Here is a 144,179-nt window from a genome sequence, read left to right on the forward strand (position 1 = left end):
ATTGGATGACCTACTCACCAAGGCATTGCCAACAATGAAGTTTCAAGGATTTAGATAAAGACTATGTCTCGTAGACATGAGAAATACTAAAGGAAAATTGTTGAAATAGTTTGTTTACTATCTCATGTTATGTTACATAGGTTAGTAATAAGTTGGTTTACTACACTCGAGTATGAGGGCCTAACCCCAAGACCCTCTCGTCATTTTCAATATATGTACTTCGTAGGTCTCTTGTGTGTGCACTCTCTCTCATGCGATGTGATCTACATTTGTCATTCTCTCCCTCTCCCTATTCAAATAGTATGTATAGTTATGAATTTTCATATACGTTAATGGCTACGACGTTACTTTTGGATGTGTTGTGGTTTGTGCATTGTGCCTCTCTCTGCATGTGAAAATTGGCTGGTAGTGGAAACTTTCTTCAACTCTCGACTTAACAATTCAAGGGTTTCTTAAAACAAGAAATTTATGGTTTGAAAATGTTTTGACGGTACCTTGGGAGAACATCTCAACCACATACGAGCGATTTTTCATCAGCTCGCTGATCTGGAAGTTCGTGTGAAGGATGATGACACGAAGGCAGTTCTTCTATCCAACTTGACTCCAACTTTTGCTAATATCATGAAAATCTTATGAGTCAATAGTGATATGACTTTGAACGAGATGATCGTATGCTACTTGATGCATACAATGGTATGGAGCATGCTTATATTTTAAAAGGTACCGGCCAAGAACAAGCTTCTTCGAGCTTCATATACTTGCGGGTATTGTGGCAAACCAGGCCACACGGAGGAATTCTGTCACAAGAAACATGAGGACATGTAGAAGAAGAATATAGAAACTGCAAATGTTGCAGAAGAAACTGCCAAATTATGCAAAGCAAAACTTGAGGACGAGATTGATGATTATGCATTTTCAACTGTTGCAAGACTCGCAATAGGTTAGGATTTTGGAGTCCATGAATCATCCTTTGTTTGGCTCCTGTTTTGGCAGGCTGTTATTTCGTAAGAGCAATGGTCTTGGTTTTGTCCTCTCTTTGTTTTGTGAGGATAAGCTCGTTTTTGACCTACTCTTGTCAGATACGATTCCAACTTTCAAAATGTGTGACTCTTAGTTTTGCGTCATCACTATTTTCGTTGGAAATTATTGCTTTTGACAATATGCCCTAGCTTCAGCTTGAGGGGTGTGTTGTGGAGCAACATTTGGTAGACGCATTGCAATTTACACTAGCTAGTTTACAAGCGGGATTGGGGAGCTTTTGCATGTGGAGTCAGGTGAGGCGATTATCACAACCTTCATCACCAGGGAGATGCTCTCCTGAATTGTGAGATCCACCAGCCTGTGCTTGGTTGTGTGCCTTCCACTATTTGTAGAGGTCGAGGTCAAGGCTCATTTCAGCTCGTGTGAGTCTGGTTCTTCTCCATTGTCGCTATCATGTAACCTCCGACAAGCCTCATAGGGATGAGAAGGGACTATGCTTCTAACCACGGTCTTTAGAATGCTTTTCAGTTAGTTCATGCTATGTTTCTTCTCTATTCTGAGCAATGGTTCCTTGTATGATCTAAATGACGATAGTTGTGATACACGGGTGCTCAGTGAGTTTTCATGAGTGCGGCTTTGAAACACTAAAAAATCTTAGCCTGGTCTGGTGCAATTCGAAGCTCTTTGCTTTTTTTACACCAGTGTCACCTTCAGTATGAACTCTCTCAATTCCTATAGCGCATAACCCAGTTAAATTTTACAAGAACTGAGGTGCATTACTCTGAAAGCAGAGAATCAACTAAGCCCATTGCTTTAATGACGACTTTAAGGGGCTTGCTGATTTAACACCTGCTGGTATGGAAAAAAGTAAATGGATCCTTTTTGTTGCTACCAATCCCACCTGTACCAAGACTATTCAATTATTTCTTGATCTGTCACATGGTGAAAATAAAAAGAGTGTATCTCTTACCTATTAGTATCCTCGAAGGAATAGTTATCCAATGAGGACCGAAATTCCCTAGTGTAGAAAACCACATAGATTTTAAAATATGAGGGCCTTCACAAACTTCCAGAGACTCTGAAGTCATTATCATCTTGCGATTGCAATGCCAATGCTCTTCTTTCAGTGGAAATGCAGTCAACTTATACCCCTACTAAACCTGATAAAGGCTTACATCCTCTGTTTTGAAAGTACCTTATATCTCTGTCATACACAAAACCTGTGGTTTCAACAGACGGGCTGCCGCATTTGCTGTAGTTGCCTTGAAAGAGCTAATGGAACATGTGCTTTCAAGGATATGCCCATCTCCTTGTACTCCTGCTTGGGTCACAAACAAGTCGGTCAGACACTCTTAATCCTCTTACAAAACAGAAAAGGGAAACCCACCAGTCTATTTTTCGAAGCACCACACATGTAACATGTGCACACCACCCAAATGAACACATCAGTACACCCACAGCACACATACGTGCACACACAAAGAAGGAATATGATTGTAAAATCTACAAAAGCCTGCGATGGTCTGTGATAAATGAAAACTACACCAAGGAAGAAACCTTTGGAACAATAAGCACAATAGCAAAACTTCCATCAACCCTATAGAAACCCACATCAGTTGATAGAGAGTCACGAGTCAAACCCTCCTGAGATCTTAGCGATCCAAGAGATGTTACAGACGAGAGATGCTGACATCACGGGATCAAATCTTTGACATATGCGAAGAAAAGAGATATCAGTTCAAGATCACATACAGCTTAGAATGCCCCTGTTCTGTATACTGCAGCAAGGGATTTAAATTCTTATTGCACATATGTATCCAACCTAGAAAAACCATGAGCTTCTTTGATTTTGGCTATGTCACTTCCATTTAGTCCTTATCCTTCAAAATGCTCTTCTTGGAGTTATGGCCTATTTAGCATACGGCATTTTTTGAAAGATTAGGAGTTCCAAACTCCTTAGAACAGAACAATAAAGAAAATAAAAATATTACTGATGTGCGAACATTCCAATTGAGGTCTATGCAATTGCATATTCAACTGTTCACAAAAGAGCACTACACATATTGACAGCAACTGTATGCAGCTTTCAGTCTGTACCCATTCACCTACATGACTTGTGATCCAATCTTTTGGCTCATCAATAAGACAAAAAATGCTAGCAATGACAGACAAAAAAGACGAGCTTTCAAATCACCTTGGAGGTCTTTTTGGAGGAGACTTTTGTTACTCATCTGCTGCTGAGTCTATTCAGCATTGCATTTGGGGGTGCAGACACGACAAGATCATTTGGATTGCGATTGCAGAACCACTGCACAAGTTTGGGATCGCATAACCAATGCTTCTGAGTCTATTCAGCATTGCATTTGGGAGTGCAGACGCGACAAGATCATTTGGATTGGGAGTGCAGAACCAATGCACAGGTTTCCCCTCCCCTTTCTTCATTACTTGGAGTTCCATGGTCTGGCTCTCTCCTACTGGGCCCCAGTTATATTATGAGAGTCAAGACTCCTCTTGGGCTGTTGGTGTGGCACCAGGGGTACAATTTTGTAGACATCAGGCCATCCCTTCTTCTCGGTAGACTTGCACATGCATTAATGGACACTTTCTGAGAGAGTATCCAAGTCCACCCAGACCATACCTTGGCCAGCATTTCAGTAGATACTACACTCTTATGGCACAGGATGCAGGGTTCTTCTAGCTCTACCTCAACCGACACGACGGTTTTTCTGAGAGAGTGAAGAGGTTGTCCTTCTCTGAGAGCATCGCAGGCATGACATTGCATTTCCAGCCAGTCCTGGTTCTTATCAAGCTTTTCATATGTTCAGACTCTGCAAGTGGTATTTTGCCACTGGATTTTCTGCATGCTGTAATCCTGCCTTGAATTTCCTCTCTTGGCTGTGTCCTTCATGCTTCATAGACGTCTATTCACCCCACCAAAAAAGAAATAAGTCATTGCTGGTTGCTTAGCTGGCTCCTTCAAGAGATTGTATAAAAGAGCATGTAATCAGTTGCACAAACTGGAATGTTAGACTGACTTAATTTGTGAATGGGTGCTAGTGTTAAGCATGACATGGACTATCCCCTCAACTTACAATCTATCAGGGATATCTGCATTCCCTGACTATGCACTTTATCGACAGGGTCTGCCCAATTCCTGGTCAAACCTTTATCCTTGCAGGAACCTTTTTTATGTCCTTCAATCAACCTCTTGCTAGCCTGTTATTCCCTTTTTTGTATCTTGTCTTTCTTTAGTTTAGCTCATTGCTCTATATGATCACCACTATTGACCTAATACATTGAGAAAAAGACCCCACAGTAGAGTCTTTACATCGATATACACGTGAGCTGCACTCAACTTATTCTCCCAATGCTCCAAACTATGTCTAGATTGTTTCTACCATCACATTGCCTCTCTGAGAACACCTGTGTACACATAGCAACTGTACGGGACAATAGAGAGCTCGAATATCCAAATTGATGGCGATGAGCAGGCGCAGGTTTGTACATACAAACAGTTACAACAGGTCGGCCTGCTATACAGATCACGTGCGTTGCAGGTGGCTGTAGCAGTGACCGTGCGTACGGACGATGCTATCAACACATGCAGGTATGGACAAGCGTACGGCGCTTGCAGATGTGGGGCTGTACGGAATGGAGCAAGGAATGGAGCAACAGCACAGCCCGTGTAGGAATACTGTACCAATTGTACGGACGAGCAGCTGGTCGACCGTACGGATGTACGGACAAGCTTCGCAGGAGATCTGTGTACGGCGCAAGTACCTAAACGACTCTACGGAATCAGTCTGTACTGAGTGTACGACTGATAGTGCAACTGAACGGGCTTGGAGGTGATGGTGGCAAGCAGGTAACAGAAGATTGCAAGCACGAGGACTAGGTCCGGGAGTTGGTCCTGCTCTGATACCAAATGAAAGAAAAGAGCAGACAATAGAATGGGAGCAAGTGAGCTGAAAGCTGAGTGTGCAATAGAAGAGTTGAAAAAGTACAAGAGAGTAGGTTTTGTCTAAGTGACAAAACCTTATCCTATTCACTAACCGTAGTTAGTGAACTAAATGTGGTTAGGGGAAAAAACCTCTAAATGAGGGAAAAGTGTCCCTAACCCACTTATTGGCATTACATTGGTCACTGCTAGAGTATATCAATAATTCTAACAGAGGCGTGGGCGAGGTCTAAATCAGCCTCAAATAAGGCCGGAAGCTCTCTAGCTAAGTGACACACATACACTAGATCAAGGGCACGCTCAAAGTGGATCTGGGTAAAGGTAGCCGCAGGAACTCTCCCTATGCCTGGTGTAGTAGCAAGAACATCGAAGGCCAGATATAAGTGGTCGGCTCCAAGTGGGGAGGGGGGGTATGGTGAGGTCATGTATTCGTGAGACAAAAGCCAATGGGCCCAATACTGGGGATATATGTCTATGCGCTGATCCCTTTGCATAAACTGCAACATCATTTTCCCCCTGGGAGCAAGTATGTGCATTTGAATATTGAGTATGTTCAAACCCCTGTGCATCTTTGGAGAACAAAGACGATGCATGGAGAGTAATCTGAGACTTTTCTTGCCATTTTTTGAGAACACCTGAAAATCTCCATGATAGCAGACATAAAGGAAACCAGATCTGCCTTACTAAACATGGTGAGGGGCAGATAGAATTGTATGTATGCTATCAAAATGGATTGCGTTATTCGCAAACGAACATGTAATGGCCAAGTTGCAAGCTTCCAATATTCAAGTTTTGCCCTTAACTTTGTGAGCACCCAATCAGTTTGTTGAGAACGAGTGAGCCCCCAACCTAGAGGATAGCCAAGATGTCGAATCAATTGAGAAGTTGAAACAATTTCCCCAGGCCACAAAAGACTATGCCAGTCTTTAGCATGCAACGGTAATAGCTTGGATTTCTGAAAATTCACATGAAGACCAGCAGCTAAACCATATGTAGAAAGAGCCTGCATAATCAAGGAGAGATCGCTCTGAGTATTTTTCGGGGTAAATAAAGAATCATCAGCATATGCTTGAGCGATCATACTACGGCTGCTAGGAATTTCCAATCCGTGCAACATGCCAGTGTCCAAAAGGTGGTCCATATATTGAAGCATTGGATGAGTGGCTATGGCAAATAGTAAAGCACTAAGGGGACAACCTTGCCGAACAGAACAATCGAGAGTCCAAGTTGTAGAAATATCCCCTGAAAGTATGCAGACAGCTTTACTATCTTGATATAACTAATTAATAACTTGCTGCATTTTTGTGCCAAATCCCAAGGCCTGCATTGTTTGTGAAATAAAGTCCCACTTAACAGTATCAAAAGCTTTGGCAATATCAACTTGCAATAGCAAAACATCCTGCTGCATATATTTGGCATATTCTATTCCAACATAGGCATTAGCAATGTTGTCTGTGATATGCATGCGAGGAACAAAACCATATATTGCGCAGGATAACCTGCTGTGAGGGAGGATCTGCATAACCAAACTGCTGAGAGAAATGATGTACACAGACAGAAGCAAGTTGTGAGATGTAGTCCATGAACCATCAGGCATAAGCACGCTGCACCCTGCAAATGTTTGTTTTTAATCTCTTCTGATGCAAACTTTTAAAAAATTGTTTGGAAGAGCAATCTTTATTTGTGAAAGCTCTTTGTCTCCCATTTAGCAAGTTTCCTGAGATCATTTATTTGGAGACAATGTTTAGCTTGGCAAAGTGTTGATTGCTCATGCAAGGACAAAGGACGAAAGTGACTGAGTTTAGTGAGGTCTTGACAAGTCAATTTGGCCTGAGCCACAGTTTTCCTCAGAGTCTTCATGTAAGACTTGCCATAACCTCTAATTACAACTTGCATTTTGGAAACAAAAGAATCCCATGCATTATCAATATCAAAGTGGCTCTGAGAAGACAGAGATTGATCTTCAGTAACCATTGCCTTGAAAGCAACATGCTGCAAATAGCTATTGTTCACAATCAGATGTCGCCTTTGAGGCAATCTATCATCTGGCATATCATGAAAAGATAACCTCAACCATAATGGTGCATGATCTGAATGCACAAAGGCATAGTCAACCCACATTTTGCATGTAAAATCATCATTTTGTTGCGGAGATACACTATACCAACGATCCAGACGTGCCTGATAAGAAAAAAGGGCATTATGTTGGAAAGTGTATCCAGGTGACAAAGGCTGCAATTCCTTCCAAAGATCAACCAAATCAAGATGAATCAGTAATTGAAACCATGCATGCCTTTCAGAGGTTAAAATATGAGTATTTCCTGATGTATTGTCACCCTATTGCGGAGCATTATTGAAATCCCCACACATGAAGGCATGAGATCTCCATGGATATCGGTGCATGGCATCCCAAATTACACTTCTATCCCGAGAAGATTGAGGTGCATATACAGAAGCAAATTCAAACACCTAGCCTTGAATGATGCATTGAAGAATAATCCATCTGCCTTGATTGTCATTTAAAGCAATAACTAGCTGAAGCTCATGCTTAATTAGAATGACTACACCTGAGAAAGAGCGTTCCCTAGCATAGAAAATATCATAGCCACACTATCTTTCCTGCATAGACATGTTGGTGGTGTTCTTGTAGTGCCACTATATCAGGCTGAAATCGATTGATATACCGCCACACAGATTTCCATTTCCTACTGTCACACATTCCCTAAACATTTAGTGTAAAGCATTTGATATGTGCAATCATATTTACAGATATTTATAAGAGAAAAACAGCTATGTACAACAGCAAACTTCAGGATGTCAACCCTGCATGTCTACCTCACGGTCAGGGCCTCTTCCTTGAGAAGAAACATCTGCCTGAGGAGTAGACAGCAATGCAGCAACCTCTTCTTCAGGGAAGAGAGTTCTGCTAGTTGTCACAGCAACCCATGTGATATATACCTAGATGAATCCATGAACATTCCTAAACTCATCCTTTAAAAACACAACATAGTGCAGTTTCAATCTCACGATAGTCACTCATAAGATTGAAAACCATAAACTCCATCACGCATAGCAGGGACTAGCCCATGTGATTCCAATTCCGGAGTTGACCTCTGGAGAGTTTCCACTAGAAGATGCACTATTCCAAGTGCGAGGGGGTGGAGGTCGTCGAACAGGTATAACTTTTCTTGGACTTTGCCATCCATCAATTTGAGTTTTTGGTCCTTTTGCTGAAGGTTGAATAACAGGAAGCGAAGGGGAAGAAGCACTCCCATTTGCAACATGGGGGCTTTGCCTTTATCCTAATTCACTAAAAACTGTCTATTACCTTTATTTTTATTCCCAATAGAGGCAGAAGCATCCTTATTAGGCATCTGAGCAGGCAAAGTAGCAAGAGGCATTTTATGCTGGCTCATTGGACACTGTGAAGCCATGTGCCCAAATTTTTTACATTCAAAGCAAGCCCCTGCAAACAATCCCCATTTCAATAGCTGCGGCTTTCTTGTATACTCTTTCATGGTATATTTCATGCTCGCTCCTGTGTTTTGGGGCAACAAGTTGTGATTTGTTGTTTCAAGAGAGGGGTATGTCACGAGGGCGTAAAATTCTAAGTACTTTAATGTACTACAAGACTATGATAACTTTGGTTTTAAAAGACCAAGCGTGGGCTTAATAATGTATAATTAAACGCGGCATGGTGCCTAGCACATAAGCGTAATTAATCCCTAGGCCCAATGGCATTATAAAGAATTAAAAGAGTGGTTGTTGAAAAACGATGACATGGCATTTTTAATGGGCCCCCTAGAGGGCCATGTACCTTCAATGGCCCCCCTAGAGTTCCAGGTGGCTCTAGTGCCTTCTACATGCTCCTTTGCTAATTCCTGGACCTTCTAAACTTCACATGTGTGGTTTTGTCTCTCATCTTCTTCCTTTGTTGAGATTTTGGATTGGTCTTTCAGCCTCCTTCAGCTGAATTACGTTTTTCTTCATAACTCCTCACCCGTTTGGATTCCTCGACTTCCGTTTGGCCCGATGGCTTCCCCTCTGCCTCCCCTTTGCAATGATATGCTTTTCCCTCCGTGCGTTTGGTAGAACGGGCAGAGTTGAGCACTTCTTTTGCTGGCCGAATTTGCAAAAGTGGCTTTTTTGCTTCTACAGCCTCCTAGGCCTCTCCTCTTGCAAAGCTACAGCTTTCTGTTGAACTTCGAGTAGTCCCACGTGCTAATTGACTGGTTTTTTCAGTTTTGGAGGACTTTCTGGCGATGAAACTTCTCCAAAACCTTCTCAATGCATTCCTCTTTGAAGCACGCTTCTTTTGAGCCCAAGAACTCCCACTTCTTCGCGACAGAAGTGCTTCTTTTCGCATTTTTCAATGGAATTCTTGCTGGTCGGCTCTTGTAAATGCTCTTTCTTCATGCCTTTGCACTCCTCTTTGGCTGAGAATGCAATTGGGCATTGGCTACTATGTCCTCTTGGCGATTGAGAACTTGGTTCGAGTTTTCAGGGCTTGGTGAGTTGTGATTTTGCTGCTACAATTTCTTTTTGCCATAAGCTATTGGTTGGCCTCGTGTGCCGCCTCTTTCTTGGTTCACAGGTGCCCAGGCAGTGCTACATGAGTCATTCTTTGGTTAGGTACTTTGCTGATTTTATTTTGGAGCTTTGAAAAGCTTTGTGAATGCCATCTGGAAACCACTCAAAGAGAGTGCAACTGGGGTGCAGTGTGATTGCATCTGGACAGCCAATGGAATTGCACTCGGAAAAGAGAATGCCTTTGGGTTGAGCCTATGGGTTAAGTGCACTTATGTGATGGTGTTCTATGCTTGAAAGCCTTGCGAAGGCTCAGTGAATTGGGGCTGCGTGCTTAGTTGCAGGGAAGGTCTCCCAGATGCAACTTGTAATCATTTCACTGTGAAATATAAAGAAATACTGAAAGGGGCGCCACGGTGTTTGGGGCCAATCGGGTGCACTTGTCTATGTTTATTGAGCAGGGGCATTCTAGCCTCCATCCCTTTTTCAGTGGTTTGTTTGTGAACAAATGGGTAAATGCCAAATGGTGCACACACTTTTTTTTGGTAAAACATTCATTTACATCCAGGCCGTGCTCAAAAGAGAGCTACAGCCCTATCCATCAGAAACAGTAAAAGAAAAGTTGGATACAAGAAACATCCAAATCTTCCTCATGTAAGGCATCATATAAAGACTGCCTTAATGAGGCTCGGAAAAACTCATAAGGATGCTGAAGAGGAGAATTCAGATATGCTTGGATGCGCTGCAGCCAGAGGGTCCATAAGGCCCAGTATCTGATCCAGTGGAAAAAGAGAGAATACTGTGACAAAGAAGCTGATAGTGTGCCATACATCCAGAAAAACCTGTAGAATCTGTGTGCTGGAAATCTGAGAGATAAAAAATAGGAGATTCTATCTAGAAGGTCTCTGGAATATGAACAAAACCACAATAAATGCGGAATACTCTCCGATGCAAGGTGACATCTTGGACAGAGAGGTGAAGCTATTCGTCGTTTAGCCAATTTCACTCCCACTGGGAGAATACCAACAATACATCTCCATAGGAATAGTCTTTGCTTCAATGGCATTTTCAACTTCCATATCATTTGCAATCTTCCTTTCCACCAGGCTAATGATTTGCTCAGATGCCATAAAGAATTAGCATGATGGGCAATCCAAGGAGGAGGTAATATTAATCTATAAGCCTGTATAGATGTCAATGACTACAAAGGCTTAGAAGAAATGCTTGAACTCGAAGACCAAAGGTGCCAATCTTGAAGCCTGTCACTGCCATTCAATGTCGGAATCGGAACCAGAGGAAGTAGAAGATCAGCAATAGCTTTCCAAATAGGTCTATGATGCATAGCCAGGTTGTATTGTCTACATGCTGCTGGAAAATGGTAGAGGACCAGGGATATTGCTTTATGGAGTTCCACATTTGAGCTCTGGAAGCTGAATTTTGAGAGGCATACAAAGATCCAATTTCAAAAATCTCTCCATTGATCATGCATTGGATAATCATCCATCGTCCACCTAGATCATTATATGCTATCAAGGGTTGCAGATCATGTCTGGCTAAGATGCACAGCCCAGAAAATTGTTCCGATCCTGAATAGAATATATCATATCCTGAAAAAAACCCATGCTGTCCAACAAAAAAATGCTGATTATGCTCTTGGAGACATACAACATCCGGATGAGTTGTATTTATATAATGCCAGAGAAGCCTCCATTTATTCTGGTTGCAGAGGCCCTGTATATTATAGGAAAAACATTTAAGAGAAGCACGCATGAAAATATATACAAGAGAATGATCGGTCCTCCAAAAGAGCGGGAGGCCTCAAGCCTCTGCCATTGCCACAGGGTCTTGCTGACCCTCAGCTTCCAATTCCCTGATAATATCATCTTCTTCACAAAGGGGAAGACCCTTCTTGACTGCATTGACCCAAGCCTTTGAGATGGGGCTGCTTAAAGAGGTAGAAGATTGTCCTGGAGAAGGAGCAGAGGCATCCCAATTACGAGATTGGAGAGGTCTTTGTTTAAGAGGGACCGTCTTCTTTGCAGTCTGCCATCCCTCATGAGAAGATGGAATGTTTTCTCCTAACTTGCTTTTGCCTTTATCCTTATTTTGAGCTGAATTGGCCTGGCTCCCTGTATGAACTGAAGGCTTTGCTCCTTTAGCTTCAATCTTTTCCACATATGTCTTCTGACCTCCTTTATTAGATGGCAGAGGAATAGTAGCTGGAGGAGGTGGATGAAGGATAGAAGGACACTCCGAAGCAAGATGCCCAAATTTGTGACAAGAAAAACAAGCTCCAGCAAAAATGCCCCATTTTAAGGTGAAATATTTCTTGCCCAAATTAACACCCTCAATCTCAACTGCAATAGATGAAGGGGTCGGTCTATCAGTATCCCATAATATGCAAAAACGATTTTTATTACCTGTTGGACGAGGGGGACAGATCACTTGTCCCAATGTCATAGCTAAACCTGGAAGCTCTGTTCTCATATAATTTGGAAAATCAACCACTTCAACCCATACAGGGCAATGATGCTTGATGAGGTTCTGATAGTCCTTATTGGGGGACCAGGGCATGATATGCACCATCTGGCGACCAAAAAATAAAGGGGACATTTCCAGCATCTTTTGTTTTGTCAAAGCATCCAAAAGATGAACTTCATAAAATCCTCGGGAGGCAAAATAGACTCCTTCTACAAAGCATCCAAAAATGGTGCACACACACACACACACACTTTTTTTTTGAGTGAAATCCATTTGTCATTATATCACAAAAAGAAGTCCCAAAAAAGGGACAGCCATTACAAGCATCATAAGATATCTTTATATAACAAGAAGACTGGATAATCTAAATCCCATGCACGACAATCATAAAATGATTGCCATAAAGATGCTCGAAAGAACTGATATTTAGTCACATATGGATCACCAAAGACTTGATGGTCCTTCCATAAAGTGTGTAGTACACAATAACGAACCCAAATAAAAAATATCATATCTCTGCCTTGTGGATGGAATCCAAACAGCCAGAATCGCTTGTCAAAACAAGCACTAGGAAAACGAGCTTGAATCCTTTGCTATAGAAGTAACAAGAAATCATACGATTGAGGGCAATGCCAAAACACATGAGGCATAGACTCCCCCACGGACGGACATGTCAACAAGTGGCAGGAGAATATGACAACAAGCCAAAAGCTGTCCAAAAGGGAGAACTCCAAGTAAAACTCTCCATTAGAAGAGGTTTTGCTTAAGAGGGAGTTTAGAAGCCCAAATGTGTTGCAATCTTTGACGCCACCACCGAGAGGAGCGGCTGATACACCAGATGCCATTGGCATGAGAAGAAATCCAAGGGGGAGGTAGTAAAAACTTATACACTGATGCAACCATGATATTAGCCAAGGATAGCGTACTGCCAACATGATCAGCAGATTAGAGAACCCAATCTTTTACACACATAGAAGGGAACCCTTTGTCTGAAGAACTTGGTAGTAGAAAGACGTGGTCATCTTGTAACCGTTGTGGTTGAGTCCCTACCAAGCGCGGACTAATGGTCTGAAGAATTGCTTGGCCATCATATCCCCCTATTGAACCCATAGCACCCTAGACTGATGAGAGAATTTTGTGTTGCGGATCTCCATGTCCTGGAAGTCAAGCCGCACGCTCTCATATCTGTTTGCAAGCCACATAAAGGAAGGGTCGTGCTCCTTGAGTCTCTCTATGGAGAACAAATCTTGTCTCAATGCTTTCTCGAGCTCCTGAAGAGATTGGCGTCGCTAAAGTGCCTAGGTCTATAGCTCAACATACTCCTCTAGATAGCATCTACTACCATCTAGCTGAAACTGTCCGGCGAGGGATCATCCTCTTGCTACCAAATCCCTGCTATGGTTTGCCAAATCTCCTCTTGTAGAGGATCCGCACCCCCTTTTGAGGATGTCCTCGATGGGCTGCACCAAATCAAGCCCAATGAGGGAGTGGTATGACATCATCTGCCAATATGCTCGTGGCTCCACCTCTGTGCATAGCCCAGTCCCCTACATAAAACCTATCTAGTCTCTTGAGTGGTCTGTCATGAAGCCGCTGGCCAAAATAAAGGCTGCCAGGGAGTCTAGAGAACTCTGCCTCTCACCAAAGATCCCACCCGTTAAACGCAAAGATAAAATGCTCACATGTGCTGCACTTGGTCAGAGGCATTGCCAAGAAAGAGGCTCTCCCTTCCTTGTCTACACTACCACCAGGAGTTCCTTTTCCACCTCATTTGAGCTTCAATAAATTTCTTACTCTTAAATGCCACAGGTGATCCAGCCTGAGGTATGTATGACACCTCATTTGAGGCATGTATGATACCTCACTTGAGCTTCAATAATTTCCTTACTCTTAAATGCCACATGTCATCCAGCCTGATACAGTGCTGCCTCAATAGCATAATCACTTGCATGTATTTCCACTATAAATGGTTTACTAGGATCTACAAGTAATGACAAGGGTGCAGTAACAACCAGGTATTTCAGAGTCAGAAGCTCCAGTCCTTTCCAATAAAACAGGTAAATAACATGATGCTGCAACAAAAGACTGTTACCGACTATTTCCAAGTAGAATAAACATATAGGGGAACTTTTGAACTTCCTATGCAGCAGGTATGCAGAACTTTTACCACTGAATCCACCACTCCAAGACGATGAACAACATTGACATATTCCCCCTTCTCATAGGGGACAAGTACATCCACCCACACCAAGGATTCCTGCAATTAAACATTGTATCAGTTGCAGATCTACTACACGAACATCACAGTACATAGCAGCTATGAAAGATTTCCCTTGACAAAATAATTATGAATCATAGATCATGTTTCTACCTTTAGCTTGCTTTGAATAGCCTCGCATAAGGAGGCTACCCCTTCTCCTGTCAATGCTGACATGCAGACAACATCACCCTTGCTTGTTGCTTCTGCTCTTCTCAACATCTGCTGATCTGCTCTGTCCACCTGATAAGACCGACGTAAAATCATTCAGGAACTTCACTGCCTCTACTCTAGTTATTCTTCTGATCAAACTGAGGAGGTATAGTTAATTGACCTTGTTCCAAACTGTGATCTGTGGAATGTGCTCCACACTGAGATCTGCAAGAACGCTTTCCACAGCTTCCATTTGCTCTTTTGCAAGTGGATGGCTGCCAAAAAAATGTTCATCAAGAAACACAACGGAAAGCATGAAAACTTGAGCAAAGATAATTCTATAGACATAGACATCCAATAAGCTATATATGATTTTCCATGACACGTTTCAACTTAGCTAGAGCACAAACACAACACCACTCTGATGATGCTTGAATGTGAAGCACATACCTTAAATCTACTACATATACAGCTAGAGCACAGACACAACAACACTCCAATGATGCCTGAATGTGAAGCACCTACCTTATATCTACTACATGTACCAGCAATGAGGAATCATTGATCTCCTCTAAAGTCGCACGGAATGATGCAACCTGCAATTCAAGTATAACCACTGCCAAATGAGAGAGAGAGAGAGAGAGAGAGAGAAAGAAAGAAAGAAAGAAAGTGTATTATTGTCCACTAAAGGCCAAAATGGGCCCATGGGACATCAGAGAGAGAGAGAGAGAGAGATGTATTACCATAAGGCCTCAGGCGCCTATGAGACAGAGTACAGTCCACGGGTAGCTCAGAGCTCCCTACCCTAATGTGAGCTGTGCCTTGGCTGCATGATTCATCCTGAAAACTAGCCCTGTGCAGACTCGATCTCAACCGCCTCTCCTTGGTAAGTGAAGCTCTGTCGATGAAGTACTGCCCATGTATTGAAGATCATATTCTTGGTCTTAACAAGGTCGACTATCAGGTCTCTCCCCTGCAGAATACCTCTAGGTCTTGCCAAGGTCGACTGTCAAGGCCTCTAGGGTAGGCCTACCGCTAAAGAAGATATGAGGACTATGTCATTTGCATACAGCAGTATTTGTATCATCAAGTCAGCAAGCAAGGATCCCTCCCCTCCTAGGCGGTCAATGAAAGTCCTACTCTCATCAATAAAGAGCCCAAAGAGTGTCGATGAGAGGAGGCATTCTTACTTCACTCCGATCGTGCTGTCAATCCAATCTGACAAGTCCTCCAAGGGCGCGTACTCTCCCTCTGACTAACTCATATAGGCTCATCCCGCCCTAAATCATATCTTTTGGGATCTGCATCTCCTAGAGTCTCCTTATCATGCAGACTTGTGGGATTGTGTCAAAGCACTTCCAAAGGTCAACAAAGCATGCATAGACTTTCTAGGATTTCGATCGTACCTCCTGGAGGACGGCCCGTAGGGTGAAGATGTGGTCAAGAGTGGAATGTTGCCTCCTAAAACCAACCTCTCCCAAAGCCCGCTGCCCCCAAGTGCTTCTGCGTAGGAGCTGATCTCTCTCTCTCTCTCTCTCTCTCTCTCTCTCTCTCTCTCTCTCGTACCCATAAATAAATCTTGGCCAACGTTTGGCCAATCATGAGGGTGCGGTAGTTCCTTGTGTCCATGAGATCCCCTGCTTTATGTATTGGCACAAGGGTGGTGGTACTCCACGCAGGGGGGGAAGCCATGGCATACCGCATGTTTGAACATCTATGCTAAGTTCAGAGCCAAGACCTCTTGCCCATGTGCAAAATACTCAATTTGCAGCCCCTCATGGTCCTAGGATTTCTGGTTGTGGAGCCACACAGTGGAACTCTCGCATTCTTAGGAGTGAAAAAGATGGATGTGGACCGTGGTAGGCCCATGTAGAGAAGGCATATCAAGTGGTGCCTAGATCGCGAATCTCGTATAGCGAGGTTGCGTACATGTGCTAGACGCGAGAGAGAGAGAGAGAGAGAGAGAGAGAGAGAGAGAGAGAGAGAGAGAGAAAGAAAGAAAGAAAGAAAGAAATTTTATTAAAGGTCCACGGAAGGCCATACATGGCCTATGGGACACAAAATCATCCGAAAGGAAAATACATCATCAACGATGCGCCAACTAGGTGGCCTCATCGTAATACCGCTAAGATGCCAAAAATGGCTACAAAAATCCTAGATACAAAATGAAATGAAATAGAGTACCAAAAATGCCTAGATACAAAATGTAAAATATGAAATATGAGGAACATCGTCTTCCCTAAGGGGTCTGAGAGAGAGAGAGAGAGAGAGAGAGAGAGAGAGGTACTAACGTCTTCAGGAGGCCTTACGGGCATATGAGACAAGGTTCAGTCAAGAAAACTAACTCATACGAGCCACTACGGGCTGAAGCAAAGGGCTCGCTAAGGCTCTTGCTGAGTGCTATACTAAGAAGCTCAAAACTCAAGACTAGTACTCAAAACACAAACACACAAAAATCCTAAGACGATAAGAGATGTGACCAAGTGTCATCTATGATCTTGATGCCACGACAACTCTCTAGTGGGATGTGAAGATATCGCGTATCTCCCTCTATTGGGATGTCTCTCACCTGCAATGGGGGTGTGGTCTCTCTGATCTATGTATCCAGTGAGCCACATCAAGAGTGACACCTCGGCTCTGGCACTACTTCCCGATTAGCGATGGGATAGGCTGGACCTCCATCGTGCATGCTCTAATCAGTCTCTACATTGTGCATGGTCTTTGTGTCTTTGGCTCCGTTGCTCCGCGTCGCCTCTTTGCATGATTCTCTACCCTCAAATCAGCTAGCTCCTCCTCCTCCATTCCACTATGTCTTGGGGCTGACTGAGGACTCAAATGTGTAGAATTCTGTGACATGTCTCTATGCTCGCCCTGTCTCTGTCTCCTGTATCCCTGTCACCTCCTACTGTCTGATCTCTCCCAATAGGGTCTCTTTGTGTCGCCGCTTCTCAATTAGATAGAGACAAACACAAATCTTGTCAATGAAAGTGGATCAGCCGTCGAGAGAGTGATCCAAACCCGTGCCCCTCCTGAAAGAGACAATGGTATTGTTCACATATCTCATAATAGACTGGGCAAGTAATGTTGGAGATATCATGTCAAAGAGTGTGGTGATGTGATGTATTGGTGTGTAGTACTAGGAGTTCTAGTACTAGTTTAAGTGTGTGAGTCATGTGTGAGTGCCACTGTCACCATGGGACTTAAACCATATGCACTTGGTGCAAGTGTCTTCATTTATGAATAAGATAGCCTTCCACTATGTCTTCATTTATGTATCATTTCCTCACACCCTAATCTTCTCTCTCCCTCTCTCCACTATGTTTCTAACATGGCATCAGAGCAGGTTCACCCTACCACAACTGCCCTACTAGGTCATCCCAGACCTAACCCTAACCGAAAACCCTAATTCTGCTTACGCACTTCTTCCTGAAGCTGCCTCAGCTCTGCTCATTTCCGCCTCATTTCCGTCTCCTTTCACTTGCCTTCTACCCATTTAGGGTTTGTGCACAGCACCATCTTTGCTGCCCATTTCGCCTCTGTTTTGTGACCACTTCTGCCCATTTTCAAGAGACGTGTGCACACGTTCTGCTGGTCGGCATCTCCTTCAAGTGGCGCTTGCATGCGAAGTTGTTTCCTTCCCGTTTTTAGGGTTTTCAGGGCGCTGCAGCAGAGCTCTCCATCTACACACATTAGTTGCATACTTTCGAGCTATTTGGAGGCATTTCCAACCAGTTTAGGAGTTGTTGCTTGCATTTTCGCACTATGTGCTGAATAGATCACCTACACGGGCATTGAAGACTGTTACACCTTATGAAGCATGGAAAGGCAAGAAACCTTCACTTTCACACATGAGAGTTTTTGGGCCTCTTGTACCATCTCAGCTGAGACATAAGCTTGATGACAAGGCAATCAAATGCATATTTATTGGTTACAGCCAGGAGAGCAGAGGGTATCGGTTATATCAACCAAATACTGGGAAGATTATTGTCAGTAGAGATGTAATCTTTGCTGAACATTCAGCTTCTCCTCTTGTGGAATGCAAAGCTAAGCCAGATGTTGACATGTTTGATGCCTTTGAATCTTGGTTACCTCTGCCATCCTCAGAAGAGGACTTTGACCAACAACATGAGCCTCCTACAGGCCCTCAACCAAGCAATAATCAGCCACTACCCCATGCTGATTTGCAGGTTTCTCTTCCAGCACAAAATGATCCCACTATTCATGATGCAGTCATTGAAGAAAGAGCTGTCAATAGACAGCAAAGGAAAGTTCCCAGATGGCTTCTTGATACATTGAGGGACAGCAAAAAAGATCAGCCTTTTGCTGCCCGGACAAGATCAGGGAATAGACAGATGCATGGTCACTTTCTTGAATTTGCACTCCTTGCTACAGCTTGCAATGAAGAGCCCTTGTGCCATAAAGATGCTTTTGACAGCAAAGAGTGGATGGATGCAATGAGAGCTGAGTTACAATCCATTGCCAAAAATGACACATGGGAATTAGTAGATCTCCCTCCCGGCAAGCATGCCATTGGTACCCGGTGGGTCTACAAATTAAAAAGGAAATCTGATGGCAGCATAGATCGATACAAAGCCCGTCTTGTTGCAAAAGGGTATGCCCAACAACAAGGCATTGACTTTAAAGAGACATTTGCTCCCACATCCAGGATTACTACCATTAGATGTGTCATTGCCATTGCAGCCCATCATCATTGGCAAGTGCACCGGCTTGACATCAAAACTGCTTTTCTTCATGGGGATCTGCAGGAAGAAGTCTATGTCACACAACCTCCTGGCTTTGAGGTTGTTAATTCTGAAAATAAGGTATGCCGGCTTAGAAAAGCCCTTTATGGTTTGAAGCAAGCACCCAGGGCATGGTATGCCAAAATTCATGCACACTTACTATCCCTTGGTTTTCAAAATAGTCCCACAGAACCCACTCTTTATGTCCGTGGGAGTGGATCTAATTTTTTAGTGCTGATTTTATATGTGGATGATATGCTCATCACGGGCCCACATACTCAGCAAATTGCAGCTTTCAAGGCTAATTTGCAGCAGGTTTTTGAAATGTCAGACATGGGACAGCTTCACTATTACTTGGGCATTCAGTTTGCTCATGTTGAGGGGGGTATCATGATGTCTCAGTCCAAGTATATTGGACAACTCCTTGATCGTTTTCAGTTTGAGGATTGCAAGCCAATCTCTACTCCAGTGGACCCTAGCTTCAAATTCTCAGCTCATGATGGGAGCCTACCATGTGATATCACTCTTTATCAGCAGGCTGTTGGATGCCTTATTTATTTATGTCACACTAGACCTAACTTGCAGTATGCAGTATCTTAGCTTAGCAGATTCATGCACATGCCTAGTTCACGGCATTGGCAGGTAGTGAAGAGAGTCTTCAAATATCTCAGAGGCACTCAGGATTTAGCCCTCTTCTATGGTGATCAAGGTTCACTTACTATGCATGCTTACACGGATAGTGACTGGGTAGGATGTTCCGACACCAGAGTGTCACATACTGGCAATTGTTTTTTGCTTGGCAATTCATGTATCTCTTGGCTCAGCAAGAAGCAACCAACAGTGGCCACATCTAGCTGTGAGGCTGAGTACAGGGCAGCTTTCACCGCTACAGTAGAGTGTGTTTGGCTTCGACAGTTACTTACAGATCTTGGTATTCGCCAAACATCCTCCACTATTGTCTACATTGACAGCCAGAGTGCTTTGGCCATTGCGCGTAACCCCAGTGTTTCATGCGCGTACCAAGCATATTGAAGTTCATTATCATTATGTTCGAGAGCGGTTGTCAGCAGGAGACATAGAGTTGTCCCATCTTCCCACATAGGACAACATAGCAGATATGTTTACAAAGGCACTTCCTCGTCCCAAGTTCGAAGTCTTTCGACAGGCTTTACACTTGGTTCCCTTTGTTACATGATCTGACATCTCTTGTACATTCATAGGTGGCTATTTCCTTTTGGATCAACATGTGCCACCATGACCAGAAAATACCAGGTATTCTGAGACGTTTCCAGAGTACTTCAGCCCATCCCATGGAAGGGGGTTTGTAGGCCATCTTCTGGTGGTTCTAGTGATGTCCTATAGGCCATGGTATGTGCCTTGTAGGCATAAATAAAGGCACTTCTAGTGTTACTGTCTTTTAGGCCACATAGGACACTTAGTCCTATGTGACACCTAGGACACTTAGTCCTAGGTCTAGGTACTTGTACCTTGTACTTATATTTTTCCTATTATCCAAGTTTGACGTGACGGCTAAGACTTGTGTGACGCTTTCCTATCTGCACTCTCTCTCTCTCTCATTCGATCCTACATACACACAGGTTTCTTTCAGTCTCATAGACCCTTTGGTCTTCCGAAGACTTTTAATGAACTTTCCTTCTTTCCTAAACTCATAGATGTCAATCTCTATGTTGCTAGACTTGAAGGAGAAACGTTGTGTGAAGATTTTTGAAAACCCCAAGTGTAGCATGGTATCCAGAGTAGCGGTGTTGATCGTGGATGACATATGTCCATCATAGTAGTCCTTTAACAAGTGTTCATAGTGTCATGAGTGGAGTTTCGTATTGTGGTGAAGTCATGGGAGCTCTCATGTACTCAGTGTGGGCGTCATGGATGTGTGGTTATATGTGGCAATCAAGCTTTAAAGGCTTTGATGAAAGTGTATCCCTCTATCCTTCATCCCCCTCCTCCAGCAGCTATTCCTCTGCCATCTAATAAAGGAGGTCAGAAGACATATGTGGAAAAGATTGAAGCTAAAGGAGTAAAGCCTTCAGTTCATACAGGGAGCCAGGCCAATTCAGCTCAAAATAAGGATAAAGGAAAAAGCAAGTTAGGCGAAAATAACTCATCTTCTCAGGAGGGATGGCAGAGTGCAAAGAAGACGGTGCCTCTCAAACAAAGACCTCTCCAACCTCGTAATTGGGATGCCTCTGCTCCTTCTCCAGGACAATCTTCCACCTCTTCAAGCAACCCCATCTCAAAGGCATGGGTTAATGCAGTCAAGAAGGGTATTCCTCTTTGTGAAGAAGATGATATAATCAGGGAATTGGATGCTGAGGGTCAGCAAGACCTTGTGGCAATGGCAGAGGCTTGATGCCTCCCGTTCTTTTGGAGGACCGTTCATCTCTTGTACATATTTTCATGCGTGCTTCTCTTAAATGTATTTCCTATAATATACAGGGCCTCTGCAACAAGAATAAATGGAGGCTTCTATGGCATTATATAAATACAACTCATCCGGATGTTGTGTGTCTGCAAGAGCATAATCAGCATTTTTTTGCTGGCCAGCATGGGTTTTTTTCTGGATATGATATATTATATTCAGGATTTGAACAATTCTCTGGGCTGTGCATTTTAGCCAGACATGATCTGCAACCCTGGATAGCATATAACGATCTTGGTGGACAATGGATGATTATCCAATGTATGATCAATGGAGAGATTTTTGAAATAGGATCCTTGTATGCCCCTCAAAATTCAGCTTCCAGAGCTCAAATGTGGAACTCCATAAAGCAATATCCTTGGTCTTCAAATGCTCTACTTTGTGGTGACTTCAACAATTCTCCTCACTGGAAGGACAATACCACGCATAAATCCCATATGCTGCCCTCTGAAATCCAGCAATGGGAACATATGACATCATCACTTCAATTTGCAGATTTATGGACAGCAACTCACCCTTCAGTTATGGGATTTACATATCATCATAATGCTTTTACAGAATATTGGGCCAGGCTTGATAGATATTATCTCATTCATGCTCAGCAATATGATGAATATACATGTCAAATGTGGACTGATTATTCACAACAATTATCTGATCACACTCCACTTTGGCTCACCTTTTCTTTTGGAATGCCTCTGGATGACTTGCAGCTCTCTTCAGTCAGAAATTTAGAGGTCAATCAATTATATCTTTCTCATGAAAAATTCTAGCATATGATCAGACTGGCTTGCAGGCCATTGTTATCCCATGCTCAGGAGCATCTGGACTTTGCTTGGACCTCCTTTATACATCGTATTCAAAATGTCATTAAGGAATATGGAAGATGGTACATGGCAGAAACCAGACAGCATATCCAGTGGGCAAAATCATACAAGCAATATTTGGTACAGATTAGCCATCAAAGGTCTCTATCTGCTTCTCTTCTGAGCAGCATTTATTGTCTTTTGCTTCCTCCATAATTGATGCCAATGATAAACGCAAGCTGCCCAAATGGCAGATCAGGGCCAGAGTTAAACCTATGCTAGATAAGGGCTATTCCTCGAAATCTTTCTTTCGGAACTTACATGCACATAGACAAAGCCAATCTATCATGAGGGTCAGGAAACCAGACGGTCTTTGGACCCAGACTCTATCTCAGCTAGAAAAACAATGTCTGGATCATTTTCAGCTTCTCTTTTCTCAGCCATCTTCTTCTACACCTCAGGTTGCATTGGCTAGGAACAGATTTAATGAGCTTGTTTCTCCTATTGTCTCTTTGCAAAAAGCCTCAATGCTGGATATGTTTTTCTCAGATGTTGAATTGGATGAAGCCCTTAAGCATTTGGGTAAACATAAATCCCCTGGCTGGGATGGTCTGACGGTTGAATTTTTTGAAGCCTTTTGGGCTGAATTGAAGGGTCCAATTTTGAAGTTCATTAATGTAGCCTGGCAGCATCAACATCTTCCCTCAGCTTGGAAGCATGGTCTGGTTAAGCTTGTGCCCAAAAAACCTCTATGTGAGACTATGGATGACTGGAGGCCCATCACTTTGATGCCGGTTATATACAAACTTATTGCCAAAATGTTGGTACATCGGATAAAGAATATCCTTCATGATGGACTTCATCCCAGGCAATATGGTTTTGTTCCAAGACGGCATATACATGACAATATCTCTAAAACTCTCATCGCAATGGAATATGCAAAATATTCAGATCAAGATGTGTTGGTCATGCAGGTGGATGTGGCGAAGGCATTTGACACGGTACAGTGGGATTATGTCTCTCAAATCATGTTAAAACCCAAAGCTAGTTAATGTCATATATTGGCTTTACTCAGATTCCACTGCACAATGCTTTATAGGGAATCATTTGTCTGAGTCTTGGACTCTCGAACGTTCAGTTCGACAGGGATGCCCTCTCAGTGCTTTGCTTTATGCCATCGCTTCACATCCTTTGCTTCTTTATATGGATCACATGGTTGATACTGGACAGTTAGAGGGGCTTCAGATTTCTGGTTCACGGCCCTTCATTGCACAGGCCTATGCAGATGATTCATTCTTCATGCCAAAGAACAGTCCTTTGGAGATTCACCTCTTGATGGATACCCTTTTAGATTTTGGGTTGGCAGCTGGTCTTAAAATTAATTTTCAGAAATCAAAACTCTTGCCTCTCAAGCATTGTGACTGGCATGCTATCCTGTGGCCAAGCCAGATTATTTATCCGGAAAACATAGTCAGACATCTGGGCTATCCCATTGGCTGAAAAATCAGCAATAAGCAAGAAATTTCATGGGTGTCAAACAAAATTCAGGACAAATTAGAATATTGGAAGATCTCCACTTGGCCTCTGCATGTACAGCTTCGAATTGTCCAGTCTATTGTTCTAGCTTATGTCCAGTTCTACCTTCCTCTATTACATTGGTCATCTCGAGATCTCACTTCCTTTATGTCTCAAGCCATGGAGATTTTTTGGAAAACTAAGCTTCATAAAAAAGCTTTACCGTTGCTCAAAATGGACTTGCTTTGCTCACCAAGAATGCATGGTGGTTTGAATATAATAAACATCAAATTTCATGTGCTGGCAAGAAAGATCACTATGCTCAAGACATTTTTTCAACAAGAGCAGCCTTGGTCTATCATGTTGGCAATTTTGTGTGGTCAAATGCGCACATATGCTTATGGACATTGGCTAGTTGATCCATCGGAAGTAGTACTTGGCAAATTTCAAGGTAAAATCCTTGGTTGTCCATTTTCTAACTCCTTGATTCAGGATTGGAAGCAAGTACTATCTCACATCAAATGGTCTCCCCATCCTGCTGCTATAGCTTCCTCACTTAGAATGGAAAGTATTCATTGGAGTGCTATGTTTTCCTCTCCCCTTGCTGTTCAACAACCCATCAAAGCTTACAATCTTATGAAATTGGGTATCCGGTTCATTGATGACGTGGTAAATATGCAAGGAAATATTCTCACTTTTCCACTAGCATGTCGACAATACAATCTGGGGATGCATCATAGACCTATTTGGAAAGCTATTGCTGATCTCTTACTCCCTTTGGTTCCGATTCCGACATTGAATGTAAGAGACAGGCTTCAAGATTGGCACCTTCAGTCTTCAAGTCCAAGCATATCCTCTAGGCCTTGGCATTTTTTGACTTCTATACAGGCTTATCGATTGATATTACCTCCCCCCTGGATTGCCCATCATGCTAATTCTCTATGGCATTTGAACAAGTCATTAGCCTGGTGGAAAGGAAAATTGCAATTGATATGGAAGTTGAAAATGCCATTGAAGCAAAGACTCTTTCTATGGAGATGTATTGTTGGTATTCTTCCAGTGGGAGTGAAATTGGCTCAAAGATGGATAGCTTCACCTCTTTGTCTAAGATGTCACCTTACTTTTGAGACTATCCCGCATTTATTGTGGTTTTGTTCATATTCCAGAGACCTTCTAGACAAAATCTGCTATTTCTTATCTCTTAGATTTCCAGCGCACAGGTTCTACAGGTTTTTCTGAATGTGTGGCAAACTATCGGCTTCTTTGTCACAGTATTCTCTTTTCTTCCACTGGATCAGATACTGGGCCTTATGGACCCTCTGGCTGCAGCGCAATCAAGCATATCTGAATTCCCCCCTTCAGCATCCTTATGAGTTCTTCCGAGCCTCATTGCGGCAGTCTTTATATGACGCCTTACATGAGGAAGATTTGGATGTTTCTTGTATTCAGCTTTTCTTTTACTGCTTCTGATGGATAGGGCTTTGGCTCTCTTTTTGAGCACTGCCCTGATGTAAATGAATGTTTCATAATATAATTTTCTTGGTTTCAAAAAAAAAAAAGTATGTGCAAGGGAAAAGGTGAGCCTAAGGTTGGGAATGTGTGCATTAATGGCCTTGGTATAGTTTGAAGGAAGGGTGGAAGAGTGGTAAAATAATGTGATGATGTGGCTCATATAAAAAAAGGCATGCATGCAAGGTGGCTAGGTGAATCTAATCTCCAAGCTTCTGGTCGACGAGCTGGCATGGTACGTGGGATGGTGGCTGCTGGAGAGTTCTTGGAGGAGCTTCGCAATCACGCGAAGACACAGTTGCGAGGGAGAAAAGAACCATGTGCGACGGGAGGTCCATGGCTGCTCTGCTTGCTGGGAGTTGCTTGACTTGTTTGGGGGTGTCTCTACTCTACGGGTCGGGAGCTTTTGAGATGAAGGAAGCGTGTGCTCCATGAGCAAGGGAGAAGCCGGGAGGAAGTATCTTCATGAGAAGGATAGACGCGCGACGGGTGTCCTGCTCTAAGGGTCGGTGATAGTAGCTACGAGGAGCTTCTGGATATGGGCTGGGCATGGAAACTGTGTAGCTAGGAGGATATCAGACGACGGGAGATGGGAGCTCAGAGATCAACAGAAGCTATGAGGCAGCTATCATCATGAAGGTCACAGGTGCTGGATGCTAGTTGCACGGACCTCAGTTGTGAGGAAACTTCAAGGATGGCAGCTGTGAGCATGAGGTTGGGATCCTGCTCGAAGAGTCAATTGTGGCTCTCTGCTAGGAGCTTCTTGAATTGGGTGGCATCGCTACTACGCAGGTTCATGAGCTCTGTGAGCAAGAGAGAGATTGTGAGGCAGATATGATCGCATGAAGGAGAAGGGCGATGGAGCTGTTGCATCGAGAGCATGAACTGGTTAGTCATCAGATGGGCACATGTTTGCTACGAGGTTGAGAATAAAGAGGCCTTTGGCCAGGCGGGTGCTAGCTGTTGAGACCTCAATTGTTGGAATCTCCAGGGATGGCTCAAGCTGTGATACGGGAGCTTAGCTCACCACAGAATTACATGATTCCATTGGGGTGCTCTGTGGGAAGCGATGATCGTGTGAAGGGAGCCGAGAGATAGGAGGCCATGGGCTCTGGGAGTTCTTGCAGGAGAGGAATCGGAAGGCTTCTTTGATCATGTGAAGAAGAGGCATCGTCATTTTGTAGATTGGATGGGCTTGGAGGATCTTGGACGACAAAGGAGGGAGCTCTGTGAGCAGAAGAGAGGACCATGGAAGCTTATTAAATTGGTTGTGTGAGTGCCTAGGTGGGATCCAGATGGAGAGGTCGACTATTATGTATGTGAGGAGCTTCTTGGTATGGTTGATGGCTTGGAGGCTAGGAGTTCCTTGGACTAGAAGGTATGTGTCGATGAGTTTGGTATTGCAAAAGGGAGGAAGGCAAAGGTGGTGCTTCTTGTAGGGCGGGTGTCGGGAAGTTGTTGAGGAGACCCTGGCTTTGAGAATCTCTAGAGATGGTGGGATGCATCATTTCTAGTGCTGGATTAATAATCTTGGGAAAGATAAAGTAAGAATTCTGACCGTGGTCACTTTGTGGGTGGTTGTCTTGTGAGTTGTGGAATTTTCAATATGAGGTGCACTTCTCAGTTGTGTCAAGAGATACATGGCATCTGATATTGCATGTAAATGATGAAGAGGGGATTGATATGAGTTTGCTAGATTAGGAGAATATTCCTAAGGAAGTTTTAGCTGGGATTATGTAAGATGAGGATTTGGAATAAAAATACATTTTGTATGTTGTCTGGTGGCTTCAATAAATGTGACCTGTGGATGTGATAGACGATAAAGGTATATATAGCTCTACTGTGCTTTTGGCATCCAACGTAGCCACGTGTTGCTGATTACAGTGGGCCAAGAAATCTTTTAGTAGTCCAAATACGCTCCTGAAAAGATAGTGATGCCATTCACAAATCTCATAGTACAAAGGGCATCTCAATGCAAAGTGCTCCCCACCTCTTTGCATGTCACATGAAGTCTAGATCCATCTTCCACATGGGATGCCCTCTGTTCGTCCTGTCTCAATACGTAGTCAATGAGAGGATACTCAAAACTGTCAAATCAAGATCCTTACTACATGTGGAAGATCGATCTGAGCATATCCAAGGGGATCAATAAACCACTCCTGCGAGATCTACCAACCACGGTAGCTTGTGCCATCCAAATATAGTGGTACCAATGTTCTTGACAATGTGAGGATATGTGATCACCTAGAAGATGCATCAACACTAGAGGGGTAGCCCCAACTCAGCTAACAAGAAATGATGTGGGACTGATGGCTTGCTATGAATCATCCGAGCAAGAAGTAGAATTGTACGACCTATCTACCTCAAATAGATATGCCCCCTAAAAGGAACTCCATACATCCTAGTTGGACTAAGAGTAGAAGATACAACACGCCATAGTATTCTACAATCAAAAGTTGCTCCCTACTGAGTCAAAATATACTCAACCAAAGCGATTATGTTTATTGAAAATCTAGTCTTAGCAATTTCAAAGCAAGCCAGAGAATTCTTGAGGCATGGCACACACATTTGCTACAAATACAGTAGACATCCACATTCATAGGACCAAAGCTCTTGGTTAAGAGAAGCCATGTTGACAATTTACGCGAAAGAAGTCACATAAAGAGACTTGCCCACATAAAGAGTGCACTAGATGTCATATCAAGAGTGCACTCTAAGTCACTACCTTTTTTGAGAAAACATTAGTCTAACATATGGAAAAAAAAAAGGCATATACAAGTTAGCCTTGAAAGCAAGTGTGTTTGGATCCACGCCACTTTTAAAAACAACCCTGTCGAGCTATAAGCTGAAAATTGATTGTATTAATCATCCATAGTTTTCAGCTGAGTTTTAAACAGCTCAAAAATCCATTTGTATCAAGATGTGTGCCACGCTATAAAATTATCGAGAAATGTGTAGAATAGTCCAAAAAGCTGTATGCAGCCATATTTTCAAATGTACTATCATTAAGTGACTTGAATGCACCTAGACTTACGCCTTTTCTTTGCGAGCATAGCCTCAGATGGGAGGCCAATTTGGAGAAAAGGCTCTATGTTACGCTCAAGTTGAGGTAACATGACCTCGGAAGGGTCAGTGGACACTTTCCTATAAAGGATCAATGTTTGTATGGTATTTATTTGGGCTTCATGTTATTGGTCAAAAGGATTAATGTTAAGGTCCTTGATGAGGGTGACAAGGCACAGACTAGATGGGTCTAAGGCTATGGGTCTTAAATGCATTAAATGTGTAATGTGCCTAGGGACAAGTGAATAATGGTATCCCAAGATAGGGGTAGAAAAGATGCATTTAAGAGGTACCCTAAATGAAGACATGCGGCATACTAGATCCATCTAGGGAATTGGGGCTTGGTGGATTATGCAAGCAGGAGCTTTCACGTATGATTGTATTCTGAGAGCTTGCTACCACTTCTCAGCTTGCTACCACTAAGAATCGGCTGCGAGGATAATATGTGTGCTTGCACCGTGATTGATCGTAGACTCGGTATATGGGAATAGGTTATACGTTAGAGCAAAGAGATCGAGGGAGTTCTGTTGGGCTTGCCTTGGGTCGGTGAAGGGATCTTTGGTGATCTCGTTGGTGGTGAGACGGTCGTCATGGTGAAAAGAAGCAATCGTCGCTCGACTACCTAGTCTTTGTTTGTTCATCGTTCCATCACAAGGCTCGTGCATTCAATAATGTAACCGCCATAATCTATTGGGAGTCTCGATGAATAAACAAATCGAGATAATTAGAGCGTTGGTCTAGGTACATTGATCGCACACACCAGCTGGTGCGTTGAAAGGTTCGTCAAAAAAACTGTGAGCTGTGGTGTGATGCACATGCATATCTAGACTACGGTTAATGTGTGGTGGAAGTTACATAGATCTCTTAGATTCTGATGAACGGTTGTTAAAGGCGATGGTAGTGTAGTAATTGGGGGACTTTGTGAATTCCATCAGCGAGCTATTGCAGATGGTGGTTGGGTGCAAGCGTTGGATTCAAAAGGCTTTGCTATCAATATTATTAGTGCACGCAGACTGGCGAAAGTCCTACATTAATGAACCCATTCACTTCGTTGGTGTTACGATTGGCGGCTGAAATAGAGGATTGTTTAAGGCTTACGTAGCTCTTGCACACGGTTGAATGGATTAAGACCAGACCTGGTTCTTGGGAATCCATTGAGTCATTGAAGGCTGCGCATTTCTATTCTACACAGAGCGAGAAAAGTGACCAAGGAGCTTTCTATTCTCTCTTTTATTTAGATGGTTTGCGTATAAGCTTTCCATGTGTTTGCTATATTTAAATTCCCGTGCAATTATTTGAGATTGCAAATATTTCCCTAGTATAGGGAAAAGGTAAGAGCCGATTGATGGTCCTTCGACTAAAATGGGGGGATGGCCAAGTTGGCTGATCAAATAGCAAAGGAGTTCTCTGATTGTTTTAGGGATGAGTTACCTTATGGGTTACCTCCAGAGCGGAATGTTCAGCATAAGATTCAACTAATCCCGGGCGCAAAACTTGTAAATAGACCTCCTTATAGGTTAAGTTTTACCGAAGAAACGGAGGTACGAAGATAACTGGAAGAATACCTCAAGTTGGGGCAAATTCAACCCAGTTTCTCACCTTTTGCTTCGCCAATGATATTAAAGAAAAAGAAAGATGATACTTTTCGCCTCTGTATAGACATAAGTATCCGATGGCTCGAATCGATGATTTGCTAGATGTGTTACATGGGGCCATAATTTTCAAAGATAGATCTTAAATGTGGCTACCATCAGATCTGCATTAGAGCCGAGGATGTGCATAAAACCGCTTTCAGAAGCAAGTTTGGACATTATGAGTTTTTGGTAATGCCGTTTGGACTTACCAATGCTCTTGCTACATTAGTCATGCTTATGAACGATTTACTACGCTCGTATATTGGGAAGTTTATAGTACATTTTATTGACGAGATTCTTGTTTTCAGCAAAAGTATTGCTGAGCATCACAAACACTTAAGAATAGTGTTCAATACTATGAGAAAAGCCAGTCTTTATGTAAATAAAAAGAAAACTGTAATGTGCATGGTAAGACTTGAATATTTAGGATTCATTATTACTCCTAATGGGGTGGAAATGGATCCAAAGAAGTGGCTGCGATGGCCTATCCCTCAGAGTTTGACCGCTTTTCGATCATTCTTGGGATTTGTCCAATTTTATCGAAGACATATCAAAGGATATTCACTGATCACCTCAGCTAAAGTATCTTTTATATAGGGACGAATCAATAGAAAAGTTTTAACACCATAAAATAAGCTATGGTCTAAGAACCGGTGTTAAAAATAGTTGATCCCCAAAAACCGTTTTTCCTTGAAACCGATGCAAGTGGCATTGCGGTAGGAGCAGTTCTCCTCCAAGAGGGAAGGCCAGTAGCCTTTGAAAGCAAGAGCTTTCTCCCTCTCAACGAAATTGGCCAACTCATGAATTAGAGTTGTATGCTGTTGTCCATGCTCTGAAAACATGGAGACATTATTTGTATGGATCAGAGTTTTATGTTGATGTTGATCATGATACTCTGAAACATTTTTTGTAAACAACCTAACTTGAGAGGCCGCCAAGCTAGGTGGGCAAAACTCATGCAGGAGTTAAACTTGACGATTCGGTATCGAAGAGGGAAGGATAATAAAGTTGCTAATGCGTTGTCACGCATTATGCATAATATGAGTTTCACGGTATAAGAGAGTGCTCTAATGATCGAGATTAAAGAAACTCAAAAGGTGGACGAGTTTGTCCAGAGCCTGCGAGAGCTAACATCCGCCAAGCTATGGATCGAGCTAAGGCGTATGCGGATGAAAAGAGATCCGTTAGAGAATTTAAGGAAGGAGAAAAAGTTTTTCTTAGAGTTCCTTCGTAGTCTAAGTCTTTGACTGCAGGAGAGTGTGCTAAGTTATCACCCCGATATTGTGGGCCGTGGTTAATTCTAAAAAGAATAGGCAAGGTGGCCTATAAATTAGAATTACCACAAGGTTGTGAGGTGAACCCAGTAATTCATGTTTCTCATTTAAAGAATTTTTTGCATACAGGAGACTCACTAATCGAGGGTGTTGTTTTGTTTCTGGAGATAGAGGATAATGCAAGATGCAAACCAACAAGAATCTTGGACCAAGGAACAATGCAAGTACGCAATCGCAAGATACCCACTGTGTTGGTTGCGTAGCATGGTTTACCTCTATTAGAAGCTACCTGGGAATCCGTATACTAGTTACGCAGAGTGTTCCCAGACTTTATCATCGAGGATGTTGATGCCTGAAGAGGGAAGGAATGTTACGCTTAAGTTGAGGTAACATGACCTCCAAAGAGTCAGTGGACATTTTCCTATAAAGGATCAATGTTTGTATGGTATTTATTTGGGCTTCATGTTATTCGTCAAAAGGATTAATGTTAAGGTCCTTGATGAGGGTAACAAGGCACTAACTAGATGGGTCTAAGGCTATGGGTCTTAAATGCATTAAATGTGTAATGTGCCTAGGAGCAAGTGAATAATGGTATCCCAAGAGGGTAGAAAAGATGCATTTAAGAGATACCCTAGAATGAAGACATGTGGCATACTAGATTCATCTAGGGAATTAGGGCTCGGTGGATTTTGCAAGCAAGAGTTTTCACGTACGATTGTATTATGAGAGCTTGCTACCACCGAGAATCGGCTGGGAGGATAATCTGTGTGCTTGCACCGTGATTGATCATAGACATGGTATATTGGAACATGTTATACGTTAGTGGAACGTATCACTCTATGTCTTTAGGAAGTATCTAGCATGGAAATGCTTGGAAGGTAGTTGATGGCATAGAGTCAAATCCCCTCACAAATGCCAAGAAAATGGAAAGAGTTACAAGGAATAGACAATACAAGTTTTTCCTCGTTATCATATTAAGAGCAAAATCATGAGCTCAAGCTAAATAGCCTTGGGCAATAGCTTCGAAACTAGCAACATAAGCAGGATGTTGCAAATCAATATCCACTTCCACTCATTACGGATGAAAAATGGAGAAAATCAGCTTCTAGCCATCTCATCAAGATTCAAAAGATTGTGGAGCAGCTTGCAATGATTAATGAAAGACATGAGGATAAAATATCATTCCATCATTCTCAACTCCTTAGGCCCTTCCTACAAAAATTCATCTCCACCTTCAATATCAAGACTACATTCCCCATGCCTACTTTGTAGGGGATGATTTGGATACTCTATCCAAATGACCAAATGGTGAGACATGGAAGGTGGTAAGGCAGTGACAAGGAAAGGTGTGGTTGTTAATCTCCCCCAAAATTAATGCACTCCCCTCTTCAGCCTATGACCACTGCTTTATCTAGGGGTTATCTAGGGGCAAGCGAATGTGCAACTCTCATTAATGCCTTCCTCAAGAAAGTATGGGAGTATTTCTTCAGCAAAAAATTGGAAACTCTCATTACGTTTAAAGAGTTGAAGGCCACAGTTGAGAGACACATTGAATTAGGAGGAGAATATAGAGGTAAAAGAACCCACTTCTTTTGGGGGGTAAAAGAACCCACTTTCTTTTTTACTTGGGGGGGGGGGGGTGAAATCCATATGTTTTTAATACAAGAAGCAGTTTTCAAAGAAAGAAAGAAAGAAAGAAAGTTTATCAATGTCCACGGGAGACCATAGGTCTATGGGACAACAAAAAACCCCAAACAAAAACAAGGCAGCTCCCAAGGAATGCAGAGCAACTCCAAATTATTTGGATTACCTGCATTATAGACTGAAATACAAAGATATAATCGGCCATACATCAGTTTAAGACTGGGAGACTTTTGGTTTTGATTTAAACTACTTCATGAGCCTATACCCTCACGATATACTGCCCATTTTCCTTCCTTCCTAGCAGCCCTACCCTTGGCTAGTTTGGTTGCTTTTTGTGTTAGTTGAGGTCGTGTGAGTTCTTCCGCTATCCAAATCTTAGTACCTTTCAGAGAGTATGAGTGGCGGAGGAGCTTGAGTTGTAAGTGTGAGTACTGCATGTCCATTGGAATCATGAACATTAGTCACGGAATCCTCATCATCATCTCCCGCCCATTCAATGCTAGGGGTGGCTGCTTTGATGTTTGCTAAAGTCTCACCATATGAGTCTTCGGCCTTGAACCAACCTTCTTGAAGCCCCCCAATCCTGATCTTCAATGCATTATCTCGTTTGGCTTTGTTCTCCTTGATTTCTACCTGAATAACAGTCTTGCTTGCCTTTGTGTCTAGTCTACCTCTACAATCAGTTCTTTTTTTATGTTTTGTACCTCAGCTTGTATAAGATCCTTGACTTTAGAGACATGTCATTACAAAGCATCAGAAGATTTTAATATAAGACAAGTAGATAGAGGAGTCTACCTAATGAGCACTGAGACAATCATAAAAATTTGTGACATCCGGAAATAAGAATGTATAAGAACTCCCCCACGTGCACGAAATCCATGTATATTTATATGACAAGAAGCTGTCACCAAAGTGGAGATCAGCAAATACAAGCTCAGAAAATTTCATTGTAAGACAAGTAGAGAGTGTAATCTATCTGACGAGTAGACATGCAATCATATAAAGATTGCCTGAGTGATATCCAGAAATAGTAGAGCATGGAAGAAGTAGACTCTCGAAACACTCGGTGGTTCTTGTCTCTCCAAAAAGTCCAAATTGCCCAGTATCGAGCCCATACACAGACACAGACACAGACACACACACACCCCTCTTTTTTTTTGGGGTGAAATCTTAATATTCTATATCATGAAAAGGAGTCCTCAAAGTGGGAAGCTCAATATTACATCATCAAAAGATTTCATTATATGACAAGAAGACAGCATGATCTCTATGATGGGTTTGTAGACAATCAAAGAAAGATTGCCACAGAGAGATTGAGAAAAAAAACTAAACTTAGGGAAGGTGGGTCACCAAAGACTCTGTGATTTCTATCTTTCCACACAGTCCAGGGTGCCCAAGAACAAACCCAAGTGAAAAAGAGATGAAAATCCTGTTTGGGCGGTAAAATCCCAAAAGGCCAGAAATGCTTTCCAAAACGCGCCGAGGGATATCGAGCCTCCAGCAGTTGTCGTTAAAGAAAACCCAAGAAATCAGGAGTGTCGAGACAGCCAATTCCCTTGGAGCCAAGCATCTCTGACAACTAGCAAGAGCAATGTGTTGCCTTGCTAAGAGCTGTCCAGATGGAAAAACCCCCAACATTACCCGCCAGAGGAAAAAACGTTGGCGAAGAGGGAGTTTTGAATCCCAAAGCTTCCACAATCTTTCCTCTACCCCTTTGTAGGACGAAGACAATGACCCTCATCGTGCATGTTCACATGGCAGTGATAGCAAAGACGCTCTTGGTCGTGCGGCCATGCCTTTTCTCATCCTCTACATTGAAAAAACTCCCATACTTACCATCGGCTACTGGCTGGTTGTCTGCGGTACTACTGGTGTTGGAACTTGCCTGCCCTAAGGTCTCCCGATAGTTTGTCCTGAGAGCCTTTGGGTTCATGACATGTGCTCTTGAGCTCAAAATTTTGAACGAGCTCATAAGCGGCGGACTGAGTAGACACTTTTCTTTGGTGGTGCGGGGGGGGGGGGGGAACTAAATAGCCACTTGTGTGAAGTGATTCACGTAATGGTTTATCGACTAAAGTGCCAAACAACCATAGGATTACAATGATGATGATAACCACTAAAGTGCCAAACAACCATAGGATTACAATGATGATACTAGCCTCTACATTAAGGTTCCCATTGTCAAAGGGCTATTCCATATGCTCTGCAATTTTCTTGAGGCACATCCGATAAGCTTCATAGGTGTCAAGAGGAGGAAGAGGGAGTCCATGCCAATTAGAGACTTTAAAGGTGTAGGTAACAGGGATTAAATCCATATATAGATTATATTTCTGCCATTAGGATAAAAAGTGAAAGGTGAGGTTAGAGAGAGAGAGAGCATTACCAATTGAGTCGGAAGCTTTTGGATAAAACCCACAGTATCAGTAATGAGGCAATCGTTGCCATTTGGTAACTACAAAAGGAGAAATGTTGAAGTAAATGAGGTTATGCATGCGCCACAATCTTCTTGGCTCCTCTCATAAACCAAGAAACATAAAAGCCATGGTATAAATGCGAGAAAAAAAAAAGAGAAATCGTGCAATTCAGTACCTCGATTCGCCTTGTAGTTGGATCAAGTGTGGCAAAAAGGCGATCCTCAGCCAATACACTTGCTCCACTAAGCCTGTTCAAAAGAGTACTTTTTCCTGCATTAGTATAGCCTACCTGCATCAACAAGACTTACATAAGCCCAATATTATGTAGTTACAAATTTAAGCAGAATGCCATAAGGTGTCAAACAAAACAAGATAGTACAAGCCAACAAGTAAACCGCCAATGTTTACTTGGGTCAGAAGATAGAGTAGATTGTCAAAAGAACAACAAAGACAGATCCCCCACCCCTTGATGGCACAAAGCATCCTTCAAAAAAGGTGAAGTTTCAATGACAATGGATATAGAAAATCATAAATGTTCATAGAGGTTCTTTAGCACTATGCTTAGACATCAACTCACTGTACAGAGCACGGCATTGAAGTTTAGGGTTTCATTTCCCTAAACACAGAATCTAAGAAGAAAATGAAACATCACTCTGACTTTCCACAACACTTAAGAATGAGTCTTAAGAAATTTAATCAGCTTTGAACTAGACTCAAGTTGGCCAAAGTGTACATTTAGTATAACTGCCAAGGTAACAAGAGACAACAATTTTGTATGCTTCGGCAACTTAATTTAGAAGCCCTGATAAATCGCATCTATCCATCTCCATAAAAGTTCTATTCTTCCGCTCAACTTTGGCATTTTGCTCAGGGGTAAGTCTCACTGTAAGCTGATGTGTGATGCCTTTCTCTTTCAAATAAGCCTCAAATTTATGAGACATATACTCCCCCCATCTATTTGTGTGTAGAATCAACAGCTTGAGTCCTTCTATAGTCTTCACAAGTAGATGTAGCTTGAATCAAGAGAATGTGGACTACTTTTTGGTTAGCTTTCTTATTTAATCATCTGCAAAAAAAAAGATTTGAAGCAAAAGTACCCAAATGTCACACACAAAAGTACCTGAAATTCACAAAATCCCGAAAATTACACAGTCAATCTGAGTTTTAACTACAAAAATGCTCAAATCTATATATCTGACCAAAATATACAAAAGCTCCAAATTTTGAAATTCAAATGAGGCAAGAAACTACAAATGGCCCAATATATTGATTGAATCTGCCTGCAAATATAGAAGTAGACAACCACCACATACGGGGAACACTAGAGTATACAGCTGAGGCAGCAGATTTGTATGGTGACAGATCCTATGGCAACTCTACAGATAGTGAGAGTGTAGGGCCTCTTGAAGTAGACCTGTATGGAGCAGATCTTATGTGGCGCACCTGCACATGTGGCATTCAAATCTGAGGTAATACATAGCTTCAATGGCAAACACCGTAACAAAGGACTTCGATGGAAGGGCCTCAGCAATGAACAGAGCACCTAACCGACAAGCAGAGTGACAATAGCAACGCCTAAGTGATTGCTCACAGAATTGAGGCAGTGCACAGAGTGTCGCAGTGATGACGATGCACAAAACTAAGACAGCGGCTCTTTGTTGTTTATGTATTCTGCCCTCCCCCCCCTCCCCAAACAAATGGTATTCTGTCCCAACCCCGGCGAGCTGAATGAGGCACACAGGACTGAGGCGGCAGCTCCCTGTCATCGATGTACTCTGTTCTAACCTCAAATGAATGGTTGCATCAACAACCGAAAGCCAGTCCTCTTACTCCATCGCGCATCGGCCCAACTCCTATCTTTACCCGTCAAGCTTTTCTCTTTAAACAAAGATGTTTCCTAAAGGACCTTCTCTGAGGTAGGACTACCTTGAGCTACTAGAGGAGCAGGGCTCTGATACCAAATGTTGTGTTTGGTGATGAGAGGAGAACACCAAAACGTGGTGTTGTATTGAGAATGCAAGAGTTGTATCTTTGAGATTGACCAAAATGAGAACTATATCCTCTAAATGGGAGGCTAATCCTAATACTAACTCTGTGGGGGAAAACTCCTAGCTAGAGCAGTAAATTGTGTTGGGATAAGTATGATCAAGGGCTTGCTCTATGGTGCATGTGTGCATCTAGGGGAGTCACATGTGTGTTTGTGTGTGTTGTAAAGGCACATCAAGTGCTATGATGTGTCTAGTGTGTGACCTAAGTGATGATGTAAGACAAAGGCAATCCCACTGCTGTAGGGACTGATTCCCACTGATGTAGGGGTTGATTGCCACTTATGTAGGGAAGGTATTACCTTCTCCCCCTTTCTATAAGAGAGAGTCCTCTCTCTCACAATCCATAATATAGAGAACTACCATCTTTCTTTCATTGTGCTCTCACACCTCTTGCAAGATGCATCTATTCTATCCTACGGGATTCCACAGTTGGTATCAGAGCCTTAGGTTCTACATCTAGCCTAGCCTAGCATTAGATGCTATCTCTGGCATAAACTACTAGTTTCTCAAAGCTTCTTCATCTTCTCCGTTTTCCTCCTTCTTTCCCAAATCTTTGAGAGCTCTCTACCTACAAGCGACCATTGCTGAAACCCTTTGAGCTGCAAACTCCTCACGTACGGGCGAACTTCTAACTGCAAGCAATTAGAGAAATTTTCTCTGTACACGCAACGCCAACGCGAAGACTACTCGCCGAACTTTCGCGCAATGCCGCCTTTGTACTTACCTATCTGCAAATCCCTCTGAGCCCGAGCTGCATGACACTGAAGGCAAGCTGCTGTTGAAATCTGAGCCCGTTTGGTCAAGATTTGGAGGAGAAAACGCCGAAAAACCAATCGATTTTCTCAAGCATCTACATGGCGACCTGGCGCAACATTGCGCCCTTCCTTGGTGGTGGATCTTCTTTGGTATAAGGCCTTTCTTCCTGCATAAAAATCCCCTTGAATAGAGCTATGAGCTGTGAGAATTGCACCCTCCAAGTTCAGGTCTCTGTTTTGGACAGTTTTGACAATGTTGCGAGTTTGATGCTACATTAGATGCTACTTTAGCATTTCTGATGTTTTAAAGTGTTGAATAGCATTAGTACAACTGTGGCTACAACTTTCCTTTAAGTTGTTATACCTGGATTTGCTTGGAATACTTTCATTTAGCCACCTCTATGAAGCATGCAAGTTGAAGCATCATTTCCATTATGTTTTGTAGTATGGAATTTGGTTGCAAGCGTTTGCTACTCCAAATGCTTGTACTTTGAAGCTCTTCAACTCTTTCTAGCCTTGTAAGAGAGTAGACACTGCCCATTTTGGGTTAGATCCAATGGTCCTCTAGGAATAAGAAGCCCTGGAGTATCTAAGCCAAGCAACACCCCAAGATGGAAGTCAAACAATAAAAACGGCCTTATTCAACCTAGCTCTTGTTTCCCTCTTAAACTAAAATTCAAAAGCATTTCAACATGTCTACCTTGCACCATTTATGCCTCATTTAAATATGAAAACCCCATAATGTACTCAACCCCCAAGGGATAAAACTATCTGCAAGCATATGCAGGGATACTACAAAAGATGATAGTTTTAAGTTTCTACGTTCTCCAAGTGAAATTATGGTGTACAAACAAGAATGGACAATCCCTGTTCCAACCAATCTAACCCTTCATACCCTCATATATCTTTCCCAAGCAAGGATTATCAGCACAACTATGCCTCAACATGGACAAAACGCTAAGTAAAAGTCATACCTAAGTAATACGATATAAGTAGAATATCAAAATGTTTCTTATTCTACAATTTTTACCTCGTTACTTTCACTTTTTGCTAGCAACAATGTTCCACAAAAAGTAATACTTCTATTTAGTTTCTCTAGCAGATATGTCATAATATAGGACCATCTCTTGTATCTCAAAACATATGTTTGAGGACTTTTGAATAGCTAGGCAGCACATTTTTCTATTTTCATGATGCATGCCTTCGTAATAGATTCTTAGTGCATTGACTATCTAGTAAAATGTCTTTCAAGATATTCTAACATTCTTCAACGGTCTTAAGTTTCTACAAGCATGGAATCGCATTGTCTTTACTAAAACATTCAGCATTGTTCGTGCCTTTCTACATCCCTTGCTCTAGAATTTATTATCCTCATCTTTCAGCTTTTCACTAGCAATTTCTTGTCTATAATCACAAGATGCTTAAACTCTTTTTTTGTTTAAATATCCCTCCTCTTGAGCCTCTAGACTTCATAAATAATTTACAGCTCTGTCAAAATATGTTAAATCATGAAGTACACTCTCATTCAAGGCCTTCGTCATTCCTTGAGTTCACACAATAGGCCACCTAGTCACAATACAAGCTGCAAAAAAGGGGGTTAAGAACAAAAAGAAGCTGTTTTGTAGACTTCAAGAAATCTTCTGACACTGTACCCCACAAACAACCGCTGCAAATACCTGAAGAATTCACAGAGCCATGCTCAGATTGTATGAGAAGGTCCTCGCAGAATTGGCAAAGTCCCTAGTCAATGGATCAAACTCTAAGGAGCACGTAATCATAAGCAGTGACACAGGGCTCAAACAAGTCTGTGCCCTCTCACCAATGCTCTTTGGGCTGTTCATGGATGAATTTAGGAGATTGGATGAGAGCATAGACAGTGGAGAGGGAGTAAAGCTTGCCGGATACTCATTTATGAAGATGATGTGATCCTGTTTGCAAAGGACAAAAAGCACATGCAAACAGACCAAGATGCATTAGGGAAATTTCACCAACAATCAGGAAAGAGAGTCAATATTGCAAAGGTCATGATAATCGGAACACACAACCAGAAACAGTCCTTTACATTTGAAGGGGAAACTCTTGAAGCATTCACAACGTATAAATAGTTCCAAATCAAATGCCAAAAAGCACATCTATGGAGCTGGGATATGAGGAAGTAGCTATACACAATGCTTGTGCAAACACTGATTCTCTATGGATGCCCAGCGTGGGCGCTGGACTCACCAAAGAATATTGGTAAAGTATCAAAACAATTCACAAAAAATTTCTCATAGGAGAGCTGGGGATCAAAGTGTGAACCCCCTATTCCATCATGTAGCAAAGGCATAGATGATACTGCTTGAAGGGGAAGCTCTCTGCCACTACATAACACACCTTCACAAGGTAACAAAAATGGACACAAGCAGACTTGAGTACAGAGCCATCGAGGCAGAAAAAAATTCAGGTTGGCATAGAGAGATGCACAGGGAAATGTACAAGAAAAGGTGCAATAGCAATGACCTCAGCCTAACAGTCCTTATGAACCAACCAGATGCATAAATTAAGGAAACTCTGGGATACTGCAGTAAAATTTTGGCCATGGCCAATAAGCTGGCCAAGCACATACTAACCACATAGGATTTACCAGAAAATGTATCAGTCAAATATAAAAGAGCCACTATCATTATGATAGTGGCTTCTAGTCCCATAGATCCTATAGGGTCTCAAGCAAATTTTAAAAGAATTATATTGTACCATATCATGCCTTCAATCAATTAAACAATTGATGTGTGCAGAAATGATCCAAAATTAGCCAAAAAGCTTATACCACCTCTTTGCCATTGTGTTTATCACAAACCTCGAGTGAGAGACAAAGTGATAATGATGATGATGATCATAACCTTGAGGGGCCAAAAATGTCTATGGAACCAAAGGTATTAAAGTAGATCCATAGAATGAGCGTGCATGTATGTACGTGTGGAGAGAGAGAGAGAGAGAGAGAGAGAGAGAGAGATGTATTGAGGCCTCGCGGCCCTATGGCACAAAGTGCACAAAAAGAAGACTCATACAAGCCTCAATGGGCTGGAGCAAAGGGCACGCTAGGGCCCTTGCTGAGTACTAATCTATGCTGAGAGAGGAAGAGAGTTTATTAAAAGTCTTCGGAATACCAAAGGGTCTATGAGACTAAAAAAGACCTGATACAATGAGCTGCGGGGTGGAGCCTCTAGACACCCATGATGAACACGAGAAAAAACATGATCATAGCAATACTGACACATAAGGAGAGAGAGTTACAAAAACAAAAAATTCCTGAAGGGATGCATATGAAACCAGCGTATGCATTTGCATGTGCACACATATACAGCTACATGTGCACAAGAAAAGAGGAGGAAAAGAAAGGGGTATGCAGAAGGCAAGAACAAACCACTGAAATATACGCTTTCTACAAATTTATTTAGGGGCAATAGAGAAAATGAGTCTTTAAGCTCTTGCTTAGTTCCACAACCAAAACCACATGTTTATCTTTGTTTAGTACAGTTTAGTAAGGCAAATACCGTCAAAGCAATACCGACAATATCATTGTTTCTTGCAAGAATTTAGTTGGATATAGTTACATCATAAAAAAGACCTTCTCACTAGAACAACCAATACCCACAACCTGACAATACATACCAATGAAACAACAGGTATAGGTACAGATCCTCTTCGGTCACGATATTGTTGCCTATGCTCTCGAACCGAATCAAGCTCTTTCCTAAGGGCTGCTATCTGCAAAAATTTATTGTCAAAGTAACATGTTTTGTTTAAATAGATGCATCCACATCTTAGAAGCTATCACCTTGTTATGCCACAACCATGGAAGTTTATTCATGTACAATAAATAAGCATTGAACTTGCAAAGTCCCTCAAAGCAGATCATGAAATTTTGATGAAGTTTAAAACATTACGATTACAATAAATCCTCTCACCCATGAGAAGCAGCTTACCTATCATTCATCACCTCTTTCTTTTTGCTTTTTCTCCTTTTCAAAAGGGGATTACTAGACAGCATTAAACAAAGAAAACTAATGTTTCACCCATTTTGCTAAAACTAGCAGCAAATTTTACTTTGGGAAAAAGCAAAAGGCAAAGCAATATATTTTGAGAAATTCTAATGCATGGTCTGAACTTTTTGAAGAAACAAAGAATATATGTTGTTTCAAAACAATGGTAATTCCAACAAAGACATTAAGGTCCACCTCTCCTCTCCTGTAGCCACAACATTAAGGCCTGAAAAGGGATACATTGAGCTTCCAACAGCCCCAATGGCATCAACTTTCATTGGCTACAAGGTCATGACTTTGACCTATGTGGGCAAGGGGGTACGTCTCCAGCACCTCTATGTAAATCAAGGCCCCCAAGCACTAGAACTCCCTAGGAAGGGGCTGTCCTAGGTGGGGCTTGGACCCTTGTAGCTGAAATAACGCATCTAATTCTATGGAAGGGTACTTGGCGAATCCAAGTTCAGAGAGGGAGAGGGAGAAGGGGAGGGGAGGGGAGGAAGAGGGTCCGGAAGGGAAATTGGATGAGGATGGTGACGTGGATGGATGGGAAATTGGCTATGCTAGGGGTAGGAGGGTGTTGAGTGGCAAGGGGGCTATAGGGGACCGCAAAGATGGGCGGTCAGTGGGACTGAAGTTAGAGTGTGATGGACAATGGGTAGGAAGAAACTCAATCAACGAACGCTATGGAAGATCCTTCAACTATGGGCTTCAACATTAGAGGTACCATCACAAGCACTCCAGGAGCAAGTTGTATAGGAACATCCGTCTACAAAGTGTCAAAGACCTCTACATCTAGTGAGAATGGTCGGGTTGTGGGCACCTCGGTCTCTCTCAAAGAACTCCTCTATATCTAGTAATATTGGTTGAACCGAAAGAACGTTATAGAAAGACTTAGAAGAGGGGGGACCAAGGGAGCAAGAAGCATCTTGGCAAGCTTGAGCACATGGCTAGCAGCAGCTAGTTGCATGTGTGGAAGTTAACAGACTATGTGTTTACCGCATGCCTTCCACTTCCAATGCTATGGAAAGTACCATAAAAATTTGCGATATGAATAGTGGAGTCTCCAAGCAATGGGCCCACCCAGCATCTCAACTCGCATGCATATGGAGTGGTGGAGCTGGCCAACTAACCAAGTGGTTGGTGATCTCGCCTATCTTATCAAAAGTGCATGCATAGGCTTCATGAAGAATAGCAGGCATAATTTCACCTAGTACAGTCCAAGTGGCCTCCAATTGAACCATGCATCCCATAGACAATTGTTCTCTAATTCAAAGGCTATTATCCAAAAAACCTTCCCATAAGAAATAAGGCATATGATGTATATTGGACGTCTCTGGCCAATAATGTCATCTTGAGATCTCAAGAAGATGCTCATTGCTTCAGCCACAAAAAAAATACAAGAAAGGGGCAAGAGGGCATCCTTGTCGGACTCATCTTGAAATCTGAAATCTTTCTCCCTTGTCCCCTTTGATAAGCACCAAGCTGTGGGCTGATCTGTACAAAGAAGAAACCCCTCTGATCCAAGCATCTGAAAATCCAAAACATACGTCATCCACTAAAAACCCAAATCTACTCTATCATAAGCTTTCTCAAAATCTGAGAGTATCGAATGGCTAGCATCTGACCACCCAGTTTGAATAGCCCAATTTCAAGCCTCACAAAATAAAATATTATCCGAAATGCTTCCGCCATGCACAAAGCCCGTCTCTATATCATGAGTGAGATTTGGAAGAATGGGCTGCAAATGCCAACTGGTAGCTTTGGTCAAAACCTTATAAAAGGTGCCCAAAAGAGTGATTGGCCTCCATTGGGAAACCACATTTCTGCAACCCCCACTTGGGTTAAGATGAATGAGACCCTTTGTAAGTGCATCAGGCATAGTACCATAGTCCCAAATGCCCTACAAGGCTGAGGTAACATGGTCCCCAATCATGTCACAAATGCAATTGAGTAGAAGGGTGTCAAGTCCATCTGAGCCCGGGCACTTGCCCTTGTGGGAGGGCAAGAAGTGCAGTCCTAAATTCCAGATTGGTAAAAGGTGCATCAAGTGACTCTCATGTCTAGTTTAATCAATGCTAGAATACCCTACCAAACTCTACATCTGGCATCATCTCTGGAAAGCGTATCAAGATCTGTTGAAAGAAGGGGAGGCATAAAAATCAGTAGCTATGCATAAGATGGCATCATCTTTGGAAAGTGTGTCACGATTTGTTGAAAGAAGAGAAGGCATAAAAATCAGTAGCTATGCATAAGATGGCATCAAGATCTGAAAATAAACCCCGTCAGTGTCGATAAGACACTTTCTCTACCATGTCTCAGACCAAGTAGAGAAGAAATGTTTAATGACTCTCTCCCATTTGAATCCAAGAGGACTCTCGTGCATGAAAGCCATGCTTTGCTCTCTGATCTAGCTCTCTGATCTAACAAAACTTGATGATGACCCCTTGCTGCAGCAAAGCGCTCCAGAATCCAAGCATCTCTAGGCCGTTTCTACTCTTCCCTTTGCAGGGCTGCTAACTACAAGTGAGGGGCACTCTTCCGTCTGAGAATCCCATGTCTCCTGGTACCTGAGATGGTATGATAAAATTAACTAATATGAAAGAGGGCTGCTGCCACATGTGAAGGAGATTGCATTCCGCCTTAAAAATGAGAGACCCAAATCTGTAAACGCCCTCTGTGAGGCCCTCCTCTGTGTACAACGCATCTGGAATCCTAATATTGCCATAGCGGCGTCTCAAATGAGGCTCAAAAATCATCATAACCATCGAAAAAGTGATCCAAGGTGGAAACCCCCAATGCAATGCATTTCAAGCCACCTCTATCTAATGCCCAATCATCAATATAAAATCTATCTACACATGCATGGATGGGCATCCGCAATCTATTGTTCTCCCATGACAACAGGAATGAATGAGGCAAAGTGTGAAAAGCAGCTCTACCCAAGCATATCTGTCACCACTGACCTGGAAAAGGAAGGCATCCCGAATTGCGCTCTACAGTGAGTGAATGCCACCTTCTCTCCCCCCTTTTTGTCCAAGAGTCCACCATGTTGAAGTCACTTGCAATGATCCAGAGTCTTGCAGCTTGAGGAACAAGAGTTGAATAAAATCATTTCTAGGGTTAGAAAACACTTTGGGTTGTCACAGTGCGATAGTGGCCTAGCCAAAGCCATTGGGACTTGCAATAAATTAGCTCTATAGTCAAAACGTACCTTAGTTATCTCAGGCGTCTGCAAGGGACCTAACAATGGATAGCGACATTAGAGGCATCCATTTCGAAGGTCTACAAAAGGGCACTCTAGTAGGGCCCTCCAACTAGAGCCTCTTTCTCCTCAAGGGAACTTTAGGATGGTCATACACTTGGTTTGGCATAGTGGCAAAGGATCATAATTGCACGGAGGTTACACATGTATTGGGCCATTTACACTCGACATCCAAAATAGAGCATGCACAATTTCAGCTCTATCTGTAAGAGCACCACCCCCTCAAAGAGGTGCAATGGAACACAAAAGACTTGCTTTGATCTGCCAACACAAGACATTCTAGAAGGATACTATAAGTTCCCTTCTTGTACACCACTTGTATTTGCAAACACCTGGATTAGCAACCTCCCACTCGACCGCATCAAACAAGAGGCTTTGACTCAAGCAACCAAGTACATCGAGCACGGTTGAACTCTACTACTGGCTGCATCTTGCAGCTTGATTGATCTTTGCCTCGGTCACTTCCACTACGGTGGTGTTCAATGTCTCTTCCACTGGTGCAATTTTGGAAGAACTAGCTGCAATGGGGAGTGATTTTTAATAGTTGGCCTATGGAAATCTTAACATTCAATTTATGATATTTCTCCTAAGCTGCACATAGATGGGGAGGAACGGATTTGGAAATTGCTAAGGGCTTGGCCGCCTTCAAAACTCCCACTTCCAAGTAGCCAATCTCAATCACTAGCAAGCAGCCAAAATCAATAGCAAGTCCCAATCGATAGCTAGCTGTCCACTATCTATCCGATGAATAACCAGTCTAGGGGCAATCACTCTACACAAGTGAGATTTACGAGCAACTCCTGATAATGTGAGAAATGGTGTAAAAGGAAGTGAGGATGCTAAGCAATCGGCAAACGAGGATGCCAAGCAATCATGAAAGTGAGAGTTCAGAAAGATAAAGAAAAGGCGAGTGTGTTACAAGCGAGACCCTTTAGACGAGAGCCTATTTTGTCATACAGCAATAGTCACCTCAGGCTATAGCCTGGTCATTATTTAGCAAGAGCCTCCATTTCTTGACATTTGTGTCCTTGTCAAGCAGCTACATCGATCAAGGTTTCGCTAACTTTACAAGGGACTTGCGGTAATATGGGAAATCGTGTAAAAGGCCATTGAGAATGCTAAGCAATCGGCAAGTAAGGATGCCAAGCAATCATCAAAATGAGAGTTTGGCAAGCCAAAGAAAGGGCGAGCTACGAGTGAGACCCTCGAGACAAGAGGCTATTTCATCATGCAATGATAGTCACCTTAGGCTAAAGCCTGGCCGTTATTTAGAGAGAGCCTTCGTTTCTTAAAACTGGTGTCTTTGTCAAGCAACTAATCGATCAAGGTTTTGCTAGTGGACTTTGCCTCCATCCTTAGCATGTGGGCACCTGTAGCGATAAACACTAGAAAAGCAAGCAATGAAGCAAAAGTATACATGTGAGAAAATGTAAATGGCAGCATTGCAACAGCCAAAATTTCATGAAAAAAACTTATTTCACTCTAAAAAAGACTCTAAATTCAAAACTCATGCCTAAATCTCTCTTACTGTTCATAGTCCTATTAAATTCAATGTCTAACCACCACGAAAGAAAGGCACACTCTGATCTAAGAGATCAAATCCAAGCCAACAAGAGCATTTCATTCATAACAAAAAAACGATTGCAGGGTGCCCTTTCTTGTCCTAACCTACAAAAATGAAATAAGAAAAGCGCTTTCTTTGCAAAATCTTTGAGTTGCGAGCGTTTTTTACATGTGGTTCTTTTCTCTATTGTTAGGGGATGATGGCATTGGGGAATCCAACTTTGGGTAGAGTGGGATATAGTTTGAATAAATTGTTTTGAGATGTGACTGAAAGCCACACTCAATGGTTCACACAAGGGAGAGTCGAGAGGATCACACAATGCAAAAGTGCTAACTGAGGAAGTTTAGCTCGTAGATACTAGGTCATAGGTAGAAAGCTTTCTCTGGTTTGGCTTTTGGAATCTCATAAGATATGCTTTCATGTATGCATGCATATCCACACACCAGCACACACATGGGATCCATCCATCCAAAAGGAATTTGTAAAAGTTTATGTCAAGAACTCTAAAGGTAATGGGAGGCCTGACTCGTGATGAAGATTAGCACTTAAGGTGAGTGGTAGTTGGAAAACTAGATCACTTTCTTAGAAATCAAGGATTCCTATCAACCAACTTGACGAGGAGTAAAAGACGGTTGCTATTCACCAGTTTCATACAGGAAAATGCTCATAATGACCGAACAAAATCATTGGTAAGAAATCAATTTGCATCATACATGAAAGGCACAAAGCAACCTTGAAAGAATCTGAGCAAGGCTGCATACGATTCAGAAACAAACTGGAATTTCTTTTGCATATTTCGATTGTCAATCAAGGGAAGTCAAACTAACAACAGCAAGCTAAATAGTATAAAAAAAAAATAGTACACCATCAGTCTGATGGCAGCAGAAAAACAACTTAAATAGTTATCAGCACAGACCTTCTTAAAGTTTTACCAGTTGACAATGAATTAAGCTCTTACCTGGCTGCGTAAGATACGTCTATCAACCTCAATCTGTTTTTCACCCATTCCCTTGACCATTCCTCCAGCTTGTCTTTCAAGATGTGTCCACATTTTTGTCAGTCGTGGAAGCTGATACTCCATCTGCGCTAAGTCTACCTGTGTCGACCTCTAAGTCAGAAGAAGAAAATAAAGTCCTTTCCAAAAGCAGGAGAGAGATGCTTACTTGGGTAAATCGTTATTTTCTTTGTGCTCAAGAGATGCATTCCCTAATACAATTTCTGTTGTCTCCTTAACATTCAGAAAGACTATTATCCACTCCATTCTCCACCATGAATCAAAGCAACAAGACATTCCAACAAAAATGCCTTCGTTTTAGGCTGGACTCCACTTTCAACAAAGGTTTTGCTTCTCTATTTACAGAATAAATGCATGCTTTCTTATCCAAAGTGACAAATCTACAATTTCTAGTCACTAAACAAACCAACATCAAGGGTCTTAATTGATAAACAATGTTTGCATATATCTTAAGAGGAGAATATAACCGGCCTTCGGAACCCCAAAGGGCGGTAAACCACAACTAACTCTGATCACACCGTCAATTACAGCCACTTAGCACCCAATTAAACACACCACATCAGATAGCATAAAAGAAAGTACAGGTGAGCCCCTGCTGAATGATCACACAGCGACACCGATTGGCCCCAAACTCTTGGAGCCGCTTGTGGTATTTCTTTATTCTTCTTTAGTGAAAAGTAATAGCAAAATTACAACCAGGGCGCACCCTGAACTGATCTCACTGAGGATTGGATTATGTATAAACTAGTTCCTATCATAAGTGGTTAACCTTCAAGGGATGATTTTTCTTTTTTTTCTTGTTTAAGAACTTATACAAGGAGATGCTTTTAACATGATACTGCAGAGATGACTTAGTAGGGAGAAGATTTGGGAAAAATTTTGGGAAAAATGCTAGGGGAGGGTCACATACTTCTTTTGATCCATATGAAGCAATTGACTGTAAAGAACTAGGGGATGATCACCTTCGGATAGTGACTTCTCAAGTGGTATGCCAAATGGGACCAGTAATTAGGTGAAGTTGCTAATATGGACGATCGAGCCACTTACATTTGATAACGGGAAGGCAAAAGAGAAGAATGAAAGTGAAACAAGGTTAGCCATAAAGTGCACACCTAGGGCTATCCAAAGGATTGCAAGTATTGATTATTGTAAAGGTTGATGTTATCAAGTTACTATCAAGAAATACCGTCGCAAAGGTTGAAGTAGTGGGAGACTGGGCAAGAGTTAGACCACTGACCATCTTCCACGGAGGAATAGACAAAGTGGAGGCTCCAGCAGTGGGAGGGCCATCCCTCAAGAGGGGTGCAATGATCCAAGAGTCGTTGCCCAGACAAGACAATCTACGAGGATCGTGCAGGTGCCCTTCTTTGCATACACCACCCATATTGGCTGACAACTATGACTAGTGACTTCCCCATGGACCCCCTCATTCGAGACACATGCTTGAGCAACAGGTATCGTACAAGGTCTTCACCAATCCTTCTTACAAATTTGTATCAGCCTTGGGCCAAAGAAGATTCCCCATCTCTTTTGATGAATGGTACAGGGTGCACTTTTATAGATCTTTGGCTAGAATAGATCAGGTAGGATGGCAATTGTCATAACTGCACAACATGACACCAAGAAATGATTTCCCATTGCCTATGAAGTTGTCCTCTAGTGTTCGGGAGATGAAAATCCTCACCTAAGATCATCTTGTGGGTCATCGTTGTTTTTCAAATGGAGGATGGTCGCATGGCTAAGAGAGGACACATGTCTTCCCCATAGACAGGATCTCCCTTGCTAGCATCGTGAATAGAAAAGACAGCCACACGTCAAGAGATCCATGAGATCACCCCTACTATGCAGCAACTTAAGTTTCCAAAGGACACTATTGGGAAACCATCACCATCATTAAAATCTAGAACATCTAGGTAGCTCAGTGCAGCCTAGTGATGAGGGCAGCAAATCAACTTGTAGCCGAACATTTGGCTAGAAATCGCATACACCTTGTGATCTACTTGGGATAAGTAAACAGACTTCCAAAAGACTACCAAGTGATGTCAGTATATACTCTAGCATTTTGTACACTCATGGATCAAGAAATCAATTGGTTGTATAGTCCTCCTTACTAGTTACTGGCACCTCCTCCTAGGTCACCATAGGTAGTAAGCTCAAACGCAATTAATCAAGCTCCATTGCAGCCAATCCGTACCCACTCCCTGCCGCAGGTCCTTTCTTACTCAATGCCTCACCAATAGCTTACTTGTATCATTTTCAATCATAAAACATACTTTTTACGGGGAAGTGGGGCAGAAAGGGACTAAGCTCACCTTCGTCAATAGACTTTCTATTAACTAATGATTTTCGATATATACAAAATTCTACAAGACAAGGGAAAGCGAAAACTCTATGTGCTCTTACTTACCAAGATCAACAATGGGAAAGGGACCGTGGGAGAGTAACAGATTCATTCTTAAGCAATGACGGAGTGAGGAAGCTACTTAGAAGATGTGGAGCAATCGCACCTCCTCCTAGGTCACCATAGGTAGTGAGCTCAAACGCAATTAATCAAGCTCCATTGCAGCCAATCCGTACCCACTCCTTGCCGCAGGTCCTTTCTTACTCAATGCCTCACCAATAGCTTACTTGTATCATTTTCAATCATAAAACATACTTTTTATGGGAAAGTGGGGCAGAAAGGGACTAAGCTCACCTTCGTCAATAGACTTTCTATTAACTAATGATTTTCGATATATACAAAATTCTACAAGACAAGGGAAAGCGAAAACTCTATGTGCTCTTACTCACCAAGATCAACATTGGGAAAGGGACCGTGGGAGAGTAAGAGATTCATTCTTAAGCAATGACAGAGTGAGGAAGCTACTTAGAAGATGTGGAGCAATCAGGCAATTTCCTTGTTCAAAGACTTCCTACCAATCAGGGAGACATCTCCCCATCCTCAGTTTTCCGAATCCATTTCGAGAGTTTAGTTTTGCACAACCAAATACGGCCTTCATGATCATCCACATCAGCAGCCACCAGCATTAGCAGTGCTATGGCGTGATGATCAGTAGATATCCTCTTGTTTCAAGAGCACATGTTCTCAACCGCGGACATTAGATGACGGCGCTGCCTCGTACCGAGGAGAGGGAGGTTTGGCCCCCAGTAGTGGGTTTTGCTATCATCGAAAATTATACTACTCAAAATTTAAAAAAACTCCTATATACAAGGGGGATAAGACTTGTCAGTTAAGGCAACTTGGTGAATAACATGTTAGGGCCATTACACCTTCTTCTCACAAGCCATAGATACATAGCTCAAAATGGAGCTCTCTAAAAACTACATGTTGGACCTCTTCTCACATGAAGGAATGATAAGCCAATAAAGGCCTTCCCTTTAATGAAATTTATGGTTGCCAAAATATTTGCACGATTACTATGCTTGTAAAGCAGCAATCTAACACCACCTCCACACTGCCACACTGCATAGAGATAACAGATATAGCTGCAACGTTGTGGGAATATAGATTGTCAAAAAGGAAATTTAAAGTGTTTGCTTTAGGCATTCAAGCAGTGGTTTCTGAATGTATTCCTTGCTCCAAGTCAAGCAATCTGCCTTTGAACTCATGTTTTCAAAGGAATTTATTTAAGCACACTTCAATGCAACCCACGTGCTATACATATTATCAAAGAAAAGATTGAAATCATGTTCCATATTAGAAACTGAAAGACAAAAGGATATCTATATACAAATGAATGTATTCATGGGAACAAACAAGGACACATTGCTTTATTTTAGAGTAAATATTTAAGGATGCCTATGAAGCCACATCTCAGGGAAATTTCAAGTGATTCATTGGAAGGGATGATCGGGTTCATTCCCAAAAAAGTATCCTAGCTTTCCTATCCTGCAAGTGAGGATTTTAGAGTAAGACGAAGATGTCCAAAAAGAAACCTGTAAAGTTGCCTCCCGAGTTGCAGCTCGTTGGCTGAATATGTCTAGTATTAATGCTGTCCGATCACACACCCGAACTTCATTCCCAAGTGCCTTCTCCAAATTTCTGAGCTGCCTGAGATAAGTATTGGAGAGCAACATCAGAACAACAATTACAAGCCTGAATCAAAGCAATATCAACAACAAACCAGAAAAAAACATGTATGCAGAGCCAAAAATCGGATTCAATTACTACTGCATATTTCTTCTCACGAGAGGTGACATCTAACTCTGAAGAAACGAGTTTGATCATTCTATATTCAATTACTACTGCATATTTCTTCTCACGAGAGGTGACATCTAACCCTGAAGAAAATTAGGTGTCTGTCTTGCAATCCATTTTCCAGGCCAAAATGATAGTTTGATTCTCAATTAGCTATGTAAATAATAACTAAGCTCAGTAGAATCTCCTGTTCAGAACACTGACTGCTCTTGTAAAGTTAGGTGTAAGCCATGCGGTCCATTAATGTTATTTTGGTGTTTTAAAATCACATCCTTTAAAGGTAGAACAACTAGCATACATCTTAGCAGCAAAATTAACTTTTTCTACAGGAGACTGCATACAAACTTTTTTGCAGGTTTTGCAGGTGAAAAAAAGATTACGAACTTGTGCTGCAAAGAAGACCAGGTAGTCTTCTCCAAAGATCTGCTTTGACAAACTGAAGGTGGTGGCTTTGAGAAAAGAAGGTATACCTAGATGAATCCAGGAACTTCCCAAACTCATCCTCTAAAAACACAACATAGTGCAGTTTCAATCTCATGATAGTCACTCACAAGGATGAAAACCATAAACTCCACACGCATAGCAAGGACTAGCTACTATGACATCCCCACTGACGTCATCAGCGCCCAACAGTGGGTGTAGAACATAGTATAAAAATATGCTCTCACACATACACATCCACACACCCACACATACTTGAGCATCTATTTATACAAAGTCTTCGTATTGAGTTTCTGTTGGCACTCCGGAGGTGAAGGGCAGATTCAACCATGACGAAGGCTAGCACTAAAGGAGAAGGCTAATCAAAAAGTAGTCCAAAATCTCTTCATTCAAGCTACAACTGCTTGTGAAGTCTAAACAATTTCATTTTAGTCTCTCCCAAATGAGCATCTAAATCTAGCTGATAGGGCAACGCACCATTTAAGATAGAAAGAATTATCGCAACAACCAGCAGGCCGCAACATGGATGAAAACTTCACAAGGTGAGATTTGCATGTCCGCTAATACAGCAGAAGAATATACCTAGATGAATCCAGGAACATTTAGGTAGCTTCAATTCAAGCAACTATGCTATAATAAAGTGAAGGTTTGCAAAGAGTGCAAATGACTTTTTTGATGAAATTTACAAGGAATCTACATAGGCGTTCATGGCATCTCATATGTCTAGATCTATCCCTAACTTTGGTAAGAAGACGATGTTGGATGGGACTTAGTATCCTACCTGGAAGATAAACTAACAGAATCACATGATGGCAAGAGCCTTGTAGGAGACTATTAATGTTGAGCCAAGCCCCAGGATAGGTCATCAATTGTGTAGGTCCAACGCAAGTCAAAGATTGGATGCCATGGACAATACCACTGTAAATTCAATTATGCAAGCTAGTGTTCATTGAGAGAGAGTCTGTATCAACCTTTTGGCCAACCGCTGCCAGTTGATCTTTTGACACCAATCAATTGCAGCTTCAATGAGCTGGTGAGTCCCTGACAGCTAGAGAAAGATTAAAGTCTCTCACCTTTGAGGAGGTTTTCCCTCTATTACACCAACAGGAAGCGAGGTTGAAGTTGTAGGACAAAGGAGAGGACAAGAAAACATTATTACTTCCAGCAACGGAAAGGGTAAAGTCAAGCCTGGTCAGGGTAAGCCAATAGATTCCCTTCAAACAATGAGAGCAAGAAAAAGAAAAAATGTGATTACTTTGATACGCCTAGACATCTTGTGCAAGTCTCCAAGAAGAAGAAGACGGATCAAAAAAAGGAGGCGGCCAGGCAAGAAGAGGCAGGACCAAAGAAATCAAACAACAAGATGTTCTTGGTGGTTACACCTAGGAGCTCCGAGACAGGATTCCTTGATCTAGCTCTAATTGTGAACATGTTTGATATAGAGCAGTGGACACAATATCCAAATACTTCTTTTGTGAAGGTGAAGGACAACACCAATTGCTCAGATCACGCTGAGAACTACTATCACGAAGGAGGATGACGATGAGAAAGGCCAACTCCAAACGGATTGAGAGAGTTTGACACACAAATGGATATGAGGATCCACAGACTCAACATCTTGCTAGTCTAGTGGGTACTTCAAGGATGTAGGCAATTTGTTGTGATGGCAAACAAAACGGTGGACCATGGTAAGTTTTCTCTCTTTTCATTGATGTTGGTTTCAATTGCATGCTTTGGTCACAGTGTCTGTCCACGTGGAGGATAGAAACCTTTCAAACATATGAGAGGGGGAATTGCCTTTCTGTCTACCGAAGAAGCATTTGGAGTTGCCTACTTGTCTACCGAAGGTGCATAAACTTGGTGGGGATGGCGATGCTAACAAATGCATGTGACAGGGAGGGGGAGGATTTTCCAAGGGAGATCAAGCCTATGGTGCTAGATAGAGAACACGAGGGATTACAAGTGATCTAGGCAAGTGAAGATTCAGACCTAAGTAGAGCTTGGGATTGGAGGCGGCTAGGTGGTGAGGATCTATGAGCAATAGCCACACACATCTCACTATACAAATTTGGAGGATCAAAATTGCAAATGCGGCTTAAGGTGGAACATGTTGAAACAAAACCATTATATCTCTGTGAAACAAACCGTATCAGCCTACAAGAGGCCATGGAAGATCACTATTGAGAGGGAGACAGGGAAAGAGAGACAGAGAGAGAGAGTTTATTAACGCCTACGAAAGACCAAAGGGTCTGTGAGACTAAAAAGAAACCTAGATACAATGACACCTAAGGGTCGAGGCCCAGGGCCACTAAAATTGACACCCCTATCCAAGGCTGATCTGTCATCACGAGAAATAAAGGTAGTACATCGTGCTATCACTGCAAGAGAAATGGGGAAAGTGAAACCACGGACAATCCCCTAGTTGTCCATCAATCGATCACTTGGCCAGAGTTGCTAGACCTGTGTGTGTTGTCTATGGGACCAAAACGATTGGACAACTAAGAAGAGCACTCTAGTTCTCTCTCTCTCTCCACATTGAAGAGAGAGGATATGTCTGTGGTCCTCATGTGAGTGTCAACTTGGGGTCAGATTTGGCGAGCGGTATCCTCTGACTCTCTCCTGCATCTAATCCCATGTTGTCCCTGGCTCGGGTCACCGAAGAAAAAATCCATGATCGTGCTCTAGCTAGGCTAGGTCAGTTTTTCATGTGCTCGTATGAGCTGATCTTTGTGTCTTGTGTCTCTAGGCCTCAAGAAGAAAAACAGCCACCCGCCGTTGATCTAGATGTGCCACGAACTCTCTGAATGGGTAGAATGCAAAAGGCCGAGGCCTCCTATAATATAAGTATTGGTTTTGTTGACTTGTTATTTGGTTTCTTTACAACATTGAATTTATTCATGCACGATAGCTCAGTAGCACCACGTCAGCATCCAAGAGATATCCCAGACAGCGAGCAAGGGGGAACGAGCAAAGGGAAACATAATTGACCTCACGCATTCTAACCTCTCAAATGCAAAACAAGACCACCACAAATGGATTTTAACCTCAACATGTATCAATTCGCTCGGCATGGAAGTGTGACTAGCTGGGCCCCTAGTCATTGGCACGCATACACCCATTGTTGAGGTGCTAGTAATAATGAGTGTATAAGATAACCCACCAATATCCCTAAAATGTGTAGCAGGTTGAGGGGCATTTTGGTCTTGCTGGATCAGGCGAAATCTTTTTGCAAGCTTTTTGTCACGAGCTATTTTGAGAGCTAAACAAATTCTATGAGCTTTTTGTAGAGCCCCCCTCACACAATCTTTAATCGTCCCCCCCCGCAAACACACTATGACTCTTTTTAGGCGTGGAAAGAATATCTCAACTCTAAAGAGACCAAGAATCCTATATTAAATGAAGGAAAAGTTTTCATGAACTTTTTGGCATTGTAAAAAGTGTGCAAACAGTTTTCATGCACATTTATACCGAGGTCTCTAGCCATATCTATGGATCACGTGAAGACATTAAATTTATCTACATACCTTTATGTGTATATATAAGTTTTGCCATATGCCACGTTTGAGATATTTCAATCCCTTTCAGCAAAAAATAAACTTTTAATACATACACAATTTGTACTTTTTGTCACTGGAAATGAGCTCAGAAGGCCCTAAAATCCTAGAAACAACTATAAGCGCGCGTACCTTTTGATGCGTTAAAAAAAAACCCATTTGGAAAAAAAGTACATCCAGCAGGGCCCCAAAGAAGTCCATGCCGATCTTGCTAGATCAGGGGAAATCTTTTTGCAAGCTTTTGGCCACAAGCTTTTGCGAGAGTTAAACACAACCTATGAGCTTTTTTTAGAGCCCACCCCACACAATCTTTAAACCAGCCCCCAACACACACACACATGCACTATGACTCTTTTTAGGTGTGGGCAAAAATATCTCAACTCTAAAGAGACCAAGAATCCTACATTAAATGAAGGAAAAGTTTTCATAAACTTTTTGGCATCCTCAAAAGTTTGCAAACATTTTTCAATGCACACTTACACTTAGGTCTTAGCCATATCTATGGATTACACGAAGACATTACATTTATCTACATAAATTCTAGATGCCTTTATGTGCATATATCAATTCCTCCATATACCACATTTGAGATCTTTCAATCCCTTTCAACAAAAACCAAACTTTTGATACATACATAATTTGTACTTTTTTGACACCGGAAATAAGCTCAGAAGGCCCCGAAAGGATGTACTTTCTTCCAGATGGGTTTTTAAAAAATGCATCAGAAGGTATTGCTTTTTACAGTCGTTTCTAGGGTTTCAGGGCCTTCGGAGCTCATTTCCAATGCAACTTATGTATGTATCAAAAGTTTTGAATTTTTTTCAAAGAGATTAGAGCTTCCAATGGTTTTATGTGATGATTACTAGATATTTACTCATTTTTGTAATAATTTCTTATTCAAACATTGATGGATTCATTAGAGGCATCAAGGTCACTAAAGACATCATTTCATTAAGAGAGCTCATCCATGGCCTTCATTATCGTATATGTTGATGATGATGTGATCATGCTCATACTGGATTAAGGGTGTGCCAAATCCTTGATCATGCCAAATACTAGATTAAGAATTTTGTTGCTAATTTATACCTTATTCCTTGATTATAAAAGCATTATAGACTACTTAGGAGTGATAGTAATGGTCATGGTGCATTGAGATTTAAGTACAACAAGAACACGTCAACATTATCAAATTTTCTTTAAACATACCAATAAAGTATCTCCAAGATTTGTACGTGTGGGAGGGGGATATAAAAAAGCTCACAGATTTATTGCCTTCTTTGACAATCTTACAACAAAAACCTCATCGAAAAATCACTCCCTCCTAGATTGGGATTGAAGATTATAGTTACGGTTCTATTAGGGCCCTAGTTTGCCCTCCTTGATTGCTCTGAGGATGCACATGAGTAGAATCCAATGGCTCTCCTTCCTCCTATGGTTGACTTCACCCCAAAGACTACAACAATATGTAGAAGGGTACCCCCAAAAGACTACAACAAGTGACCACCCGAAAGACTACATCAAGTTGTAGAGGGGTACCCCAAAACTCTACTAGCAAAACATGGTGTGGGACCGATGGCTTGCTACAGATCTTCCAAGCAAGAAGCGAAATCTATAGTCTCTTTTGCAGGACCAGTCTGCCTTTGATAGATCTGTCTCCCATAAGGGACTACCATACATCCAATGGGACAAACAAGTGGGTCGAAAAGAAGATACTTGGTTTCTGGGGCCCTAGAAATGGGATTGAAAGCACTATGCCCGAGCCTGGCCAGTGTGGCATACCCTCTATTGAAACAAGTCTGCATGACTAGTCTCATCATGAAGATCGGGCCTGAGAAAAGAACCCTCAAGTACATATAGAATGCAAAATCTCCACAAATGTGTGGTTGTCGAAGACCTTTTGAAGATCATGACCTTGGTTTTACCAAGGTTGAACTTCAAATCATGTGTCTCACAGGAAGTCTAGAGTGCATTCAAGTGCTGATGGAGACCCTGGGTTGATGAGGAGAGCGAAGCCACATCAATTGTGTATAGTAGAGTCTGGATTAAGGAGCACGCTAAGGGTGAGTCTGCTTCTCTAATGTCATGATGGAGAACTCAAGCTCGTCAATGTATAGGCCAAACAAGGTCAATGATGAAAGAAAACACCCAATCACGCTCATGGTCTCCGCTCATATCGTGTCTGAATTGCTCAAATAATGTCTTGACTATACCCTAGATCAAGTAGTCGTCTAAATAGTCATGCTCGTGGCACTCTACAAAAGACTTTGAAGAAATCCACAAAGCAACAATAAACTCTTTGCTTCCATCCTTGAGCCTCCTCAATGACAACTCTCAATGTGAAAATGTGATCCACCGTAGCAAGATCTGCCTAGAAACCTACCTGTCCCATAGCTTTGAATTCCTCACACTCCGCAAACTCCCTAACCTAAGTGTCAAGTGTCCATGCATAGATCTATGACATATCATGCCCAATCATGATGGCCCTAAAATTTTTCGGGCTCATGGGATCTCTTGCCTCATGGATCGCAACAATGGTGTTACAGGTCTAGGTATAAGGAGAGCAAACCACTTCATTGAATAGCTTTCTCAAGATCTGGGCTAAGGTACTAAGCCCATGTGCAATGTACTCAGTACATAGCCCCTCATATCTTTGGCTTGGCCATTGTGTAGCTTGAAAGATATTTATTAACATCTATGGACGGCCAAGATGGCCTATGAGACAAAAAAGCTGAGTACCCCATCACAGAAAAACACCTGATATAGGGGGAACTAAGATGTCCTCCCACTCCTCTATATGTAATGTAATAAAGAACTGAAAGGCAAGCTGGGAGCTCATTGCCATGTGCTAGGGTCTCATCAAGAGCATCAATGTCTCCTAAGCATGTGAGAAATGCGCCTCTGGTGTCCTCTACTCTTCGTGAGATGAACCCACGGCGGCTGGTATGAGGCGCATGGTGTAGTAATGCTACAATGACTATACCCGTATGTCGTGCCTATAGCCCATCTCTACTAGCTTGCCACCCTTGTATGGTGGGCTTGAGGTCTCACATTTTATGGTGTCCGACAAGTAAGTCCTCTCCTGTATAGGAGAGATCTCTACTACTGAGGTCACTGGTCAACAAAGGACCTTGTGAGCGCTCCTCTTTCTATTAACCTTATACAATAGAAGATGCTATGCACCTCTGCTCTGAATACTCAACAACTTGTGCATGTCTGTATATTATGAAGCAAACAGACCATGATATCTGCCTGTAGTCTCATAATACCTAGGGCATCATGTGCTCCTCTGCTTGGTCTCAACTCTCATTGGTGTAAGGTGGCATCCCTCACGCCCAACCTCAATCTAGAATCTACGTGTGAGAGGCAAAAATGAAGTTATTCTAGTGCTTGATAGAATCATTGGTTAGATGAAGAAATTGCTCTCTAAAGAAGCTAGGTAGCTAACATGGTTCGGTCTAGGGAATTATCAACATCGTAGTCGCAATACGTTAAATGTTTTATTTAGTAAAACAAAAGAAATACCACCGCAAACACAAGCAAACAAAGACAAAACAACACGAACACAAGGAAACAAAAACCAAAGGTTTCTTTCTTTAAGGTGTAAAAGGCAGGGGGGAAATGCGAAGCACCTAGAATGGCAGGTTGAAAACCCTCATGTAAGAATTTTGAAAGGGGCCAAAAGGAACAAAAAGGAAGGTTGACTTTTACATTTCTAATTCGTTGCCATATCTTTCATATATCATTCACAAGAAGCAAAAATCAATTTAAAGAACATTTACTATGCCTCCAGATGCTTACCCCGGGGAAAGTTCATCATCGAAAATGATTGTTTCAACATCAAGTGCACGAATAGCTGTCCGCAATTCTGAAACTTTTCCAGATCCAATATATGTTCTTGGATTTGGATGATCAAGCCTACAAGGCATATGCAAACATTTGCATTAATGACTAGTCTAAGATCCTGGATGTTAAAACACTGCTCTTGCAATTTAATTGTAAAAATTTAGTCTTCAATATGGAACAAAAGAAAATTACTAACCGACCAAAAATCCACAAAAAGTTCTTCCAAGTTGCCCTTTGCATAACCCAAGTGCTACTACTTTACAACAAAGCTTCTCTAGCATGAATTCCACACAGTTCAACAGGTTTTACAAACCATCTTCATGAAATCTTTGATTTTGAAAGCAATCATGAAATGAATATTCGATAGTTAATAAGAAAAGCCTAACCGGCAATAAAAAAAGCAAAATTTTGGTTATCATACTCAAATGTGGGTGTGCAAAGTTCCCCCTAGGGATTGATGCTTTGGGGGTGAATTGGTGGATTGGTCCAAAGAAGGGGCAAAGGACCCTTAGAATTCAAGTTCGACCATTACCTAAAAATTCAAGTTGAGCCATTGGTTAGGTCCTAAAAAATGTCCCACTAGAGGGGGCAATGGGAGCAAATGAAAAGGGGGATGCCACTTAGCATTTCCCATGCTTTGGCAAGGAATCTTGTGGAAGACCTGAAGGATTCTGACTCTTGCAGGGTAGCAACCCTAATGGGGATGCTGGGCCTATATGTAGGCTTGGCTCCAAGGCAGCAATAGCCTGTAGACAACATGAAATGTGCAGGTGCGAGCTGTCTAGACAGTTGGTGCATGCCGGAAAAGGTTGGACCGGTGTACGACTGCCACATGGCTGCTAGGCATTGTTGGTCATCCATCGTGCCTCACTAGGGAGGCCAAGGCCACAAAACAGGCATTCCAGCCTGTATATCACCTACAAAGTGAAGAGCAATACACTGTAGGCTCTGGGGAATCAAGGAACTAGAGCAAATAGTGCCTCACCATTGGATGTCACTGATGCAGCAAGGAGGACTATTTGCAAGTCATCGCTACGCAGCCTACTGCAGCCCTAGGAGAGCACGCTGGCGGATGGTGCCATGAGGAGGTAGGAGAACAGTTTTGTAGTGACAAGGGTCCGAATTTAGGCAGCACCTTAGCTGTTAGATGGTGGCACACTTTGTACAAGGTTTTGTCCATCTTTACAACGATATACATTAACTATCTCTACTCTCATGAAGCATAGTTCAATAACTGTATGCATCTCTCTCTATAAACTTGAGTACATATTAAGGAAAGAAGTGAGATTTGAAATAGCACTGTGTGATTTCTGGAATACATTTACATATCCTTCTGCTGCGAGGAGTGTTGGCTGTAGAAAGCAACCTTCAATTGTGTTTTTCTAACACAATCTTTAGATGGGCTTTGAACAATAAAGACACTTTTTTCAATTAAAATGCTGGAAAAGAGTACAATGTATATGACTGATGATGGAACTGGCTTATTGGCTTAGTTCTATCCATGTATTTTCTACAGGGTTGTATCCTCCAAGTGCTCTGAATAATGTATAAACTAGGTATTGTATATGCTTCTACTCCATGGGTTTGTGCCCTTCTAGATGGTTTGATGTAACATCTCGACATGGCACACATTATTCATCGTTTGAAAGCTATCAACTGGCACAATTTAAACTGTGTTACTCGTCATCTAAGAATGAATGGTGAAGAATATTACGACATTTCACAAGCTCAATCATGCATGACAAGTGGATTGAACTATTCCTCACACCAGGACCGTGGTCGTACTAATTTAAGAGTAGTAAGCCTTGGTGAGCTCTTGAATGTTAAAGCTAAAGGTCCTAAATTGAGGCAATGCACATTAGGTACGAATAAGTCTGGCATGGCTAATTTTTGAATTTTCATGTTCTATACTCGTGTTTTTTTGGAAAACCTATGATCACTAATTGTACGTGAACACGAGCTCTTTGGCCTGCAGAGGACGCTAGATATTCATTAGGGAGAAATGGGGTCTCAAAAGGGCCTCGAATTAGTCTATCCTAATTTCAAGCGATTAGAGAGCGATTTGAGGTGCACCAATGAGAGTGCTCTGAGGTGTGGGGCAATGGTATGTTAAACTTGACAAAAGCATTTATGGGTGGGGAGACCTCTAACCCATAGTTTAGACCCATGATCTTCAGTCCTAGCCCTTGATCTAATCTCCAAACCAAGGAATACCTTCAAATTCGTGGTAGAACACTCCCAACCATAAGATCAAGGTGTAGATCCAAGGGATACCATCAAAGGATAGAGGGATCAATTCTAAACCCTTGATGTGATGTGGTAGTGTGTAGTACTAGGTGCTCTAGTACTAGCTCATGGTTAAGCTTGTTCCCAAAAAACCTCTATGTGAGACTATGGATGACTGGAGGCCCATCACTTTGATGCCGGTTATATACAAACTGATTGCCAAAATGTTGGTACATCGGATAAAGGATATCCTTCATGAAGGACTTCATCCCAGGCAATATGGTTTTGTTCCTAGACGGCACATACATGACAATATCTCTAACACTATCATCCCAATGGAATATGCAAAATATTCAGATCAAGATGTGTTGGTCATGCAGGTGGATGTGGCGAAGGCATTTGATACAGTACAGTGGGATTATGTTTCTCAAATCATGTTAAAACTTGGTTTTGGGCCAAAGCTAGTTAATGTCATATATTGGCTTTACTCAGATTCCACTGCACAATGCTTTATAGGGAATCATTTGTCTGAGTCTTGGACTCTCGAACGCTCAGTTCGACAGGGATGCCCTCTCAGTGCTTTGCTTGAAGCAAGTACTCTCTCACATCAAATGGTCTCCCCATCCTGCTTCTTTAGCTTCCTCACTCAGAATGGAAAGTATTCATTGGAGTGCTGTGTTTTCCTCTCCCCTTGCTGTTCAACAACCCATCAGAGCTTACAATCTTATGAAAATGGGTATCCGGTTCATTGATGACGTGGTAGATATGCAAGGAAATATTCTCACTTTTCCAGTAGCATGTCGACAATACAATCTGGGGATGCATCATAGACCTATTTGGAAAGCTATTGCTGATCTCTTACTCCCTCTGGTTCCGATTCCGACATTGAATGTCAGAGACAGGCTTCAAGATTGGCACCTTTGGTCTTCAAATACAAGCATATCCTCAAGGCCTTTGAATTTATTGACTTCTATACAGGGTTATCGATTGATATTACCTCCTCCCTGGATTGCCCATCATGCTAATTCTCTATGGCATTTGAACAAGTCATTAGCCTGGTGGAAAGGAAGATTGCATTTGATATGGAAGTTGAAAATGCCTTTAAAGCAACGACTCTTTCTATGGCGATGTATTGTTGGTATTCTTCCAGTAGGGGTGAAATTGGCTCAAAGAAGGATAGCTTCGCCTCTTTGTCCAAGATGTCATCTTACATCTGAGAGTATTCCGCATTTACTGTGGTTTTGTTCATATTCCAGAGACCTTCTAGACATAATCTCCTATTTCTTATCTCTCAGATTCCCAGCTCACAGGTTCTACAGGTTTTTCTGGATATATGGCAAACTATCAACTTCTTTGTCACAGTATTCTCTTTTCTTCCACTGGATCAGATACTCGGCCTTATGGACCCTCTAGTTACAGCGCAATCAAGCATATCTGAATTCTCCACTTCAGCAGCCATATGAGTTTTTCCGAGCCTCATTGCGGCAGTCTTTATATGATGCCTTACATGAGGAAGATTTGGATGTTTCTTGTATTCAGCTTTTCTTTTACTGCTTTTGATGGATAGGGCTTTGGCTCTCTTTTGAGCTCTGCCCAGATGTAAATGAATGTTTCATAATATAAGTATCTTGGTTTCACCCAAAAAAAAAAGTGTGAGTGCCACGTGTCATTATGGGACTTATCTCATATCCACTTTTTTTCTAATTTGTAAGTGAGTAGCCTATAAAAGGCTTATACTTCTCATGATTATGAATAAGATAGCCTTTCATTATGTTTTCATTCATGTATCATTTCCTCACACCCTAACCTTTTCTCCCTCTCTCTCTCCACCATGTTTCTAGCATTTCTCAGCTCTTTCTGAGCTCCACATCTCTCAGCTTTGACACAGTTTTCTCAAGCTCCATATCTCTTAGTTTTCGTCCTCCCTTCTCTTCTCTCATTCATGCAGCTCAGCTACATGCCCGAGGACAGCACAAGCCTCTTCGATAGCCCTGCACAGTGGTCTACATTGATGGTGTGGGTAGCATCATGCCTTGGTCATGGTTGGGCTGTTTCTCAGGCATTCATGGGTCAGCTCACAATGCTCGAAGGGTCATCCCCGGAGTTGTATTATGTGCTCTCTGAAGGAGTGTCGTTTGTATTTCACAGTTCTCCAAGTATAAAGCAAATTCTTCCCTTTTTGGGGAAGGGGGCCCTTAGTGGATATAGGGACCCAATTTGGTGTCATCTACATTTCTCTAACCCTAAAAAACTCTCTCTCTCTCTCTTCCTCTGTGTGATGCATATGCATACGCCTTGCAATAAGTTGAAAGGTCTTGCTGCAATTATACAATCATTAACCATTGCATGTTACATAAGAGCTCCTCACTAGGAGATCATGCAGCACCTACATCGACGTGTGGGTGTTGGCTGACAATGAATTGGTGTTGGGATTATCAGAGTCACCTCCCCACTTGTGAGCCCGCAAATGAGGACATAGGGTAGGTGTCATCCTAGCAGCATGTAAGAGTCTGAGAGATTCCACATGGAGGGAGGGGAGAGAGAGAGAGAGAGAGAGAGAGAGAGAGAGAGAGAGAGAGAGATTAACGTTTGCAAGAGGCCTCGCAGGCCTATGAGATAAAGTGCGAATCCAAGAAGTACCTCATACAAGCCACTGAGGGCTGAAGCAAAGGGTTCACTAAGACCCTTGGTGAGAACTAAAATCTGAAAACTGAAAGCAAAAGCTAAAACACTAACATGCTCAGCTAGTAAACAAAGTACTAGAGTAAAGTAACAGAAGCGTGTCAAGTGCTTAGGGCTAGCACTCCTAGTACATGCTCAGGTTCCATATACCTAGGTAACCTGGTGGCACTCTGATGAAATGTGAGAAGCTCTCGTATCTGTGTCTGTTGAGCTATCTCGCGACGTGGGGGAGGGCGTGGCCTCCTCGATCTCTGGATCCAGTGGGCTACGTCAAGGGTGATGCCTCGTCTCTGGCAGTCGCCTCTGAGAAGGATGAGATAGACCGGACCTCGATCGTGCGTACTCGGGCTCGCGAGCATGCCATACTTTCTAAGTTCAAGCCCAAAGGAAAAGGGCAGCAAAAGCAACATGCCAATCAGCTCGCACATCAACATAAAGCTGATTCATGACAGCCCTCTTATAAGGCTAAAGGTAAGCCTAAGAAGAAGGGCATTTGTCACTACTGCAAGAAGCTAGGTCATTACATTGGTGAATGCTAGAAGCGCATAGCTAAAGAAAAGAAAAGGGATTTAGGTATGGCTGTCTCAGATGCATCAGCTCCTAATGCACATGATGGAGGGGATGTTACAGCCAAATTTGTGGAAGAGCACTAAGCCTTTTTGTCTTGCATTTCAGATTTTTCAGTGGATAGTCCAAATACTACAGCCACTCTTGAGGATGACCCATATGCTTTCTTGACTTGTAGTTATGACTCTTCAAAGGATGCATGCTCTCTCAATGTCAATGAGACACTAAACACTTGGTATTTTGATAGTGGTGCTTCTTAAGCACATCACTTCTAAGAGAGCCTTTTTGCATCTCTGCATCCACCACCTACTAAAAAGAAGGTGACATGTGCAAATAATTCTTCTTATTCGGTGTGTGGAGTGGGGGACATCATACTCACATCCACGGATGGCACAAATTTCAGAATTACAGATGTTCTTTATGTGCCAGGTATAAAGAAGAATTTGCTTTCAGTGTCCTCTCTCAGTAGAGGAGGATTTCAGGTCATATTTGATGATGCTAAGTGTGCAGTCCGAGACAAAGAGAATGACTATGCTTTGATGTTGTCTGGCACTTTGTATCGGGGTCTTTTTCAGCTTGGCTTTTATGAGAAAAGATCCGATCTTGCAATTTCAATGAGCACTCCCACTGCTGCGATGCAGAATGCGGAGTTATGGCATGCCAGATATGGGCACATGAGCTATGAAAGCTTGATGACACTTCAGAAGCATGCTATGGTTGATGCATTGCCTCCTGTGGAGTCACCTCCTTCTCATGCATGTGAGGGTTGCATCCTTGATAAGATGCATAGATTTCCTTTTAAGAAGGATGGTGCAATAAGAGCTACTTGTAAGTTACAATCATACACAGTGATGTCTGCGGTCCCATGAGGACACCTGCTTTTGGTGGTTATCTCTATTATGTTACATTCATAGATGACAGAGGAAACCAAGAAGGGTGTTCACGTTGCACAGGCTGGTACGGATTTCCGCAACTGTACGAATTGTTTGGAAGCTGCAGGTAAGGACCTCTGCTCTTGTACGATCAGAACGGTACGGTTGTGTACGGAATAGCCCGAACGAAACAGCTTTGTACGGATTGCTACGCTTGTGTACAGATTGCAAGTTGGCTTGTAAGGCTGGTGTATGGCTGATGTACAGTTTTGCAGCCCTGTGTACAAAATTGTCTCGGGCTATGTGCTTGGCCAAGTGGATCTTGGTTGCATAGGTAGCTGTCTGTGTTATTGCCAAGCGGTCATTGACACCTTTATCTATGACTTTGAGCACATCATTGGTTCTGTGTGCATTTGTTGGCAGAGATGGGGACTATGTGATCCAGAATGGATTACAAGTAACAGTTCCGGGTTTTTTATGCAAGTGCTTGGGATAGATTTGGATGCTTATTGTATGCTTGATGAAGGCAGAGCCCAGTAGGGCCAAGGCAAAGGGGCAAAGTAGCCGCTACCGAATGGAATGTGGAATGCTCTGAATGCAAGAGGATTTGTGACTATTCTGTAGTCCTTTTCAGGGTCTTTCAAGTAATAAGAAATAACCGAAAAGGGCGCCAAGGGGTTGGGGCTAGTCTGTGTCTTTGTTCTAGAGTAGGAGCACTCTAGCTCCCAATTTGTATTTGGAATTTTTGCTGAGTGTTGTTCACATGAAAGCATTGACTGGTTAGTTGTCTATTACCGCCCTCTTGTTGGCCTTGAGGCCGGTTTTATGGTTCCATTGCCAACCTACTATGGCAACCCATGCGCTAAGGGGGACCCATAGCATTGACTCAATTGACAAGGGTACCTTAATTTGGAAATTGGTCAACCTTGGCCTTTGGATGGAGATGGATGGTGGATGGATCAAAGGCCTAGGATTATCGAAATTATGAAAACTGGTAAAAGTTGGCAAAAGGCCAGTGTAATAAAGAGGGAGAAGTCGCCATATGCTCTGAACCATTGGATCTTGAACAAATCTATGGTACAGATGAAAGGATTAAATCAAGGGCTGAAATTTAGGTGCATATCGGAGGTGTAGATGAAGGGAAGGTAAGTGATGGAGGATTCAATCAAGGTTGAGGGCGCATATTCGACGGCCCGGATGCAAGCACCTTGTGCATGCATCTCCACCCTTGGATCTATTTCTTGATGGATGGCTGAAAAATGACCCACCTTCTCTTTTGATCTCATCCATTAGATCCTTTGGCTATGATATCTCCAACACCCCCCTTCAGAGCAAAGAGTGTGAGACCCAACACGCAAGAGTAGACCGATACCCCCTCCACCGCAATACCGCAAAGAGCAAGTCCAACTATCCTACACCTCCCGTGTGATAGTGACTTCTCAGTCAACTTGCGACCAGCAAGGGCAAACCATCACTCATCATCCCCCCTTACTCTGAAATGGGTGGTCAATACCATTACCAAAGTAAAAGACAATACATTAATTTTTGGGAGACAACCCAGAGCAGAGTACCTCTTATTGACTCCAAATACATTCAATTTAGAGGGACAACTCAAGGCTGAGAACCTTTATGTGGCTCAACACAAACACACATAGCATAGGGGCCTAGAAAGCCCAACCCTGGTCAAAAGGATCCTCGTCATTAAGAGAGAGGCCATGAACACTGTTGTAGCTGCTAGCAGACAAGAGGCTAAGAAAGAAAAGGAGAAAGCTACCCACAAAGCCCAAAATTATGCTACAAAAATAGCAAGGAATTGAGACAAAGAAGAGCATGAGTCATAGGAAACCTAAGAGGAAAAAAAACAAGTATCCAACAAGCGGCTTGGAAGCACAATGTCAAGCAATATGCGAGGCCCCTAGCAAAAGCAAATCGTAGAACTATGAGAGAAAAGAAATGGCATAGGTCCCCCCCAAAGGAGGAACCCATTAAATTGGGTCCCAATGGTTGACTGACACCCCCACCAAGGACCCCACAATAGGTCACATATAAAGCATATCAGGTTGGAAGTGGTAGAGCACAATTAAGGAGTCATCTCCCCCATCTCCTTATCAATCTCGCTCTAGTGGGGAGAGAGAGGGAGAAAAGGTTAGGGTGTGAGGAAATGATACATGAATGAAAACATCATGAAAGGCTATCTTATTCATAATCATGAGAAGCACAAGCCTTTTATAGGCCACTCACTCACACACTAGCACCTAGTGGATATAGGATAAATCATAAGTCCCATAATGACACGTGGCACTCACACATGAACTAGTACTACACACTAACACATCACATCACCACACTCTTTGGCTATGATATCTCCAACAAGAAAAGAGCTAAGAAAGAGCTGAAAGTTGGAAAAGGAAAGCTGCTGAAACAGAACCCCAAACCTCTACTCCGAACCAGACTTTGGTGCTATGTGGACACCCTCTTTCAATCGCACTAGAGACTGCCAGAACCGCTGCTGTCCTGCAGGGACTTTTGGAAGGGCTAGAGGCTTCTCCTGGGCTGGAGAGGAAGGCTGAACTGTGGAGCAACTGAATGAGGAATGAGGGCTGCAAAACCCCCTTTAAATAGGGGGCTGGAAGGCCCTGGTTGACTGGCCCAACCAGCTCAAATCAGCCGACCAGCCAGTTGGCTGGTTGGCTGGTTGATTGGCCTTAAAAGCCAGCCCTCAAGGCTCCCTACGGAGGGGAAAAGGGAAGCCTATAAAAGGTTCCCTCCCCAGGCCTTTTTCCTTTGCTTAGAGCTGCCTCAGGGGGCCATTCTGGGGCTCCTACTTGTGAGAAGTGCAGCAGATCTGAACAGAAATGGAGATAGATATATATATATATATATATATATATAGAGAGAGAGAGAGAGAGAGAGCAAAGCACACACAAACCAGAACTGGAGAGGAGAGAAAGAAACAAGAGAAACTGCAAGGGATCTCAGGACAAAACCCCTGCTGGGGGAAAACCTCTGCTCAACACTGCACAAAAGGTGCTCTAGGAGATACACAACAAGTGTGGGGGAGGGGGTTATATATACGCTGCCATCTGCCCCTAGTCAGCTGGTACATTTGGCCAACCAGCGGGCTTAGGGTAGGCCGACCCACCACCTCCTAGGGCAGACACCCTCTGCTACATATAGGGTCTGCATAGCAGCAATACAAGGGGCTGTGCCCCTGGCTCTAGAGCCGACTAGGCTGCTCCCTCTTGCCGACCCTCTCCTGCCCTACAAGAGGGCTGCTGCACAGCCTATAGGGGCCGACCACCATGCCCCACACTGCCCGACCAGCAGGCCTAGGTGGCCGACCCACAGGTTGGCCCCCCTCTGCCCATATAGGGGCTGATAGGGGTGGGGCTACAGAAGCAAGAGATGGCCACACAGGCCAGCACAAAGTGCCTCAATACGAGCTGCCATGCCGCAGCAAACAGGCCTACAAAGGCCCTGAACAATGCCGTGAACCTCATTGGAACATCCGCCTGCCCTGAACCACCGTCTACCCTCAGGTGGGACAACCACAATGGGCACATCTGCCCTTAGCCCTACACTAGGCTAACCTCAGGTGTGTGGGCACACCCACAAGCAAGGCCCTCACTCTCTACCTAACCTACCCATCTGACATCAGGAGATGTTGACCTCCAACACTACCTTGGTTGCTCCTTCCTTCTTCACTTAGTCCAGCCCTTGTAGGGCCTTCCGGACTCCTACCCTAGGCTGACCTAGACCTAGCTAAACCCTAAGATGGAAACACTAGTTCTCAGAATGGAATCACCTATATTAGGTATCTACTAGCACTTGTTGATGTAGCCAGGTGTCACCTTGCACCCAAGTGCAGGGGTGCATGTGACATCTTAGGACCAAGCCGAAAACGTCCTAGATCATTTGTTTTTGAACCCACCGCTCCTGCTCCTCTAGGTCTAGTCCCATGCAAACAAGTCATCCTAATATGCAGGTACAATCCAAGTAACAACAAAGGTCCACGGGACCACCGTTCTTGATCACAAAGCCGCCAGCATTCTCAAGCAATCCTGGCACAACCATCAAGTGTCCCCCTCAAAATCTAAGAGCAGCCAGGAACCTGCCAAGCACCATGCTCTCAAGGTCTTTTTCAACCCGTCTTTACTCTAGCAATATCCACAATCAAGTAACCCACCTGAACAAAGAACTCCAAGTGACTATTGCACTTAGATCTCCAAGGCCAAGTGTCTTTCCAGAAATCCTGGACCATGAGCTGCGGATGAGCTCTTACGTGAGTTACCCTCCAACAACAACATACTCTTTGACCTATAGATGACGAGATGAAGGCTTCAACAAGTTCACCATGGTTCACTTCCTATAAAACCTGCAACTAGGCTTTGGAGACACAATAAGACTTCCCCCTCTGCCTACCAGGAAAGCTGTCACCCTCTAGTCCCTCATTATCTGAGAAACAATCAGCCCTACAAGGTGCCCTGGCTCTAGAGCCGACTAGGCTGCACAGCTTATAGGGGCTGACCACCATGCCCCACACTGCCCGACCAGCAGGCCTAGGTGGCCGACCCACAGGTTGGCCCCCCTCTGCCCATAAAGCTGTCACCCTCTAGTCCCTCATTATCTGAGAAACAAAAAGCAAAGACTTGGCCCAAAGCATGCTACTAAAGTCTGAATGTCTGGACAAAGAATATATACATACAAATGAATCCAACCATTTGCATGCTTGCTTTGAAAACAAGCCAGGTACCTCCTGGACGCACCCACAGGATCCATGTTTAACCTTGTAGTGACATCTTCAGTAAGACACCTACCTCCCTTATGCAAGCAATGTCAGCTCTGTTCTAAGAGCAACCTACGTGAACATTGCTTTCATTGGGCACTAGATATATAGGTGGCTGGGTATATATTACATCAGAGGTTTCCACCTCAGATTACTTTTTGATGGTTATGATGACTTTTGAGCCTTACTTGAAACGCTGCTCTGCCAGTATCAGGATTCTAGATGCCTTGTATGCGGATGAGAGCCTCGCAGAGAATGTTTTGCAAACTTGCTTGTCTCATTTGCGGAGTGGATTGCCATCTCCTTCACATGTAGCAGCATCCCTTCTTGGTATTAGTGATTTTTATCATGCTATCACTAGTATCAGAAGACTAGATCCCTATTTTATCACCCAGTTTGCCTCTCATCTGTTGTGGCACATGTTCATATGCTATGCAGCCAAACGCCCTAATGTAATCAACCTTTGCTTCTTGCCATGCCAAGCCTCCAAGGGTATGATGGTTTTCAAGATTTGGGTCGGTCATCTATTCAAAATATGTATGGCACACATAATGGCTTCCATCCAAATTTTATGAGGTAGCTTTCTACCCTTATCCTACATCTGGCCATCTCCATCAAAGATCTCTTTTCCCTCTCATATACACCAATTTGCTAAGGAGTGTATGGGCACCATACACTCCTGCTTAATGCCTTTAACCTACAAATATGCTATAGGTACTCCCCTCTCTATCTATTCTTACAGTCTGTACCTTGCACTCGTCTGGTTTAAAAAAAGCTAAATGTGTTGAATACATCAGATTTCTCTTTCAAAGGATAGACCCGTGTAAATCTTATAAGTCATCAATAAAGGTCACAAAATACTGATTCTTTCCCAAGGATGATGCCCTCATGGGATGACACCCATCATTGTTACAGCTACAATTTTCTGACAGCCCTAACTGATCCATCCCTTGGAAAGGCATTCATGTGCATCTTTCCCAAAATGCACATGTAGCAGTCTTCAATGTAGGCATATTCAATGCCATCTTATAATTCCGTTAAACTGCAAATCGCCACAGTTCACACGGCCAGATCTGGCATGCCACAATCCTATGTGCAAATGTTAAGCATTTTGTATACTCTGTCATGTGTATCCAACAGATATAAATCATAATGTAAAAGTGCTTGTAGTAACAGCTCGTACTCTTTTTCCCCTATCTCTTACAAAGCACTGATCATCCCAAAAAATGACAGCATATCCTCTTCTACCAAAAGAGAAAAAAGATAGGAAACTCTTCTTTATAAAGGGCTTCTGGAAGACACAAATCAGTTCCATCTACTAATGGCAAAACAATCATCTCAACTTCCTTCACAAGATATGAAAAATTGTTGCCACAAGATATTATTATTTTGCCAACAGGGCAGGCTGCAAATCAACAAACAAACGTTTCCTGGACGTAATGTGCCTGGCACCACTATCAAAATGCCAAAAAACGACATCTGAAGTATCACTCATACTAAGTGAACTAACCTCCCTCAAGAAATGGTTGACCAAACAGGAAAACACTTGCAGAAATGGTGAACAGGCCCAAAAACAGCAAGAAAACCCTCAATGTGGTGGCCAAACCAAAACTGAGCCGTCGAGATGGGTTCTTCATGTGACAAAATTGTCCCAAAAGTCAAATCTAAGACAACCAGAGAAAGTTCGCAGACCAATACAGCTTGGAGAGCAACTATGAGGGAGGGCAGCCAGTTGGAGAGCAACTCAGGTGCATAGATAGAGCAGTTCATGCAGCATTGAGTATCATTAGGATGCCATACGTGGCAGGTGGTAGTGGTGCACTATTGGGATAGGTTATGTATTTCATTTTATACATCTATGCATGGAGTTTTGGCTGTACCACTGCGTATTATTTCCAGATCTGAATTTGTTTCATTTACAAATTGTGTGCACATGTGAAAAGTGAGATAGTGGGGTGTTGTATCCTGGAAATTATGCATTAGATAACTTGGTGAAGAAATTAGAGGCAATCATTTTCAGCAATTATGACTGTACAGAGTACAACAGATCAAGTCACAAAAGGTAAAAAATTAAAGCTTGCCGGAAAGCTTCAAACTTAGGTCAAGGAAGAGCCTTCGTAAAAAGATCTATCAAGCTGTCTTCAATGGGAGCATAAGACAACTGAATATCACCTAGTGATAATCTCTCTCTGACATAGTGATAGTGAGCCTCAATATGCTTTATGCGAGCATGGAAAATTGGATTCCGTACTCTATACTCCAACTTGAGTGATGGAAACTGAAGATGGAGAGGGTAGAGGCTATGAGGGTGACGGGGACACAGATCACTTTCACTCCCCCTCATCTCCCCTATCCTCAATCCAGTACTCCCCTCTGATGCATGGTACATGTGATCCCGAGACAGTGAGAGGTAGTCTTTTTGCCGCACGAGCCAATAAGGACCTGCTTCCTCTGACCTTCTTGGACGAATTCGATGGTGCTAATGAGCGACTTTTCTTATCTCTCTCCAGTACGCCTTCGGAAAACTGCTACCCCACCCTGCTGCGTGATGGAGCCTTCTCTAGCAGTAGAGGAGGCAGAGGAGGAGTGGTTCGACCCTCCTACGCCTGTGCAGCTCAGAAGCCACAAGTGGGCTTCTTTAGCCTCCCCCTGGGATTGCGTTCTTCTTTTGGCTTTACCAGTTCATATGGGCCCTTGGCTCTAGGAAGCTTACACCAAGCCTCGCCCACTGCTGCTCCCCAGCTCAGAAACAAATCACGAAACATCACTGAAAATGGAGGTTTTTCAGCTACCTTCAACAACGCAAACTCCACTTGCGGTTTAAGTGAAGAAGGAGACGACAACGGTAAGCTACACAGAGCACTCAGTGAGTTGTTTTCCAGCCTTAAAGACGGAACTAGAGGAGTTTCCTATGATCAAGACGGAGCCGGACCTAACACAACAAGCGGAGCTTCACCTGGCAACGAACGCACAGGAGGAAGACGAACACGTTTCAAATCTATTGGGACGACTTCGAATGAGCATAGGCTTCCCGCGTCTAGCCAGGCGAAAACGAAAGATTCGGCACCTCAAGGAAATCGGGACTCAAGAGCTCTTGCACAATCAAATGCTAGAGGAACACAACATCTGAGGGAGAGAGTGAATCTGCTAGCCCAGGTAAGTCAATTCTTCCCTTTCTAAATGCTAATTTGCTACATGACTCAGTCCTATGGCTGCGCACTCATGCTTTGGTAGGCTTCCTCCATGGTGTCAGACCTCCAATGGCTTTCATAGAGACTTGGATTAGGACCAATTGGGTAAGGAAGGGTATGAATGTTCTTAATGTGAGATTCTTGAACAAAGGTTTTTTTGTTTTCTTATTTGAGAAGCCTGAGATGGCTACAAGAGCCGTGCAGCATGGTTTATGGACCATTAGGAACCAACCCTTGTACTGAGAATGGTGGTCCAAGGACTTTTCTCCAGATTCCCCTAGATCTACCAGAATTCTTGTCTAGGTAGAGCTACCTAACCTACCTCTCTATCTGTGTAGCGAATTACCCTTCCTTTGTTGTGGGTTGGGTGAGGTCCTTGGCGTGGAGCAGAAACCCCAGAGGTAATCTCCAACTTTGTATTAAGATGGACATTGCAGAGGAGATGCCCAAAGGCCCTCATAATCCTAAATCGAAATGGTAGCACATTTAGGGAGCAAGGGAGCAACTTTTGATATTCAAGAATCTGCCCAATTCTTGCTTTTTGTGTGGCCTCTCCACACGTGGTTAAAAACTGTCCTCTAAAGAGGCACAAGCCCAAAGAGGCTCAACCTTATGCTCCCAAACATATACCTTTGTAAGACTAGAATAAGTCCAATCATACAAATTTAGATTTTTTGTTGTTCTAAAGATCAAAAATCTACACAGAAAATAAAAGAGAATATGAAAGAGAAGAAAAAAGAGGTAAACAAAAACTTTTATGAAAAACAAAAGGAAGACATACTTAGCAAGCAAAGCAACACTTATGTTGTCATCAGTGCCCAAGCATAAGCAGCTATACTGGGTTTCTAAAGACCCGCGGAGTCTCTTGTGCAAACCCAGTGCTTACTAAAATACATCAAATAAACAAAAGAGAAAGAAAACAAGAAATAAAGAAGAAAGGAAGCAAGTGACTAAGCAAAAATAAACAAGCAAGTCAAGAAACAAAATCTTCCAAAAAACTGGAATATCGCTCTCTCTCTCTCTCTCTCTCTCTCTCTCTCTCTCTCTCTCTCTCTCACTCTCACTCTCATTTAAAACGTAAAAAGCTAAATGGTCCTTTACACTTATGTATCATTTCCTACAAAGAGGCAAAAATGCATTTCTAACTTAGAAGGCACAAGCATACTCAAACAAACTCTCTTTTGAGAAAAACGGGCTATTCAGCTCCCCGCTTTTTGTTTTCAGCTTATGTTCAATCATTCTAAACATACCTAAGGCCGATACACCATGGATAAAAGACTTCATATCTAAGATTGCGCGTACTTTTTTCATTATTTTCCTTGGATTATACCTCTTGTGTAATAGTAAAGTGATCAAATTACTACATTGAGTGATAAAAGACTCCTTAGTTGTACAAAGGCAGGAAAATCCAAACAAGCTACTCCTTCAGAGAAATGGATTCCCAAGCCTCCTTCAGTACCTCTAAGTACTCAGCAGGAGGGGCCAATTTTATGCTCAAGTTGAGGCAACATGATCTCGGAAGGGTCGGTCGACATTTTCCTTTAAAGGATCAATGTTTGTATTATATTTGTTTGGGCTTTACATAAATGATTAGAAAGGAATCAAAGTCAAGGTCCTTGGTGAGGGTGATATGGCACTAGACTAGGTGGATCTAAGGCTAAGGGGTCTAAATGCATTAAATATGCCAAGGGGCAAGTGAGTTCAATGATATCCCAAGAGAGGGGTAAATGATGCATTTAGGAGATACCCTAAAATGTAGACATGTGGCATACTAGATCTATCTAGGGAATTGGGGCTCGTTGGGATTTGGCAAGCAGGAGCTTTCATGTAAGACGAGATTCTGTGAGCTTGCTACCATTGAGGTTGGCTGGGAGGAAAATATGTGCCTATGCCCGTGATTGAGAAGAAAAGTTAGGCGTTAAAATATTTATACATAATATTTTGGTATCAGAGCAGACATGTGATTGAAAAAAAGAGAGGATATGGACGACGATGCTCTACTCATCGACTTCCGTTCGTCTGTCGTCGACTACACTCCTATTATTCTTGATGAATTGGCTGAGTACTACCTCAGTAGAACTGGTTTCCAGTGTCTTGACCTCAGGGTGTAAGTCAGTCTTTTTGTCTCTGACGAGCAAGCGAGGCGTTTCGAATGCCCGGTGAGAAACTTGAAAGATTGCACGATCGTTATTGGGGCTGATCCTGTAGTTCGTCAGCATTGGTGCTCACAAGGTCGTCTGCTCGCGGACGTCATCGCAGTTGCACGATATTAGGCTCGTGTACAGTCGTAGGTTCACGAATTGTTATATTCAAGGCTCCTTGACATCGCGGGGACTACCAGTCGTTATATTTTGGTCTACAATTACTACAGAGCAAGGACGATGAGTGAAGAGTAGTTAAGCCCAGGTCTTGTGCCTCGTCGTGGACGTGAGCGTTGAAACGATGACTTGAAGCGAGATAAAGCATAGCGATCGTAATATTTTCGAAGACATAATCGTAATCAACAAATTCATGGCTTGACTAACGGATCTGGTAGTCTGCTGAGATAAATGCATTTTGCTGTGAACGAATATTGAGAAGCTTGGTTACATTTAGTCATATCAAAAGATTAATGATTGTGTTCACGAAGGCCTACGTGGTCAGCAATAGCCAAATCGACGTCACATATATGAATTCGTTCAAGGAGTTCGACTGAGAATGATCGAGTGGTTTGCAAGAACAAGTTGAACTCTTCTTGCAGCAGAAATATGACCAGGGAGCTTTCTATGCCTTCTAAGTTTTGTTGGAGTATATGTTAGTTTATTTGCCTCGGTGTTTGAGTTATTTGAGATTGCAGATATTTCCCTAGTATAGGGAAAAGATATTCATCTTGGTTCTCACTTATTTTCAGTTGATGGTTATGCCTGCTTAGACACCTTTTGGGTTATGAGATTGGAAAGCAGTCTGTAAATACAGTTTTAGGCGGTGTCTGTAAATGAGACACTAAGGACTAAGTTGGGAATGAGTAGTGGGGATCATCCAGAAACGGATGGTCAAACGAAAAGAATCAACCAAATTTTAGAGGATATGCTTAGAGCATATGTGTCATTGAGGCAACATACATGAGACAAGTGGTTGCCATTGTTAGAATCTGCCTACAATGATAGAAAACATTCCTCTACAGGGTTCCGTACAACTGTACCCGTTGATCCGTACTCTGTTGTACATCTGTACATTCTAATCAGTACTCTATCGTACAGTCACCATATCAGTAGATCTGGTGGTATTTGTGCAGACATTTGCACATCTTTGCAGTTATTTGGGTATTTTCGGGTTCATTGTTGCTTGTGAAGCAGACATTGCAGGCAGATTCAGAGGTTTAGCCAAAAATTTGGGGCTTTCTGCTGAAATTGCAAAATTTGGGGCTTTCTGTACTTCTGCCCCTTTCTGGTTGCAATTTCAAGCTCGAAATTTGGGGCTTTCAGTTTTGCAGTACAATTTCTTAAAGAAATTTCAGGATTTTGTAATTACACTGCAATTTCGCAGTGAAATTTGGGGCTTTTGCAGACAGAGCTCAATTCTTGCAACATTTGGGGCTTTTGATCAATTTGCCCCTTTCTGGTTGCAATTTCGGGCCTATTTTGGGGCTTTTGTGTTGGGAGAGCAATTTCTGGAGATTTCAGTTCATACTGCCTTTCTTGAAGTGTTTTGCAGCACTTTTGGCAGATTCTAGAGAGTTTTTGATGCTTGGACAGATTTCTGATAGTGCAAGTACAGAAATCTGAGTTGCATTTACAGCCGGTGCTTGGCTGTGTTTTTTGGGAGTTGAGCACTTCATTCCCAGTAAGGGAATTCAGTCTTGTACCTGCTTAAATCTCTTTCTCAGATATGGCCCAGCAAAATCAGAATGACTTCCAGTTCGGTGGTCTTTCACAAGAAGACAAGTTGGATGGTACCAACTACTCCCTCTGGAGTTTTATGGTACGCAACATTCTGATTTCTTGTAATTTATGGAATTATGTGAATGGGGGTGAGATCCGACCAGCAGGTATGGCACCTGATACCCCTCCTTAGCAAGGAGGTGGAAGAGGTCGTGCACAGGGTGCAGCTGCAGAACAAGTTGTTGGTGCAGCTATAGCCACTACTCTAGAGCAGAAGAGATAGGATTCACGAGATGCCTTAGCTTTGTCATGCATCTCTCTTTCAGTGAAAAGATTTATCATTCCGCATATCCGGTCGTGTAAGAACTCGAAGGCAGCGTGGGATATTTTAGAAAGCATGTATGCAGCCCGGAATGATGCAAGGGTATCTTTCTTGAAAAGAGAGTTAAGTAATACACATATGGAAGAGGGTGACTCCATGTCAGTCCACCTCACAAAGCTACAGGATCTCAGAGAACAATTATTAAACATAGATGAGATTATTCCTGATTCAGAGATGACTACAACCACTCTGAATTCTCTTCCTGAGTCTTATCTCAGCTTTCATACCTCGCTGAACTTATCATTGAGGGGGGGTGCAAATCCTCTCACTTTTCATGAGTTGATAGGACTTCTCCTTTAGGAAGAGCAGACCAGGAAAAACTTGGCTTCACGTGCAGGTGAACAAGCTATGCTCTCAAAGTTTAAATCAAAAACAAAGGGACAGGCAAAGACATCAGTAAATCAGCCTTCCAGTGGGTCAGGACAGCCTTCACAAAAGGCTAAAAATGATGCAAGTAAGCCCAAGAAGAAGGGTTTTTGTCACTACTGCAAAAAGCCAGGTCATCACATTGCAGAATGCAGGAAAAGGCTTGCAAAAGAGAAGAAAAACAACTCCGGTATGGTTGTTTCAGATTCAGCTCCTCATGCATCTGACAGTGGGGATGCTGCAGCCAACTTTGTTGGACAGGATTATGCCTTTTTATCTTGCATTTCAGATTCTAGGCTGGCTGCTCCAGATGCTCGGGATAGTACAGCCACTTGTAATGATGATACATATGCATTTTTGACTTGCAGTTATGACTCTTCTACGGATGCATCTGCTTTCAGTGTCAATGAAACACTGAACACTTGGTATTTTGACAGCGGTGCATCCAAGCACATCACTTCTAGGAAGTGTCTTTTTACTTCCTTGCATCCACCTCCCATTCGTAAGAAAGTCACTTGTGCCAATAACTCATCATATTCAGTATGTGGCACAGGAGATGTTGAGCTTACTGCCATTGATGGCTCAATTTTCAGACTTTCAGATGTCTTATATGTGCCTGGTATCACCAAAAATCTTCTTTCAGTGTCCACTCTTAACAGAGCTGGATTTCAGGTCATCTTTGAGGATGACAAATGTGCTGTCTGAGACAGGGAAGATGATTATGCCTTAAGATTATCTGGTACTCTGCTGCGTGGGGCTTTTCAGCTTGATCTTTTTGAGAAAAGAGCAGCCCATGCTCTTGCAGTTTCTACCCCTACTACTGCCATGCAGAATGCAGAATTATGGCATGCCCGATATGGCCACATCCATTACAACAGCTTGATGACACTTCAAAAGCATTCCATGGCTGATGCATTGCCACCTCTTGAGATACCTCCTCCACATGCCTGTGAAGGGTGCATTTTAGGCAAGATGCATAGATTCCCCTTCAAAAAGGATGGTTCAGTTAAAGATGTCCGCAAATTACAGCTTATACACAGTGATGTCTGTGGTCCCATGAGGACTCCATCATTGGGTGGTCATCTCTACTTCGTTACATTTATTGATGATTACTCCAATTTCACTTGGGTATTTGGGCTGAAGCGCAAATCAGAAGTGTTCATGGTGTTTAAACACTTTTCAGCCATGGTTGAAAATGAAACCGGACTCAAGATACAAACATTGCGCACAGATAGAGGTGGGGAATACTTGTCTGCAGATTTTGATGCTTTTCTGAAAGGCAAGGGTATTGTGCATCAGCTCACAGTCAGGCTGACCCCTCAGCAAAATAGCAAAGCTGAGAGAAAAAATAGAACTCTCATGGAGATGGACAGATGTATGCTGAAAAGCAAACACATGCCTCACAAATTCTGGCTTGAGGGTCTCATGTGTGCCAATTACATTTTGAATCGGGCTCCCACTAAGGCTTTAAAAACAAAAACTCCCTATGAGGTCTGGAATGGGAGAAAGCCTTCAGTGGATCATTTCCGAGTCTTTGGATGCCTTGCTTATGCTCATGTGCCAGTTGAATTTAGGCACAAGTTGTCAGATAAAGCCATTAAGTGCATATTTGTTGGGTACAGTGCAGAAAGCAAGGGGTACCGTCTCTACAGTGCTGCTACACACAAGATCATTGTCAGTACAGATGTGATATTTGCTGAAAATTCAGCTCACACTCAGGCTGAATTTCAAATGCCTTCTTCTTCAGAGGATGTCTTTGAGGGGTTGTTACCCATTGCCTTGGGTTCCCCTGCTGATATTTCTGATGCAAATCAGAATTTACAGCCACCTCCCGATGCTTTAGTTCCGCCACAGGATGTCTTGCCACCTCCACAGGCAGTGCTACAGGTGGTGCAGCAAGAAATTGCAGACATACATGCAGCAAAAACAGTCCCAAACTGGCTGTTACAGACTCTCAGGGAGAGTAAAATTGATGCTCCATTACCTGGCAGGACTCGCAATAATGCAGCAAGGCACATGGAAGGTGCTAATTCAGTGGAATCAGCATATGCAGGTACTCTTCTTGATGAGGAGGAGCCTGCCACATTCGAAGAGGCAAAGGACAATGTGCATTGGATGAATGCCATGCACGATGAGTTGCAGTCCATTGAAAAAAATCAGACTTGGGATGTTGTAGACTTGCCACAAGGTAAACATGCCATTGGCACACGATGGGTTTTCAAGGTCAAACGGAAGCCAGATGGCTCCATTGACAGGTACAAGGCAAGGCTGGTTGCTAAAGGCTATGCTCAGAAAAAGGGCATAGATTATGAGGAGACATTCGCTCCTACATCTCGGATGACCACCATCCGATCAGTTATTGCAATGGCTGCACATTTTGAGTGGAATGTTCATCAGTTGGACATAAAAACAGCCTTCTTCAATGGGGACTTGCTCGAAGAGGTGTATGTCAAACAACCTCCAGGCTTTGAAATTACAGCAAATGCACTTCAAGTATGCAAGCTAAACAAAGCTTTATATGGGCTGAAACAGGCCCCTCGTGCATGGTATGCCAAGATTCATGCCTTTTTGACCAACAAGGGGCTGCACAATAGTCCTACTGAGAGCACTCTCTACATCAAGATGGATGGGGGGGAAATTTTAGTCATCCTTCTTTATGTCGATGACTTACTGCTCACAGGGTCCAATGAAGACAAAATTGCAGATTTCAAAGCTGATTTGCAGACCAACTTTGACATGTCAGATTTGGGGCTGCTTCACTTTTATTTGGGGATCCAGTTCTCTCATGAGAGACGTGGCACTGTTATGTCTCAGTCCAAGTATGTGCAGAAACTGTTGGACAGATTTAACATGCATGATTGTAAGCCCATAGCCACTCCCATGGAGCCGGGGCTGAAACTCACAATGCATGATGCAAGAGAATTAGTTGATGCCACACTTTACAGTCAGGCTGTTGAATGCCTTATATATCTCTGCAACACTAGACCTGATATTCTGTTTGCAGTATCTCAGGTGAGCAGGTACATGCACAACCCAAAAACTACGCATTGGCAGGCAGTTAAGCGCATCTTCCGTTATTTGCAAGGCACGAAGTCTTTTGGCTTGCTATTTTCCAGGGGGGGTGACTTGCAGATGCATGCCTACAGTGATTCAAATTGGGCTGGTGATTATGACACTAGGCAGTCCACTAGTGGCAATTGTTTCTTTTTGGGTAAATCTTACATTTCCTCGCTGAGCAAGAAACAATCTACAGTGGCTACCTCATCATGTGAAGCTGAGTACAGGGCAGCTTTCACAGCAACAGTTGAATGTGTCTAGCTGCGACGTCTATTTGCTGATCTTCATCTGTCTTTGGAGGGTCCTTCTCCAATTCTCACTGATAGTCAGAGTGCCATTGCAGTGGCAAAGAATCCAGTGTTTCATGCTCGCACGAAGCACATTGAGGTTCACTATCACTACGTCAGAGAGAAGTTGCATGCTGGAGAGGTCAGTATGATCTTTGTGTCCACACATGACAACGTTGCAGATATTTTCACCAAAGCACTACCACGTGAAAAGTTTGAGGCATTTCGCAGTGCCCTGAACTTATATCCGTTTGGTGATTGATAAGCCTTGTACATGACATTGGCACTGCAAGGGGGTGTTAGAATTATAGATATAATTCAGCAGTGACCAATGTAATTTGATAAGCTAGTTAGGGGCACTTTTCCCTCGTTAAGAGGTTTTCCCCCCTAACCGCAGTTAGTTCACTAACTATGGTTAGTGACTACTAAGGTTTTGTCACTAGGACAAAACCTTAGCTCTCACTCTTTGAGTTGTACTCTTTACACTCTTCTATTGCAACTCAACTCTCAAGCTTTCAGCTCTCCAGCTCTTACTCTCTTGCTCTCTCTCTCTCCGCATCTCTCACAAAAATAAAGCAATCATACAATGAAATAAACCAAGGAGAGCAACTAAAACAAAACGCAAAAGCACACTTTTTAAAATAACAATTTTTTTAAAAAATTAAAATTAAGAGAGAGAGAGAGAGAGAGAGAGAGAATTAAAAATAAAAATTAAATTAAATTATTAAACAAAAAGAAAAGGATTAAAATAATAATAAGAATAAATGAGAATAAGTTTAGCTGTTGGGGCTTCTGCACCCGTGTAAGATAAAACAATGTAGTCGAACAGCTGATCACCACTTGGACGAAAATTCAAAGAATTTGCATGTCCGCTAAGGTGATAGAAAAATATACCTTTGTAAGACTAGAATAAGTCCAATCATACAAATTTAGATTTTTTGTTGTTTTAAAGATAAAAAATCTACACAGAAAATAAAAGAGAAAATAAAAGAGAATATGAAAGAGAAGAAAAAAGAGGTAAACAAAAACTTTTAAGAAAAACAAAAGGAAGACATACTTAGCAAGCAAAGCAACACTTATGTCGTCATCAGTGCTCAAGCATAAGCAGCTATACTGGGTTTCTAAAGACCCGCGGAGTCTCTTGGGCAAACCCAGTGCTTACTAAAATACGTCAAATAAACAAAAGAGAAAGAAAACAAGAAATAAAGAAGAAAGGAAGCAAGTGACTAAGCAAAAATAAACAAGCAAGTCAAGAAACAAAATCTTCCAAAAAACTGGAATATTGCACTCTCTCTCTCTCTCTCTCACTCTCTCTCTCACTCTCACTCTCATTTAAAACATAAAAAGCTAAATGGTCCTTTACACTTATGTATTGTTTCCTACAAAGAGTCAAAATTACATTTCTAACTTAGAAAGCACAAGCATACTCAAACAAACTCTCTTTTGAAACTATAATACAATCAATGTTTGTATTATATTTGTTTGGGCTTTACGTAAATGATCAGAAAGGAATCAAAGTCAAGGTCCTTGGTGAGGGTGATATGGCACTAGACTAGGTGGATCTAAGGCTAAGGGGTCTAAATGCATTAAATGTACCAAGGGGCAAGTGATTTCAATGATATCCCAAGAGAGGGGTAAATGATGCATTTAGGAGGTACCCTAAAATGTAGACATGTGGCATACTAGATCTATCTAGGAAATTGGGGCTTGTTGGGATTTGGCAAGCAGGAGCTTTCACGTAAGACAAGATTCTGTGAGCTTGCTACCATCAAGGTTGGCTGGGAGGAAAATATGTGCCTATGCTCGTGATTGAGAAGAAAAGTTAGGCGTTAAAATATTTATACGTAATAGCCAAACTTCCAACATAAACACTGAAAAAGGTAAGGAAATTTTAGTGACACCCATACTAAATAAGAATCCCTTTGAACCTCTCAGAGATAAGGAGGAGGTCACTGAAGTTAACAATAGGGTGAGTCAGGATGACCACATGATCATTGAAGCATGATGGTCAAAAGAGTTTGAGGAAGATGCTAACAGAGACGATGCCATGGATGGGGAGGAGGTTAGTAAAGAAGAATCAGAAGAAGAACAAACCAAGGGTATACCTTTGTAAGACTAGAATATGTCCAATCATACAAATTTACATTTTTTATTGTTCTAAAGACCCAAAATCTACACAAAAAATAAAAGAGAAAATGAAAGAGAAGAAAAAAGAGGTAAACAAAAGGAAGACATACTTAGCAAGCACCCAAGCATAAGCAGCTATATTGGGTTTCTAAAGACCCGCGGAGTCTCTTAGGCAAACCCAATGCTTACTAAAATACATCAAATAGACAAAAGAGAAAGAAAACAAGAAAGGAAGAAGAAAGGAAGAAGGTGACTAAGCAAAAGTAAACAAGCAAGTCCAGAAACAAAATCTTCCAAAAAAACAAGAATAAAATCTCTCTCTCTCTCTCTCTCTTATTTAAAACATAAAAAGTTAAAGAACAAACCAAGGATACCCCACGAAACCAAGGGGACTCCAGTCAAGGTAAAGCCTTCACTGTGGTCCAACATAAAAGAAGACAATCTAAAGCTGCTACTGTGCAGGGAAATCAAACCCATGGCTAAGAAGGGGCAAAAAAAGAATGTCATATAAATTAGTCTCTTTCTTGACTCTTAATGTTAGAGGATTGGAAGAGGTGAAGAAATAGCTCACTGGTTCAGAGCTAATTCTCTCTCCCTACTTTTCCTAGCATTACAAGAGATCAAGGCTTGTAGAGACATGTTAGAGGCTAGATTGAGGACTATTGACAAAAGAAGAGTCTCCCATGTGGAGGGTAAGGGTGGGACTGCCATTGGAGTCCTGTCCCATCACAGATGCTCAAAATAGATGGGTGCTTCTTAAATGCCTTATCAAGGGGATTAACTTTGCAGTAATCTCTCTCTATGCTCCCAATTCAGCAGCAAACAGAAAACTTTTATGGGAATCTTTATTGTGTGCAAATGGCAATTGTTTTGCCATGGGGGACTTCAATATGGTAGAGATGAAGAGCGACAAATGGTTGGAAAAAGGCACTGTCAAAAGAGGTTCTGAGTTGGTTGCTTGGGAGGATTTCAAAGAGCACTGGCAGATGGTAGATGCATGTTCAGATAGTGAGTATACTTGGTGTAACAGTCAATTGGGAGAGCACAGGAGAGAAGCAAGATTGGACAGGTTATGTATCACAGGGTCTTTTGAATAACCTTCTCATTTTAAATACTAAATCTTTCTCCTCCTTAACTCTTTCAGACCACAAACATGTCTTGTTATGCTGTGACTTTGGGTCTGGTTATCGGGGTACTTCATGGCTCAAAGCAAACCCAAAATTGTTTGCATTGACGAGTGTCCAATCCTTGATAAAGAAAGCCTGGGAAAATGCTTTTGGTAAAGGAATTTCTGTTGCAGATGCTTGGTCTTTAGTTGTTAAGGATACTCAAAATATTCTTAAGATAGCTAGAAAAAATAGAGATAAGGTAAGGTCTCAGAGAATGTAACTAATTCAGTGCAATATTAAGAAATTAGAGCAGCAGGCTGGGGCAGGGGACACAACTGCACAAAGGGAGCTACTTATTGCTAAAAAGGAGCTCAGAAAACAAGAGCAGGTCAAGCTAAAGGACTCAAATATTTACTTCAGAGATTGGTGGGCAGGAAAAATAGCCAGACCTACCAAAGAGACCTTTAAACTAATCAGAAGAAAAAGAGTCACTGAAGATATCCCCCTTTTAAAAAGGGCTGACAGCACTTGTGTTACATCCACAGTGGAGAACGTCCAACTAATACAAAAGCATTTCCAGACACTCTTATCCTCTGTAGTCATACCAGATGATGATACTCAGAGAGCTAGATAGTTGTGTCAGATTGTAATTCAAGTTCTAGAATTAATCACTCAAAAACAGGCCATGATACTTAAGTGGCAAGGAGCAACTGGTTATGCAAAATCTCGGATGTCTCAGAATTAAAAAGGGCACAGTGTTCAAACTTTTCGGGAATATTGTTCAAACTTTTCGGGATATTCCAATGGGCTTTGAAATAACCATGAAGCAAAGGTGGGAGTGGTTTTTGGACAGATTTCAAAAAAGGATTGACAAGTGGAAGGGATTTCAGGCCAATTTGACAGGGAGGAGATTAGTTCTTAGCCATTGCATTTATCCCATCTCTAATTTCTACCTCTCTTGTTGGCTCCTTTTAAAGTTGGATTAGACAAGTTTATAAGAAATTGCAGATCTTTTCTGTGGGGAGGTAGTTCCAAGATTTTTAAGTAGGATGGACCTACTGTACTAAACCTAGAAAAGAAGGAGGGCTTGGGGTGACAGATATCTCAATTGCAGCCAGAAAGCTCTCTGCTACTTGGGTCATTAAAGCTATTTTAAACCGAGAGTGTGACTCGGCTTAGCTTTTTCTGAGAAATATGAAACATGTTAGAGCAATTAGGCTCCCAATTGGAAGAATTATTTCCTACCATCTGCTGTTTGTAATCCTGAACCCTGCAAGGCTAAAGGAAGCTCATTGTGGCAATCCATTTGGAGAGCCTTTGAGGATATAAAGTGTTTTTACAATTCTCTGACAAAGGAGCTTTTATGCCTAATGACTCCATTTGGGTCTCAACAATCTTTAAAAATTTTCAACTAACTGATGAACAGTTTACTTTGGCAAATACCCTGTTTAAGAAAGGATTGCAAACCTGGGGCCAGCTGTGGAACAGAGATCAGATCAAATGGAAGACTTGGCATGAGATTAGGAGGGAATTTGCTTTAACAAACCAAAGCCAGGGACTTATCTTAAGCAGGCTGGAACTATGGCAGGGAGATGTCTGATGGAACGGGGGTTCTAATTTGATCTTTCACAAAGAGTTCAGTTAGGTAGGAAGCTCCTCAATCCTTCATATTCCCACCCTAGCTGCTGATATGGATGATCTCTTTAGAACTCTTAATACTGGATGGAATCTACAAAACAGTAGAGACAAATGGTATGAAACATTTGACAATCTCTGGGTTAAACAGGTCCCTGAGAAGATGTTTTGCCTTTCCTGGCTTATTCTTCATGAAGCAATTTGGACAAATGTCAGAGGACTTAGAATAGAAAAAGGAGATCGAAAGTGTAAAAGATGCCTTGGTCCTTTGGATAATATTTCTCACTTGTTTGTAGCTTGTCCTCATGCCAAAAGAGTTTGGAAGTTGATCCAGATTGAGTGTGGAGAGCTAGTTAACTAGAAAGCTATTCTCCTAGGGGATGCATACAAAACTATGCATGAGCTTTGGTTCCAAATAAGGACACATGCTCTATGGTTTATCTGGATCTCTAGAAATAATTTTCAGTTTAATAATAAAGAAATATGTACTGATGCCTTGTGTTGATGTACAAAGGTTCTTTAAAGTTAATATAATAACTCTTTTTTTGCCCAAAAAAAAAAAAAGGATCTGGATTCCATGCAACATCCAAAGCACTCTGACTACCAGTGAAGATGACAGTAGGAGCAGCCTGACATGCATGAAGATCTGCAAGTAACTTCCGAATCCAAACACACTCCACTATAGCTATAAAAAGCTGCTTTGTACTCAACTTCGCAGCTAGAAAGTAGCAACTGTAGTCTGCTTCTTGCTGAACCAAGAGATGCATGAAGTACCAAGCATGAAACAGTTGCCAGTATGTGACACACGGGTGTCCGAACAGCCAGCCCAATCACTATCAGTGAATCCATGCATAACAAGCGAAGAATCAGCCTCATAGAGAAGGCCCAAATGCTGAGTGACCTGAAGACACCCTTCACAGCCTGCCAATGGTGCGTAGAGGGGCTGTGCATATATTTGCTCAACTATAAGACAGCATACAGAAGATTGGGTCAAGTATGGCATGAATAAATCAAACAACCAACTGCCTAACGCAGCCAAACACATTCAACTGCCACTGTGAAAGCTGCCATGTACTTAGCTTCACATGAGGAAGTAGCCACAGTAGATTGTTTCTTACTTAGCCAAGAAATGCAAGCTTTGCCAAAAAAGAAACAATTGCCACTTGTGGACTGCCTGGTGTCATAGTCTCCAACCCAATCTAAGTCCCTGTAAGCATGCATCTGCAAGTCCCCCTCCCTAGGAAATATCAAGCCAAAAGACTTTGTGCCTTGCAAGTAACGAAAGATGCATTTTACAGCCTGCCAATGTGTTGTCTTTGGGCTATGCATGTACCTGCTCACCTGAGATACTGCAAACTGAATATCTGGCCGTGTATTACATAGATAAATGAGGCATCCAACAGCCTGGCTGTAGAGTGTGGTATCCACTGATTCACCTGCATCATACTGAGTAAGCTTCAGCCCTAGCTCCATAGGAGTGGCTGTAGACTTGCAATCCTGCATGTTGAATCTATCCAAGAGCTTTTGCACATACTTGGATTGAGACATAACGATGCCACGTCTCTCTTGTGTGAACTGGATCCCCAAGTAGAAATGTAACATGCCCAAATCTATCATGTCAAATGTGGCCTTCAATTCAGCTTTGAAATCTGCAATTTGATCTTCATTTGAGCCTGTGAGTCAGAAAGGCATCAATCTTGGCATACCATGCACGTGGGGCTTGTTTCAGCCCATACAAAGCTTTATTCAGCTTGCAAACTTTATGTGCATTACCCGAAAGTTCAAAGCCTGGAGGTTGTTTGACATAAACCTCTTCCTGCAAGTCCCCATTAAGGAAAGCAGTTTTTATGTCCAACTAATGGACATTCCAAACAAAATTTGCAGCCATGGCAATAACTGACCTTATGGTGGTCATCCAAGATGTAGGAGCAAAAGTCTCATAATCCATGCCCTTCTTCTGTGCATAGCCTTTGGCAACCAGCCTTGCCTTGTACCTGTTAATGGACCCATCTGGCTTCCTTTTCACTTTAAAAACCCACTTGGTACCAATGGCATGCTTACCTGGTGGCAAATCCACAACATCCCAAGTCTGATTTTTCGCAATGGATTGCAATTCATTGTGCATGGCATGCATCCAATGCACATTATTCTTGGCTTCTTCAAAAGAGTCAGGTTCTTCTTCATCAAGAAGAGTACCTGCATGAGCTGTCTCAACTGAAAGAGCTGAAAGAGCCTCTCCTGTGTGCCTTACTGCACTACGAGTCCTGCCAGGCAATGGGGCCTCAAGCCTACTCTCCCTAAGAGTATGTAGCAACCAATTCGAGACTATTTAGCCTGCGTGTATCTCTTGAATCTCTTGCTTGACAACTTCATCCACACCCTGAGGAGGTACAAAATCAGCCTGTGGCTGAATCAAGGCATGTGGATGAGGAGGAGGTTGCTATAAATTCTGATTTTCAGCATGAGTGTTAGGTGGGGACCCAAATGCTATAGGAAGCATCCCCTAAAAAACATCATCTGAAGAAGCTGGAATTGTAAATTCAGCATGTGTATGTGCTGAATTTTCTGAAAATATATCTACTCACAAAAATCTTGCGAGAAGCAGGATTGTAGAGACGATAGCCTTTGCTTTGTGCACTGTATCCAACAAAAATGCATTTAAGTGCCTTATCTGACAACCTACGCCGAAACTTTACCGGCACCTGGGCATATGCAACACAACCAAAAACCCTGAAGTGATCCACTTCACAACCAAAAACCCTGAAGTGATCCACTTAAGGCTTTCTCCCATGCCATGCCTCATAGGGAGTGATTGTCTTCAAATCCTTTGTGGGAGCCCGATTCAAAACATAGTTTGCACACATGAGGCCTTCGAGCCAAAACCTATTTTACTGGTAAGCATGCATCTATCCATCTCCATAACAGTGTGATTCCTGTGCTTAGCTTTACCATTTTTCTGAGGTGTAAGCCTCACTGTCAGCTGATACGTGATGAGATTCTCCTTCAAATGCCTAACTCATAAGACATATACTCCCCCCCTATATTTGTGCGAAGTGTCTGTACCTTGAGTCCTGTCTCATTCTCAACCATAGCCACAAAGTGTTTGAAATGCATAAACACTTCTGATTTTTCCTTAAGACCATAGACCCAAGTGTAATTGGTGAAGTCATCTATTAATGTAACATAATAGAGATAACCACCAAAAGTAGGTGTCCTCATGGGACCGCAGACATCACTGTGTATGAGCTGTAATTTTCGTGTAGCTCTCACTCAATCATTCTTCTTAAAAGGAAATCTATGCATCTTGCCAAGGATGCAACCCTCACATGCATGAGGAGGAGGTGACTCCAAAGAAGGCAATGCATCAACCATATCATGCTTCTGAAGTGTCATTAAGCTTTCATAGCTCATGTGCCCATACCTGGCATGCCATAACCCCGCATTCTGCATCGCAGCAGTGGGAGTGCTCACTGAAAGTGCAAGATCGGATCTTTTTTCATATACGTCAAGCTGAAAAAGACCCCAATACAAAGTGCCAGACAACATAAAGCATAGTCATTCTCTTTGTTTCTGTCTGCACAGTTAGCATCATCGAATATAACCTGAAATCCTCCTCTATTGAGAGAGGACACTGAAAGCAAATTCTTCTTTATACCTGGCACATAGAGAACATCTGAAATTCTGAAATCTGTGCCATCACTGGATATGAGGATGATGTCCCCCACTCCACTCACTGAATAAGAAGAATTATTTGCACAAGTCACCTTCTTTTAGTAGGTGGAGGATACAGAGATGAAAAAAGGCTCTTCTTAGAAGTGATGTGCTTAGAAGCACCACTATCAAAATACCAAGTATTCAGTGTCTCATTGACACTGAGAGAGCATGCATCCTTTGAAGGATCATAACTGCAAGTCAAGAAAGCATAAGGATCATCCTTAGTAGTGGTTGTCGTATTGGAACTACCCACACAAAAAACTGAATGCAAGACAGAAAGGCATAGTGCTCTTCCACAAAGTTGGCTATAACATCTCCCTCATCATGTGCATGAGGAGCTGATGCATCTGACACAGCCATACCTGAATCCCTTTTCTTTTCTTTAGCTATGCGCTTCTTGCATTCACCAACAAAATAACTTGGCTTCTTGCAATAGTGACAAATGCCCTTCTTTTTAGGCTTATTTGCATCACCCTTAGCCTTATAAGAGGGCTGTCCTGAATCAGCTTTATGCTGATGTGCAGACTGATTGGCATGTTGCTTTTGCTGCCCTTTTCCCTTGGGCTTAAACTTAGAAAGCATGGCATGCTCGCCAGCCCGTGTTGCCATATTTCTTCACGTCTGCTCTTCCTGCAACTGAAGTCCTACCAACTTGTGAAAAGAGGGAGGATTGCTGCCCCCCCTCAATGACAAATTCAGCAAGGTGTGGAAAGCAAGATATGACTCAGGAAGAGAATTCAGAGTGGTGGTAATCATCTCTGAATCCGGAATAACTTCATCGATATTCAGCAACTACTCCCTTAAATCCTAAAGCTTTGTGAGGTGAGTATTCATGGAATCTCCCTCATCCATATGCGTATGAGATAGCTCTGTCTTCAGGAAGGAAACTCTGGCATCATTTCTCGCTGCAAACATACTCTCTAATATCTCCCAAGCTGCCTTTGAGGTCTTGCATGACTGCTCTGCCGTGGGAGCCACTGGAGCAGCAGCTGCTCCAATTACTTGTGCTGCATTTTGACCTCTACCCCTGCCTCCAACTGTAGGAGTGACAAGTGTAGCCACAGAATCTGGCCTTGCTTCATCGCCATTGACATAGTCCCAAAGATGTCTGCTAACCAAGATGTTGCGTACCATAAAACTCTACAAGGAGTAGTTGGTACCATCCAACTTGTCCTCTTGCGAGAGGACACCAAAGACATAGTCATTCTGATTGTTTTAGGCCCCGTCTGCCAAAAAATTGCAGCAAATGCACAAAATAGAATTCCCTTTCTCGGAATGAAGGTGCACACGAAACTCCCTGCTGGGATAACAATGCAAGTTGTTAACTCCCCAAAAACACAGCCAAACAATGGCTCTCAATGCAACAAGACACAAGCATAAACCCACTGGTATCTCTGCCAAGTGTTCCTGCAAGATTCATGCAAAGTGTCCAAAAGCCCCAAATATAGGAGATTGGGTGTCGGAAAACAAAAGACAGCTTCCAGCAAAGGCTCTCAATGCACCCAAAATGCTCTACAAATGCCCAAAAATCTGCAAGAAATCGCTGCGAAAATTCCCAAATGTCTGCAATGTGACTCAAACTGAGTCCAAAAAAGCTTGCAAAACTCCCAAGTTGCTTTTTCACTGCAAAATTGCAACCTAAATGCAAAATCCCAAATTTCTTGTGGGAAATTGCACACAAAAGAGGGCAAATAGACCTGCAAAAAGGCCCAATTTTCTGAACAAATCTGCTTGCACTGTCTGTCCAAATTTCTGCAATGTGCCTCCAAATAAATCAAAAGCCACAGTTTCTTTGCAAAGAAATAATTGTATGCCCGAAAACCTGTAATGTTGTTACCTGTATGGACGGGATAGGTACAAAACAGTACAAAAGGCTGTCAAGCACCTGTACAAGCCTGCAGATTTGTACGGCACAGACTTGTGCGGTGCCGAAGCTGATGCAGATTGTACAGACAGATACGTACAGCGCTGAGCTGGTACTGAAATCCGTAATATGTACGGACGATTGAGCTCACTGATGTACGCACAACGCCAAAGCAGTTGTGCGGAGGCAGCGTACGAACATACCGCTGGAGCTCTCTCTGGCATTGTACGAAAGCTGCAGATTGTACGGTGCCGTACAATACAGGTACCAAATGGTGCGCTTGCAAGTATGACCGTACTTTGTACAATTGGAGCGTCGTACGGACAAATAGCCATACATTGTACGGGCTACGTACGAATGGGATGATGCAAGTGTACGGACGATTGCGCCAGCTGTACGAACGATTAGTCCTTCACGTACGAAGACCTGCGTGCTCTATATGGAATGGCAGGAGCTGTCGTGCAGATGATGACAGCGTGGGCTGAGCGTTGTTTGTACGATTTGAGCAGCAGAACATCGGGCAGCGAGGAGCTTGGGCAAGGGGCTGAGCTTGGCAAGGTCCGGGAGCTTGTCCTGCTCTGATACCAAATGAAGGAAAATAGCAGACAACATAATGGGAGCAAGAGAGCAGAAAGCTATGATACCAAATGAAGGAAAATAGCAAACAACACAATGGAGCAAGAGAGCTGAAAGCTAGAGTGTGCAATAGAAGAGATGAACAACGTACAAGGGAGAGAAGGTTTTGTCTACATGACAAAACCTTATCCTATTCACTAACCGTAGTTAGTGAAGTAACTGTGGTTAGGGAAAAAAACCTCTAAATGAGGGAAAAGTGCCAACCCACTTTTTGGCATTACATTGGTCACTGCCTAGAATATATCAATAATTCTGACAACCTGGTGAAGTCATCAATGAATATGACAAAATAATAAAATCCCCCAAGAGCTACAACCCGCATGGGTCCACAAACATCACTATGAGTCAAATCTAGCTTGCATGAGAGGCACCAACTCTCCCATCCTTGGGAAATGCAGAACAATGCATCTTGCCAAGCAAGCAATCTTCATAGACATGCTTTGAAGGCATATGCATTTTTGGAAGATCAATACTAATGTAACTTCACCATAGCCCTAAAGTTGAGGTATCTAAACCTCTCATGCCACAAATGGATATCTGTCATGGTAGAACAATCAACAACATAGGCATCTGCAGCTACAAGTCCAACATCATCCAAGCATCCGTCATCGACAACCCTCTAGTCAATGTCCCAGTCAATACCATGGTAAAGGCATGTGTAGCATCATGAACTGCACACCGAACACCATCAAAGAGAACCTGATAGCCACAAGTAGCTATGGCTGAAATAGAGATGAGGTTCTTACGAATGCCTAGAACATAAAGCACATTGTCTAGAGTGACTAGACCATCAGAAACAGAAGTAATGGAAACTAGAAGTAATGGCAACTTGCCCAATGCCTTAAAATGTATATGATGCATTATTGGCACATGTAAATGTTCCCCCCTTAGATGCATGCTCAAGTGAGCTGAATGACTTCCTATAGGAAGTGATGTGCTTGCTAGCACCATTATCAAAGAACCAAGCATCAGATACATCAGAAACTATCATGCAAGCATCCTGAACATCAGCATTATACTGACATGTAACAAGAAAAGCCCAATGCTGGTCATGTGCAAAATTAGTTGACTCATGTCGATCATCTGGACTAGGAGAACCAGATACTGCAAGAGCAGACTCCTTCTTCTTCTTCTCAGATGCAATTCTCTTCCTGCATTTAAAAATGTCATGCCCCAGTTTCCTGCAATAGTTGCATCTCTTTTTCTTCTTCTTATCCCCAGAAGAAGAAGCATCATGGGAGTGACCAGCATCTGTATGAGGGGATTTACCAACTCAAACCTTGCCTTTGCCTTTGTTTTTATGCTCGACAACAAAGGCTTGATCACTAGCCATAGAAGCATTGCGATTTGCACGGCTTTGTTACTCATGTAATAAGAGGGCAACCAGCTGGTCAAATGAATAATGATTGGCATTGCCACCTGCAACCAACCTCAAAGTAGTAGCAAAAAACCTTAGTAAGAGTCAAGCAACCCATTAAGAGTATTAGAAACAAGCTGAGAATCAGGAACCACCTCATCAAAGTTGGCCAACTACTCTTTCAAGTCCTTCACATTGGTAAGATAAGCATCCATACTACCACCCTCTTCACCTTCAACTACTAGCAGAGATAGGCAACCCTCGCCTCATTCCGCACCTGATATAAGGATACAAGCTGATGCCATGCTTGCTTTGCTATCTTGCAAGACCGGATATGAGGGATAATGAGCCTTTTAACTGAAAGAGCAATCAAGGCATGTGCTTTGGCTTCACGACCATCCCACTGAATCTGCTCTTGAGTAGGAGACCAAGTACCTATAGTAGAAGATGCAGCTGCACCGGAAGTAGCATTAGACCCATCACCAAATGAGCCTGAGGCAGTATCTGTAGTACCAGAGGCAGTAGCTGTAGTACCAAAAGCAGCATTACATGTGGGCCTGACCTCAGTGCCTGAAACAATATTCCACAAGTTCCTGGCAACCAAAACATGCCCGATCATATAAGCCCACATGGGGTAATTTTTGCCATCAAGCTTGTCCTCAGCCCCAACGTCTCAAAATTAAAAGGCAAAATTTGCTCAAGCTTCAAAGCTTTTCATTGCAAAAGACTCTGCTGTTCAAGGTGTACCTGCTGTAAAAAATTTTCCAAAAGAAAGCACAAGGCCTTTCCAGAATGCAAATGAAGCAAAGAAAGGACTGTTTTGCAGAGATTGGAAAGAACCAATGCAACAAAGGCTTACCCAATAATGTAGCCCGAAAATACAGCAGGGAAAAGGCTACCCTTGGAGGAGAGGTGAAAAAGACAGCAAATGGTACTGAGAGATGTCAAGAGAGGGCTGGAAATGAGATTTACAGCAAGAGAAAGTGCTCCCACGAGGAGGAGAACACTTCGAAATGAGAGGAGGGTGATCCAATGGAGGGAAACTCACAGCCAGAGGAAAAGGGAAGCCAAATGAAGGGGAATGGGCTCAAGGAGGGACCTCCAGATCACTACAACAAGCTCCAAAAGTCTCCTAGCATCAGCACGCAGCACGAGAAAGCACGTAACCCCTACGAAAACATTGGCACAAACCTTGAGGTAGGTCAAAACAACTACAAATGCTTTGAATGAAGACCGTACAGCCTTAAATGCCGAGCAGTATAGTCATAAATGGGCTGTACAGAATCCGTACCAAGTAATAAATGCTACTGCCAGGTCCGTAAAGCTGTCAAAATGCATTAAATGCAAGCGAATTTGTCCGTACAGTGTAATAAATGCAAGCAGAAATATCTGTACAGTTCCGTACAATTGTATGGAATCCATACAGCAGGAAAACGCCACACATGTGAACCGATTGTAGCAGAAAACGCTTCAAAATGCTCCGAAAATGCACCTCCTTCGCAACAGGCACTCCAAAATGCAATCTTTTCGCACAAAATGCAAACTTCCCGCAACGGAAGTGCTTGGAGAGACCACAAATGCTCACGGGAACCAACAAGAATGAGGACTCAAGAGGCTGCCAAACAGCTTGGAAAAGCTGTCAATGGCTGAGGGGAGGGATCCTCAACCTGCTCTGATACCACTGTAGGCTATGGCTAGCAATGGAAGCTCACGAAATGAGGGAATGAAGACAAAAACGAGATGCTGTAATGAATTGCTGCAAAACAGAGTGAAAGTACAAGAGAGAGCCAATATAACAAAACCCTAGGGCAAAGTGCCCTAACTGGACTAAGTGTCCTAAGTCTCTTAAGTGGTACATGTACGAACTGCACCAACTCACCTAATTGACTGTAGTCTGTAACTAGGCCTACAAGGCACATACCAAGGAATGAGTGGCACCTATGGATAGCCCATAGAATGGCCTACAATAGGGATTCGCAATAAGGTCTATAAGCTTTTTTTAAAATTGGTTGTATATGCCATCTCCTCTCCTAATGCTCACAAGCCTCTGCTTTGTTCATTAAAAGGCAGCTCTACCTCTGGGAAGTGAACAAAAAGCCTGATAAAACTTTAGAATCCAGGGAAAGCAGCTTGAACCAAACATACTATGCAATTGAATAACATTTTTTTGCTAAGCTGGACAGCAATAGCATTCCTTTTGTATCCACTGCTTCATTTCAATAAACAGAGATTTTTAGAGTATCTTACTTCTGATAAGTAGATCCCACAACCAGTAGGCCAGCAGTGTCTGCTGCTAGTTGTGCAAGCTCTGAAAGGGAATCGGTAATACCAAACAATGACTGAACTCCCTTGCGCTCTATGCCGACAAGATAAGCTATCTCTTGAAGAACCTGTGAGATTTAAACAAAAATTAAGTAATAGCACAAAGAAACAACAGCAGCATACAGAAACTACAAGTAATAGCTAGAAGTCTTCCCAAGCAGAAACGACAACAACATATAGAAAGTTCAAGTAGTTCAGTTCACTCTTTGAGCATATTGACAAGCATGTCATCAAACAAACATGAAACACTCTTAAAAACATGCTCTACTCAGCAAAAACTTTCGGTATGTACATGTGCATAAAGTGCCTTGACTAAGCGTAGGAGAAATGCTATCTGTTATTAAACGGATAATCCCATAAGAAAGAATGTCGTATGGATGAAACCCTAGTAGGATTATGTTTAAGGTATGTATATTAGTCTCATGTGGGTATGCACCTGGCTTGCTATAACCGGAGGCAACAAGAACATCAAAGAAACAAGGTATATCTTCTCTCTGAGCATTAATGTGGATTTCACTTGTATGCCTTGGTTAATATGTTTGTTCAGAAGCCTTTCAAAAAGAAAAAGAGGGAAACGTTACGGCTTAGGCATTAAGAGCCTTCTCCTTGATGGTGTCGTGGATTACAATGAGATGGTAATGCGGGCTGACATATTCAGCTGACATACAGGTATACCTAGAGAGGCATGTCAAACAATATAAGATAATGCATCCATTACATCACAAGGTCCGGATACCACGTTGAAACAAGAGATCTTACTTGCTACAGCCAACTCTCCACAGTGGAAGACTTCCCCAAGATCACACGAATCACATGTGACAACAACTTACTCCATGTGCATGAAAAAATTCCGGTCTGGAAGATAAAACACTCAGATGTACAGCCAAAAGGATATGTATATAGATGTAGAAATCCAAGTATAAAACCTGCCCAAAGTTGTACCAACACCTGACATACTATGGCTTGAGATAAGGCACCCAAAATGACCTTGTATGATTGACTCATCCTCTTCTGCCACATGCCTTCCTGTAGGCTTCAGTAGCTACCAAGATGAGTCCAGCCCCTCCCCTATATAAAAATACCTAATGCCCAGCCAAGTCACATATTGTGGCTGTCAATAGGAGTATCTTGCTGCCCATAAGGAGGGGGCTGCTCCTATACAATGCTCTCAGGCTATCGTTGAAACCTCAACCGGACTTCCAACCAGCTTTCACATACAAGTCACAGCCTTCTTTCGCACTTTCGAAAATGCACACACAAGTCACTGGAAATCAACTCGCAACACCAGGAATCAATTTGCCACTTCCTGGAACAATTGCCCTTGCTGGAAGACTTGGCTTGAAATCACGAACAGCGGAGAGAAACTCAACGATTGGACTAGTATGACCAAAAAACGTGTTTCGGGCATCTAAAACGTGTAAAAACGTTTTTGCCCAAAACGTTTCTTAGAAACGTGTGAAACGTGGCATTTAGGGTGAAACATCCTAGGTACAAACTATACTATTTATACTGTTTTTCTGAGCCAATTCCATTCGCCTCTCCCTTGCTTGATCTACTGCCTGCAAAACACTCTACTCTACCCAGCCTAAGCCCTCTACTCCATGCTCCAGCCTCTACTCCAGCCTATTGCCTAAGCCCTCTACCCCTTTGCTAAGCCCTCGCCAGCCTGTTGCCTGCTGTCTGCAAAACACTCTACTCTACCTAGCCTAGCCCTCTACTTTATTTTCTTGCCAAGCCCTCTACTCTACCCAGCCTAAGCCCTCTACTCCAGCCTCTACTCCTCTACTCCAGCCCGTTTCCTAAGCCCTCTACCCCCTTGCTAAGCCCTCTACTCTACTCCCTTGCTAAACCCTCTACTCTACCCTTCCTTGCTAAAGCCTAGATGCAGTATTATTTATAAAGTATATATAATATACATAAAATACAAGATTTTAATGCATTTCTCGGCAAAACGCCTCCCAAAAATCTAGAAACGTGTCTTGTAACACTGGCTTGGACTGGCATACGATTCACGAGAGAGAGAGAGAGAGAGAGAGAGAGAGAGGAAAAACAGCACTAGGGCCTAGTAAACCCCCCCGAAGGTCTGTCTTCTGACCAACTGCAGCCAGCTAATCCCTCACCACCTTGACCTTCGTCAAATGGCTATGTACCGTATCTCCTTCTTCCATATCAAGATTGTAGAGTTGATGCTGAAGAAGCAAAATCCGGGAGGTGTTGTCCGTCTCATACAAATCCTTCAGAGTGACCGACGCCTCTACTGACGTCTCGGCCAACTAGATATGTGGAAGAACAGAGTCCGCCAACATTTATATCTCGGTTTGCCAACAAGTGGTATCCCCCAGCCAGGTTCGGCTCAGAGGGTCCATGATATTTCAAAGTGTCCGTGAAGATTTGTGATTCCCTTGTCTAAGAATTGTGTGAGGGTCCAAGAGGATTTGTCAACAGAGGACTTGGAGGAGCTGAAGAGACGTCCAAGATACTCTCAGAGGGTTCGTGAAGCGTATAGTGATCATGTGGCGCAGAGCTAAAACATTGAGAAATTCATGTATTAAAGTTTGGACTCTCTCTCACCTTTGCCAAGTTTTCTTCTTGTATTATCAGCCCTGAGGGGGCCCCAAACAAACCAGCCCTGAGGGGGCCCCAAAAGGGCTCCTATCCTAGGCTGAACCTAGACCTATCTCTAATCCTAAGATAGAAGCACTACCCTACCTAGACCTACTGCTGAGAGACTGACCTACGTAGCTTATGCCTGACTACCCCTGGAAAGGGCTCACAAAGGGGTCACAGTATACCACAAAATCTCCTATTAGGAAACTATAACGCAATTGTCGATGTAGCCAATGTGTCACATTGCACCCAAGTGCAAGGGTGCATGTGACAATGAGGTTTCCATCCCTAAGTGAATACTAGTTGGATGATTGTCCTTGTTGAATGTTCCTCGTGATCTCTCCGAAGTCGGAATCGTGTAGATAAAGATATTTCATGCCCTTGAGGTCCCTGTGATAGGCTATAATGACATTGTTTACATGGGGCCTTCTAGATAAAGCCTTGGTTGCTCTATTTTGGGCTCCTGAAGCGTGAAAATGAAACATGAACAAGAAGTTTGCCACCTCAAATGCTTTTCCGAGAGCTTAGTTTGTGTCAAGAAATACGTGAGGCTCTGGTGATCCATCTTGACTACGAAATCAGCTCCAAGAAGACAATGCTTCCAAATAGTGAGAGCATAAATTACTGCTAGCATCTCTTTCTCATAAATAACCATATATCTCTCAACACCACACAGCCTCCAACTCTTGCAGGCCACGACATGACCATCCTAGTGAAACGCAGCAACCAATCAATCCCAATATAATTGCGCTCAAAGTACAATAATCAAACATAACACCAATAACACTAGCAACATTAGTATTAACACGGAATCACCCATGATTTCAACCATCTAGCATGGCAAACCACAGGCTAGTTAGGCGTCCCCAACTAAACCACACAAAGCATCCACTAGGACCCCCGCCGCGACCAGTGCGCTCCTACGAAATACTTTGCCATAGTCGCACTTGATTGAAATAAAATAATATCCATAGCAAGAAATATCAGAAATACGATTTTCGTGACAATTAATTTGGAGTGTAGGTGTCATCAAAGATGGATCCATCCTCAGGACATCCACAAGACAGCCTTTCGAACAACGTTCGGCTTATATGAGTTCTTGGTCATGCCTTTTGAATTGACAAACGCACCAACCACTTTCAATCGAATGATGGACCGCATTTTCAAAACCTACGGGTACTTTACACAGACTTTCTTTGATGATATTCTAGGATTTTCCAAGTTCGAACAAGAACATAAGAGGCATTTTGATACAGTATTCCAAGAACTTCAGAATAACAAACTCTGCTAGCCAAGATTAAAGCTATTTAGGGATGGCCAGAACTCAGCTCCGTACATGAAGTATGCAGTTTCTTGGGACTTTGCTCCTATTATAGCCACACTCAGCTCAGTACATGAAGTACCTTTGCTCCTATTATAGGCGGTTCATCAGACACTTTGCTGATATAGCAGCACCATTGCATGATTAAACTAAGAAATTCACAGTCTTTAGGTCGGGAGACCGACAAAGGACAGCTTTCAATACTCTCAAAGAAAAGTTAACAATTGAGCCAATCCTTGTTGTTCCAGACTTACACCAACCTTTTGATGTGAATTGTGATGCATGCGGAGAGTGTGTGGCTCCTCCCAAACCATTTGCTTTTTCATAACATTACCACTTTTCCCTCCCGACGCCCCCAGTGAAGATTGAAGACGGAGATTCTCTACCGCCCTCAACAAGTCCTGTGTGACGCCAGATCCAACGAACCTCAGTTACGTTGTTTCGAGTGAGAACAAAAGGAAAAAAGAGGTAATTCAGTGATTCGTTCAATTGATTTTTAATAACTAATGTAATTGGCAGCTTGAGTACGGGTGAAGGAACTAATGGCGAGGATTGGAGTTAGTGCGAGGGTACCGACCGAGGTGTTGCACAGTGCATGCCTTGTGGCCATGGGCCCAGATTGTAAAATAATGAATACTAAGCCGTGGGCTAGTTATTTTATTAATTGTGGATGAGGGCACATTAAGCTTGCCATATTTTGAGCTAGTGAAGCTATGTTGAGTAATCTCTTCAATTGTGGAGAAGGGGTGCTTTTGGATGTACTATTTTTTGCTCTTTGCTTTTTTTTTTTTTTTTTCCAAAAAAGAGACTTCTATTAAGTAAGAAAGAAACCCGCTAGAGCAAGCTCTGTGCGGAAATACACCATGCTAAGCATGTAATAAAAACACCTCAGAGGAATGAGGTAGAAAGAAACCAAGGCTGAAGCTGAAAATGCCATCTCAACCCTGTAGAAGTCTCAGCAAAGAAGGGAGAGTCTCTCCAATCTCTGAGAAAAGTAACTCTCCTTGAGGAGGCTACTCGAGATGATCCTTGCATGGTCGCCCAAATGGCCATCAGAGTGTGTATCGTATCTGTCCAAGTACTGGCCAAGATCTGAGAAGGGTGAACCTGAGAACCCTCCAAAGCCTCAGTGCACCTGGCTCTCCAAATGTGCCATGCTGCAATGCTAGCTAGGATCTCCCATGGAGAGTCGACCGAGGAGTGAGCAGCCCTGAAAAGAGTGGCCGGAACATCCTCTAGAGAGCACGACTCCACAAGGTGTCGTCGGATGTGAAGAGCCCAAGAGGAGTCAAGTCTCTCAAAAAATACCTGGGGCCCTGAAAGAGTAAGCCAAGCCACTGATCCCCAGGTCATATAGAAAGGTAGGTGAACAAAAGTGCTGAAAAGTCTTGCAATCCCCTTCCATATGATTCTCGCCTATCTGCAATCCCATAGTCAGTGCTGTATTGTCTCCAAAGCAGAAAGGCAGCGAGGGCAAGAAGGATCAGCTCCGAACTTGCATCTCCAATGGTTCACTGCTATCCCACCATGAATAAAAAGCCAAAAGAAGAGAGTGATTTTTCTATTCCGGTGGGATTTCCAGAGCCTCTGCCAAAAAATTCTCTGCAAGTCAGCAGAAATCTGAAAGTTCTCCCAATGAGGAGCTCTGGTAGGCTTCCAACCCCTAGAGCTAAGCTGGAATTTCCTGGCATTACTGACCGTGTAACAAAAGAAGGGGATGCCCTTCTCTCGGTGCCCTTCATCTATCCATTCCCATTCCCAAGGGTCCCACTGCAAAAACTTAATTGGGACACCTCCATAGAGCCACAGCCTCCATGAGCCAAGGGCGAGGAGAAGCGGGTCAGGATCCAAGTACCACTGTGAAAGAGAGCCATGCTCCATGAAGCCCACTATCCTGACTGGCTGAAATAGTACCTCCAACAAGATATCGTCTGTGGATCTCGACAGCCTGCCCCCCGAAGAAACATCAAATACTAAGGCATCCTCATGTGGGTCAAGAAAAGCAATCACCTGTAAAGGAACTCCCAATCTGGAAAATGCCCCCATCCAGGTGGAGCAAGTAATAGGCACGTCATCTGTGTCCACCCAATCCAAGGGCAAGGCTGCATCAATCTGTTGGACTCTCCCTGCACTCCCTCTGAGATTAAGAACCATCTGGGCCTGTTGGTCTGCAGGAAGCTTCCTGAAGGCTTTCCATGCTCCCACTGTAGATGCAGGGCCCCTCTCCCATCTCGGCCACTGCATGTAAGGAGAAGCTCCAAGTGGTCTGCCAAGCTCATCCAAAATCCTGTCATTCCACATGATAGGCTGCCTTTCAATCTCTTCACGGGTGGATGGGGGAATCCTGCGAAGAGTACTCCTGAAGCTGGCCCATGCTTTCAGGATAGCAACCATAAGAGGGGAAGAGGGAGACCTGAGGTGGGCTGTGGAGAAAATCCATCTAGTACTGTGTGTCCAATCCTCTCCTGAAGTGGGCGTGCGAGACTGTATGCATCTGATAAAAAATCCCTTCCAAGGCTCTTGTCCTGGCATGAGCCCTCTCACAACGAACTTGCAGAGTAAAGCTCTGCACTGTAGATCTGGGTCGATGATATTCAAACCCCCTTCTCTTGTAGGAAGAATCAAGGTCTCCCAAGCCACCCTGGCTGTAACATCAGTTGTGCCATCTAGACCACTCCATAAAAAGTTTCGTACAGGCCTCTTAAGCTGAGTGATACAATCCCTAGAGTGGCACCAACAAGAGCATACAAACCATGCTGTGGCTAGAAGAACCTGGTTAACCACCACCACCCTGGAGGCCAAGTCAAGTTTGGCTGAGCTCCAGAAAAGGTGCTTTCTTCTGATGCTTTCCAACACCGGAGCAAACTGTTGTGAGGGAGAGATGCCCACCCCAACCTGGCAGCCCAAATATCTGACGCAGAAGCCCCTCTGTACCCAAGTGAAGCCAATATCATTACCCCAATCCGGGGTGTCATCCTCGCAAATCCAAAAACCACTGTGTGCACCTGCAGCCGTGCAAAACAAATCCAAGGCTGTCCGGAAGGAAGTGAGTGTCCTGGGGGAGGCATCCAAAAAAACAGCTGTGTCATCTGCCAACTCACTATCCAGGAGCTCTTCTTCCCGGCGAATAGGAAGCCTCAGCCCATAAATATCAGCTTGAGATCTAATGTAGATACTCATAGCTTCCGCCACAAACAAAAAAAGAAACGGGGCAAGAGGACATCCCTGGCGAACAGATCTGGAAATCTGAAAACTGTCCCCTCTTACCCCCCCAATGAGCAACTGGCTATGGGCTGATCTGTAGAGAGAGGATACTCCTCTAATCCATGCATCTGAAAAACCAAAGCGAGATAGAGAACCCTCTAAGAAATCCCAAGTCTACTCTGTCGTAAGCTTTCTCAAAGTCCAAGAGTAGAATGGCCAATCTCTGGCGGCTCTGCATGGCCCATTCTGAGGCCTCCCAAAATGAGAAAATATTATCAAAAATACTTCTGCCATGCACAAACCCTATCTGCGTGTCATGAATCAAATCTGGAAGAAAAACCTGTAGCCGCAGAGTGATGGCTTTCGCCAAAATCTTATAAAAAGTGCCCAAAAGAGTGATGGGTCTCCATTGAGACACAAGATTCCTATTACCCTCCTTTGGGATGAGATGAATGAGACCATCTGTGAGTGAGTCCGGCATCTCACCAGAGTCCCACACGCCCTGCAGGGCTGATGTAATGTGATCACCAATGTGCTCCCAAAAAGTAATAAAAAAGGAGGGGGTAAGTCCATCTGAACCTAGGCACTTGCCCTTGTGAAGGGCAAGTAATGCAGTGTTGAATTCTGCATTGGTGAAAGGTGCATCCAGAGAAACATACATCTCATCCTTCACCAATACAGGGATACACTGCCAAATAACCTCTCTGGCATCATCAATGGCCTGTGTGCCTGGATCTGCAGTAAGAAGGGATGCAAAAAAATCTGAAGCTACACGCATGACAGCATCAGGATCTGACTGTAACACCCCGTCTGAGTCAACAAGCTACGAAACATTATCTCTACTATGTATGGGCCCATGAGTAGAGAAAAAGTGTTTGTTGACCCTGCCACCCATCTGAATCCAAAAGGATTCCCGTGCATGAAAGGCATACTCTACTCTCTGATCCAACAATGTCTGCAAATGAGAATCTCACGTCTCCTAGAATCAACGACTGAATGATAATAGTCACTAATTCCGGATAAGGCTGCAGCTACCTGAGATGGATGGACAGCTCCACCCTGTATGTGAGAAACCCAAATCTGTAAAATATCCTCCGTGAGGCTCTCCTCTGCATAAAAAGCATCCGGAATCCTGACACTGGCAGAGCGTCCTCTCCGATGAGGCTCAAGAATCTGCAACCCACTGGAAAATGATCTGAGGTGGAAACCCCAGTAGAAATGCATACACATCCTCCTCTGTCAAGTGCCCAGTCGTCTACATAAAATCTGTCAATCCGTGCATGAATGGGCATGTGTATTCTCCTGTTCAACCAAGAGTACAGGAGTGACTGTGGCATAATATGAAAGGCATCATCCAACCAAGTGTCTCTGCCACTGAACTGAAAGAGAAAGGCATCCCAGGCTGTCCTCTCCAAAGAATGAATTCCACCCTGTCTGCCTCCCTTTTTGTCTGAAGGCAACTCAACCATGTTGAAGTCGCCACCAATGATCCAAGAATCTGCAATGGGGGCCCAAGAGAGTAACTCCTTCCAAAAGGAGATCCGATTCCCTCTGTTATTGGGAGCATAAAGATTGAGAAGACCAATCTTACGCCCTCCAATCAAAATAATGATCCATTGAGCTGTAGAAGGGGAGATAATACCATGACCAGCAACCAAGGGAAGAATAGAAAGAGAGACCGAAATGCAAGTACCTCCCCTTGTGCCCATAGCAGGCGACCAGAAGGTATGTCCTGAAAGCAATTTGCCAGACTTAGAGCAATCACTGGCATCCAGCTTGTGTTCCTGGATAAATCAATAGCACCTCCAGTGACGCCTGGATGAAGCTGGTTCCGGATCAGCTGCCTACGACGACGGTGTGGAACTCCGCCTAGGCCCTGTATGTTCCAGCTGACTATCCTCATCGACAGGAGGATGCTGGATGGAAAGGCTTACCCGACCTAGTAGAGGAGACCAGCTTCCCCTGGGCCGAAACACTCCTGCTGAGGGCAGGAAACTCAACAGGTGAAAGGATCCCCACACCTGCTGAAAGGGAGGCCCTGTCAGAAGGAATCCCAATGACCGGGACCCCTAAGGTGGAGGGCACAAACTCATCATCATCCATGAAAGTCGCCGAATCTGCCAATGCCGAAAAAGAATTCCTGATAAGCAAGTCTGGCCGAGGAGTGCGAAGAAGACCTGCACTCGTGGAAGATGGAGGAGAAGGACCTGCCAGGCCTCTATCAGTAGAACTCGAGCTCGGGATTGAGGAGGCCTGTGGCTGGGGTGAAGAGGAATCAGGAGCCCTCATCTGCGCCTGCACTTTCTCGATTGTCCTGACTGTGGCAGGAACAGTCTGCGGGGAAGAAGTACCTGTCGTCCCCTCGTGGTCAGAAACCAAGGGGTCAGACACCAAAGTGACTCGGGCTGCTGGATCTAAAGGCCCCTCCTGATGTGGAGCTGTAGTGTCTGGGGCTGCAGCAACATCCACCTCTGGAGTCTGAAAGGCGTCTGTCTGAGCAGGATCAAAAGTCTCCTCCTGAGGTAAGGGAGCCGCTCTGATAGCTCTCCATCGTGGTACTGGATGTGCTGAGGGCATTGGGTGCCCTGTTGCCCCTGGTGGTCCTGGGGTGCGCGAAGCAGGGCGCCCTATTGCTCTTGGTGGTCCTGGAGTGCATGGTACAGGGTGCTGGGGGGTGCAGTCATGGTAGTACGTGAAGGAGCCGCACCAAAAGACCTCTTGGGTCTTTTTCTCTTCCTTGGGCAGTCTCTAGCAAAGTGCCCAAGGGTCCTGCAAATCCTGCACTGGTCCTGTCTACCTGAAATCTCGACTCTCTGTCGAAAAGAGAGAGCCGTCTGGACGTTGAAGCATAATGTGGTCATCTTAGATGTTAGGGTCAGAGACAATGACCCTAACACGAGGCACCCCGTCTGCACTGACTGCCTCTGCTAAGAAAGAAGGCACGCCAGGAAGGGAGGGGATCTCCGTGAACACTCCGAATGTGGCTCCGATAGTGGCAAGCAGTCGATGGTAGACCTGAGGAAGACCAGGAAACCTAATGAACAGTGATGTGACCTGCCTGTCCTCCTCGACCGGATCGAAGCCCAAGGTGTAGAGCAAAAGAAAGATCCTCCTCGAACCCAAAGCCAGGGGATTAGCTTTGAGAACAAGGGCTGTGGACTCGTGGGAGTCGAAAACCACTTGGAAGAATCCACGTCCCAAAAGTCGAATATCCCTGAGGTGAGGGGCGAGGTCTCCTGGTAACGCCGCCAGCATCCAGTCTCTAGCCTATGATCTAGAAGGGTGTGACCCAAAGATGCGGGCGAAAAGTGATGTGGAGCCCTCTAATTCCACATCTTTCTTGAGCTACTGCAGCTCGTCTTCTGAAAAAATGACGGTTCTCGCGGCCGGTGGAGGTGGACGGAGATTGGCTAAATGGGGATCCATTCGCCAATCGATGTGAAAAGGCTGATTCCAACACTGAAAAAGCTCCGTCCGTGAAACTACTGCCCAGGACGCCCTAAACGCGGGCACAGGAAGAAGGAGAAAGAGAGGGTAGGAGAGAGGGGAAGGGAAGGGAAAGAGGGGCAAGAAGAAGGCGAAAGAGAGGGGAGGAGAGAGGGGAGACGGAGGTAGGCTGAGGGGGAGGCGTGGGGAGCTGAGATAGGAAGGAAGGGGGCGGGGAGGGAGAGGGAGGAGGTTTTTTTTTTTTTCGGGGGGGGGTCACCTTGGGGGGGAGAGCAGCGCCGGGGGGGGAGAGCCTGGGGGAGGGAGGGGGGCGGGGGAGGAGAAGGGGGCGGGGGGGCTAGCGGGGGAGAGGGAGGGCAGAGGAGAAGGGGGCAGCGGGGAGGGGGAGAGCAGCGGGGGGGGAGAGGGAGGGCGAGGGAGGGGGGCGGGGGAGGAGAAGGGGGTGGGGGGGCTGGTGGGGGAGAGGGAGGGCGGAGGAGAAGGGGGCAGCGGGGAGGGGGGCAGCGGGGGAGGGGAGAGGAGAAAGGGGCAGCAGGGAGGGGGGCAGCGGGGGGGGGCTGGCGAGGGAGAGGGATGATGGGGGAGGGGACGGGGGAGGAGAAGGGGGGCGGGGGGGCTGACGGGTGGGGGAGAGAGGTTGGGCGGGGAGGGAGAGGTAGGGGGTAGCGGGGGGGGGGAGAGGGAGGGCGGGGAGGAGTAAGGGGAGAGGGAGGGTGAGGGAGGAGGGAGAGGGGGCTGGCGAGAGGGGAGGAAGAGGAGGAGCAGCGAGGGGGGGAGAGGGGGGGGCAGCGAGGGAGAGGGAGAGGGAGAGGGGGCTGGCTGAGAGAGGAAGAGGGGGGGGCAGTAGCTCACGGGGAGGAGCAGCAGCTCATGAGTCATGTTGAAGGTGGGTGTGGACTCCCTCCTTCTGAATCGTCTTACTGGCTTGTGATCTTCTACGTGCTCTTTGCTTTTTGGAATATACAATTATAAATACTCTAGATGGGAAGCAATCTAGAGGGGGAAGATTGGACCCCATGAGGCACCGTCTCTCTTCTTTCTTCCTTGTTTCCTTGTTCTTGGTTTCTATGGTTTTGGTAAATAATGAATTTGTGAGCATGTCTAATTCCAATTTTTGTTACATCAAACTTGCTGAAAATCGTCACTCCTTTTAACCTATACATAACATCATCTATGCGAGGAATCAGGAACTTGTTATTAATGGTCATCTTGTTGAGAGCTCTATAATCTACACACATCCAATATGACCCATCCTTTTCCTAGACTAGCAACACTAGGGGACAAAAAGGAGAAGAACTGAGTTGAATGAGTCCTTTGGAGGACAAACCCTGTACCTGTGCTATGATCTCCTCGCTCTAGGCTGCACTTACCTAATAGGGTGGATGATTTGGGGGCTCACTACCAAGAATGAGCTCAATGATGTGATCTTCGGGCGCTTTGGAGGTAGCTCCCCTGGCAAAGGATATGAAAAACAATCTTTGAAAGTATCGAGAAACTAAAATATCATTTATCTTGAGGATATAGTTCAGCCTTCGATTTATCTTCTTTTTTCTCTAACAAAAATCGTGTAAGTAGAAATAGAACTCTTTATTCCATTTCCGACAGATACTCTTGATACAAGTGGAATGGTCTCTCCTTTCCCTTTGGTAACAATTCGATGTTCCTTGTCTCTACACTGGAAAGGGGAAAAAAAACAATTTGTTGCTCCTTGTCTCTATGCTTGAAAACAAGCATCTACTTTAACATCACAAGATGAACCCCTTTTCTGTGGAACCAAGGCATTCCCAAAACTACATTGAATTGTTCCAAAGGTGAAATAAAGAAATCTTCTTGTTGATCCACATAATGTTGCACATAGATCCTAAGCTTGCCAATAAGTGGAGTTTGTGGTATTGATTCTCCTTGCAAGATCTGTCGCGCATCAAGACATTGTCTAAGGTCTTCCATCTTGATCCCCAGCCACAAGGCGAGATCATGTGAGATGAAGTGATTTGTTCACATGGATCAAACAAAATTAGTGCATTCTCGTCTCTTACTTTGCCCCATGAAAGGCAAAGCTCTTTTGGCCTCAAGATCGGCTCATCTCCCTAGATCATCGGGAACTCCTCCCGCCAACGTCTTTGACAGTTCTTTAGGCGTTTGGAAGCACTTTACTTCCTTTCGGAAGGTCTCGAGCTGTTCTGGAGTGAGTTTTGATTTTTCTTTAAAGGGCTTTGATAAACCCTTTCGCCTCTGAGGCTGAAACTTCTTTTGACAGTCTCTGGTACCATATTTCTTCTAAAAGTGTCCCCATCCTTGCCTTTTGAAGCTGCTAAGGGTGCTACTATCCGCAGCAAATCTTCTTTCTTCAACTCAACCTGTGAGGCTGAATGCATCAAGTCTTGAAGATTTGCCTTGGATGCAATACGTACTTGGGCACGGATATGTAAGCCAGCCCTATACTTTGGAGGCTTAGTGTTTTCTGAGATATCCTTGAAGGGAGTAATCTGAAGATAAGCCGTCCAAAACTTCTGATTAGAAGTCTCGACAATATCTGAAGCTAAAATACTCACGCTTTCCCAAGTTGTGTAGACATCATCGAATTTTTGCTCATAAAACTGTTTCGTGAAATCTTTCCACTTCTTTGGCGCTTCACCTGCATCCAAAAGAGCTCCCCACCATGTGTTGGCGCTGTTTGTATGATGTAGATTTACAATCTTCAGCTTTGACTTCTCCTGATAGCGTCATGTTTTAAAACCTATATCATACTGGCGGATAAATTGCAAAGCTTGTCCACTGGCTCCATACTTTCCATCAAAAGTGGCGAACTTGATGGACTTAGCACCTTCTTCGAAATCTTTGCTTCTCGATCTGGATCTCCTTTTTCGTCCACGACAAGAGGCTCTTTGGAGGAGGAAGAAGAAGAAGGAGAAGAGAAAGAGGAGCTGCTAGATGAGGGCGGGCTAGAACTTGGGGTGCTAGGCATATGCACATGTTCCCTCTTAGTTGAGGCATAAGTTGGAAGATAAGGTAGCCAAATGCATATTCATTGGCTAGCTCACCAAGCAAAGGCTATAGGTTGTATAGCCTAGCACACAGAAGGTTATTGTCAACAGAGATGTGGTTTTTTCTGAGCATGCAGCTTTACCTTGGCTGGACTGAAAAAACTGCCATCTATAGATGCCTCTACTGTGTTTGATTCCTTGCTGCCTCTCTCTCAATCAAATACAAATACAAAACAACCAATGCAGGGTTCAAATCTTAATGCTTCTAGCAGTTCTCAGCCCAATCAGATCAATGCCCATGTTCAGCCTCATTAGATTGATGCCCATCTTCAACCTGATTTGCAGGCACCCGATGATTATGCTATTGAACAGGCAGTTGTAGAGGAGAGGGCATTAGTAGACAGCAGAAAACAGTCCCCAGGTGGCTCTTGGATACTCTCAGGGACAGCAAGCAAGCTGACACTTGGCTGCCCACAATGAAGAACTCTTATGCCATAGAGATGCATTTGATAGCAGAGAATGGATGGGTGCCATGAACTGAGTTCATTCCATTCACCAAAAAAGGCACATGGGCGTTGTGTGACTTGCCTACTAGCAAGCGTGCCATCGGCACTAAGTGGGTTTACAAGTTGAAGCAGAAAGCTGATGGCAGGGTAGACCGTTACAAAGCCACAAAGCCTGCCTTGTTGCGAAAGGCTATGCTCAGCAACATGGCATTGACTTTGAGGAGACCTTTGCTCCCACTTCACGCATCACAACCATTCAGTGTGTCATTGCCATTGCATCGAACAGGCACTAGGAGGTTCGCCAACTTGACAATAAGACAGCTTTCCTTCACAAAGATTTGATTGAGGAAGTCTATGTCAACCAACCTCCAGGTTTTGAGGTTGACGGTTCTGAAAATAAGGTATGCAGGCTGAAAAAGGCCCTTTATGGATTTAAGCCCGATCAGATTTGCTGATTTTAAATTTTAATGTGGATGACATGCTTATTACTAGGCTAGATACACAGAAAATTGCAGCTTTCAAAGCTGGTTTGCTTTTACACCGCTACCAGTTCAAGGATTGTAAACCGTCTCTCCTCTGAGGATGGGAGTGACCCATTTGATGCCACTCTTACCAACACGTTATTGGCTACCTTATCTATTTATGTCACACTAGGCTTATCTACAATATGCAGTCTCCAGGCTAAGCATGTTTATGCACAAGCCCAATACACAACATTGGCACGTAGTTAAATGTGTCTTCCAATATTTGAAATGCACGTAGCATTTGGGACGGTTATATGATGGTAAGTCTTCACTAGTTATGCATGCATTTATAGACAGTGACTCGGCTGATAGTTATGACATGCGGGTGTTTTATAGTGGCAACTGTTTCATGCTTGGCTTTTCAAGAAGCAGCCTATGGCTGCTACTTATAGTTGTGAAACTGAGTACAAGGCAACCTTCATAGGTGTAGAGTGTGTTTCGCCCCACGAGCTACTTGCAAATCTTGATGTCTGGCCATACATGTTCTACCATATCTACACAAACAACCAAAGTGCTTTGGCCACTGCGCGTATCATGTCTTTCATGAGCGTACCAAGCACATTGAGGTACACTATCATTATGTTCAAGAGCAACTGCCAGCTGGAGACATACAGTTGTCCTACGTTAAAACTTAGCATATCTTTCCACAAAGGCACTACCATGACCCAAGTTTGAAGCTTTTCAGCTAGCTTTACACTTGGTACCTTTTTGTCACATGATTCTCCTTTACCTGTATTATCATACGTTGCCATATCCATCGCAGATGAACATGTGCAACCATGATTTAGTTTCCACGTATAACTTACTCTTGGATACTTCAGCCATATCGTGTAGGAGGGTTTGTTGCCACTTCGCCCTAGTATGGCCTTGTAGGCTAGTTAGGATTGGTTAGTCCTAGTTCATTCTCGTTAGTCCTAGTTAGGTGACTTAGGACATTCAGTCCCAAGTCACTTAAGACACGTTTGGGCCATATAGTGGTCACTATTGTACTTTTCCATTATCCAATTGCAGGTACACTCCACTGCTTTCAACTTGTTGTCTCCTCTCTTGCATTCCAACTTCCTTCCGTTGCTCCCCACATCCAACACTCTAGATGTTCGAAACACTCCAGGTGAGCTTTTGTTCTTTGTTGTGCACCTATTGAGTCGTGCATGGATGCACCAACAAATTCTTCGACTACACAAGATGGGTAGATGGCCTCATTAGCCATTCTCAGTGAGTCCTTTAATTGTTTTCAATAAGAATTACCATTCGGGTTAAAGAAAGGTTGAACATAAGATTGAACTAATATTTATGATGGACACCAATCAAATTGTTATGGCGTTGGATCATCTAAGTAGATAGGACGAGTCGAGTTGGAGCCACTGCTTCCATCGGCATCAAATTAGGACATGTAACACTTATTTTATTAATAAAGATGTGCACCCATGTGTCTAGGTCCTAGGGGCAATAGGAAGGGAAAGGTAAATTTAGATGCATTGAATGGTAGATGCATGGGTCAGAGGCTAACGGTAGGTCTAAATGGAAAGATGGAAATTGAGTGATTCTCAATGGACATTAATGAAAGGGTATCACCCTTCATTGTGCATCTCACGTAGAATTCTCTATTCACCTTGTATTCATCCGCCATCTCTCTTCTACCGTGCGTGTAGGTCAAAAAGTGAAACAAGTACTCTCACAAGGGCACTCTTCCCCCATTGGAGAGCCAATAGGCATTCATATTCTACGTGCATTGCACATATTTGCATTCTTGAGAAGTCTGGTTTTTCACATTTGGTATTAGACCCGTGACAATCCATGATCGGGATGAGAAGAGGCAGAGGAGGAGTGAGCAGACAAGGTAGTGCACGGACAGGCAAAGTCGTACGGACAAGCAGATCCCTACAACCACCAGAGACGCAAGGGAGACATCACATGGCGGGACAAGTATTCGTACAAACAGGCAGTGCACAGAAGAGCGGCGCACATGCCAACGGCAAGCAACCGACCACAGAAGTTTTCTGGCCAGTAGTTTAAAGAATATGATATTCGAATCCCTAAAAACACGAATTTTGGTTGCTCTAAAAGAGGACCTGCGAAGCTGGTCTGCACATTGTTATTTCCGCAACCACTGAATTTGGAGGGTCTGAAACAAGGGCTTTCTCTGAAAATTCTGCTCTTTCAATGGGAAAACGGGGTGTTCTAACGGGGTGACTCCCCTCGTGTGGATAAGCCCTTGAAACCCTTAAATTGTGAGGGAAAGAGCCCCCCTTGGAACAAGATTTTAAAGGGGTGATCCACCCACCAATTACCCCCTATAACGGTGTCGAGAGCTCCAATCCACTCAAAATAGGTAGCCCAAACTGAGTTTACCAGTTTACAGCAGAAAATAAGAAGAAGAGCTCAAAAGAGAAGGAAGAAGAGGTGGTTTTTCGACACAAACGAAGCGGGAGTCGGATTAGTACCACCAACTCTATAACATTTTACTTTTGTTGTAAAATAAACCTCTATTCTGAAATTACAGCAAGTCATTTTCTCTCTTGTGTTACTAAAAGAAAAGAATGGGAGAGGAAGGGAGAATCAATGAACTTGTCCTTTTTCCTCCACTACCAAAAGGAGAAAAGGATAGAACACCAACACCTCCTCCTGAAGAGGATAGATTAGATGAGAATTACACACATCTTGAGTATGATAACCCACAAATAGAATTACCTTCGTCTCTCCTTCAAGAACCTCTTGATAGGGAGTTCTCCTTTAGAAATGAAAGGAGAAACGAGTCCATCCAAGAGCAAGGCGTTGAGTTTACGCCTTTAACTCAAATCCCGTACACATGGATTATAATCCAAGTCCAAGAGGGAGAGAGGAGTTTCTATTGATAAACTAGTTTCTCAGCTTAGCAATATGATTGAACAGTCCATTATGACCAAATTAGGGACTAAGAGAGCGCTGAATTTTGGGAATGAAGATTTAAGTACCCCCTCGAAGAGAGCCAAACTCCAACCCCAAGAGAGAATAGAATTCCCAATATATGATGGAGCCACAGAGGCGGATAATTGGATTCGCCATTTTGAGCTGTACTTTGCCCATCAAGATAAGACCGATCACGAAAGGTTGCTCTTGCCACATTGCATCTACTACAGAAGGATGCTTTGATGATGGTCTTTATTACAAACGGGAAAAGAGCTTAGTCTTCAATGGTCCAAGTTTGTAGAGCAGCTAAAAGCCACTTTCATGCCTCCGAGGCATGAACAGGAATTGACCTTCCATTGGGAAAGATTTTAGGCAATTCGACAACAAGAGTAACGCTGACTTTACAGCCACGTTTTGGAAACTCTCTTTAGAGTTACCTAAAAAGAGTGAGGATGATAGAAGAAATAAGTATTTACCAACCCTAAGCCCGAAAGTGAGGTATGAGGTAGAAATGCTCAACCCAACCACTCTCAGAGACCTTAGGCTGAAATAGCTGAGAGGAAGTTGAATCCTCGTAAACCCTTCAATAAGGGAAGGGAGAAAACTATTATACAAAATGTTAAAAGCCAATCACGTCCTGGATGGATACCATTTCCTTCCATGACTGAAGATGAGAAGAAAAGATTGATTAAGGAAGGTAAATGCTGCAGCTGTAAAAAACATAAGCTAGGGCATCCATGGCATAAAAATCGTATTCTATTAGCCAAAATCGCCAAGACCAATTCCATGAAAGGAAAAAGCAAAGCATCCAAGAAAGAGGGTGAGGCTTCTACCTCCTCATCCCAGGGATCATCCTAGGGATCTGCAGTGACTATAGAACCAAGAGTAAATAATATCCATTCAGCCAACACTGGTGTATGGATGTGAGTTGGATAGAGAGTAGATATATTCATTGTAGAGTACGAATAGAGGAAGAAGGATTTTCTCCTCCATGTAGAGCTTCTTATAGAGTGAATAGGACTGAAATAGAAGAGTTAGAAAAAGAAATGGATGATCTAGCTGTGGTGGTCTACCCTAGGGGGTTAACCATCACCACTAACATTGTCCCTTTAAGGAGGGGGACGCCCCGTAAAATGCAAGCAAGACTTGCCCAAGTGGCCAATCTCCTTGGAATGTAAGCACTATTTGTGTAACCCTAAAATTTCCATCCGCTAACCAAACGCGAGCACCGAAGGTCCTCTCATCGTGAAGGTAGAATCTGAGGAAGGGTGCGAGGAAAGAGTAGGTGGGAAAGGTGTATCTCGTGCAGTCACACTCATACTCTCTGACTATGCCCTAGTAGAGGCCCCCTATAATGGGGGACCGTTGTCTGGAGGAGCTGTAGCGCAGGTTTCACACTCGTTTTTTCTGTGAGAATGATCCTCCATCTGTTGGCGTTGCCCTCTCCATGGCCTGTCGTGGCTCATCCAATGATTCCTTGATTGTCAAAAGGGCCTCGATGCAATACTGGTATAGATAGCAACTATGATGTTTCTCTTAGAAATGAAGCTAACAAAGCAATGGTTAACTCAACTTCACCTGCATGACATAGCCGTAATTAGCTATAAACGATGCGCTTTTGAGAACACGTGGCAACGAGGCGAGTTCCATAATACCGGTCATGGAATTTTGTCTCCCTTCAGAACTCTACTTGTACGTTTAAGCTGTGGTGTAAAAGTTGCGATGTATTCTGTGAGTGGTTTGCATATCTCGCAGCTGGAAATTGCCCCATTCCACAACCAGACCTTTCGAGAGCGTCGGAGTCAGTTCACCTCACGGCCGTGTTGAAGCTTAAACCTTTCGGACGCCTCTTCGAGCGGTGGAGCAGTATCTTTATCAACACCTGCTCGGCCATTCTCTTCGGAGCTCCAAACGTCATCGTGATCCGCCTCGTCCGCTTCTATCAAACCGTCTCCGTGTACAGTCAATCTCTCTTCTTCGTTCGGAAGAGCAAGGGTGTCGTCGGCGCTCCAAAGGTTGGGGAGGACAGAAAGGTTGGCATCGTCCTCGCGGAAAGGGGGTGCAGGGCCGGAAGAGGGGGGGAAATGGAGGCCATCAAAGCTGCGGGGGGTGGCGGAGAGGCTAAAGAGGTTGAATCTGGGTGAAGAGGGGCGAAGGCAGGAGGCTGAATGATCTGCGAGGAAGGGGCAAACGCGCGATATCGCTGCAGCCGAAAGACACAAGGACTGCATCTCTACCACCATTCAAGCTTTTGCAAATTTGCAACGTACACTAGTCAGCTGGATTTACATCGCCATATTTATAGGTTCTCTGCATTGGCCTATCCAAACGTGACGTGCCGACCTTCGCTTTAGTCAACGTGTTATTCTATCCTCCCCCCACGCTCATACACTCGCATGACCTTCTGAGATCTCGATCAGCTTCCCGACGGACCCCAACGCGGCCAGGCAGCTCGCTCTGCATGCTCCGCCAATCATCGTGTCTTATGACCCTCGCATTGCATTCGTTTCATTGCCCTCTTTCGAAATAGGTTTATTGTATTTTAGACAGGGCAAAAATTGTAAGAACAGGGTTCATCTGGCCTGCCTTACATTTGCGGAGCCGAAGCCCTATTCAAATGTTGTAAATGTAAGCGAATAGTCAAACCAGTTCCTTTGTCTTTGTTTGTTGCCGATGTTGTTGCCCATTGGTGGGGTCTATCGTAGACCCATGGATTGTGGTAGGTGAAAGGATTAGTTGTTCCATGTTTTTTGTCGGAGCATGATTTTTTTGCTGCTGGTATTTTTTTATGCATTTGGCCCAACACTTCTATAAGTTTCGTGTGTGATGCATGCAGAGACTTATAAACATTCATTATTGCCACTTCTTTTTGTTGCCCCCCTTTTAGAATTGTGAGCAGGCACTCTGCTCCGTCTTTAGAAAATGTTTTTGTGCGCACGAGCTCCATGTTGCCATCAAAGTATGTTGAAGCTCGGTACCTCGATTCGTTGCAATGTGTTTCATGTTTGGCAATGCCATGTCAGTCCCTCGCCTTGCATGCGTTTCTTGCAAGCATAATATTGTTGCGTTTAGCAGGTACGAGCATTGGAAGATGTCTTCTTTATGGGTAGTGAATGACCTTGTGTTAAGGCTCACCAAGTAGCTCCTTGTCATTGATTTCTTAGAGAGGCTTGTGTCCTCAACTTGCCATTGGCATTGAGTCTGTAGACGTTTGATTCCTTGCACTACCCTAAGGTCCACTTTCACATTTTCTTGCCGGATAGGTGATAGGAGGTACAGGTTTTTTGGATCCCTTACTCTCGACAAAGCTGTGTAAACCAGGCCGTGTGTCCTTATGCCTGATGGGTCGAATGCTAGGCTGTTCATTGTCAAGCCTCGGGAACGGTGAACTGTCCTTGCAGCTACTGGCTGCACTAGGAATTGTTTCCTACTTGCACTATTTAGATGGTTGTTCCCTATTTGGAACTCTCTCGTAATTTGCACTACAGGTGTCCATGTATGAGGTGCTTTCCCAGTTGTATTGTATTTGACCATTGCACGTGCCTTGGCTCCTGCATTTCCATTTGAAAGCTTTATCCATGCTATCGGTAGCTTGAATGTTAAATTAGAACCTTTGAATACTCCATCTACTCCATTTACTATGTCGTCCTCGATGTCGATGTTTCCTGAACAAATTTCCACAATCATGCCTTGTTTTAGCCTTATTTCCTTGTGTAGTCTTGCTGTTTTTCTTGGGTCCTGGAGATTTTTCACACTCTTGCTGCATGTTTTGTGCATGTGGTCAACCGCTATAAGAACATGCGGTTCCCCTTCTGAATTTTGAAAGATGATGTTGTTGTGCTCGTCCTTGGTAGCGTCTATGTAAAAAAGATGCGGTGTTTCGTGCTTGTTTGGAATAGGTCAGACATATGTATCGTTAATTGCTTGGAGGTCGGCATCCGTTTGAGCCCCAAAGCGGATTCTATTTAGCATTTTAAGGAACGACCCCTTGTTTTGCCGCATTGGCTCTTCTAGCTCGTAGTATTGTACTTTTGTTTTCCAGCACAACCCCATCAACGCTATCTCGCTTTGTTTCTGAGAGAATACCCAGGAATCCTTGATTGGGCTTGCCTGGCAAAAGTCAAAATAGTAGGTCCACCCCCCCCAAACGGCAACTCATGCTTGTGCTTTATCTCTCACATGTGTATGTCTATGGCCGTGAAAGTGTTTCTTCCTACCATAGAAACTTCATCGACGAGAAGTAGCTCAACGTTTTTATACAATGATGATAGTGTTTGGAGCTTCTCAGACAACAGGGTTATGTATGCACTCGCTAGTAGTGGTAGACGAAGGGCTGCGTGTATTGTGCTCCCCCCTATGCCTCTGGCTGCTTTCCCTGTGTAAGCCAATGAAAGTGTTCTTGGCAAGTCAGTGTCTGATGTCTCTCTGTGTGAGTACAGACGTAGCAGTGCTTGCACTAGCAACATTCCAGTGAGTGTTTTCCCTGAGCATGGACTCCCTAATATGAATATTCGAAAGCTCTCAAACGGTCTCAGTCTTTTCTTTAAGATTATGTTGTCGACAATGGCGCGTTGCACGTTGTTTGTGCCCTATCACATTTCATAGAATGCATTGTTTGGCACCAAGTTTACTAGATGATGTTGTTCATGACTTTGCTACCTAATGTTGCTGGGGATGCGCATGTCTTGGTTGAGAGGTCGAACCCGTCTCCACCATCAGGAATCGTGGTGGAGGTGTTTGAGGATGTGATGTCGCTGATGCCGTTACATGCTGCACCAATGTCTTGTAATGTTTCCATTTTGTTGAATGGAGCCTCGGTTTCATTGATTATTTCAAGGCATGCAACATGCATGTCGTCATGCCATGTGGGGTGTATGCTATCCAATGCATGCTTCGTTTTTCGGAAAGGTATGTACTGAAGGCACCTCTCTCTATAGTGCTCCTTCGGTTTTGTGCTTTTGTTGTAGTTGTTGAAGTGTATTATCCTGGACCTCTTCCTGTGTTGTTCTTGCCCTTTCTTTGTATCGTACTCGTTTGTGAACCGTGCGAGGCACAAACTTTTCAAGGAATCTAACTGTTTGATGTACTTTGTTGATGATGTCGTCGAAGAACACTTCCGTGCTATCAGGTTCGAGCCTCTCAAGCCGTGCTCTTCTTTTCAGGAGGAGCATTCGTTCTTCTGCTGGGCTTGTGTTTATGTAGATGAACTCTCTCATGGCACTTGTTAGCGATAGCAAGAGGCATAGGTAGACTGCTTGTTGAGAGCTAATATGTTGTGTGTTGAGGATGGCATTGCCAACTTTCTGAATGCACTCGTTTGCTGGAATTTTTTGTTCTATGCTTAGCTTGATTGCTTCCTTCACCGTGTCTTTTGTTTCTTTGTCAATCTTTGTAATGTAGGATGTACAGTAGGAGGCTGCCCCGTGTGGATTCTGACAATTTGTACATCAATATTTGCTTCCCATAATGCCGATATTGTGGGATTGAAGTTGTTTGTGTTTATGTCTTTTGGAAGCCTTTGCAAGAGCAGTGTCGCCTCCGAAATGTTGCTTCGCAGTGCCAACATGTAATCGTCGTAGGTCAACTACAACTCTATCAACAGTTCATCAAAGCTAAGCGCTTGTGTGTCGGTGTATTCGAGCAACACAAAAATTCTCTTTGAGTCTCTCTTGTGTTGGTGCCGATTTTTGTCACTCTGTAGAGGAAGCAAGTAGCACACGTGTTTCCTTGAGAGGTGGGTGGGGGAAACCAAATCGACACTTTTTTAAAGTCTTTGTGCAAGTTTTCCTATGCTTGTGTGTTTGAATTGCAATGGCAGCTTTGATGCGTCCGTAGAAATGTGGCGGTCCACATATTGTGTGATGGTTGCCGCATGGTTGCCGCATTGTTTATGTTGTAGGTAGGCGCACCATGCACCCATATTAGTCTATTGTTGTGTTGGCTGCCTTTGTTCTGGAATTCGGTCACAAAGAAAAAATCATCCACGGGGCCCAGCACGCTATCGTCTCGACATAGCACATTCTTCATGGCACGGAATTTGTGAGCATAGTATTGTGCCGCCATCTTTTTGGGTGCTTGTGCCCGCTTTGCTGTCCTCTTTTTCATGGATCTTGGATAGGCATGCTAGCAATGGTGCCCACCTTTTTCCACAGCAGGAAATGTCACGAAGAAAGGTGGCGAGCCTAATTGCCTGAGCATCGCAAACACATTTTCCTTTAACTGTCTCTTGTAGTCAGCTGATGTCCGCAAGCATATGAAGTCTCAATATCCTATTTTTGATTGTAGTAGTTGCTCACCAGCGTCGCTTGTGCTTGTAAACAAATTCCTTGGAGTTGCACCTTTTGCATTCTAACCCAGCCTGGGCACTGAGGAGACTATTTGCTAGACAAGTACTTTCATGCTTTTAAAGAGTAGGTTCTTGATGCACAGTGCAAACTGTCGATCCTTGTGCCGCAGCTCCCACTTGACTATGTCCTGGTACGTTCTCTATGTTGTAGTTCCGTAATCTTTTTTTTGCCCATAAAACAGTGTAGGAAAGCCCAATTCTTCGCAGTGCTTGTCGTGCAGGAGCCCTATCGGTGAAAGCCCTTATGAAAGAGCAACGTTTATGGTTTTGTCCTCGAAATCTATCACATGATGCGACGTGTAAATGCCATGCACAAGCGTGTCTGTGGCCTCATTCTCGAATGCCTCATCGTTTTTGGTGTCTTTCTCAAGCTCCCCTACGTTGTTCACGTTGTCGTGCAGTTTTGTGATATGTTGCAACCAGAGTGTGTTCACCTTGATGTTGTTCTCTCGATACAAGGTGGTTTCCACCAATAATTCATTCAGTGAGCGCATGGTTATGTTTGGTCGGACTGGGCCACTAGCATAGTTGTCTATATTGCAAGCATCTCTTAATCGCTTACAATGATTGTCACGCTATCGTCGATGAACAATGGAAGCAACTGCTGGGCCCTCTCAACATCTGCAAAAACATTTACTACGCTTCCATGTAGCCCTAGCTGGCCCTCGTAAGTTAGCTGCCTGATTTGGGCAAAAGGTATCCTTATTGAGATGAGGCGCTCCTCGATCTTGTTCAAAGAAGATGTTATGTTGGATTTGGTGGGAAGCTTCGTCGAGAGGCAACCAAACTTTGGTGTTTTGCTATTCTTGATGTGCTTGTGGCAAAGAGAGCATAGGAATGACTCCTCGGCAAGCGTGGGCTACTCCCAAAGGCAATTACTATTCATATATTCCTTGTGGACATCATTTGTGTGCTTTAGCTTTGTTTTGAATGTGAGGCAACCACAGCAATCACACTCATAACTTGGCGTGTCTTTTATCTTTTCTAGATTTTTTTTTTGCATTTTTGTTTGCCCCACCACTCGGTTTGTTTGAGACCTTTTCTTGCTGGGGTTAGAGTGGAGAACCACCGTGCTTTTCTCCCTTTCAGTGTCTATCTGCGTTTCATTTGCCTCAGTGCTTGACCACGTTCTATAAATTTTGGCGCAAACACTTTTGTGGTTGTACCTATCGTTTCCCACCTGGTCTTTGAAAGCTTTTGTGATTATTTTGGCTGGGTGTCCTTGATGGGTTTCCATCAATTGAAATAATAGTGCCTCATGCTCTACTGTCCATGTCTTATATGCACGCTTTTGTTTGAGAGGCAATAGCGGGACTATTGTCACTAGTGATGTTTTGTCCAACAACAAAGAATGCACTACTGGAGCGTTGTGTGGCCCAATAATCACCAGCTACTGATCACCCAACATCGAAAGGAGGTGCATTCGCCTAAACCATCGGTGCCATCATTATTTTGTTTTTTAGATGCAATAGCGCGGCATGTGTCGCATTCAAAAATGGATTGCAACATATCACAACTACAGGATGGTGGCAACGCGTGCATGCAAAGAACAATGTTGTCGTTGCTAGGGTTTTGAGTAGCAAAGTCATCGTCGAGTCGGACATCGTAAGGTGTAAGAGATGGTTGAATATCCATGGCTTGTCTTGTGCGCAGTCAGCGCATCCCCCTTTTGTTTATTGGGTTGGTTGGGAAGGTGGTTGCTAGCAACTAACAATGACCAACCATTTTAAAGCCTGCGCAGTAGTAAAACGAAGTGCAGCACCACATGCGAAGTTTTCCTTTTATTTGTGTTGGCATCTACAATGGGAATTTCAAGTTGCAGGGTGTGGTGATCTACAAGTGGGTTTTCCTTCACCGAAGGGAAGGCATAGTCCACCTCGATAGTGCTCAAAAAGGACAAACTGCAACATAAGGAACCGTAAACTATTTACAACAGCATAAACAAGGCATTTCTAGTCATGCACCCAAAGTGAAAATCTATCATGAAGCCCCGCTGTTCATAGTAAACTCTCGAAAGGCTTCATGCTCCTGGTGGCCACAACACTGCCACTTTGAAACTCTATGAAAGGATAGTTTAGCTTTTTAACACCTCATCCACATGGCTCCTACGGATTTGTTTGGCAACCTGTGAGCCATCGCGGTCAATGACACATCCTTTCAAGGATGGAATGCACAAGATTGTTTGGATGCAATCACAGAAATAGTAGAAAGGTTGTGCTAGGTCTCAGCTCATGCGTGGACCACCGCAAGCTACCAGTGGGCCATTGAGGCCGACAAAGTGCAGCACTCCGGCGACCTAAAAGACATCCAAATTTGTTGTTGGCATGGTGTTCCTCTTTGAGCTTCGAATGTGGAAGTTGGACATCACCTTTTTACCGTTGCCCAATTGAGATACTTGGCACATAAAATTTTCTTGCAGGGAAACACGAAGACTGCCCTTAGGTACATTGGCCAGGATGGTGAAGTCAAAACCAAAAAGAGCGTGCCTTGCACGCATGAAGGAAATATTCTTGGTGATGTACATTACCACCCCCTCATCTATAAACTCTTGGACAAGCCGGGCAAGCATATGTCTCCTCTCAACAATGAAAGTAAGCTGCAATAGACGAAACTGTAGCTCAGCAAAAACTGCAAACAAGATCAACAATTGTTCGACAGAATGGAGCGACCCAGGCATACCGTGGCTCGGCCTTCGGCATTTGGCCCATCTGTAATGATGATCTAGTCTGACGGAGGGCCGTCCACGTCCACTTTCACGACAACAAAAGCTATGGTTGCCATTAGTGACACAAAGGAGGTCTTGCTTGTCTCCACTTGGTTTGCTGCCCACAGTGCCTAGGTTCTTATATGCTTCTCGGGGACAAAAGATATAATGCCTTCGAAAGGCTCAACTTTGATTATTGTTGTCATCGCGTCTACGCGCAACAACAGAAAAGATGTTCCACCTTCACCTGACGCGCGCTTGGCTATGGCAGGACCCTCTATCTTGAAGTAGCCATCGACCTACAGAACATCTTTTAATCGAAGCATGTACGCATGTGGAACATGCAGGGTGATGGTCTCGCAGCATTCGGCATCCGTCAGGTCCACGTGCATTAGGTATGACACGTCCCATGCTTTGACTGCCCCATACTTTGACAACACCTTCCCCTCAAAGGCAAAGCGATAAGGCACATACTCTGAAAGGGAAGTAATGAATAGAGTTGGAAGGGTGCCTGAGTTTGGTAGGACTAACTCTGCAAGGACTATCTGGCCAAGGCGGTGGGCATCATCGTTTGCATTGATTGACGTTTTGATGTGTGGGTCTTCCTTGATTTTGCCGACCTTGTGTAAATTTGAGGAGCTTGCTGGAAAAAGTGCAAAATATGTTGGTATTAGAGATTTTCAAGTTGTGTGGGGCCAGGACAATCGCACTTGTGTGTCAGATGGCCACATGAGATTGGGTGATATTGCATGAATCCAGCGCGTATGTGTTGTTGCAAATTATTTTAGTGAGAAAAAGTAGAAGGCTTTAATGTATTTCGCATTCATGAAAAGATGAGCAGTTTATTTGTTGGCGATACTTGATGTTTCATACAATTTCTTTCACAAAGTAACCTGTAAAGAGAAAGCGTTTCATTACTAGTGTGCTTCAAAACCAAAAAGACACACTTGGTTGCTGCATGGTTTGCGACATGGCAAACAATAATTAAGTTAGTTTGCGGGGAAATTAAATGCTTTAGGTTTCCATTGTGGTGCTAGTGTAGCTTGTAGTGTTCTTGGAAATAGTATCATCTTCCTCAAAGGGGGGGCTCAATGTCTAGCTCTATCATGCAACGCATCCTCGAGAGACAACCTTGCCTGCGCACTTCTTTCTTGACTAAATGAAAAAACTAGAAAGACTTAGCTATCTACGCATGAGCATGCCAAACAAAGAGTGAGTGCGCGTATAGGAGGTTCACATTTGGCATAGGCTTGTTCCACACCCATGTGAAACATAGTTTTCAGTGTTTTCTTGTTGTTTTTCTTGATGCTCGCATCTTTCAAAAAGCTAGCGTCCTTGGCAAATTCTTTGGTTTTGAGCAAACAACCATTGGATATCGAAACGAACCCTTGGCTTGCAAGTGCACGGATGTTTTCGTTGACCACTACTATAAAAGGGAAAATTGTTCAGTGGTGAATTAGCAAAAGCAAAAGGGGGGCCTACACTTGTAAAGGAAAGCTAACATGGACCTTCATTATTTGCTACCTGCCTTGCCTCGAAATTCTCTATGGTCTTCTGCTTTTCCCCCAAAATAAATTTGGGTTGGTTGTTGTCAGAATTCTGTGCGATGTTTGCAAAAGGAAACAGTTTAGGGAGCAGGGAGAATATTGAGCCTCCAAGTGGGTTGCCAACGTGTGCATATAAAGATTATTGATAGATGATACAATTTACAAAGACTGACACTTGTGCGAGGCAGTTGTAAAGAGCAGCAGCCTGCAAAGGTTCGCATGGTCCAAGAATAGGGAGTCTCTACAAGAAAGCAACGATTTTCATAGAGACCAAGGCGAGAGGTTGGCGCATTGCGGGAATCGTGAACAACAGGAGCACGGATGACAAAAAAGATGCAGAGCGAAGGGGAAAGGAAAGAACATGATGTGTGATGAGCTGACACTTATAGGAACGTGGATAAAGCATAGTCTATCTATTTCATAGAGAGAGAGAGAGATAGAGAGAGAGAGAGGGAGAGAGCGGGGGAGAGAGAGAGAGAGAGAGAGAGAGAGAGAGAGAGAGAGAGAGAGAGAGAGAGGGAGGGAGATCAAGGTTAGATGAATGAGGCGAAAGCACAGCAGAGAGCACGTCATTCAGTCAGGCCACTGGATCAACGCCAAACGTAAACGTTCCCACAATAGAGCGGCTACGTTACTACGCAAAGTGGCTTCCTCTGTGCATTCGGGGCAGGGCTCTGTAATACTCATCATTCCTATGTAGCAACGCGGAGGTATTATGTGGAGTTTGAAAGAAGGAATTGAATATCTTGGTCACATCGTTTCATTTGGGCCATTTGTCCTACTCTTGGCTGTGTTGGTCCTTGATACATACATTTCTTTAGAGTGTTGATGAGACCTAGCTTGTTACATGGATTGGGCTATTTGTCCTTTGTTGGGCAAGGGTAGTCCACGATACGTATCATTGCAAGGACCTTCGACACTCAGTTTGTTAATTGTAGAGTTTGTGTTTAGGTATTTGGGCCATTTGTCCTTCTTTGGGCAAGAGTAGTCCTAATATCTATTCTCACATGTTGCTTGTGATTGTATGCTATTTGTTGTGTATTGTGGAATACTAGTCCTATTATTGGGCAGTAGTAGTCCTCGTGTGACTTTTGTGACATAGGTATTGTGCAGTGGATGAATCTTGGGTTAGTTGTCCTATAGTGAGTTGGGCAAAACTAATCCCTGAGGAGGCCATTCATCTTAGTTGCATTTGTGTTTTGTTGTGTGGTTGACTTTTGGGCATTGTGTCCTATTCTAGGCAGTATATGTCCTAAAGAAAAGCTCACTATTGTGTTATTATTTTTTGAATCATGTGTATCTTGTATTGTTAGGCTTGTGTTGCAATCTGCGTGCATGTATTTTTCAATAATAATTTTTATATAGGACCACATGTGAAGACAATAGAGAGGCTTTCAAATTATATATTGGTAACTCCAGAGAGAAGGTTATTGACTACTACTAGGTCTCAAGTATGCAAAAGCTTATGATTTTTTAATTTTGCAATGTTTTAATTATTTAGAGTATATGTAAGTGCTATTGCCTATTGGTTTTGTAAAATGTTAGTTTAGTATTTCATTGTTGCATGTTCATATTGTAAACTCTATGAAATATGAGTTAATTGCTTAAATGTGTTCATGACAAATTATGTGATAGAGGTTTATGTAAAAGATGTAGAATCCTTAGTCATTATTACAAGTTAGAAGTTATTGACTCTCGTGAGGGATTTGTGATAATTAGGCCTTATACTAGAACAAAGGAGTCAATGGAAGATGGTACAGATCCTAGTTTAGTACAAGTTAGTCGGCCATGCTCGTCACAAGGCTCTAAACCACAAGAAACGGTTATAGAGTCTAATCCTAGTCAAAAAACGTAAAGCAAAAAGTTGCCTAGTGATGAGTGGCAATTTGTCTCGATAACTTAAATGGCAAGTATTACGACTAGGTGTGCAAATACTATAAAGTGCAGAAAAGTGGTGGAGCCCCACGTATTAGAGATCACTTCTTTGGTGCCCTAATCTCAAGTCAATAGGAAAATGCACCTATCTTGATAGGTAGAGACTGGCTACAAGGCTTACAAAAGAAACAGCTAAGGAAGAAAAGAAGAAAGGGCATCATCAAGAAACAAGGCTTATGTGATGCCAAAAATTGATATTTTTTATTTGGCATTGGTATTGTTTTTTTCTATGTTTGATAAGAGTTTAAGTATCAAGTGATAGCCTAGCATGGCTCTCACTTATTTCTATTTTCTAAGATATTGTATGGGATTGAGAGGATGAATGGAATGGCTCATTGTAAATACCATAGGTATGAATTATAAATACCTTGGTATGGGGTGAGAGTTATTTGTGTATGGGATATTATGGGGTTTTTCGAAAATAGGAAGAGTAAGTCATATAAAAAGGTGGGCTCATGTCCATGTGTTCCAATAATATAACAATGCCATTAGTAGGCACAATGATAAATTGGGGATTGTTTCATGCATTGGCAGAGTGGTGTGAAGAAGAGTTGTCTTTGGGTAGTTTTTGACTATAACAGTGGAGTGGTGATTCTCAATGCTTTCAACTTCTTTGATATGCAAATGATGAAGAGTACAATATCTTGAAGCTGTTATGTGCACTTCCAATTGTGAGAAGGGTGATTCTTAAATGCATGTATACACAATGTTTTCATGGTGCTGGTTGGTCACTTATTTTTGAAGATTTTATTGAGAATCACATTGTGGAGGGTTTTCAACAAGTGGTTATGCATAATAAGTTGGTCTTGGTATACTAAGGCTTTGTGGAATCTTGTTTTGATCTTGTTTGGGATATTATTTGGATCTTGGTGTTTCCTTTTTGTGTTTCATCATGGTGAAGATTCTAGTTTTTCGAGGGACCTAAGTGGAAGACCCGGAGTCTTATCTTCGGGATTTTGTTCGAGGATGCCAGCTTTGTGGATGGTCCATGAAGGATTGAGCGGAGATTTTGCCTAATTTTCTTAAAGGTGTAGCCTTGAGTTGGCATGAGGTCTTGCCGGACTTTACCAAGGAGGACTGGGACCAAGTGGTGGCTGCAATGAAGCAGCGATTCGGGGCAGTGGAGTCGCCAAATGCTTTTATGTTGCAGTTGGACAGGTTCTATCAAGGAGAGGGTGAGATGGTCTCTGCGTTGGCAATCCAATATGAAACTTTATGGACAAAGTATGAAAGGGTAGCTTTGCGTGTTGTGGCATCTACATCATCGGCCCCTCAAAGTCTCTTAGGGATGGAGCACTTAAAGATGAGCAAATTTGTTATGGCTTTGGAGCCTCGTCTTCACTCAAAAGTAATGAGTAAAGATCCAACAACATACGTGGAGGCACTTCGCATTGTGACCAAGAAAGAAGCTTCTCTAAAGATCGAATCCTCTTTTGTGTCTTCAACAGCTTCAACTTCTAAGGTGGAGGTAATGGGCACTCCTCAGGTACCAAAGTCCTCTGAGTTAGATCATAATATTTCCCAATTGATGCTAGAGTTTGCTGATTTGAAATTGCATTTGGTTAATGCATGACAACCTAGAGCACCAAAGAGTGAGGATAGGCCTCGAGATAAGAGTGGGGTCACTTGCTACTATAAATGTAATGAAAAAGGTCACTATCGCCCTGAGTGTCCTAGATTGAGAAAGAAAGAAGAAAAACAAGTATCCTTATTAGAAGCTTCTTCAAAGGATGAGGAAAGAGAGGTAATGATGGCTAAACGGGGGCATGGTAAAGCAAAAGAAAAAGAAGAAAGCAAGTAGATGAGGAACATCAGGAAGAGGAACATCGTAGTAAGAAAAAGAAGGCATCTAGAAGGAGAATTAGCTAGTCATACCTTCCTTTAGGACAAGGAATTGGAAGCTATGACTTGTTGTTCAGCCTTAAAGAAAAGGAAGCTCATATCACCTTTGGTCAATTACTTGCTTTGTCTCCAAAACTATGGAAAAAATGGGGAAAGCTATCAAGCACAAGAGTGTCAAAGAACAAAAAGAAGAAAAGTGCCATTCCTATTGTTAAAAAGGTAGATATAGATGTTGGTGATGATGTACCTGTGGTTGATGTGATCATTGATGGTTAAGTGATTTCTAATGTTATTGTAACCTTTCCTGAATGGTGTGGTTCATCTGTTCTGCAACTGGATTTTGTTCTGGAGTACAAGGGGACATGAGCTCCCTCTTAATCCCATGTATATCATAGAAATACTGAAAGTTAGAGAGAGAGATACTCTCCACCATTGTCAGTCTGTAGGCATTTAAGCATTCTACCTGAGTGATTTTCAACCAAAGCCAACCATTTCTGAAATACTTGGAACACATCACTCTTCTGAGCTATAGCATAAGCCCACACTTTCCTAGTTGCATCATCAATGAATGTCACATAGTATTCAGCCCCACCTAATGACCGTGTAGGCATGGGACTACATAAATTTGAATGCACCTTTGCCCTTCTTTTATGGGGCTGATTTAGTCTACTTCCCATAGAGACAATGCTCACAAAGTTCAAAGTCAGAAAAACTTAAATGTGGTACACATAACCCAAATGGCATAAGAGTTTCATTCCATTCTGGTTCATGTGCCCCAACTTGTAATGCCACAAACAAGTACTTGGATGCTCGGTTATTGTAACAACATGATCAGAGACCCTTGATACATGTAAGGGATATAAAGTCCCACACTTGGCACCCCTAGCCAAAACCATAGAGCCATTCTGAATTTTCCAACTTTGAAAGCCAAAAGTGGTCTGAAAACCAATATCATCTAGCTGACCCAATGAAATGAGACTCTTGGTCAGCTTAGGCAAATATCTCACATTTTTCAAAACAAATGCAGACCCATTTGCAAAAGAAAACTTTATGTCACTTGCTCCCAATATGTCACATGCATAGTTATTTCCAAGATGCACACAACTTGTCTTTCCACTATCATAAGTGGAGAACCATTCCCTATGGGGAGTAACATGGGAATGAAGCACCAGAATCCAAAATCCAATCCTGGGAATATGCATCATTTGCAGTGGTAAGCAAGTCTGCTGGTAGACTAGACATGAAGAGAATGTCATTGTCACTATTATCAGTGACTGCATTGATGTCCTAGATCTTCATTTTTCCTTTTTCCAAGACTCTTCTTTCTTATTTGCACCCCAATTTACATTCTTTTCTTATCCTTTTGCTCTCTTTTTAGCCTTGTAGCGATCCTTTTTCATGTGGCCCTTCTTGTCACAATGGTAAGAGTCAATGTTCCATGCCTTGGATTTGCTATGAGACTTCCCTCTTTCTTAGGACTTGCCCCTTTGCAGATTTAAGGATGCATCCTACTTGTTGCCATCCATAGACTTCCGTCTAATCTCCTCGGCCAACAAGCTACCCACAACATCATCAAACTTCAGTACTCCACTAGGTGCAGAGGTACTAGACAGTTGTACGGAAGGTATCGCATGAGGATGGCAATGAACACAAGAGGAATATTGACTTAATCTCCACATTAAAATTCTTCTTCTTAGCTTGAAGTTGGTTGAAAATAATATTTAATTCATTTAAGTGAGAAGTAATCGATACCCCTTCCTTCATCTGCAACTCAAACAACCTCTTCATGAGGTAAACTTTATTAGAGGTAGTTTCCTTCTCATAAGTGGTAGATAATTTCTTCCACAAATATTCGTAGTTTGCAGAAGCTATTACTTCTGCCCAATACTGATTCGAAAGATTCTTCTCACTAAGCATTGCTCTAGCACTGTCTGCTAAAGTAGCATTCTTCCTTTCAGCTCTTGCATTCTACTAAGGAGTACCTGCACAAGTGAATTGTCTTCGAGTGCCGTGACTTTTGCAAAAGTTCATGAATGCTAAAGACATGTATTCACCTCCTCTATTAGATCTCATTACTTTGATCTTTCTGCCTGTCTGGTTTTCTACCATGACTTTGAATTCTTGAAATCTGGAAAACACTTTAGATTTCTTTCTCAAAAAGTAGACCCAACAATATGTGCTGTAGTCGTCGATGAAAGTCAAGTAGTAAAGTGAACCATTGATGTTGTGGGTCTAGGCATAACCCCATTCATCTATATGTATCAAATCAAGAATAACTCTTGCTTGAGAGGTGCTTCTGCCAAAGTTGGTTCACTTTTGTTTGTTGAAGTAGCATGCTTCGCAAACTTTTCCAAGAAATTGTAGCTTAGGAATCCCAATTGCCATATTCTGATTCTTGAGATCTATCAAGCTCTTGACATTGACATGACCATATCTCTTGTGCCATTTTGCAGATAGTGGCATCTATTGTGATGGCTGAGCTGACATGGCATGCAAATCTTATACTATAGCTAGCATTCTGTACAAGCTTCCTTCCTTAACTCTAATAGTGCATTCATCTCCATCAAAAGATGACTCAATAGCTGTGTTCCGTCATTTGACCTACTGACAAGAGGATATGCTTTGAATGGTTGAAGCTGCCATAAAACCTATTTTTTACCAAGTGTTATGCACAACCATCAAACAACATGCTCTGAGGTGTGTTATTCCAATGCGCACATACCTAGTGGGCATGATACTTTGCACACACATAAAAAACACCCACATAGAGGAGTGTGCAAAGTATCGTGACCATCAGATATTTGGATGGCCAAAGTCACCACAAATTCTATTTTTCACCAAGTCTTATTCACAACTGTCAAAAAACACGCTTTGAGGTGTGTTAATTGAACTCGCACATAACCGGATGGACATGATAATTTTAACATGCATCAACCTTACATTTTTTAAGGTGGGTACAAAGTATTTTGCCCATATGATATGCTTTGGATGGTTGACTTTGCCATAAATCCTATTTCTCACCAAGTGTTATGTACAACCGATCGAAAAACATGCTCTAAGATGTGTTATTCACACTCGCACATAGCCCATGGGCATGATACTTTCCACCACATAAATCTTATATTTTTTGAGGTGCTACATATTATCATGCCCATCAGATACACTTTGGATGGTCAAAATCGCCACAAACCATGTTTTTTTACCAAGTGTTATGCACAACCATAAAAAAACATGCTCTGAGGTGTGTTATTCAAACTTGCACATACCCGATGGGAGCCATAATTTTCATGTGAATAAATATTAACTATTCTGAGGTGTGCACAAAGTATCATGTCCATCAGCTATTTTTTGGATGGTCGAAGTCGCCATAAAATTTAATTTCCTACAAAGTCTTATGCGGGACCATAAAAAAACACGCTTTGTGGTTATTCAAATGCGTGCATATCAAATGGGCACTATAACTTTCATGCACATCAATACCATATATCTTGAGGTGCATGCAAAGTATTGTGCCCATAGGATATGATTTGGATGGTCAAAGTTGCCATAAACCTTGTTTTTCAGCAAAGTGTTATGCACAAATGTTAAAAAACATGCTATGAGGTGTGTTATTCAAACTTCCACATACCCAATGGACACTATAATTTGCACACAAATCAAACTTACCTATGTCAAGACACATTCAAATTATCATGCACATATGATATTGTTTGGATGGTCAACTTTACCATAAACCCCAATTTTCAACAAGTGATACCCAACCGTCTCAAAAAACACGCTCTAAGGTATGTTATTCAAGCTTGCACATATCTGGCATGCACAATACTTTGCATATAGCAAATCTGGCCCAAAAGAAAATGTCAACCTACAATGACAAAATAATGGCAAACCCAACCAATGCCAATAAGATCCAAATGCCTCAAGCATAAACATCGTAAGCATCATCAATGTCTCATCCAAGAAATCATAGCACAATCAGTGCATCAACTGCAATGTATCAAAGATGTCCCTCAGCATTATGTGTGCTAAACGTCCATCAATTAATCCTCTGTAAAGCATCCACTGCAACCCAATGCATACCACAAAGGAGTGCACATGGCTCAAACTGTAACTAGAGTGATCTACATCAGGTATGTCCAAGAAATCACGGCCTCATGGCAATGACCACTGCTACTGAAAGTAAAACCTGAAATGCCTCAAAACCACTGCAATCTTTGCATACACAGCATCAATGACATGACCTATGCTTTCTATGGCTCAAAGAATACTTCAAAAAATCACTCTGGACGTGAAGTAAACCCAAGTCAAAGCTCATATGCAACCCCCCAAATCTGGCTGCCTCCACACAGCCAGAGATTCCACCCAAACTCTGTGCTGCTTTGTGTTTGAACCTTTAAATCGATATTTGACAGAGAAATAGATAATTTGACGTCTCACAGAGACGAACTTCTCCAATTCTCCACGGAATTGTGCAAGAGATGGCAAATAGGGTTTTCAGGCCTCTGGAATGCAATGGAACAGGCAGTTTCAAAAATAGTGGTCCCAAGCACCGGGTCCAACACACGGATTGAAAAACGTTTTAGCAAACCAATCTATTTGTAAACACCACCAGAGCCCGCGAATGATGAGCGACACAAAACTTTTAGGACCTCATAAGTCCAGTGGAACTAATAGATCTATGAATGGTTGCTTCAAACTTGAGCTCCAACATAAGAACCTCCCACAGAGCTTCTCCTTCATCCCACAGAGCTGTAGCAGCAGACTTCGGGCTCTAGGCACACACATGGGCTCAGCTAGACCACCCACAAGCATCCGTTAGACCACACAGGTACCAGTTGAGAGTGCTCTCAACAAAAGCAAAACAGAAGAGAGTGAGAGAGAGGGAGAGCCAGAAGAAAGCTACACAAGTTTTTGGTGGGTGCAGAAGAAGACCCCAATCTTCTATGTCATCCATATGTGTGTACATAACCAGGGTTAAGGCACAGTGGCCTTTAACCCCCACACGATATGTTGATTCAGATATGGTAGGTGATAAAAATGGAAGCAGGAGCACAATGGGGTATGTTTTCATTGTAGGTGGAATAGAATAAGCTGGGTTTCAAAGTTGAAAAATGTTGTTGCACTTTCTACAATAGAAGCAGAATCTGTTACAGATATAGAGGTTAGTAAAGAGATAATTTGGTTGCAAAGGTTTATGAAGGAACTTGGGAAGAAGGAAGAAAATTGTAGCTTGCATAGTGATAGCTAGAGTACTATTCATCTTGCAAAGAATTCATCCTTCCATTCAAGAACCAAACATAAATAGCTCAAATATCATTTCATCCGATCTGTTTTGGAGGATGGAACTGGAAAAGATACATACTAACCAAAATCATATAGACATGTTGACTAAGGTGGTAACCAGGGAGAAGTTGGGCTCTTGCTCAATTTCAATTGGTCTTCAAGAATGAGGAACAATATGAGAGATAGCCAGATCCAAAGAATTTCAGTGAGTGTAGTAATGTAATTACTATGATCAGTCTCCAATTGGGAGATTGTTGTATGTGGAGCCTGGTCCTTTTTGCAAAGGTTGTTTTTTTTCATGCTTTGGACACAGGCATGTTTATCCCCACTCTATGAAGTGAGGGGTGTAGGGGGGGTAACACCGCCCCTACTACTATTGCCAAGAAGTTTCCAAGGGGGGTTCGGGGACAGTGCCCCTAAATCTAGAAATACATGAAAATTGGCATATGAATTGTGTGGTCAAATTTTATAAAAAGGTGTGTGGCTCATATAGCAAGAGAGCAGTGGATATACTTCTTGTATCTTGTATCTTCTTATCGCTAGTTGGCTAAGAAAAATGCAAGACTACTATATGGACGTAGCCCATAATGGGTGAACCATGTATATCAATGTCGCTCTTTCTCCTCCATTCTTTGTGCTTTCTGTATTGTGTATTTTACACATTCCACTTATCACATTGTTGCTCCATTGTCACATTTCTCCTAACATCATGGTCTAGGGCTTTTCAATCATGGAGCTTGCGTTGTACAGCCTGCACATTCTATGCAGCTGTGCAACAATCAAAATGGATGTGGTGGTCTTGGGTAGGGAAGACATATCTAGTGGTGCCTATATCAGCTTGTCATAGAGTGAAGTTTATATGTATGTGAGATGCCTAGATCATTGATATGGTTGGGTGACTTACCCTCATTAAGAAGCCCTTATGTAAAAGTAGAATCCCCTCCTCAAAAAGATATGATCACCTCATCCATCGTATGTGAGAGGAGATCTCATCTCTTCGTCTCTTCCAGCGACTCAAGTGACCTAATATTTGTTGTGCCTCAGTCTTCATAAGGTGCTCGAGAGCCTTCTCATGTGTGAGGTGGGATCTCATCTCTTGACACTCATAATCGAACCATGAGTTTTGGGGAATCTTCCCAACTAGGGGGTGGTACGATGTAGATAGAGTCACGAGGAAGGACTGGGGCATCCTGAACCACTAATACCAAAGTGTATGAGGTATGGGTGAGGTCTACATTGTCTCCAAGGGAGGCCCGTAGCTCACGAGGTTGATGGCTCATGGACACCATGGTCAAAGTGTACATGGACCCAAGTGGGGACTAGTGGATCCCAACTATGGTGGTTGGCATGGAGGACAAGACACTGAAAGTCAGATAGGAGTGGTCATCACCTAGTGGGGAAGAGGGGGGGGAGGGGACCATGAGATCATGTGTACATGACACAAAAGCTAGGGATCCGAACAGATAATCCAATTTACTCACCCCTCCTCCATGTGGAAAGCAATTGAGTCCCCCCTAAAATGGCCATCTGAGAAGACTGTTGTATATAACCAAATCATGAACTAGTCCCATATCTAGTAGGTGTCAGCCATACTTTGTGATATGCAATGCATCGTATGAGTGCCTCACTATTCCAAGTCCTATTGGACCTATCTCTGGTACTCTGAGGGGGTCAACCTTAATGTCAAGTAGGCCCACTTTCCTGCTCCCTGTATGCACATTGAAATCAACTAGGAGAAGGACCTCTCTGTGCCTAGAGAACTTTGAGATATCATCAAATATCATCTCGTATGGGCTATGGCCCTCTATGAAGACCTCAGGCGCATATGATGATGTGTACGAGGGGAAGCAGCATACTACAAAATGAAGATCGGGCGTGTGTCAGGCTACTGAGTTCGCATCCACATGAGGCATGCATGCTCCCGCTTCCGCATCACAAATATATAATGTCTCAAGTGTGATCCTCCAGAGGCTCGTATACCACTGTATCTCCCTCCTATGGGATGACTTCCATGTGTATCTTGTCATTGTAGGCAGCCCCCTATCTAGGCTCTCGTTTAAAAAATCATATGTCTGTCACTGTATGTTTCTGAAAAATCCCTGTGAAGTCGCACCAATGGGTATTCCACACATCCATTTTAATATGTTTTGTACTCTCATCTCCAAGCCTTAACACCATCATGTGCTGTCCATTTTACTTCCCTCACTTTCTTTCATTTTCGGTCTTTTGGTTTGCTTTGAGATAATCACTTTACCATCTCTATATGCAACCCATTTCCTTCCCTGACTTATTGCCATCACTTTTACCATTCCTTCCCTCTCGTGTTCTTGTTGTAGGAGGGTAAGATCATCATCCAAAAAGATCTTGGTTCCCTTCAAGGTCACCCTCATGTTCATTACAGTAGACCTGCTCATTTTTGTTCAGAATCTCAATGGTCTTGCCGATGCGTCAGCCTTGCCCACCCTCCAACCCGCCTCACCAATGAGGTTGACCCCCATCTTGGTGAATAGGGTTTTGGCATCCGCCATGCGGTATCACCTACTGCCAAGCCTTTGACTAGTACATTTTAGGATTTGTTGTCTCGTCTCTTGTCCTCCTCCTCAAGGGCATCCGCTATGATCTCTTTTTTAGGGGCCGATGTGCCTTTTCTAACTACATCCTTCCATTCCATCATCTTTGCTTCCCCCTTGATGATTTGCTATTTAAGTTCAGCATATTTCCCTTACATTGTGGCTTACATACCTGCAATATCTTTCATGAGGTTGGCATTCTCTGTTTTGAGCTCTTTCATGGCTTTACAAGACTTCCCTTCTATGGTCCCTTTCACCTCTTTGATTTGTTATAGTTCAATCCCTAATGCATGCACTTTGACCAGGAGGTTAGTTTTGATAGATTCCCATTCTATTTTTCCCTTCTCCCACTCCTATCTCTTGGCTTTCTCTTTTCTCATTCTTCCTGTAGGTCCCCCCCTTGCTTCTTTACTTTATTTAGTGTCTCATCCACAAGTGCTTTCTTAGCTAGCAAGGCCACATTTGTGGCTTCTAGGTTATCTACTTTTCCATCAGGGCTAGGACTAATGAGGACAGTTTTGGCAGCCTTATTAGGCATCCCTACTGAGTAGGCTATCATGGCATTCTTTAATGCTTGCTTCCCATATGTGTCTTCGACGCAGCCTCATGTAGGCATTATATCTTGTCACCAATGTAATCAAGAACTGAAATTCAACAAGTGTTACCTATCAGGTCTCCAATGAGCATGTATTAGATTGCAGCAATAGCTTATTTTTGAAATGATCGGGCTATCCTTCTGGCGAGTGATGGTCCAAAATCCAATGGGTACATCCAACCCCTAGCAACATTTTTTATATTTGTATGTATGCGAAACCAATATGAGTTGATTCTTGCTATTTGTTTGTAGATTCATGTAGGTCCGAGGTAGTTTGGAGGGGTTGCAATTGACCAACAAGGACTTGGATAGTCTAACAACCCCTAGAGGGGGCTCTTTTTGGGCAAATGTGCCCCTCACATTACCTGTAGTAGCTTATTTAGGGTCTCTGCAAAGCCTATAGCTGCCCATAGGAGAACTATGCTACTTGGGTGGGTGCTTACTCTACGCCTGGAAGTCGTACAACCAAGGGTGATCTCACGACAGGGTTGAAGGCCAAGAAGCCTATTGAGAGCAATATGGAGGTAGTCTTAGGGACGTACAAGTCTTCCTTGGAGGCACCCAAGTCTGAGGGCAACTGACAACCCCTTGCGTCAGATATGGGGATGCTAGAGAGCAAGTTTTAAGGTGCCTTGGAGGTGCAGAGTTCAACCTTGGAGGTGCAAGTTTGGGGACATTTGAGAGCCCCCGCGTCAAGGAGAGGAAGTGGCGTTGAGGTTGGGGGTGTGTTGCAAGGCTGAGTCTCTCTCTCTCTCTCTCTCTTTCTAACTAGTAATGCATGACCAACCCTTCCTATACCCACGTGCATCATTTTTGCTATATTAATGCTCACGATCAATAGGACCAAGTTATCATCCTTGATGAACTTTTTTAAAGTCCTCGACGAATCAATTGAAATGAGTATGAAAGGAGTTTGTGTTAAGTGTTCATCTTTGTGCTCAAGCGGACGAGGCATCGAGCTAGGCACAGATTACAAGCGGTGTGCCACTCGCAAACACACCCACACTACTCTCCTTCCACACAACACCCACCATGGTCAAAGACACCTACTTGCATCTCCTCCACAATAGAGAGATGACCTCATCGACTCTCTCGTGGGCTTGCTACTCCTCGCTCTTTCTCGATCTCACGCAACTCATGTCCAACGTCTTCTCCAATGGAGCCGTGTCCGTCCTTATGAACCATGCAACTCCTTGGTTCAAAATGGGATCATTGCGACCATTAGGTACTTGCAAAACAGGAGTCATTCGATCATTGCCACGATCTGTTGTCCCTATTGGTTGCATGCCCCACGATCTCTAGGTCAACCATCCGCCACACGACCACGTCCCCTAGTGGGGGATTTGCTTCACCACTCCCAAGGGCTGTTAGGCCAAATGGCATGTATCCGGTATCCATCTTGGCTAGGACGATCCAACTAGCCCACGTATCCCTTTGACTAGCCACGAGTCGTTTGTCCATTCACTGTCGCAATTCGGGGCTAGTATCAAACTAGTGCACTACAACGCTCTGTGGCTTATGTTGGGCCTCTTGGTTGGTGAGCCACGTATGCTACATAGTGCACTTGGAGTACTGACTAGGTTGGGCCCACAATTGGCCACCTGCAATCGCGACCGACCAATCGGCCCATCCGTGTGGTATCACATGAGAGATGCAAGATAGGCTATGTCCCAAGTAGCTCGTGCATCCTGTGGGTATCCTACTACGACCTATAACCTACTTCCATTGATGCTTGCATTGATTACTAGAAGAGTACCAATAGCTCACATTCTCTTGATTAGAGACATTGGGAACAATTTCTACCATTAGCATGCTTTCTTGTGTATCTATTTGTGTTAAGATTAATATAGTTTTTCCCCTCTTTTTTGGCGAGGGGGGAGGGGGGGGTGGGGGACTAATGTTCAACCTCCACCATGTTCTACCTACTATGAGCACTTTATAGGTAACCTAACATCCATCGATGTATTCATTGATCACTAGAAGAGTGTTCTGATAGCTATATATTCTTTATTAGAGACATTGGGAACAATCTACAAGTAGCATGCTTTCTTGTATTTGTGTTTTCTTTAGTTTAGTTAAGTTCGTCTTTTGGCCAACCACTTTTAAAGTGGAAGCCTAAGTAACGGTGTTTCACCTCATGAAAGCGAAAATGGTTGTTTTATTTATTTCATGAAAATTAGTGGTCTTTGCTTTGTAGTCCAAGTGCCACCCACGTGTCCTCTCGTTCTCTCTCAACTTGAAGCCAAATTTCTATTTATGCCCCCATCATTTTCTCCCTTCTGCTGCTTCTTCCTCTTCTCACCTTTCAATTTGCCCCAGCAGGCCTCTTGAATGTATTCAACTTGTTAAGAAGGTAAAGGAAGCGCGGGGGGGGCATACAACCCAATGCAGGGACATGCCCCAGCAGGCCTCTTGAATGTATTCAACTTGTTAAGAAGGTAAAGGAAGCACGGGGGGGGCATACAACCCAATGTAGGGACATGAGAAGCACTGTGAACATACAATTTATCTTCTTTGATGATGTTCATACCATAAGAGTTTTCTACAACCACATATGTTAAAAAGTCAAAAGTCAGAGCCTTTAGGTGTGCATGTCTAGAGGGGCGCAAAGAATTGGGGGAGGGGGGGACAGGCACTTGCGTGCACATGTGCGTCAGCATGTGAATGCCTATGTGCGTGAGAGATCAGTGGATCATATTACACTGTGAGGAGTTAAGCATCTCTGTATTCTCTGATTTTAACCCTGAGGGACAACACTCCTTGTTGCACTATCAGGAGCATCAACTGTCATGAGCTGCTGCCAAAAGAAGAAACTATGAAGCTCATACAAATTCTTCAATAAGAATACAGCCACCCCTCACAAGTACTGCTCATACGTGCAATTTAATTTGCTAACCAACAATACTTGAAATTTAATCTACTAACCAGCACAACAGTATCCTCAAAAGCCAGGTTACAACACGCAGCCACCCAACAACAATGGCAGGGTTGAAGGACAAGAACAACCGGGTGTCCATAGACAAGAACAACCAGGTTCTATGGACACTAGCAGGACTACCACGGTAAACTGAGTGAGATGCCATATGGGATGACCTTCTAAGATACCGAAAAGAATTGTTATAGCTACGGATATTAAAACTTTCTTAAGAAGCTACAGCATATGTGTAATACACTCTCACCTTGACCGACAAGATGCTCACACTATCTTATGAATATAGACTAAACATAAACCTGACTAAACATAAACCTGATGAAGGCCAACAGAACCGACACAAAATTCAGTCTCAATCATTTCGTATAGTAGAAGGAGATTGAAAAACATGATAATGTACAGCTGAACAAAGATTTTACCTCCACCATGCCTATTGACTGCTATTCAAAAGAAAAAGAGGTGCTGAGCATGCTCAGGTCTAGCAAGAGAACACTGAATTAGCATGTCCATATTTCCAAAAAAAATTTACAGAACTGACAGATGCCTTAACGTAGAACATGTCTCACCTTTGGGTCTTGTTATTTCTGCAATAAACTTGAAAGATGATTAACCTAAGAGAAGACTCTCGGGGGAAGGAACTCATGGTGAAATACAAGAGAACAGCCCTGAGAGCCACAGGTCAAGAGAAAGGGAGCATACTTTCAGCTGAGCATAACATTTGAGTATAACAAAAATAACAGAATCAAACGTTTGAAACTGCATTAACTACATGTTAGTCTGCATCATCCAAGCTCATTTTCATCGAAACCAACATACTTATGGCCATCCTGATAGCTTGAAATGTGTTGTACTCCAGGACTTCAAGTTCCACACGTCCCAAGGGATTACAAACACTGATAAAACAAGCTTTATGTTATAGACTTTCAAGCAAGACTCAGAATACAACTATAAATTAAAAAATTCCATGCTCCTGCCACCTCAATCTAACCGTGGATTGCGTTGCATAACAGCAAAATATCGTGAAGAAACAGCACTGGAAATAAGCGGTAGATTTGTTGCGAGAAAATGTGTTCATCAAAATCCAATCAACGCTCTTTCATCAAAATCCAATCAACGCTCTTTCTCCTGAACACCTCGACCTTGCTGATCCAAACATTCCAGTACAAACGCTGAACACACACAGCTGATTTGCCGAGAGAAACACTCATTGCCAAGTCACAAGAAACGCCACAATGATGCTTGTCAAGTGTTCTCATTACAAGCTGCAATGATCTGGCAGGAAAATACCCTTACACATCCTGTCAACAAAGATACTCCACCACAGATGAAAAGCGCTCATTTCCAAAAACAAATCTTCAAAACGATTCTTTCTTCAAAGACAAATTTCCAAATGGGCTTGAATTTTATTTAACTTGTGCCATCAATCATGACATCATTAGCATTCTGGTCAATATGCTCAGCCGTAGCAATAGACAAATGAATGCATAGAGATAGAAGTCACAAAAGTAGGTTGCACAAGCTGGCATTGGAAAAATTATAACTTAACGGAAATTTTATTTTATCATTATACAGAATCGAACTCGACCTCCAAATTGGTGGCCTTTATAGCACGGTTTTCCTGCACCCTGTCTCATGCAAGGACGTACTTCAGCGCGTATTACTGCCCTGCTTTACAAGCTCGACAATCACCAGTCTAGTCCACTATCCCATTTCAGAGTAGCTGATTCGACGTCCTTCTCACGTTTTGCTGTATCTTTCTGAAACCAGTCACAAATTATCCCCGCATTCAACCCTTCAATGGGAACCCCTTCTTGTTTGGATATAACCCGCAGTAGGTTGAGAGATGATACCTGCAAGGATGTTGAAAAATGTGACCAATGAGATCCTACAAAACAACATGGGAATCTCCCTAAAGATTTCTGTAAGAATGTGAAGAAAACTGCACCGTTAATCTGCAAAGAAAGCGTTCGTGCATATCCAAGGTTGACAAGTCGATGAGGCCAGCCTCCTCCAACGTCAAAAAGGAAGGGGAGTCGCGAGAGGGACCATGGGAACGTGCTTGAGCGGGTTTTCTCCTTTTGAACAAGAACGAAGGCTGCCTGTTTTGAAGTTTGCAAAAACCTAACTAGAAGTTTGGTTATTGGAGGATGAAAAGGAAGAAGCAAACTGGGAATGGAATCGAGGTGAGAGAGCACTTACCGGTCGGCGAGAACAAGGCAATGGTGTGAGAGAGCAAAGCAATGGAGGAGGGGAGTGCTCCAGTCCCATCATCTCAACAATTGTGATGGATTTCTATTAGCGCTAGCTTTTTAAAGGCTAATTTGGACACCTTTTGGCAAAAGTTGTGCAACAATCCATGTATTTTTTTAATTCCGGGAACCTCGTTAACTCTCGGTCTCCTCTAGTTCTTTTCGGCTTTACTGTGGTGGAGTCCAAGATGGTGAAAACCTTACTTGGCAATGATAGCAATGGTGGAGTGCTCCAGTCCCATCATCTCTCAACAATTTTCTTTTTGGCATGCCCCTTTCTATCATCCAAGGTAATAACGTGACAAGGGATTTAACTAGATTTGCGAGAGGCAGTCTTTCCATCATGGAGCAAGTAACTACTAACTTGAAATTGAAGGTGAATCCTACTAATTTATCAATTGTTTAAGGAAAATAGAGAATGAGTAAAATAGTGGGCATGAGACACGACATAGGGTCCGTTGATGTTGTGATGTCCATATTTTGGAAGCTGAAGTTCAACAAATACATGAATAAGGCGATACAATAACTGATCTTCGTTGCAGTTTTTACAATATTGTCACATGGACTACAACCATATGAATAAAGGTGTAGTCATCCTTCAATCTTGCATCCATCTTGGATTTCCTTGCTCCCTCGCATCGATAACATGCATTAAACAAGAGGAATGTTGTAAGAATTCAAATTGAAAATAAAAAAATTTGAATGAACCAATAATTAAAAATATTTATATTATAATATATAATATATAATTATTATAACCACACATTGCGGGGAGGCGGCACGCTTCCTTTCCCAAAGAGTTATAATCCAAGGGAACGGGCCCTTCCCTGAGTGTCGAGATAACACCGAGATATAAACGCCTAGAATATTAGCGCCGGACATGTCTCTGTTGGACTCTTCCTACAACTTCTATCCCCTCTCAAAATGGATCCCCTCCCAAACATGTCCATCTTTGCACAGTATGAGAGCGTCTCACACAATCTTTTCTCCTCGAGTCTTGAAATCATGGCATGTGAGAGCTCCTCACATAATCATTCCTTCGCTAATCTTGAAATTGTGACCTACAAGATCTCCTCACACACATGGACTTCGAAAGCTTGATTTGGATCCTCTCTCCAACTTCACCAAGTTGATAGATGAAGTAAACATGAAGGATGGATACATTATTTGTCAAAGTCAAAAGATTAATATCAGTAAAAACATGATTGAAAAGATGCTAGGCATTTCTGGAGGCAATTTACAAGCACAATTCTTGAAGAAGTTATGGAAGAGATTAGATATTTTAGATTATACCTAAATGCTTAGATTAGTGCAGATGGTGGAGTTAAGGTTTCAAGCTTGCTAACTAAAGTTGAGGATGTGTTGAAATAGACAAGGTAGTATTTTTCTGATATGAGAGAAACTGTGAATTTCTAGATGTTCAAGTAGTAGGAGAGCAACTGAGTGGATGTACAGTCTCTTTCTCAAAGGCAATCTCCAAGAGCATGATGACTAACTTGAAGAATTGCCAAGGATGGAAAACCCAAATTGTCATATCAGTCAATCGGAGTTGCT

At 43.0% G+C, this 144,179-nt stretch overlaps 2 protein-coding genes across 2 annotated transcripts in view; both read right to left on the minus strand.

Annotated features, from left to right (window-relative positions):
* Positions 1-1,670: 1,670 nt before the first annotated feature.
* LOC147892463 (GTP-binding protein, HflX) lies at positions 1,671-117,105 on the minus strand. The gene is made up of 13 exons (XM_087387662.1): positions 116,434-117,105; positions 97,066-97,208; positions 60,056-60,172; positions 52,001-52,115; positions 48,008-48,145; positions 41,853-41,948; positions 35,574-35,687; positions 35,368-35,436; positions 14,883-14,953; positions 14,539-14,632; positions 14,319-14,447; positions 14,115-14,204; positions 1,671-2,299 (listed from the first exon to the last, which is right to left on the minus strand). Exons 1-13 carry the CDS (start codon positions 116,863-116,865, stop codon positions 2,210-2,212), a joined length of 1,698 nt encoding a protein of 565 aa, XP_087243788.1. The 5' UTR covers positions 116,866-117,105; the 3' UTR covers positions 1,671-2,209.
* A 24,056-nt stretch (positions 117,106-141,161) lies between these two features.
* LOC147892464 (receptor-interacting protein) overlaps positions 141,162-144,179 on the minus strand; it is a 10,842-nt gene continuing 7,824 nt past the window's right edge. Inside the window, exons 2-4 of the mRNA XM_087387391.1 lie at positions 142,576-142,647; positions 142,322-142,497; positions 141,162-142,226 (exon numbers count right to left, since the gene is read on the minus strand). Of these exons, the coding sequence (XP_087243517.1) occupies positions 142,062-142,226; positions 142,322-142,497; positions 142,576-142,647 (413 nt within the window). The 3' untranslated portion in view covers positions 141,162-142,061. The remainder of the gene's footprint in view (positions 142,227-142,321; positions 142,498-142,575; positions 142,648-144,179) is intronic.

The sequence above is a fragment of the Dipteris shenzhenensis genome, chromosome 16 (genome assembly GCF_047967505.1).
Source record: "Dipteris shenzhenensis isolate YYH24624 ecotype China chromosome 16, Dip_SZ_1.0, whole genome shotgun sequence".
NCBI lineage: Eukaryota > Viridiplantae > Streptophyta > Polypodiopsida > Gleicheniales > Dipteridaceae > Dipteris > Dipteris shenzhenensis.

Bases quoted from the DNA above. Each gene is read 5' to 3' on its own strand.
- LOC147892463 (XM_087387662.1), bottom strand. From the start codon at position 116,865: ATGGTGGTAGAGATGCAGTCCTTGTGTCTTTCGGCTGCAGCGATATCG. The intron at 97,209-116,433 runs GTGAACTGACTC...TAAATCTCACAG, and splicing joins AGCTTCAACACGGCCGTGAG to GTTCTTCAAGAGATAGCTTA. The intron at 35,437-35,573 runs GTACTGAATTGC...CTCCTTTTGTAG, and splicing joins CAACTACAAGGCGAATCGAG to TTACCAAATGGCAACGATTG.